At 42.0% G+C, this 104,380-nt stretch overlaps 1 protein-coding gene across 1 annotated transcript; it reads right to left on the bottom strand.

Moving 5' to 3' along the window:
* Window positions 1–718: 718 nt before the first annotated feature.
* On the bottom strand, window positions 719–81,447 carry PFKP (phosphofructokinase, platelet). Its single transcript, XM_030550142.1, is given in 25 exon segments — window positions 719–1,256; window positions 2,218–2,323; window positions 3,047–3,146; window positions 5,312–5,423; window positions 7,265–7,326; window positions 8,447–8,611; window positions 25,298–25,450; window positions 26,810–26,897; window positions 28,581–28,651; window positions 30,264–30,344; window positions 30,346–30,383; window positions 30,386–30,410; window positions 34,037–34,054; window positions 36,910–36,979; window positions 40,238–40,302; window positions 40,930–41,055; window positions 42,196–42,288; window positions 44,066–44,161; window positions 45,499–45,607; window positions 45,727–45,771; window positions 48,540–48,705; window positions 52,487–52,676; window positions 55,891–55,968; window positions 67,254–67,327; window positions 81,061–81,447. Coding segments are annotated over 25 exon segments (2,379 nt in total). The 5' UTR covers window positions 81,155–81,447; the 3' UTR covers window positions 719–1,102.
* Between the last annotated feature and the right edge of the window lie 22,933 nt (window positions 81,448–104,380).

Below are 104,380 nucleotides of genomic sequence, written 5' to 3'. Positions count from 1 at the left end.
GCTACATCCACTGCTCCACACTATTTTTAGTGGGTTAGATCTCATGAAGTTAATGTGAGTCTCTCTCTCTCCATGCTGGGAGACATGCTTCCTGCTGCAGTGTAGTCTTACCCTAAGGGTGTATCTATGCAGCAGCTTGAAAGGTGTAATGCCCAGCTCAGTTAAACTTACCTGCACTAGGTTGGCTCTAGCACCTAATAAAGGCAATGTGGCCATGGTGATTCAGACTAGCTGCCTGAGTACATACCCAGAGTCAGGCAGAATCCTACTTGGGTGGGTAGGTAGAGCCACCAGCCATTTCACAATGGCCACACTGCTATTTTTAGCACACTAGCTGGAGCCAAGCTAGCATGAGCTGGGAATTACATCTCCCAGCCGCCATGTAGACATAACCTAAAGGACACACAGAGGAGGTTAACAGCCATCTTCACGGGGTTAACAGCTTTAGTACTGCCTTTTAAGAGTAATTTTTAGTGTTACTTCCTCTCTTGGGGGAGGTGTGTGGGGTAGTTCAAATTAATGCAGCTTCATTGTGCAGATGCGGTACAGAAAAATCTGCAGATGCCCTGCTCTTAATCCCTCCCCGTTTTACAAGTGGAGAGAGGGCAGTTATTTGCCTCCCTTTAGAATGTAAATAAAAGTTACTCCTACTTTCTACAGTGGTGTTCTCCTGTCAGTTGTAACTTGTTAGTTTTTAGACAACTTGAAGTCACACAGGTGGTTTGCAACAATAATTTTATTCCACTTTGGATACATAAATTCACTCTAACTTGACACAAAACTAGCCTTCTACATGTATTCTGAGTATAGACTCTATCTCTGAGATCAAGTGCGCTAGATGAATGACTTATCACATGAGTGCATAGAATTGTGTTAAACTTAAGGATCAGGCTGGTAATTGGTGTTTTGTAAGTTAGATGCTAGGGTTTGCTTTAAACCTAGGATAATACTGGGCAAGGAACCTGTGATGTTTGCATTTCTGAATTCACATAAAGTGCTGGTACAATAATTTAAATGTTACAAACAAAGCTGTAATCAGCATTCTAAAGCATTGTTACGCACAACGTAGGTCTATTACAACTTTATCTAAAATAATGGTCTCTTAGATAGCTCCAGTTTCTGCTTCTTTTGGACTGTGCCTAGCTACATGCTCTAGTTGACCTGAATCAGAAACATCATAGCTAGTCTTGTATTTGGCCAGAATTTTCATCAGAGGTCGAAGTTTCAGCCACCACTGTTCCTTAGGAATTCTGTGCCTGTGCAGAGATGGGGAGGGAGAAAAAAAAGTCAAAGCTAGTCTGTGTAAATGATCCCATTGATGTTATCCTTAAGAACCAAATTCACTATTAAAGTTGGCTTCATTCAAATTCTAAGCAGTTTTATAAGGGCAGTTCTTATCAGCATATATTAATGACCAACTCTGCTGCATTCAATGATTCTTAAGTTCATTTTTGTGTGCGTAATGCTGCCATCTATGGTTATTGACAGGAACGTAGTTGGATGCATTTGCTTTTTAGGTTAACCATTTTTTGGAGAGCGGTTGTAGCATATAGTAAGTGATTATCTTGACCTCCATGTACATCTCCAGCTAGCCTTAGAACATGCAGGAATTCCATCTCTTCCCCATCTTGCTGTTTTGCTTCCTAACCCTCCTATCTCAGCAAGCTCTAAGCAATTTATTATTTCTATTGCAGCAAGACATAAGGACCTCATTACACTAGGCCCTGTGCGAAGATAATCCCTGTCCCAGAGAACTCAGGCTAACAAACAAAATCCAACAGGTTCATAAAAAGCCAGATGCGAGAAGGTTGGGGAGCACAAGATGCTAATAGAGATGGCTGAGTATGCATAAATTAGTTGTAACACTGGTCTCACTAGGCACAAGGGGTTGCCTAAACAATACCAGACAATGATTTGCAGGCATTGCAGCAAAAACAGGTTGTGAGGAGGGATTTAAGAGGATACAGCAGTAGCTTTGAATTCTTACAGGGAGCTCTTCTCAAGCAAAAGGAGCAGCCTGGAGAAAGCATGCAGTCCGCTTGTGGGAAAAGTAGATGGGGGGTTGATCACAGGCCTAGCAACAGCAGGAGCCAATGTTGAAAGGTAGGTTGGGGCTATCTGGTGAAGTTCATGCCTGACGTGGAGCAGGGCAAGAGGGATGAAAAAGGATGATTGGAAGTTGTACTCATCTGGTCCCACAGAGCCGCCTTCACTTACACAAAATCTGCTTGATCCTTAAGCTCAACCACAGGTTGGAAAATAAGATTGCGTCTGCGCATACCTAGCAAGCAAACGGAGTCCTCGGTGTTGGCAAACACTTTTCCTATAAACAATAACAACGCAATGTTATTTTCTTTGGGGGAGAATTACCCTTTTTCTTGTAATAAACAAATGGATGTAGGAGTGAGGCTCTGGTAAGAGTCTTAATTTTTCTGAGTTACTGAAGTCTTAAAGTAAACAATAGCAGCATCTGCATTAGTTGTTTAACAGTGTTAGGGAAACCTCCACTGTGTTGTGGTTTATTAGTTTTAATGATTAAGCAGTAAAGATGCAATGTACTTAACTACTAATCAAATAAGTGATGCAGCCTCAACTTCCAACTTCAAATTAGATTTATTATATCAGTATTGCTTCATGAAGCTGATGAAATAAATCCCAAAGAAGTCATATTACCTTCATCTGTGTCCCATGCAGCCACCAAGAAATAAAACAAAAAAAGAATATGTGTAACTATAAAACTAACAATTTCTATATGTGTTAAAAACTAGTTAGGCTAGCAAATTATAGAAAAACAAATACAGGACAACCCTTGTTCAAGGTATCAAACTCTCTTCAGGAGCCATTTTCTTGTCACTGCTACCTAGAAATATATTAACAATATTTGATAACAAAGCCTGGGTAAGTTGGTAAGACAGGAAGAACTACATTATTCCATTACTGTATTTAAAGACTCCACAAACGTGTTGATGGGCTAGAGAGGCTGGCTTTTCTGGAGTTAACACAAAAGGAAGAGAAAGATGGTAAATAGCCATAAATATTTCTGCACCTCTTCGGTATGTTTCTCTTAGTTTCTTTGAGATCCATTGTACAGCTTTTGCAGAGACTTTTGTCCCAAAGTTCCTGTCAAATGGGGAAGGTGCTCCACCCTGTCAAAGTTTAAAATGTAATTAGAGATTAGTTGCAATTTTGCACCAAGCAGGAGCATTATTCTTGTTTTTCCATTCCACCAATCATCTCTGTTCTATGGCTGCTGTACCTCTTTCATCCTCTTTCCCGCCATTTTTTTTAAACACACACCCGTGCTTTACCTTAGCCCCAGAATTCCCAATGTGGGGGTCTTGAGGGGACTTTGCCTGGACAGTTTGAGATACTGGCCCCAATTCCACAATCTGTGCATAAAGACATGCTTAATTCCCATTAAAGTCAATGGGACTCAGTTACACACACCGCCTCCACCCTCCCGTTTCTCCCCTTCAGCAGAGTGCTTATTTGCATGTACTTTCTACCTCACTTTTGTGAGGTGCTGCTGTAGAGCACTGCCTGAAAGATGTTCGCTATTGGAGTAACATGGCACGATACAACATCCAGCAGTAGAGAGAGAGCTGGAAAAGCAATATACACACCAGGAGAGAAGCAAATAAAGGGCAGAATAAAGAACGGGCGAGGGAGCGAGCAAACAGGCCAGGCCAGTGCTTCAGGGGTACTAGCCCCGTTGCATCACAGGGCGGAGGCTGTAATCAAGAGACCTCTAGCCTATATCATCCAGTCGCTCCCAAGTGGGTGCATTTATAACGCTGTTACCAAGCAGACACTTGGGCTTTAGATCATCTACGGCAGGGATCAGCAACCTTTGGCCCGTGGTCTGTCTGGGACCGTTTGTTTACCTGCCGCATCCGCAGGTTCGGCCAATCACTGCTCCAGGCCAATGGGGACTGCGAGAAGCATCAGCCAGCACATCCCTTGGCCTGCGCCGCTTTCTGCAGCCCCCACTGGCCTGCAAAGGCAATTTGCGGCCAGTGGGAGCTGTGCTGGGTTGAACCTGCGGACGCTGCAGGTAAACAAACCATCCCAGCTGGCCAGCAGATTTCCCTGATGGGCCACATGCCAAAGGTTGCTGATACCTGGTCTATGGGAACATAGAACTTGACAAAATACAAAGGCACAGATATTTGCCTTTATTCCAGCTGTCAAAACAGGGCTCTTAACTAGATCTAATTGTATGCTCTTCATGTGAAAGCAGATTCTACTGTTATTTCTATGTATAACCTGTTTTGGGTGCATTTACTGAAATTCTTAGCATTTAGTTCTAAATACACTAAAGGCAAGTGGGAACAGTGTTTATATATTTGATATACTATGTACTTAGATACAAGGCAGGGAAGCTGTTGTATAATTTTGGCACTGGGTTAGGACTTCAAACAAAATATGAAGCTTTAAAGCTGGAATTAAAACTCGATGGTTCATGTGAACCAGTAGGTATTCAATCACTGCTAGAGAGGGAGCCAGGGTCTCTCATTAAACACCCTTTCCCCTAGACCTGCCCTGCTTCCCACTGTAAGTTCCCTAGTTGCTTATCCTTGTGCCTTTATGCACTCATACTGCTGTTGGCTGACTAGTGCCCTATCTGGGTGCGTGGGATGCACTAGCTAGGAGTGCTGTATAGGGCAGGGCCAATCATAGCCACCCTATTAACCTTCACTATTTCCCCTTTCCTCCAAAAGGAAAAAGTGAACAGTAAGCACAAATGTTCTCTCGGAACCAAATTTATCTTCTGGGGTGAGAGCTCCTGAACTGGCAGCTGCAGGGAGATCTTGTAAGATGCAGTGAGTGGGCTACTAGAAAACAGCAGCATCTTTTTTTAAAATCGGGATGGGGGGTGGGGGGAACAAAGTGACAGTAAAAGAGGGAATCTGCTGCAATTTCCTTCTGCAAAACTAAATTACCCCCCTTCCAACCCTCCAAAATGGGTTGGGAGTTGGTAGTAACAATGGAGGAAACCCTCAGTACCATTCATTTTGTCTAAAGCAGTGGTGGGCAACATGTGGCTCCAATTGGCCAGGAATGGTGAACCACGGCCACTGGGAGCTGCAGGCGGCCATGCAAATGGAAACAAACTGTCTCGCAATCTGCCAGCAGATTACCCTGATGGGCCACACGCAGTGCATGGGCCGCAGGTTGCTCACCATTGGTCTAAAGGGTAAAGAGTGGATGCAAGAGTGGATGTGTGTAGTCCTGGAATGGTGACAGCAGTTCACACACACTAAATAAATCCTGCTGCTGTATACAGAGGGAAGTTAGTAACTTTATTTACCTGCTGCATGTGGCCCAATACATTCTTCCTGCAATCGAAGACCCCTTTTCCTTCCTCAGAATATAGCTGGTAGATAAAGTCAGTTGTGTAATTCTCATTGCTGTTCTCATTCCTATAACAAGACAAAAATAACCCCACAACAATACTGTCAGGCCAGTTAAAAACCACATTAACAACTACCTGACCTTTGCAGAGGCACAGTCACTGATGGAGGGGACATGTCGCACCCCTGACAACTCTGTTATCCTCTTGCCCTCAACTAGTGGCAAGTCGTGTGTATTTTCACCTTCCTCCTCCCTCTGCAACTCTCCCACAGGTTTGTTTTTACACACGGTTGTGTCCCTGCTCTGCCACAAACCAATACTTAGAATGTCTGAGCTTCCTGTATTACTACAGAGATCTGAGCAGCTGCTGAACTGTAACCTGTTCTCCAACACAGCCGATGCCCTAGGCTATGCAAACTTGAGGTCCCCACCCCTTCACCTGTTCTTTTTAATGTCTGAGCATATCTGAACTAAGTGAAGGGGGTAGGTGAATGCATTTGGTGATTTCCTCTTATAACTGATTATAGTCACAGAGGCTGAGAAGTGATGCCCATGAAAGAGGTGGAGGTCATAGACTGACAAAGGCTGGACACACTAGGAAGAAAGATGTGATCTTTAAACATGTTAAGTAACATGTGAGAGCCCTTGTGTAGACAAGGCAATTTTGAATGTTAACACTTGTTAGTCTTATCTACACTAGGATTTTGACATGTGATATTAGTGAACATATTTTAAAACACTGTTTTTCCTAGGCAAGATAAGGCCAAACTGCTGGGCTAAAGAGGGCATTTGCTCCAGTATCAGACCTTAACCAATAATAGTCACAGAAGGAATAATGGACACTCTGGATTTCAGACTAGTAGATTTTATAAATTCTCACTTGCTGATCAGCAATATCCTGAGAAACTCTAGAACCCTTTTGTTGGAAAATGTCCAGTACTTAATAATTACATGTCTCATGAGAGTTATTTACAGGCTTTCCTTGCAACTTCAGAACTATGATCGGTTGTGTTCACTTGTGGAAGAGTTCCAAAGGGTTAACCTACAAGACAGTAACTGAACCTTCTTGAACTTCTACTTACGGAGCATGGTCTCGGCCTGAGATTGAGGAGGTTGAGGGTTTTGAAAAAAGGATTGATAAATGAATGGTGACTAAGTCTTGGTGTCACATAGGAGGGTACAGAGGGAGATGATGTCTGGACCAGTAAAGATATGTTGAAACCTTTCTATAAATCAAGCCGCAGCATCATAAAAAAATTAAAAGTATCCAGCTTGTCTGCAGCACTAGGCAGACAGAGCTGCTGCTAACATCCCGTTTGTCACTTTTGCAAAAGACAGACCAGAATCCTTTCTAAGGGGCAAACAACTAGTTCAAAAACATCGTCACAGGGCACTAAGGTTACAGCAGGGTGAATGCTAGTCAACTTGTAATTGACACAGGAAACTTTTATTCAGTTGCGTGGCTTAGCTTCCCATGGTCTCCAGTACAAAATGTAGTCTAAGGAACGAGGATGGAATTCACCCATTTGCAGAGGGCCATCATGGGACCTGTATTCCACTTTATATGTATTCTGAGGGCTAAATAGCACTTCAGAGATGCATAAGTCTTGTGCTGTCTCTGTGCACAGAGGGAAATTTCACCCTTAGTAAAGTAAATGAGACCTTTGTGCAGCCTCCTTATAACACTTTGTGCAGCACTTGGAAGAACCCAAATCATTAACAGGATGTGAAGACTTAAAATGGGAATGGATGTGGGACCTTTGATTTTAACAGATTTTATAATTGCTTCTAAGAGCTGCTTTTTCTTCCACTGAGAATCCCTTCTTCTATAACTAACTGGGTTTTAAATAGCAGTTGCAAAACATTACTCATTTTGATGGTGCAGTTTAATTAAATGACCTTTGCTCACCTCAGCACTAGACCACGCTGGATGCTGGTTTTCATCTTTTCGGTCAAATGCTCCACATTAGCCTAGAAACAGAGTCACACAAAGCATCCTAAAACATATGTGATGATCATTGCCTCCTCACCAAGAGAATTTCTATAAAGGATTCCAGGTTCACAGCAATACTTAAGAAATCCCTTCTGTAATGTGAAAATCCAACTGACCAATAATTTTTTTGGCTTCCAGGACAAAGTCTAATGGATGAGTTAAAAGCTACTGGTCCTGGTTTAAAATTAACCTCTTTTCCCCACACCCACCACCAACTTTTAGCTTCTTCATGTCTCTAGACAACAGTGTTATTTCAACAGGCTGTTTAGGTCACTTGGATGTCACTGATACAGCACCTACTGGACTTTATTTACATAGCAACACAGGAATTGCCAGACTGGGTCAGGCCCCAGATCCATCCCATCTAGTGTCTCACCTGTAACAAAGGCCAGCACCAGATGCATCAGAAGACTGTGTAAGAACTCAGTAATAGGCAGATGTGGGATAATCTGCTCCTCCCACTGGGGCTCATCCTGGTCTCTGATAATTAAGAGATTGGGTCTGGAGCATGAAGGTTTATATCCCTTCCAAAATCTGCCATCATTAATACTAACAATGCTGGATATTCTTGATACCCAATTCTTTTTTTTTTTTAATCTTATTAAACTCTTGGCGTCAGCAACTCCCTGTGGCCAGGTGTTCCACAGTTTAAGTATACATTGTGTGAAAAAGTATTTCCTTTTATCCTTTTTTTGCCTTTTCATTTTGCTCCAGTTCCATCCAATTACTATGTACTAATAATCAGATTGTAAAATAAATAAATATGTAATTGTTCTACCTAAAGGTGCTGTGGTGACTTGATGTTTCAATTTTTGGCCACCAGCAGTCAGTGCTTGATGCCATGAATGAGGAGTGTCTGGCTACAAGTGCTACTAGGAAATATATTAACACTGGCATAATATTCCAGTTCTCTGGGGTGGTGTCACGTACACATTTAAAAGTAGCCACTGATTGCTGCAGGCTAAGATACCCTTTTGGAACAGCATCCAACCAACTACACCAACACAACGTACATATTAAATGCTATATACACATACAATACTTTGAAAGTCTCTATAAAAATGAGACACGTTATTTCACTAAGATTGAGCTGCATACCTGGAGTTCTCGAATATCAAACTTCTCTTCAAAGATATAAGCAGCATCCGCCCCTGCAGCAAGGCCCCCCATATTGGCCAGGTAACCACAGTAGCCACCCATTGTCTCAATGATGAACACACGACGCTTGGTCCCACTGGCTGACTGTTTGATGCGATCGCATGTCTAACCAAAGCACAGAACATTGGTGACTTACGCAAACACGAACAGGCTCTCAACTGTGATATTTACCATATGTTATGTGATTCTTTATCACAATTATAAGATTACTGAACTGTATTACTATCTATCTATATATAGTGTAATAGTAATAATAATACATATTATATGCACATACACACTCTCATGTCAATTGTTAATTCTGGAAGAAAATATTTCTTCCAGGTCACATCTTGGACCCTATATTCAAAATTTGGTGTTTTGGTAACGTTATGTTTGCTTGTGTTATCCTTCCATCTGGCTGCTTTCTGAAAATGTTAAAGGAGAAATTAATCTCATGGCACATTCTTATTCTTAAAGCTTTGGAGCAGTTATATTGGAGTTTTACAGAGATATAAAAATGGAGTTTGCTTTCTGATCTGGGCGTATATCCAAATTTAGCCAGTCTCTACTTGTACTGTGCACGACTGACGAAATCACCTTTGATATGGAGGGGTTTTCAGTACACTTCCTTCTTTACTATTTGAATTTACGAGGCTGAAGTCCTAGGTTTCTATTGATCCACAATTTGCTTATCCAGAGGGTTACTCATGCAAATTTCCATGAGTTGGCAGCAACAGAGCCAATTTCTCCTACTTCATGTCCATAAACACATACTGATTATGGGAGACTGACCTCAAACCACATCTTACCCGTTTGTAGATAAAAAAAAAAGTTGCTCACTATGAGGAAATCTGTTGGCTTACATGAAACATAGGGGGTAATGATTTACAGCAAATTCTATCAGAGCTGCCTGTGAGTAGCTTAAATAAGCCTCCACGAAAATAAATTTCAAAAAGCTGACAGCTCTGATCAGAGGACTAAAGAGAAAACCTCAAAACAGCAGCAGATCAAGTCTAAGAGTATTTGAAAAATAATTGCCCTAAACTCAAAAAACCTTTCCTTGAGTGCAAACAGAATTTTGCAAATGTGGTTTGTGGGCCCAGCTGAATTAAGAGGAAGCAGATGAGTGCAAGGATCTGGCAAATTCAAGATCATGACGTTCTTGTCCTTTATTAACAATTTATTTAGAAGGAAACATAAAAACAGCTCTCAGACCTCTGGTGAGTTTTTGAATGAGTAACTATGGATGCAGTTCTACATTTGATGTTCTTCCATTCTGCTTGTGGATTAATTTTTCCAAATACAGTCTTAGTATCATTTATTTTTTGATATATAAAGACAGGTTCTGAGCCTGATATTTGCATTAAATACCTACTTACCAGAGCACAAAACAAATAAAGTTTAAACTGGTAAATGGGAAAGCCTAAAAAATTAAAAAGTCATAAGCATTTAACATTATCATAAATTACAGCATTTAGCACACAAATAACGATATTATATATTTATGTATATTTACTTTAGTTCAACTACCAGAGCTTTAACATATACATACCCACAAATGATCAAACAGATTGATCTAAACATGCTATCCCAAATTCTTTAAAAAAAAAACAAGCAGCCGCTCCAGAACAAAATACAGCACATATTAGTTCAGATCATGCACTTCATCAGTTTGTTACACTGGCAACCCCTTTCTTTCTATCTTGGTTCCTAATTGTGCCCATACTGTGGTCTCCAGTCTTTCCTCACTGAGTACAGCGCAGTGTAAGCTCTCAATGTACAATAAACAGCAGCATGCTTTCACGAATGGCAGGCTTATTATCACACCAGTTCTAACTCCCTGGAGACAATGCTTGGGAGTTCATGGGGAGTAACTGTATACATTATGACATCACTAACGAAATCCTGGCTTTTAGGTGCTGGGGAAGTAAACAATAGGCCAGGCTGTCCAAATATGACTTGGCTGCCAAACTTGAGATACCTCAAAAGGGCCTGCTGTTCAGAAGGTGGGAGCTCAACACTTTCTGAAAATCTGCTCTGTCCCTCCTCTCCTCTCTCGGCATCTCAAATTGAACATCTAATATTCCAGGGACCGCAAATCATTAATTGGATTTGATAATCATGGCCTTGTTTTTATAAACGTTGGTTATTTTATTTTTATTATAGGTACCAGATGACAGAACAAGGAGTAATGGTCTCAAGTTGCAGTGGGGGACGTTTAGGTTGGATATTAGGAAAAACTTTTTCACTAGGAGGGTGGTGAAGCACTGGAATGGGTGACCTAGGGAGGTGGTAGAATCTCCTTCCTTAGAGGTTTTTAAGATCAGGCTTGACAAAGTCCTGGCTGGGATGATTTAGTTGGGAATTGGTCCTGCTTTGAGCAGGGGGTTGGACTAGATGACCTCCTGAGATCCCTTCCAAACCTGATATTCTATGATTCTATGATCTGGTGATCATGCTCTGGGCTCATTTCCCATTCTCTCACTCTCGAGATAACTGGGGCATGATAAAACTGCTTCATTCTGGATCTGTCACTGAACGGTGACTGCCCTCCTGCAAAACACCATTGCCTCTGAATGGAGGCTCGTCCAATCGGATGGTGGTTGCGGCACAGGGGCTCTTACTATTCAATCAGAAGCTTGACAAAGAAACGACAGGGTGAGGTTCTGAGGCCTATGTTATGCAGGAGGCTTTATTAGATGGTCATGATGGTCCTTTCTGGCCTAACAATCCACAAATAGTTTTTTTCCCCACAAATAATTATTAAGTTTCCCAAGGTTCTAGCAGGGATAGACTTTGGATCTACTGAGGGTTGTATAATACCATCCTGAGAAGTATTTAGGTGCTATGTTATCTAGTATCTACCAGTCTAAATACTAAAAATAATGAATCTGAACTTTACAGCAAACTGCAGTATGAGGCACTAAACATGGAAAAATAGGTCAAATCTGTAGCAAAGCATTTTGAATGTTTTTACTGTGCTGATATCTGGATTTCCATCCACTAAGTCTCTTGTACGTTGTTTATCTTGTCCCATTAACTGGCTGGATTGGTCAGTTTTCAATTAGGGCTGTCAAGCGATTCAAAAAATTAATCGTAGTTAATTGCACAGTTAAATAGTAATAGAATACCATTTATTTAAATATGTTTGGATGTTTTCTACATTTTCAAATATATTGATTTCAATTATAATACAGGACATAGTGTACAGTACTCACTTTATATTTATTTTTTATTATAAATATTTGCACTGTAAAAAGAAAAGAAATAGTATTTTTCAATTCACCTAATACAAGTAGTGTAGTGCAATCTCTTTATCATGAAAGTTGAATATACAAATGTAGAATTATGTACAAAAAAACTGCATTCAAAAATAAAACAATGTAAAATTGCAAGTCCACTCAGCCCTACGTCTTGTTCAGCCAATTGCTCAGACAAACAAGTTGGTTTACATTTGTAGGAGATAATGCTACCCACATCCTATTTACAACGTCACCTGAAAGTGAGAACAGGCGTTCTCATGGCACTGTTCCAGCTGGTGTTGCAAGATATTCACATGCCAGATGCGCTAAAGATTCATATGTCCCTTCATGCTTCAACCATCATCCCAGGGGAAATGTTTCCATGCTGATGACGGGTTCTGCTTGATAACAATCCAAAGCAGTGCGTACTGACACATGTTCATTTTCATTATCTGAGTCAGATGCCACCAGCAGAAGGTTGACTTTCTTTTTTGGTGGTTCGGGTTCTGTAGTTTCCGCATTGGAGTGTTGCTCTATTAAGGCTTCTAAAAGCATGCGCCACATCTCATCTCTCTCAGAGTTTGGAAGGCACTTTACATTCTTAAATCTTGGGTTGAGTGCTGTAGCTATCTTTATATATCTCACAACAGTACCTTCTTTGCGTTTTGTCACATCTGTGTGAAAGTATTCTTAAAACGTACAACATGTGTTGGGTCATCATTCAAGACTACTATAACATGAAATATATGGCAGAATGTGGGTAAAATAGAGACAGAGACATACAATTGTCTCCTAAGGAGTTCAGACACAAATTTTAATAATGCATTATTTTTTTAATGAGCATCATCAGCATGGAAACATGTCCTCTGGAATGGTGGCCAAAGCATGAAGAGGGATTCAAATGTTTAACATATCTGGCAAGTAAATACCTTGCAATGCCAGCTACATAAGTGCCATGAAAATGCCTGTTCTCACTTTCAGGTGACATTGTAAACAAGAAGTGAGCAGCATTATCTCCTGCAAATGTACACAAACTGGTTTGTATGAGCGATTGGCTGAACAAGAAGTAGGACAGAGTGGACTTGTAGGCTCTGAAGTTTTACATTGTTTTGAGTGCAGTTATGTAGCAAAAAAAAATCTACATTTGTAAGTTGCACTTTTATGACAAAGAGATTGTACTACAGTACTTGTATGAGGTGAATTGAAAAATACTATTTCTTTTATGATTTTTACAATGCAAATATTTGTAGTGAAAATAATATATACTATGATTTTAATTACAACACAGAATATAATATATATGAAAGTGTAGAAAAACATCCAAAATATTTAATAAATTTCAATTGGTACTCTATTATTTAACAGTATGATTTAAACTGCAATTAATCGTGATAAATGCTTTAAATCTTGGATTTTTTTTTTTAGTTAATCGCATGAGTTAACTGCGATTATTCAACAACCCTATTTTTAATCCTTTCACACAGAGTCAGTGTTTCTCAGAACAATTTCTGCTGGCTGTGATGAACCGTCAGCACTAAGGAGTTAAAATTCCGTCATGAAGCTTTCGAAGAATGTGAAGTAAAGAATAACAATGTCTGTTTGCTTAAGCTGCTCTTTTATCTGCATGATCACACATGCAACTAGGAAGCTGGGGAAAGGTTTTATTCCTCCTACTTTCCTATTACAGGACTTCTTCCAACATATAAAAATCCTGAGTCTGCAATCACTTACACACATTAATAACTGTATTCATGAGTAAAAGAAGTTACTGATAAGCATAAGCATTTTCAGGACTGAATTCACCCTTGGTATATAGGACACTATTTAGGGAAGAAGCACTTCTATCGTAGTATACTAGTTGTTAATGCTTATCTGATATTTTCAGAGAGGCAGATCCTCAGCTGGCATAAATTGTTATCTGAGGACCTGGCAAAGTGTTTTATGAGGATATTACTATTCCTCATTTATTGCTGAGGAGGACATACTAAGACAGGGTAAGTGACTTGCCCAAAGGCAAATACAATGTCAGTGTCAGAAGAAGAGTTAGAATAGTCAGAACTCAGGGGCCAAATTCTGATAATCTTTTAACACAGTGTGAAGCATACTGCCTCTCCTAAGAATTCTGGTATTCAAAGAAGACGCAAAGAGCAATAGTACTCTACTGTCAATCTCAGCCAAAGACAGTGGCTCTAAGACACTGATGCAAATCCACGGAACTCAAGAGGATTACATGTGAACATAAGAATGGCCATACTGGGTCAGACCAAAGGTCCATCTAGCTCAGTATCCTGTCTACCGACAGTGCCCCAGAGGGAGTGAACCTAACAGGCAATAATCAAGTGATCTCTCTCCTGCCATCCATCACCACCCTCTGACAAACAGAGGTTAGGGACACCATTCCTTACCCATTCTGTTAATAGCCATTAATGGACTTAACCTTCATGAATTTATCCAGTTCTCGTTTAAACACTGTTATAGTCCTAACCTTCACAACCTCCTCAGGCAAGGAGCTCCACAAGTTGACTGTGTGCTGTGTGAAGAACAACTTCCTTTTATTTGTTTTAAACCTGCTGCCCATTCATTTGGTGGTCCCTAGTTCTTGTATTATGGGAAGAAGTATATAACTTTCGCAAGCCTGGGCAAAATTTTCCTCATTTAGTTTTTACTGAGAGCAATAACACGGATGAAGCATTACTGAAAGCTATGCGGCCTACAAGAAAAGGCAGTGGGATAGAAGCAACAACTGTCGGTACTTTCTACCTTGTCTGGCCATCTACCATTTATAACTTTTATTGTTGGTACTTCTCATGTTTTCAGTCTTTGCCAGGTGAATCACTATTGAAGACTTTGGCTCCACTGATATCAGCCATGTTACCTGCTGTATGCAGTTAGATTCTGCTAATGCTGCCACCACTGGCGCCAATACAACAATGGGAGACTAGGGGAAATGCCATGGTAAGAAAGGACTAAGGGACAAATCCTGGTCTAATTGAAATTCATGACAAAATCTTCAGACACCAAATGACACACTAAAAATGATCTATTTTTAAAGTGATGCTGAGGAGCCAGAATTAGAGAATAAAAGGATTCTGCGCATTGTCTAATGGCAGAACACATGTTTTATCTAATAAGAACAAGGATTACAGGCAACAAAGGACCCAAAGTCATCCCTGTGAGCCACTGACATCAAGGGGAGCTGGAGCAGGCCCATAATGTGCAAAGTGCATTATTTTGGTCATACAGCCCATTTGAAATCAAATCGTTGGCAATTTAAATGGAAACATGCACAATAGTAATCAGCAGTAGTATCTCAATGCTGATTGACTATAAAAGGAAGTGACATCACTGTAAGCCAAGCTTTGATGTATCCAATTTGTAAAATTTACTTTCTCATTATACGGTACTTTAAGTGTTGCAGTCATTAGGCCTCAATTCAGCACAGCACTTAAGCATGTGCTTAACATTTAGCATACGACCAGTCCCACTGAAGTGCTTCACGCTTTAAGCCTGGGCTTATGTGGTTTGCTGAAATGGCATCTTATTCCGTCATTGGTCCATTCCTTAGGTCATTTACCTTTTTTTTTTTTTTTTTTTTTTTAAAAAGGTGCATGGGTTTTTATTCTTTCATTTAAGTATAGCAAAGAAGTCCTAAGCAAATTATTTATTTTAAAATTTATACAAATTTTTTTATATAATTTATTCTTATTGCAAACATACAAAGGTTCTAAAAATTCATTGAAATAGTTACCTTAATGCCATTATCTAAAACACCAACACACAGTCTAAATAATAGCCAACATAATTAATTTAATTTTAGCTAAATTAATCTTTAATCAAGCTGGAAAATATTGATTACCTTCTGATTACAGGATCTTAATATTTTAAACTAGAATATTTTAGAAAACTAAATGTTGCAAGGTCTTGCTTGTATCACAACAAAGACAGACATTGTACAGTTTAATTTTCAAAGGATATGCAGTCTTACCTCCACAATAGCATTCAGGGCAGTGTCAGCACCAATGCTAAGGTCGGTGCCTGGCACATTGTTGCTAATAGTAGCTGGCAACACACAGATAGGAATGCAAAACTCCTCAAAGCGAGCACGTGCCTCAGCTAATTGCAGACAACTTTCATAGGCCTGAAGCAGCGGTACAAGTATTATTAGCAATATACCCTTGCAAATGGATAGCAAATTATTATGCATTCAGCTAGTGGCTCCTTGCGTGTGATGGGAGGGTTGGCTTTCCATTGGCACAAAATAAAATTGGTAATATTAAGGAGGGACAAAAAAAAAGTTTACTCTGAATACCACAACAGTGCACTGGGGTCGCATTGGCACAATGCTCTTCTGAAGAAAGCGCAGAAGGAAGTTAATGTGAGTTAGTACAGAGTGAAAATGAAATGTGGATAGTGCAGAGATCTGAAGCAGCTAAGCAGAAATGTAGGCAGCATGAGTGTACTAGAAATAAGTCACCTCAAAATAAGTTAAATGAACAAACACTATTCTATATACGGAATAGTTTAAGGAAAGGTAACTAAAAAACACCTACACTCAGAAGAAAATGCTTGTGGATACACTGCTATTATAGACGCTGCTTTTTTTAAGCTACTGCTTTGTCCTGGAAGGTGAAGACACACCTTTGTCACTGAAAGAAAAAATCATGAAAATATGGCCTGTGTTTTCCAAGTGTCTGCAAGAAGAATTTACATCAGGAGATACCAGTTTTTATGCATGCAACCTGGATAATTGTGCATAAAAATACAGGGATATTGCACAAGACCATATATTTTGCAGGAACATTTTAGAGGCTTTTTGAGCGATCTTTTGGGGATTTCATATCCTATATGGTCAGGAGATAAATGTACAGTGTCAGGTAGTCTGTGTGTTCTCAAAGGCTCCAGAGTTCCTAGTACTCTTCTCTGTAGCAAAGGACTACGGAATGTGCAGCTGTTCTGACTTAGTGAGTGCACTAGTCCAATTCTTCCTCAATGTGCAGTAATCCTCAACACCCATTGTGTAGAGAGAATGTGAAAAATCCCCACATATTTAATGAATCTCCAAAGGAAATCCAAATCCTGTAGTACTTTTTCTTTTCACCAGTCTCGCTCTCCCAGTGGGAAAAGGGGTGCACCGTGGGGTGGGACTGGGTATAAAACACCTCTCATGTAGCAATAGGGAGAGCTCTGCAGGCCAATCAGCCTGCCCCCACTAAAATCCATCAGATGTCTGTGTAGTGGTGGATTGTAGGCAGGAAATGGGAAGGAAAGAGGTGATCTACCTGGGACATTTCCAGGAGGGAAGATGGGGGATTGAAGTCGATGTGGAGGGTCTACATGGCTTGGAGGTATGACGTGGTGGCAGGAGACCGAAGTGAAAATCTCACCTCCAACACTCCATCCCCGGATATTTTGGAAATTTTACTTTCACTTACAGCTAAAACTGGGATTTGACTGATCCCAGTGTCACTTCTGGACTAAAATGCTGCCCAGTTATTGTTGCAGTGCTGAGACGTGCCACAGGCAGGAAAGAGGGGAATGGCATTTGTCTTTCAAAATCAGCCATTGGGAAGCCTTGGTGGGGGAACTTCACAGAACGGTCACTACCCCAGCCCAGCCAGGCTTCTTTGAGTTTTTTCTTATACCAGAAAAAGACAGACTGATTTGGGAACTGGTTTTGTTTAGTGAAGCCTCAAAGCAGGTTGAACATCTGCAAAGCACTTTGTAAGCACAGCTGCAGTTTTAGCCAGAGGCTTTGGGAAAGTAGTTCAGTTAGAGGGAGAACTGAAACAATTATCGGCACAACCATTTAGTTAGTCTGCAATGAAATATAAATTTTACTTGCATTAAATGCTGCGTCGTTTCATTTGATGCATTTTTAGCAAACACATGCGTGAACACTATGCAGTAACCCAGGATTCCTACTGTCTGAAGACATGCAACAACCCAGCATCAATGTTGCAAAAAACCCCAAACAGTCACTTTATATGAAGGGTATATTTCACACAGTCTATAAAGGGTTAAATAATTAACAGATGGTTTAATAAATGGTTAATCAATTGTAATAGATTGTATAACCATCTAGCCTAGAACACTGATTGCTCATCTCTGTAACATGCTTATAACATCTATGAATCAGTTCCAACCCTTTATAAATATACCCTTAATATAAAATGTGATCAAAGATACTGTATAAGAACATACAATAACTCAGCATCATTCCTCTTCTACCCAGCCCCCATTTGCTGCTGTTTCTGGTTCCTTCCCCAACTTGGTTAGATGGTTCACCCCTTACCTGTGCTGCTTTCCTGACAGGCTGTTTCTCCTCCCTCACACATGGCTGGTGCTAGGCTGCTCCTCTCCAGCTTCTCCATTCTCCATGTGGTTGGCATCTTTCCTTTCCCCTCTCCTCTTACTCTGACTCCCACAGGGCTATGCCTGTGCAGCAAAAGCTGTGCACAGGCTAGTATGGATAACCAGAGCAGCAAAGGGAGTGCAGCACGGGCAGTTCAAGAACAGCACAGATTTTGGGTACGAACTTAGCTCACCAGCCCGCTCTGAAGCCTGCACTGTGCTATCTTCACTGCTACTGTTACCTGCACTAGCTGGACTCAAGGTAGCTCAGGCAGGCTAACCTGTGCACAGCTTATTGCTGTGCAGACGTATCGTGAACTCAAGACTTCTTCCTGTCTCCTGCTCAGCTCTTTCTTTCTTTCTCTTAACCCCTCCAAAGCCCATCATGGTTATGTCGTTTCCAATTATTTTCCCCCATCCTCTTACCAGGCTCTGTTAGCTGTGAAGGGGGCTGTAAATTAGTTTCACTCTGTTCAATCAAATGCAGAGCTCCCTGCCTTCTGTAAAATCATGGTGCAGAATTTTCTCTGAAATCCTCCCCTGGCTAGAGAGATTTGTGCTGCAGAATCCAAGCTTTCATTTAAAAATCTAGCCTTTGGTGTTGCAAAGAATACAATTTGAAAACATTGACCAGTGTACACTTCCTGAGTGCTGTCCTCCTAAATTTGCAGACAGCCTGAAACAATAGCTTTGAAAGGGTTGTCTCATTCACTTTCATAGATCGTTAACACTAAACATTTTAATTTAAATATCATAACCATGTTAACGATCTAACTGATGATTTTTTTTTGCAGAAACTACCAGCTAACATGCTTATCCCACAATCCTCAAATGTCTCCTACGCCCAGCTAGGTGCAAAAGCGCCAAATGCTACCTAGTCAGAAAACAAACCTCCACAAGTTTGCCCCAGATTATCTCGGCAATGCAGTTATACAGCATTACTACAAAAATCTTTGACATCATCAAAAATGAAATATAGGGACAGCAGAAAATTAATTCCATGTAATATCAACACGAACAAACACAGGACAAATTGTACTGAGCATAAGATTCACTTTTTAAATATGTGATTGATAAAAATCCTGCATTCTAAAATGCAAGTGAAACTGTCACAAAATTTCCAGGGTGCTGGGCTAAAGAGCCTCAGAATCCAAGAATCTTGCTACACAATTTAGGTCCCATTGCTAAAGAATGCACAGGCCTTTACTGGAACCTAACCACTCTTTTCTTTAGGTTGTAAATTCTTCAGAGCGAAGAGTCCTATTTTTTCGTAGTTCATCTTCTATTCCAGGAATCAGCAACCTTTGGCACGCAGCCCATCAGGGCAGGGCCGGTGCTACCATTAAGGCAAACTAGGCGGTTGCCTAGGGTGCCAAGATTTGGGGGGGGCCAAAAAGCAGTGCCCCCAATTTTTTTTTTACAGCGGTTCCTCCCCGAGCACACAGTCACTGACCACTTCTCCTGCCTCCCAGGCTTGCAGCACCAATCAGCTGTTTGGCGCTGCAAGCCTGGGAGGAGAATTAGAGAAGGGCTGTGTGCTTGGGGAGGACGCGGAGCAGACGTGAGCTGGGGCGGGGAGGTGCTGTACGGCTCCTGGGGGGAGGAGGGGAGCCTCAGGGCAGGGAGGGAGCTGCCGTGGGGGTGGAGGTGCCTCAGTGTGGAGGGGGGGCGGGGAGCTGCCACAGGGCTGTGGGGGGGGTCACAAGGTGGAAGTTTCACCGAGGGCGCGAAACTTCCTTGCACCGGCCCTGTGGGCCGGGACAGTGTGTTCACCTGCAGCATCCACAGGTTCGGCCAATCGCAGCTCACACTGGTTGTGGTTCACCATTCCAGGCCACTGGGAGCTGTGGGAAGCGGCGGCCAGCACATCCCTCAGCCCGTGCCACTTCCTGCAGCCCTCATTGGCCTGGAATGGCGAACCACAGCCAGCAGAAGCTGCGATCGGTCGAAACAAACCATCCCAGCGTAACAGCAGATTTCCCTGATGGGAAGCGTGCCAAAGGTTGCCAATCCCTGTTCTATTCAGTGCTCTTATGAACCCTCTCTAATTCAGAATTTCTGTATGTACATTAGTTGCGACCTATTAATTCTATAATATTTTTCCTGATTCCAATGAATGGGAAATAACTAAGTACTTTAAAAGATGTCGAATCACCACTGGATGATAATCAGTTGTCTGTATGGCGAGAAATACCCTGAACTACCCATGATTTAATTTTGAAGTTTGTTTACTTTGGGATCTAGTTGTGGTTAGGAGAGATATTTTACTTTTTTCTTACAGGCATCATGACAATAAGTATCATCCTTGAACAGATTTTATATACAAACACATCTTGGGCAACACAAGGCATACAGTGCAAAAACTAACCAAAAATTACACTTGTTGTATGTACAGAGGACAATTTATCTGATTATGAAAAACAGGAAGTCAATATCCTATAATGGCATTTAAGATATTGTTTACATGCCTGAGTACTTTTCAGACATTCTAACACAAACAGCTAAAGTAACCAGCCACATTAACTGGTGTGGATCTCAAAAACCTATCTATACACATACTAGAGGCCTCATTACCCACTAGCAGACCACATACTTACCTTATTGCAAACTGAGAAAATTGACAAAGATTGACATTTAAGTGAGAACAGTAGCAATAAAACAGTTGCTCTGAATCCCTACAACTAAGTTTCAGGTCACTTTAGTGCTCATGAAAGATGCCAGACTGATAGCATTGGAAACTATGTCATATACTTATCCACAGAACAGGGACATCAGGAGTACAAGGACCATTAACTTCACTACTACTGTGTTTTAATACCGTGCTAGAGGAATCACCTATAGGAGGAGTTCATTCTTCATGCCCGTGCAATATCTCTGCTCACTATTCTCAGTCACATGAACTGGAAGGAGACTGCCTATTCATATTTAACAAGCATTACAAAGGGTAATGTCACTACTCAGTATGATTTGGATGACCTTAAAGTGAAAGGTTCTATGTCAGTGGTGGGCAACCTGTGGCCTGCGGGCTGCATGCAGCCTGTCAGGGTAATCCGCTGGCAGGCTGCAAGACTGTGTTTACATTGACCGTCCACAGGCATGGCTACCCACAGTTCCCAGAGGCCACCATTCACCGTTCCCAGCCACTGGGTGCTGCAGGCAGCCAGACCTGCGGACGGTCAATGTAAACACTGTCTCGCGGCCCGCCAGCGGATTACCCTGATGGGCTGATTATGTTCCATTACCAGTTTCCTGAGTGGCCCACCATAGCTTCAGTTCAGATGCTCAGAGGGCAAAAGGCTTACACAGCTTATGAACTTTTGTAAAAGAAAAAAAATCTTGTTTAAAAAAAAAAAAGACTTTTTTTAAAATACAAGGTTAGTTCTTTTCACAGCTGAATTGAATCTATGGCTTCCTGAACCATTACATTTTATATACATCTCAAAACACAATCTAGGAAGAAATAAAACACAAGAACTGGACAAAATTCTAGCCTTTTATTAGTAAAATGTATCAGCTTCCAAATAGATAAAACGATTATATTAACATCATGGGAATACTCTCTGTCTGATATCTAGTGATGTTACCTGAAATCTAAAATCTTTCCCAGTGTATTGCAAAATCTTGCAGTGTGTCCTGCTCTACGTGAAACAGTCTACAAACTCTATAAAGATGATAGTTAAGTAAATACAGAAAGCCCATGAAGAAAAGAAAAGCAGGCATCATGCATTATAGCATTATTTTACTTACCTTGATTTGCTGTCAATCTTTTTGGAATGGAGAATTTTATTTACCAGAACTGGAAACAAGGCCAATTTAGATATAATATGAACCATGTGTAAAGAATAATTGAGAACTAAATTTTGATCAGCTGTTTACAGTCTGGACAAGGGCAATATTATAAGGGAAAATATACATCTAATAATGCATGAGGGTCTAATTTTGCTAAAAGTAAATAAAATGAACAGTTGACTCTCATATACAGGTAAGTTAATAAGTATATTGATGTAAAAAAAATGATGTTAATGCTCTTGGAATTAAGAAACTTGAGAAATCCTTCAAACCTCTCAAAAATGTCAGGTAAGGACTAAAATATTCAACAGTACCTAAGGGTATGTGTATACTGCAGTGACATACCCACAGCTGGCCCATATCAGCTGACTTGGGTTGTGGGGCTCAGGCTGTGGAGTTCTAAAATTGACATGTTGATGTTTGGGCTCAGGCTCCAGCCTGAATGTGTATATTACAGCCTCTCAGGCAGAGCCCCCTGAGCCCAAGTCAGTGATGTGGGCCAGACGCAGGTGTTTTATTATAATACAGACCTACCCTAAATAACTTAGGAGCTGAAGTCCCATTTTCAAAAGTGACTTGAAAGTCACTATCTGTCACTGAAAGTCAGTGCGATTTATGTGCCTTTACACTTACACTTTTGGAAATGGGACTAAAGGGCTGTTGAACATTTCTCCCTATAGCTATAGCCCTGGATCAGGTTAAGGCCACAATATTATAAAACACGGGACAAAAGCTGGAAAGTGACACTTCAAGGTACACTAATTAAGTAAGCATGCTATGAAGGAGAGCTAGAATTCCTTCAAAATAAATCCAGAATAAAATAGGTGTGGCACTTTGGCCTTAAGAAAGATCCTCCTTAGTAGTCTGAAGTTTATGCAAATCTTAGATTTTAAACGTGGACTCTCTGTACAGATTAAACATGCTTTTTTCCAAATATGATTTTCTCTTTTCAAAACAGTTTTCAATTCACTGTTAGTTTTTATCCAATGAGAAACAGAATCCTGGTTCAGAATGTATAAAAAGAAAATAGCTATATTTGGAATAAAAACAATAAGATTTATTTTTCCTGACATTTCCAAAATGGCTCCGATGAGATGTAAGTTTACGTTTTTGACAACAAAATAAGTCTGTGTTTTAATAAGTGTCTTTATTTTCTGTCCAGTCAAGATGAGTTATTTTGGATAGTAACAGGTACATCTTTTTAGTTAATGATAATAGAATAGAGGAACTTTATTGTGAGTAGCTACCCCTTCCAATCAGGATCAAGAAGAGCTATTGCAATTATTTTTGAATGATTATTTAGTGAAAATGTTGCTTTTTTTTTTTGCCTTTTTTTTTTTATTAAGAACATAAGAACGGCTATACTGGGCCAGACCAATGATCCATCCTGCCCAGTATCCTGTCTTCTGAAAGTGGCCGGTACGAGATGCTTCAGGGAGAATGAACAGAACAGGGCAATTTACTGAGTGATCTATCCCTGTCATCCAGTCCCAGCTTCTGTCAGTCAGAGGTTTAGGGACACCCAGAGCATGGGGTTGCATCCCTGACCATCTTGGCTAACAGCCATTCATAGACCTATCCTCCATAAACTTATCTAATTCTTTTTTTCAACACAATTATACTTTTGGCCTTCACAACATCCCCTGACTCATGAGTTCCACAGGTTGACTTGGTGCTGTGTGAAGAAGTATTTCTTTGTTTTAAACCTGCTCCTTATTAATTTCATTGGGTGATCCCTTGTTCCTGTGTTTTGTGAAGGGGTAAATAACACTTCCTTATTCATTTTCTCCACACCAGTCACCATTTTATAGACCTTTATCATATCTCACTTTAGTTGTCTCTTTTCTAAGCTGAACAGTCCTACTCTTTTTAAATCTCTTCTCCTCTAGAAGCTGTTCCATACCCCTAATAATTTGTGTTGCCCTTTTCTGTACTTTTTCTATATTCTAATACGCCTCTACCGCGCTATAACGTGGTCCTCGGGAGCCAAAAAATCTAACCGAGTTATATCAAACTTGCTTTGATCCGCCAGAGTGTGCAGCTACACCCATCTGGTGCACTGCTTTACCGCGTTATATCTGAATTCGCGTTATATCGGGGTAGAGGTAAATATGTTTTTTGAGATGGGGCAACCAGAACTGCACACAGTATTCAATGTATGGGAGTAGCACAGATTTATAGAATGGCATTATGATACTTTCTGTCTTATTATCTCTCTCTTCTCTAACGGTTCCTAACATCCTGTTAGCTTTTTTGACTGCCGTTGCACACTAAGCAGATATTTCCAGAGAATTATCCACAACGACGCCAAGATCTTTTTCTGCTATTTACCTCTCCCCATTGTGAAAACTTACTATTTATTCCTACCCTGTGTTTCCTATCTTTCAACAAGTTACTGATCCATTAAGAAGACCTTCCTTCTTATCCCAAGATTGCTTACTTTGCCTAAGGGGCTTTGGTAATGGACCTTGTCAAAAGCTTTCTGAAAGTCCAAGTACACTACATCCTGCATCACTCTTCTCCATATGGTTGTTGACCCCCTCAAATAATTCCAAAAGACTGGTGATTCTTTCCTGACATATTGTGTTCATCTATGTGTCTGATAATTCTATTCTTTATTAGAGTTCTTCAGATTTGTCACCTAAAAAGAGCTGCTCAGGTGTGGGAATCTCCCTCACATCTTTTGCAGTGAAAACCGATGCAAAGTAGAGCATTAGTAGAATATCTACTTATTGGAGAAACATCTGAGAAATAAAACCTAATATTTGTAATATATAAGGACATCCTGCAACTGTTTATTTTAACTGGGTACTCTAGTGTTTGATGTAGAGAAGGGATTTCCTCTCCTGCACTGCTATAAATTGTCACTAGTTTTTGTCTTTGGGCTTGGTGGTGGTGCTTTTTTCTTTTTTTCTCCCCTCTCCCCTGTATATGTATGTAGGAAAGACCATTTGTGTGTATACAGTGTTGTTGTAGCTATGTCGTGCCCAGGATATTAGAGAGACAAGGGTAGCTGAGGCGATATCTTGTATTGCACCAACTTCTGTTGGTGTGAGCGACAAGCTCTTCTTCAAGTTCTGGTTCAATAAAATATATTACCTCACCTGCTTTGTCTCTCTCACTTGTATGTGTGTGGCAACCTAATTCTATTACTTTCCTAAATCCAAAAGTTAAAAAAATACATAAAATAAAAATGGAGTCTTTCTATACAGTGCATGCGAAAAATGGTTGGAACTTCTGGAGGAAAGAGAAAGCTAAGTGTACCAAGATTTTTCAGTTCAGTAAGTATCACTTGCATGCAGTCACCAAACCATTTTGCAGATTATGTTTCCAATGTTCTGATCTATAAAATATCCACTTCTAGCCAATTCAATCAGCATTAACTTGAATGCTCTGTTAGTAAGCACGCACACTTGAACAGACTTACATCAGTTATAGTGTTCAGAGCAGTATCTGCACCAATGCTGAAATCTGAACCCGGTACATTGTTGGATACAGTTGCAGGAACCATAACCATTGGAACACAGAACTCGTCATATTTCTCACGGGCAGCTGATAATTCCAAAAGTCCCAGGTAGGCCTGTTGGGCACAGGCATGATGTGAACAATTAGAAGGGATAAAAAGAGGACAAGGGTGGAAATATAACATGGATGAGGCCACAGGGAGAGCCATTTTTACCACAGCACACATCACACATTGGGTTAATAAGGAACCACTAAAATCTAACAAAAAAATACATAGAAATTAAATATATATAGATACACACACACACATTTAAAATCTGAGACAAACAATAAGTACACCTTTCACTCCCAATGAGCTACATACTTTATACATACCTAATGCTCCATATCAGAAATTGGCAAACTTTGGCATGCGGCCCGTCAGGAAAATCTGCTGGCAGGCCGGGACGGTTTGTTTACTTGCAGCATCTGCAGGTTCGGCCAATCGTGGCTCCCACTGGCTGTGGTTTGCCGTTCTGAGCCAATGGGGGCTGTGGGAAGCGGCGCCAGCACATCCCTCGACTCGCACCACTTCCCGCAGCCCCCCTTAGCCTGGAATGGTGAACTGTTGCCCGTGGGAGCTGCGATTGGCCGAACTTGTGGACTCTGCAGGTAAACAAACCGTCCCAGCTCACCAGCAGATTTCCCTGATGAGCCAAATGCCAGAGGTTGCTGATCCCTGCTCTATATAATAGAAAAATGTTACTGATTCCCATACATTTTAATATAGTTATTTTCATTTAAATTCCCTTAATCTCATTGATATGGACCTGATTCAGCAAAATACTTTTGCAGGCACATAAATCTATCCACATTCAGGAAGTCACTTAGGGAAGTGTTTAATTTTAAACATATTCTTACACACTTTCCTGAAACGGAATGCTTTCCTGAAACAGGGCCTATATGAAGTAAAAGTTATTTTGGTTAAAAGACGTTAAAAACTTGTCTCCAGAAATAAAAATATATTTCTAGATTATTGACTCGGAAATTAAAATATATCAGAATAAAATGAACATGTGAATTGGAGTGGCAAGAAGCCAGGGTGCAGTTTTTATTATAATTTAAAGACTACTATGGAGATTTTCAAAGATGCTCTCATTTCTCAGGAAATGAAGTCCTATTGGAACTTGTGTTCCTAAGTCACTTTGCTCTTTTGAAAATCTGTTCTACCCTGCTGTCTTACCTTTGATTGAGGAAAAAAATGTATTTTGTTTTGCACTTACTATTAACTATTTGGATTCCAAAGCTCAAGAGACATGGATCATCTCCAAAATTTCTTATCTCAAAAGCTCTTGCTCTGTTCCATATGTCAAAATTCATCATAAGCAAAATTTTAGTTATGGGCAAAAGAAAATATTCTGGTGCTTAAAAGTGAGTGTAGCATGTTTCAATTCCACTCTAGCAAACAAGTTAACAGAACAACTAGATAATGTACCTCAAATCCACCAATAACCATAAGGGCGTTGATGTTATTAGTGCGCATCTGGTCAGCAATCTTCTCCAAATACTTTGCAGGGAGGGTACTAAAAATAGTTCAATCAAAAGGAGAACAGAGGTCAAATATCTAAGGATATTGCTGACAATACCCGTTCATTTTGGTAGGATGGGTTGTTAAATTATCAGTACAGTGAAAAGTTCTATATTTTACACACTTAGGCTATGTCTGCACTATGAGCTGGTAGGGCAGGGTGATTCCCTTGCTTGTGTACCCATATTCACACTTGCTCTTATCAACCTAGTGTGAGTATAAATAGCAGTGTAGCCTTGGTAGCATGAGCAGTGGCAGTAGAGGCACAGGTTCGCCATGCCAAGTATGCACCCACCGGTTTCAGGTAGGTTTGTATTTGGCACATCTAAGCCATGCCTCTCCTGCCCTACTCCCTCCCAGGTACTACTGCTATTTATAGTCTAGCTCGATGAGAGCTAGTCCAGTATGTGTATTTGAGCAGAGGAATCACACCCCTCGCTTGTAGTATAGACGTAGTCTTATCCATAGAAAGATTTTATTTTCTGGCTATCACTTATCTTGAGATGATTACACTTTACAATTGTGACAAAGGAAGCCAGGAAAAGACTTTTGTGGAAATCCACTCCAAAAATTAGATAAACTCAGTCTATTATATCTTCAGCATGTCTTCTCTCTGTTCTTTTAAATCATGAGGAGCAAATAGTTTTTACTTAAGGTTTTCCTATTGCCAACAGTCCTAAACTTTACTGAGGTGATTTAAATAGGGAAATCAGATCTGTAAAATCTAACTTTAAGTTATTTGGTAAATGGTTTGAAAGAATGTGTTAGTCACAAGATAAAGCCATGATTCTGCAGGTTGCTCCATGCAGATAGATATAACATGGTTCTGCATGGACACGGCAATCCATTCACAAGTTGTATATCGCAAGACTGCAGTGTGCCATGTAACCATGCGTCTTGTAACTACCTACAATAATATCCTGCAGCAATAGCCTTAACTGTCTTAAAGGAATGATACACAACAAGGGACTATTTTAATTCTGTCTCTACTGAAGGAAACACATTAATACCACAAAATGCTGAATATTTACATCCTGAATGTAAAAGAGAACAGATGTCAGGTAAATTCTCAAAAATCAATACTACTGTAAATTTATGTATTGAAAAGACAGCACATGCAGCTCACTCAGTGGCGGATTAGCCACTGGAACAATGGGGCATGTGTTCAGCACCCCCAGCCAGTTGGAGGGCACCCAGAAAAATGGAGGCACTCCTTCCGGGCAACAGGGTCGGGGCATGAGGGCTTTCCCCATTCTGCCTAACTGGCGCATCTGTCAGGGAGCAGGCTCAGGGTGTGGTGGCTTGCCCTGCTCCTCCCACCTACCTGGTGCTTCTGCTGGGGAGTGAGGTTGGGGCATAAGGGCTTGCTCCATCTATCTGCCCGGCGCTGCTATCAGGGAGCAAGAGAACTCCTGTGTCCCCAACCCCACTCCCCGGCAGGTGTGCCAGGCAGGGGGCAGGCAACCCCTAACCCTAACCCGTGCCCCAATGTCATTCCTCAGCAGGAGCATCGAGGGTGGGGGGACTGCAGGCGGAAGGGGTTGGGAGGGGCTCCCCACTTGCTCTGGCCCAGGGCCTCACAAACCCCTAATCCACCTCTGAGCTCACTAAAAGGTACGTTTTGGCCACTGTTCCTTCTACTTGGGTAAAGTGACCACAGCCAAAATTATGATATTACCGTTTTGTGCCAAGAAGCGACCCTCCTTGGCCAGTCCAACCGCCAACATCTCTCCAGCTGATTTCCTTTATCTACAAAGAAAGTTAAAAAAAGAGGAAGTTCCCTTAAGTAACTTTCCAAATGCTACTTCTTTGGTCATGCAACAGATGCAGCTTAATGTAAAGCTTTTGGAACGGATGTTTAGCTATGGGAGCTGCCACAAATGAGACCTGGCAAAAAAACCCACAGCTCAGTTTCAAGAGGTTAATTTAATCTCCTTTGAAATGTTACCCTTCACTCTATCCCCATCCTTAGCTCCCCTCTATTTGTTTCTTCTTCCTCTATGAATCCTGCCTCCAACTTTTTCCTCTGCTCTTGTCTTTTGTCCCTTCTCCATCTCATCTCCTCCCCTTACCTTTAGTGACAGCATAAAGCAAGAATCCAAAACCAAGTCCCTAGCTTGACCTTCACTCACTTAAGGAACAATTTTCACTCTGTTGTGACCTAATCTCCCCACCCCACCCATCCTCCTGCCGAACTAGGAAAGTGGAATATGACAAACTCTGTATTCATCTTCTTTTTGGGAGACCAGGTTAGCTGATGGGTTGCCTTTGGACATGGAGAAAGGGAAGTATCATGATAGACATAGCCCCACTTTCCAAAAAAGCAATCAACCTGCGTCTGCCCTAAAGAGAAATCCTTCTGGGTTTCAAAGATACAGCATGTCACAAATCTGAGGACTTAGTTGCTGCATAGTGTAGCATATATCTGACAATAAGGCACAAACATGACAACAGATTCAGTGATTTGTCTGTATGTCACTGTTATCTAGCCTATGTACTTATCTCCAGATGCTTCACACTCCAATGGCCACTACAATGTAGGCAGTCTGCCAAATACTCAACATCCTGCCAAGGTCACAGTAAAGCTGTCTTCTGTGCAGAAGTAATGAACCTCTTATACAGAGAATTTCTCATCCAAGATACCCAGGAGGAGAAAGAATTCAGACCGGATTAGCCTAAACAGGATGCTCTTAGAGGTACATTTTATACAGGGCTGCTTGTTTGAAGACACATACTACATCTGCAGAAGTGTCTGAGTGAAAAAATAACTGCAGGCACAAAATTAAGTAGGCTGAGCCTCTGCCTACTTGGACTGTGCCTGCAGTGAGACAGAGGTACAACTATTCAGATTTGTGCCACATTTCAATGGCTGGCATAAATCTTGCACCCTCAAACAAGAGAGCAACTCTTCTGAAATGGTACCAGCTTAGGAAACAGACTATTTTTCTGTTCAGTGTAGCACTACACACATTGTTGGTGTTTAACAATTTAACAAATAATCTCAAACTGAGTATTAATGCATAGCTTAACTGGTTCTGGGCTGTAAGGGAATCCCGCTGCTGGTGCTTAGCACTTGTATATTGCATCAAGACATCCTTAGTCTCTATAGCAATGCTTAGCAATAGGAAAGGTGACATGATCTATGTATTTATAAATTTTGTTGGTATAAAGTATACAGCTCCAATCTGAATTAAGTAGGTGTTTCTATAGATAAGCAGTTAAATTTAAAACCTCTTGTGGAGTCAGTTCACTGAATGATATCACAGTCATTTCTATATTTTCCATTAGAAATATGACAAAAAGGTAAAAAAATACCAAAAAACGATTGACAGTACTTTAAATGAAGTAATTTTGTATTAACCTGGCCATTAGCAAATCCTTCAAATCCATCGATGACAGCAAACATGTTGTGACCTTCAGTTATGCCAACTCTTACTGCAGATCCGGACAGCAGCATTCATACCAGCTGCAGGGGCACCACATTTAAAACTGCCACATTAAAATTAGTCTGCAAAAGAAAGAGAAAACAATTGTTAGACAGAATGTACAACTGTGAAGTGACTGACAGATATTCTAATTTACATAGCAACTGTATAGTAAAAAGATTTACAGCAATTTCAAAAGTTTAAAAAAAACTGTTCTAGATTTAAGTGGGTGAAAAGGTTTCGGCACATATCTTCAAATTTAAAAGCCATATAGAAACAATCAGTAAAGGAACAAAAGATCTAGCTTTTCTAATTTTTTTTAAAACAGTTTTTGTCCAAGAGCTGCATTTGACTTGAAGATCAAATCACACAGGATCTTGTATTTTCTTTCTAACAGGGTCAAAAAATTATGATAGGAAAAAACCTGTTATCCCACTTGGTGTCAGAATATCAGTGCAAGAAATTTGCAACAAAAAACACCCAAAGTAGACAAGGAAAAGAGTGGGAAGGGACATGTTTTGGTCCAGTGGCATAACCACTAAGCATGTGTCATCAGCTGACTCATGGAGCAGAAAAGACATCAGCTTCAAATTAAAATGCCTGCTAAATCCTATGCGGGGCAAGATACCATAACAACAGGTCACTTAAAGAGACTTTCACTGTGGGATTATGGTTCAGAGATGAGATTTATACAACACAAACTACTTTTGGGTAAATAATGTTTGCTATTGACTGGAATTAAAAGTATTGAGGTAAAGGTTTTTAGTTCTTTCAGAGTTCAGAATGTCTCTCTATTTAATTCTACAGTGAAGCCAGGATAATGAACATGTGTATTGCAGTGATTTTGCAGATAAGGCTACAACATCAGATAGAGGTTTATGACTTTAGTAAAGAGCAGAGCAGAGAACAAGCTGGGCTATAAGGAGAAAAGCGCTTAATAAAACAAGATCTGCAATAATAAGGGAAACAGAACATCAGGTAATTTGTGTTTTGTACACACACTTTTATCAGTGTCAAAGTCCCTCTTTTCTTAATTATGAATTTACCTTGGATATGTCAAAACAATTGTTTGAAGGTGGATTTATAGGAGAGCACATTCAGTATTCCTCAGGTAACCAAAGACACACAGTGTTGTCATAAGATGTTCCTTTTATTTATAGGTCAGATATATAAGGTCCGATTCTGATCTCACATCAGTTTTGGAATAGCAAATATTCTCTTCTGCAAAGGAGTTACTCCTACTTCACCCTGATGTAACTGAGACCACAGATTCTTTCCTAAAGAAACAGCTCTATGCTTTGATTTCTATTGTAAGTGCTAAAGGTAATGACAAGTCAACAATGAGCTTTGTCAGGGTAAAAAAAAGTCAAGTCGTTGAGTAAAAAATTAGCAAAACATCTTTCAGACTAATTTTACCATGGTTTCATAGAACTCTACTAAACTCACGCCTTCTCTACAACAAGCAACACCTGAAATGGGAGAAGTGTTCTTTCAAATTAATCACTGGTTATTTCCTTGAAAGCTGTACTAAAAAGAAATAAATCTTTAAATTATAACTACACCTCTACTTCAATATAACGCTGTCCTTGGGAGCCAAAAAATCTTACCGCTTTATAGGTGAAACCGTGTTATATTGAACTTGCTTTAATCCACCGGAGTGCACAGCCCCCGCCTCCCCCAAAGCACTACTTTACCGCGTTATATCCAAATTTGTGTTATATCGGGTGGCATTATATCGAGGAAGAGGTGTATGAGACATCGGGCCAGATCCTCAGACAGTGTAAATCAGTGCAGCTCCATTTGACTTCCATGAAGCTATGCTGATCTACACCAGTTAAGAATATGACCCATTACTTTTAAATGAAAGAAGTCTATATTCATAATACACAGAATTTGTTTCATATTTCCACAGTTGAAATTAATACTGCCAAAAAAATCTTAATAAGGATAGAACTAAAACTTTGCATGGCTACTTCTGAGAAGTTAAACCTATGTTATTTTACATTAGTAAGGTGAAGCATTCAAGAGCTAGTGAACAGCAGAAGCAAATGCAAATAGTCTGAGCTTGTGTGGTAGCACTCATTGAGCTTTAAGCGATTTGTTAAGTACATTCAGCAGCATCTCCACATTAAAATGACATGCATTAAAATGCTCTGCACGGATTTTGGCATAGCAATGGCCTAACTTTGGAGGAAATTCTTCCATTTTCAATCCCAAAAGAGAACAAACATTTTTGGTTTTTTCCCTTAAAGATTACAGAGTTTAAAAAACAAACAGCTGCTAACAAAAATCATAGTATTCATGCAAATACTGCCTGGGCAGTGTTATTTCCCAGCCATTGTGCCATAGAGTGTGACAGTGCATGTCAGCCTGTGTTGGCCTGTAGTGAAGAGTCTAATTTTCCAGTATTTGAAGGAATGCTATGCTGCTGCACACTTGGGATCATACCCAGCAAAGCACTGAAGTACTACAGCTGACTTTCTATGACTTTTACTCTGCAAGAAATAGGCATGACTTTGCTGGATCAGGGCCTTATTATATACAGTATGTAGAATGCATGTGTTTGCTTTTATTTATTAAGACTCTATAACAAAATATTAAGTTTGGGCTGCTAATTTATATGCAAGTCAAATTTAAAAGAACATAGTATCAACTGTCTGTCCAAAAGCATTTTATGCTGAGTAATTTATGAAAAGTTTTGTACTGCAAATTGATATTAAATTTTCTTCTGCTGCCTTCAAGGAGACATTTAATTTGCCTGATGACTAAGCCTTCACACATGGTACTGGTAAATCTTACATAATATTGTGGCTATAAAAATGGAATTGCTGTAGTCGTTAAATCTTTTTGCTTACATATGACTGATGGTGAGTAACATTTGGATACTTCTGTTGCCCCACTGCCAGAATTTTGCATCCTAATATGTAAAGACTGGAATAGCTAGTAGAGGAATTTATTATCTGACCTTCTTGGATAGCAAAGAAAAGATCATTTTTCTTGGACATCACCACAATATTCATCTAATAATGAATAGACTGGAGAAATCATCTTACCATTACTCAACCCTAGACCATGGAACTAGAGGGTGGACCCTTATTTGCTCCCAGGACTAAGAACTGTCATAAGTTATTAACTATGGTAACACTATGGTAATTCAGACATCTACAGATCTCATGCTCTTTGCTTTTATTCTCCATTGATCTCTTCGTTCTTCATTAGTATTTTATACCAATATTACAATTTTCAGCATTGGGCCCTTAACTCATGCAAGTAGTCTACCTGAGTTTGCAGGATCGGGCACCCTGTCTTTTATAACCCTCTGTCAATACACATGATATGGCTTGGGATAAACATGCCACGATAGGATAAGCATTAAAAATTTCTACTGAGAAAATGGTTATCAGTACATTATGAATCTTCATTTTACAGAAATCAATTTAAGTTTCATTTTAGAGTTATTACACAAACTCTAAAATTCTGGGGGAGGGGGTTGACTGAAAAAGGCTTGATATAAATAAATCTGTGGAAAAACTGAAGAACAGGTCCTGAAAATTCTACCATCCAGCTGCTAGGCACAAGTATAAAATAATTAAAAAAAAAAAAGGCGGCAAATAAAATCTCATTACCATGCAAAACTAGAACATACTCTCAAAACCTACAAAGTTTACTGAGCTGTCTAAGGTTAATCACTGTGCAAGTAATTACGTACACTACATGAGAGATCGTCCTGTAAAAGAGAACAGAAAGATTTTAAAGTAACAGGCTACTCCTACAGACATTTTCTGCTAATTAACAACCTACCGATTGTAACGAGATAGTAAAGACAATCCTACAGTGCAAGAGTTCTCTGTACAAATGAATTAATACTCAAAACTTAATAAATTACTCAAGAAACAAAATCTTCATCAAGAAGCTTAGACACTGAAAAATGTTTGTTTGTTTATTTTTCGCTAGAATACTACGGGTGATTCCGTTACCTAGTATACGGAGCAATGCTGATTTATACCAGCCAAGAATTATTATCTTACTACAGATTTTTTTAAGTTATTTTTCTTTCTGTAATAGGTCACTACATTATTATATTCTTGGCTTTTCTATTCTTGCTTCTTCCATTCCACCCTGTTCTTGTCTTTTCCCCCCAGTAAGTTTGACTAGTTTTCTGTGTGTGTTTGTTTTGATAATTATATAAACTCCTGTGACACAGTATATCAACATTTCATTTACATGTTTTCTCTTTAGTGAAAATCAGTTTTCTGGATATTTTTAAACTGCCAAGCACCTGAACAATTTAAATCCAAAACCTCTTAACACTTACAAAACAAAACCAAAAACATTTATTTGATCAAATCCTAACAGTTACAGGCCAACCTACAATACCCACTAATGCCATACAGAGCAAGACTATGGCCAAATTTTATATATATATTAGCCTAAAGCTAAACTCTTATGTTTAGGTATCTAAATAAATGGCCTGTTTTTCAAAGCTGCTGTTGCTGATCATCCATCAGCTTCCATTACGATCAACAGATTCTACTAAGTGCTTGGCACTCCTGAAAATCAGACCACTGATTTAGGCATCTAAATATGCACTTTGGAACCCGATTTAGGCTCCTATTTTTGATAATCTTGGACTTTATGCCTAAAGATTCCTCTGCCCTGTTTTTTCCCCTCTGCAATTTTATTTATTTCTAGTTTTAAAATGGTCTCTACTTGATATTTTTTGTTTCTTTCATTGCCTGATTTCCTTTAAAGCATAAGTTCTTCCTGGTTTTATCTATCTGCATGTTGCCATACTTTCTCTGTTCCTATATATGTATATAAAATCAATATTTTCTGTATTCATGTTTAAACTCTTAGCCAGTAGCTGAAAACGGCAATAATCTAAGCCAGAAAGTTTATACTCCAGCAATTCCATTTTTCCAAAGACTATGGAAAGTTCGGCATTTTCCTGTTATAAAATAAAGAGACCTGTGATCGAACTTAAAAATATAAAACCCATAGCTTTCTCAGAAGAAAAACCTAACAGGCTAACTAAACCCAATTCAGTGGAAGAGGGAAAGAAAGGAAGCACAACTACAAATCTAGCAGCATTAAGGGTTCGAGAGCCTAATCACACATTTCATGCAGAGAGAAAATTAGATGTAATGTTTCCAAAGCTCTGAGACTGCAGAACATATATGGCAGAAAACCTAAGTGGAGGAAGGGTTAGTAAACATTACAGAGAAGGCACTGCCAGCTAATGATACAGAGCTTAAGAATTCATGGAGAATCCTGACCCACATTCTGGGGATCTCAAGGCATCTAAGTAGAATACTTTCCTTGGTCTGTGGATATGATGCCACTGTTTGGCAGTCTGCAACTGCATCTGTAACACCACACCTCAGGGGTGGGTCCTCAGCAATGGGGTTTGAACCTGGGACCTCTGGCTCTATATGCATAGAGCCTCTACTGCCTGAGAAAAAAGTCTCATATCTGTTACCTTAGGCTGTATAAGACACAACCTCTTTGGCCCCACTACAACTACAGGGGAACAGAGCACCACACTCAATAATGTAGTATGGGAATATTTTTGCAAATTAAAATGGCATGTTTGGTTTGTACTATATGTGGAGATCATGATATTAGCTGTTCACAACATTTCTGGGTGGCCACCTGGTATGTGAATGTTCCCTAATTTTAACCTGATTTTATTTTCCAAAATGTCATATTCATATTGTTCTTCCATAAAAAATATAACTCATCCAATCAGGAAGAAGAAACAACAACAGGCAATTTAGGTGATTTATTCTACACCACAGATCACGAATAATGAAAACGGAATAGTCAAAATGAACAAACTGTGACTAGCCCACAGGCTGAAATCTGTTTACATAAACTGTTTGGTGAAAGCTTCTTAATAATGAATATACTGGTAGGAATCAACACTGGTTTATGAATAATTCACAAACTAGAGAAGAATCAGGGTTATTTTGCCACTAATCTATGCACAATGAATGGTTAGATCAGTCCCATGTGGCATACACAGCTGCTGACCCAACTCTACCTTCTAATCTTCTAGCCACACACACTGAGGTCTCACAAAGTGTTTCGCCCGTTGGATGCTGAGGTGAGGAATCCTCCTACCCAGTATCCTCTCCCCTTCCACCAAGACTTTCAGGCTCTTTTAAGTCTGAGTACTTTGCTTTTGCATCCTTCCATGCCACGCCACATAGGGCAGCAAAATGCGAAGACTATCACACAGATATACAGCAACAGGCACCATAGATAAACCCATGATAGGTAAGTTCCTTAGAAAGGAATTTCCTAGGAAGAATATTACTTGGCTTTAAAAGAGTATTACTCTATACCAATTTTATGATGAGAATCCAAGTGTCTCCTACCAAGCCTCTATCTTTCATTAAAGTTTTGATTTTAATTATATCAAATACAGTACAAGATTATTTTTAGAGAAACAGTTGTTAAATTCCAAACTGAAAATACTGTTTTAAGTTTCTTTGTTAAAATATTCCAGACAAAAATTATTCTGTGCACTAGATAGAAAAACAGAATGGCTCATTTAATTATTCATGCCGTATAACTTACCTTTGGAAGTTCTGTATCTGGTTTTCTGTGAGACAATAATTTGTAGGTGTTAAGGTTGTTTTCAAAGCTCCTAAAGAAGGAAAAATAATGTTTTCATTATGTAGTTTTTAAATGCTTTGAAAGATAATATGTGTTTTTGTAACTAATAAGGATCTCTTTACCTATGCGGTTTTGACAAGTTGCAAAATTTGGCACTCTGCATCCCAAATAGAAGCCACACACATTATAGACCCCAAAAAACCAGAGTTCTGATTTTACAGAGATGATTTAGAAAGATGAAAGGGGCTGTTAGTATTGTTCTCATTACCAGCTAGTATCAGACAAGGTCTCCGCTAAAAGCACATACAGGGTCATAATTTTTTTACAATCAGAAGTGATCCTTTTAGTGATGAAAGGAGGATCATTCTCCTATTGCTATTCACTTTTAGCCCTGAATATGCATGTATGGAAAGCAACAGGATAGCCAGACTTAACTGTCATACCAGAGAGGAGAAAATTTAACCCCAAACACTATTACATTTTCTACAAGAAAGTGGCAACAGGAAGCTACACTTTTACCCCTAACTGACATGAATGAGGGAGCAAGGTTGCCTCACAAAAACTGAAAGGCAAGATTCAAACTTACAGCAATTGAGCTGGTTCAGGAAGTGCCATTGACTAGGCAATGACCATTTCTAGTCTGCGGAAGAGAAAAGGAAACTAAGGATTTTAGTTTAGGAGATGCACGTTCTTCAGCAGAAGTTATTCTTCTGAGCTCGGTGAATTTTGTTATGGGATTGAGACTGATAGGTATGAACTCACCCTTCAGTAAACATAACTGTAAACATAAGCCCCAACTAAGACAAAAGGAGTGTCTGAACCTGCCCAAGAGCTTTTTCTGAGTATTTCTTTCAGAGATACAGCCTAATGGAGCAGCTGAAAGCACTGTTCCCAACCCTGGAAGAAATCTGAGGAGAAGGTTTGGGGTCAGGGATGCAGGCTGACTAACATGCTCTTCGTGCTGTGAGCAAAAGAAGCTGTTTCTGGCTATTTGATTCCTTTTGCATTCAAAGACACAGGATCTTGTAGGTTCTTTGTAAATAACCAAAATTACATCAAAGTAATACCTTTCTACCATCAATTCTATTCCCAGTTGGAACATCCACAGGCCCCAAACTGACTAGCTGCTCAGATCAAAAGGGCAACATTATTAAACTAAAGAGTAAATAATACCAAAGACAGCAACTCAAGTTACAGTTGCTGACCTTAAAAACTTTACAACATTATCTTTGCAACTACCAGAAATTAATATGACTTAGTATGGGGAATGCCTAGGGAGTATACTGTGGTAATACTATTTATTTACAAAAACTATTGACAAGTATTAAAGATGATATTGACTATATCTTACTCTCTAAAGTGCTAATTCTCATTATATATAAATTTACAAGTGAATATACTGACTTACATAAGGAAACACATTTTGATCAGGTAGTATTCACCCACTTTAACCAAAATCACAGAGACTTTCTAAATTCAGACACTTAACAGGAATCACATTGTTTGTTTGTAACGTTAAATCACAGATGCAAAACATTTTAAAAACTGGAAAGATGAAAAATCTGAAAATAACAAAGTATTTAAAGTAACAGTGAGAATCTCACTAAAATCCTTCTAAAATTTAACAGGCAAAGTAGTATTACAGATAGGGAAGAATGTGTTTTGTCATTAAACAACTTGAAGCAATAATTGATTTGTTTCTCTCATACTAACTTTCACAAATCCTTAATAGAGTTGCTCTGTTTTCACAGCGATCTAATGCAGTGCTTATAAAACAGGCACTTTTAGTAGGCCTGCCCATGCTAATACACTATGTACTTGGTTCCAAATTTTATGCATAAGCAAACACATTCAGTCATTAGCGTTATCAGTCACCCCAGATAAACAATCCTGTTGACTCATTTCTGCTTGAATTGTAGACTTACATCAGGATCGAAGTCTATGTTAAAGTCTTAAGGCAAGCTGCAGTTAATTATTGTTTCCTATCTTTGAAAATTATAGGAATATCAACTTTTATTACTGTCCTTTCTAGGAAATCTCTGAAACCTCCTCTACCACTGTTACTGGAAATATAATTAACTACATTATTTAAAATAAAATAGCCAGAGTTATTGTAACCCACATGCCTGGTACTGCAGCATTTGACTTTGTTTCTCTTAGTAGGGGAAGAGAAGTAGTGGAGAAGAGACCTAGATCTTGGCTGGATATTCTGTCTCTGCACACATGCAGAGAGCAGGACGGGGCAGTTCAGTTAGAAGGGCATAGAAACTGTAGAACAGGGTGTGGGAGTTAAACTAACATGCTCAGGAGCTGGTTCCGAGGCTCTGTAGGAAGCTCTCATTGTGGGCAACCAACTGGGCAGGTCATACTCTAGTCACCCTCTGAGAACTGGGCCAGTCAGAGTGCAAGGGAGGGAAAGGTTATCAGTATAGGAGTTAAAGACAGCCCTGTGGACTCAGTGGCTGATTGACACAGGACCAAGTGATGCATCTGCCATGTGGACTGAGTTCCAATCCCTGTGCCACTTTGGATACAAGATACTGTTTCACCAAGGACTGAGAGGACTGGTCAGCTGCTAACCTGAGGGCTGCAGTCCTGCTAGCTGTGGAGATCCACGGACTGTTTGTTTGCTGACAGGGTTCAGAAGTATTTTAAAGGACTGAGATGCTGCTATTTTTCAGGCTCTGCAGAGTCCAGGTGACACACACAACAAACCATAGTCACACCATAAAGACTGAAAAATCATCTCTGAGAGAAGATCAGAGCAGAAAGTGTTTTGATGTGTGCTAACGAACAGAAAATGTTATGCTGAAACCTTATATTTGAATGTTTGTAACAGAAACAAAAGGGGGAAGGTCTGTATAAGGAACGCCAGCAGATTTACTGTCTCAGAGATTTTGCTTAAAAGTTATTCATAGTATTCCAAATACTATTTATCACATTTTATCCTATTTCAAGTGTGTTTTGTGCGCATTAAATGTTTGCTTAACTAAGAAAGTGTGGTGCTCTCTTTGAAATTGATTGGGGAATATTACCATCTATTTAGCAGAGTCTTACATACAATAGTCCTGAGGTGTAACTCTGCGTAATGCTTTCTGAAAAATCCTATAAAGACTGAACTCTTGCCTATGCTTCAGCAAAACATTAAGCTGAGGTGCAGTTGGAAGGGGAATGGATAGTTATGCAGAATAATGCATGAGCATCCCCAGGCCCCACAACATTAACGGGAAGGCAAAGCAGTTCAGTATCTACTAAAGCAGACAGATGGGTGTGATTTGATGTGTCGTACCTTCCACGAAGTCTCACAGCCTCACAAAACTTTCTTTCATCCATTGCTTTCTGTACTTCTTGAGTCTTAAAAATTAATGAAAAGAGTAGAATAAAAGGTTAGTAAACTAAGGACTGTACTGTAAATGGATCTGTTCTGAAACAGCACTGGTATTTGGAATCCTGAAAGGACAATCTGTTGTTTGATTTGTTCTCTGTTGTGACCTGCATCACACTTGCATTCTTATATTTTTCTTTCCATTTCTATAGAGAACAAGCAGGTTTGAGGGTGGGAGAGGGAAGATTGGCACCTAAAAGGGCCACAGAGGGAGAATTTTTTTTTTAATTTAAATTGGGATAAACACTGAATAATTTTGGAGGACACCAGATTAATACAAATGAGCTATAAACGATGGAGACTTTGTAATCAAAGAGACAAGGTGCAAAATGAAAGATTCAGATGAAACTGAAAAACAATACTACTTTCCATATCTGAAAAAAAGCAGCAATGTTTCTTTGTTGGATAGCATTTATCAGTGATTATCCTAAAACAACTGCATAGTAATTACACACAGCAATGGCACAAGAACAGATCATTATTAGCAAGTTAAGTGTTCCATTCATGTGTTATAACTAATAGCAGACCATTGATTGTTAGAGCACTTTGTTATAGTTAATGAATAAGTGTAAACTGGCTCTTCTCCCGGAACTCACCATCTGCACACACTCCATTAAAGGCAGACGGACAGCTTGATTCCCAGACAAGGACACAACACAAGCAGGAGTATCTGGTGTAGCCTCTAGAAGGGCCAGGACAGCTTCCACGCCCATACGACTTGCCTGAAAATAAAATATATAGAGAGATGTCTCTGTATTTGGGGATGTACTCAGTATTAAAAGGAGTAAATTAGTTGGCTCCCACCACAGAAACAGGGAAGTACCTGAGATTTCTCTTTACATCATTAAAACAATCACTCCTTGATAACTGTGATCACAGCTGGTTATGTTTAGTGTACTGTGACCCACAAGACAAGTAAGACTGCTCTCACGGCTGGCTTGTCAAGCCCACTGCACAGTCAGGTTTTGATCAGAGCTCTTCTAAAGGAAATAGGATTACTAGTAAATATGATTATTAATAAATATATTACAGTGAAGGTCACTCTTTTTTAAATCTCCCCACCTACTTACATGGCCTCCATATACAGCACTTATCACTAGTTACTGACCATGTATATGTGCATGCTCTCTGCAAATCCACAAAATATATCTTTCATTAATTTAAGTTGGTGATTTGATATTCAGCACTGCAAGGATGTGCAAGGCAGTCTAAAGCCAGGTGTACACTAGAAACTTTTGCCAGTATAGTAATGCTTCTGTGTAGTGTGATTATTTTTATGACATTTATATACCAGCACTACCCCTAGTGTAGCTGCAGTTGTACTGGCAAAAAAAAACCCTCTTTAACCAGCAATGCTTATTTCATTTGGGGAACTGGTATAAACTATACTAGCAAGAGCACTTTTTTTATTTTTTACCATATAAACTGTGTCTATGCTAGGAGAGTTTGTCCGTATGGCTATACTGCTATAGCTATACCAGCAAACACTCCCTAGTGGAGACAAGGTCTTACACTTTGTCACCCCAATTCTAAGTGATTAATATGCATGTGTATAGGATTTTGCTGTACATAATCCATATTTTTGTGTAACTACCAGTTACTGAGTGCTAAACCTGGCTCTGCCAGTCTCTGTATGTTGCCTGGGGGAAAACCGCATTACTATTCTGTTGCTTGAGTTGGGGACAATAATTATATTTGGCTACTTCACAAAAGTATTGAGGGTATTAACTGATTTTTATAAATGATTCAAAATTCTAGAATGAAAATGTATGCATAAGTGGAAGCATATTGCTACTACTGTTGCAACATGCACTCTTCCAGGTTTGCAGACAGACATATGTTATCACTATAGGTTCACTCACCAAAATTCTATCAAAAGCTGAAGGGGTACCACCTCTTTGAACATGACCCAGGATAGTCACACGAGTGTCAAATCCCAGCTGCTGAACCACAAGCTTCAAAGAATTTCAAAGTGTAAATGAGAAATATAAAATACCAGTCTTACTATGGTAGTTATATAGTGTGCACATATTGGGAATACTGTAATATTATACTGTATATAATATAAACGTTCACATATCAACAATGGTGACACAACTAAGGAATTTACTTAAGTCTCTTTGCGTCTAGGTTAGGAAAACTAATCTCCAGACTCCTACTGTGAAGGAAGGAATGTTCAGTTTAATAATGGTAAAGAAGTTGTTTTGGCTACAATACTTTAAGTAGAGACACACATACTGATGTCATTTATTTAGTAATAAACGAGCACTTAGAAAAACAGTCCTTAACCTTATAAAAAAGGTTTAAACATCACAATTAGGAGTCTGGAAAAAATAATCTACTGCAATAGGGTTTCTTTATAGCCATATTATAAATATACAATACTAAATATCTTGGAGTAATTGTGCAATTAAAGCCCCAGTGAAGGCATATACAGATTTTCTGATTCACTGTCTTTGGCTGATGTCCATGAACAAAAGGAGGTGTAACGATTTGTTCCAGAAACTTTGGGATCCCCCAAACTAAAAATGTTGGTTTTATCCCTCTCAGTAACAGTAAAATTTGTCCAGTTTAATAGCCTGATGTTTTTCTTAGGAAAAATCATAGAGAATGAAATAATTTTATACTGAAAAAAGTGCACAAAGAGACACAAAAGAAAAACCTATACAGTTATTTACTGTCTCCAGCTACATTTTATTTTCAGTCCATTTATTCATAAGTAAAGTACAAGTCCAGGATCACTAAAATAGGAACATTCATCAAAATCTCCTCTGCTACAGAATAAAGTTAGAATGTAAGCAAACATAAATAAGTACTGAATACTTTCCCCTCTCCTACAAGGCCAGCAAGGAGATGTCTAAACACCTTACTCTCTCTCCCAAAGAGTTACATTCCTGTTATTTACAGCTTCCTGGATATTTTAACAGACTGAAGTCTGTGTAACAAGCAAGTAGTGTTTCTCTCTGTAAATAACAAGATGAGTAACAACTATTTTGCACACTTTTACTTAAAACCTTAATCGGTGCAACTAATTTGTAGTTTTTTTAATGAAGTACAATTCTATATTGATAAGTCAACGACTACTTCATTATTTTAGTGCTCCTGAAAAGTGCCAGACTGACAGCTATGGAGAACAAAGTGCTGTAATCACAGAACAGGTGAAGCATGAGCAGTGTCAGCTCAAGTTTCCCGGCACCATTCTGTCAATGAATGTGTTCCAAAACTTGTTTCCAAAAAGGACTATTTCCAAGCATGAGAGGGTAATTCCACTCTCAGTGCCTGTTTAATCCTCGGCCTTGGTGAAATTTCCCCAAATGTTTCCTTTACTGGTAAATTGTGATGATAAGGGCATCATTAGTCCAGCAGGAACTTGACAGACGGTCACTTGATTTCCACAAGGACCACCAGATACCATCATATAATAATTAATGATCTGAGACAAATTTAAGCAGATCTAAGTCTCCAAAAATATCGCTTCATTGGCTGCCCTCTAATTTACAAAAAAATAGGTCCCAATCCAAATTCATTGAAACTAATTGAAAGATTCCCCTTTATCTCAATGAGCTCTGGATTAAGTCCACAAAGCAGAAGCATAAAAATGCAACTGGCAAGTACTGTAAAAGGCTGTTTTACCAGAATGCTTGTGGAAATTCTAGTTATAGCAGTGGAAAGGGAACTACACTAAATTATACCCACAGCAGAAACTGCATTACAATGAGGTTCAATACTTACATCCTTAACTTTTTCTGAAGTTATAGGTTTGTTGTGAGAATCAATGGCACCTTCTGCCACAATTATTATATTCAGCCTTTTCTTTCGCGCACGGTTCTATGAGAAGAAAAACATTGGATATTGAAAAAGGCCTGAAACAAGATATGACATTAAAAAAGAGTTTTGAAAACAAACTACTGTATATTAAACTCCAGTGACTAGAAACTTTTCCTTTGGATAATTTACCAAAGATATTTGTAGCTCAACTAAACCAGTCGAAAAGGAGAGACAGACATCTGTATACAGTAGAACATCAGAGTTACAAAGACCTCAGGAATGGAAGTTGTTCGTAACTCTGAACAAAACATTATGGTTGTTCTTTCAAAAATTCACAACTGAACATTGACTTATTACAGCTTTGAAACTTTACGATGCAGAAGAAAAATGCTGCTTTTAAACCATCTAAATGAAACAAGCACAGAAACAGTTTCTATACCCTGTCAAACTTTGTTAAACTTTCCTTTATTTTTTAGTAGTTTACATTTTACACAGTACTGTACTGTATTTGCTTTTTGGCTTTTTATTCTGCTGCTGCCTGATTGTGTACTTCAGTTCCAAATGAGGTGTGTGGTTGACTGGTCAGTTCGTAACTCTGAGATTCTACTTTATTTGCCTGGTTATTAACTTAGTGTTGTCAAAATGTGTTGTGCTGTACAGGACATAATTTCAACACTGCTCATATCCTGGAGATCTTTCATTCCCGTAGACTCACACAAGAAGAAAACAAACTGGGAGACCAAGAGGAATGCATCAGTTTAGATTCTTACTACTATAAATATACTTACTCTGGTATTTTTCATTTTTACTTTTACAAGCCCTATAGAAGAAGCGGTTTTATTTTTCTTTCAAGATTTCAGAGTTAATCTGCCTTATATGTTTCTAATATCAGCAAAGAAAACAGTTAATTGCTGGAAAGGTCTTCCCTTTAAAAACGTTCTGCTAGCTAAACTGGTGATTTCAAAGAGATAGGAATACTATTCTAGTTTTGTAAGTTTTGTAGTGTATGCTGTCCGCATGCTAATGCACTACTACGTGTTTGAAAGCGCTCACATAATTCCACTTTTATATTAGATTATGTCAATGCTCTTTGAAATAATACACATGTAGAAAAGTTTCTGGGGCAAAATTACAAACCAGAAAACAGATCCACTATGGCTATGTTTGCGGGACCCATGGCAGCCCTAGAGGGAATCTAACTGTGCTTCAAACAGCTGGAGAATGCAGGAATAGAGGCTTTTAGGACTAAATAGTTCTACTACCAAAATCAATAGCAAAAATTTGATTGAATCCTACTGGACAGGATCTGGCCCATATCATTTATGTTGCTAGGCACCGCTTTTCAGATGTGAGCGTCACATGGCATACAGAATGTTCATGATGCAGTTACAGATTACCTCAGAAAGCTTAACACACATCTGATCCTCCCATCCTTCTTCTGGGGGGTATTCCGGAATAAATACCCAATCTGCACCACAAGCTAATGCACTAACAAGAGCTAGATACCTAGTAAGCACACATTAAAAAAAAAAAAGCACAAATAAGAAGACAATTAAACTTCAAAACTTTGGGGTTTTTTTATAATTAAATTTTACTAGACACAAACTTGTAACAACAGTACATACCCACAGTGTCTTCCCATAACTTCTAGAACAAAGGTCCTCTGATGGCTATAAAATGATAAGAGACATCAACAACATTATTGCAATTGAAAGACCCAATCCAAATCCGACTGAAGTCAATGGGAGCTGGGATCAGTCCCTTACACCAAGAATAACACAGTAAACTCAGAAGTAAAAGTATTACCATTTGTCTGATGGGGGAAGGGAGGAATTAGTCCTTGAGTGTTCAATATTGTACCCTTTTTAAAACTTTTCACATCCAGATGTTACCCAGATGCAAGCTGTGCTCAGTAAGGAATATACAGAATGACTGGTGACTACAAGGAGCGACAGGAGAGGGGGAGGGGGCTAAGGTTTCAGTGCAATGCAATAAATATTGCTTTAATTATTTTTCATCCACTGTACATGCAAACCAGTTTTTTTTTATTGTAGTGGTGCTCTGAAATACATGGATTTATTTTTGTAAGAGACCAAAACTTTGCATAACAAATATGTAAAAAAATAAAAATAAATAAAGGGTGAAAGAATATTTAATCCATCAATCACTTCAGGAATTGTAACCATTTGGCTTTTAATAATTCCATTGATTACCAGGCTAACTGTAAAACCAGCATGGTCATTGCTTTATTTGTCAAGAGTGAAACTGAATCAAGTATCTATGTTTTTCCAAATGTATTTCTGAAGCACGAAATACCAATGCGTAAGTAGGAGATACTAAAAAAGAAAGCCAAGCTTTAGTGCACCTGCCCCTTTGGCTAAAGTTAGTATACTTTTGCCTTCTGTATATTCTTGCCTACTTGTCTGACGAAGTGAGAAATATCAGTCAAAGTGCCAACATAGCTGAGCTGTAACTATGTATCTTTTCTCACCAGTTCAGAAAAGTCTTTTCCAGAGCTTCAGTTTCCTTAGGGTGAAATTCATCCCTGTGCAGAGAATCACCACCAGGCCTCTGTGCAGAGGAGGGATTTAATTAGCGCACAGGGCCTTGTGCTGCTCTGTACAGGAGTGAATTTCACTCTTTCGCCTACCTTCATGCCTCCAGCTTCCATCCCGGGCACATCACATGATCCATTGTCTACAGCCAAGCACTGAGGTACAATCGCATCTGCTCTAACCCCTCAGAGACCAACACCTACAAAATCTCCACCAAGCATTCTCAAAACTACAATACCAGCACAAGGAAATAAGGAAACAGATCAACAGAGCCAGATGTGTACCCAGAAGCCTCCTACTGCAAGACAAACCCAAGAAAGAAACCAACAGGACTCCACTGGCCATCACATACAGTCCCAGCTAAAACCCCTCCAACGCATCATCAGAGATCTACAACCCATCCTGGACAATGACCCCACACTTTCACAGGCCTTGGGTGGCAGGCCAGACCTCGCCCACAGACAACCTGCCAATCTGAAACATATTCTCACCAGTAACTGCACACCGCACCATAGGAACTCTAGCTCAGGAACCAATCCATGCAACAAACCTCAATGCCAACTCTGCCCACATATCTACACCAGCGACACCATCACAGGACCTAACCAGATCAGCCACACCATCACCGGTTCATTCACCTGCATGTCCACCAATGTAATATATGCCATCATATGCCAGCAATGCCCCTCTGCTATGTACATCGGCCAAACTGGACAGTCTCTACGGAAAAGGATAAATGGACACAAATCAGATATTAGGAATGGCAATATACAAAAACCTGTAGGAGAACACTTCAACCTCCCTGGCCACACTACAGTAGACCTTAAGGTGGCCATCCTGCAGCAAAAAAAACTTCAGGACCAGACTTCAAAGAGAAACTGCTCAGCTTCAGTTCATCTGCAAATTTGACACCATCAGCTCAGGATTAAACAAAGACTGTGAATGGCTTGCCAACTACAGAACCAGTTTCTCCCCCCTTGGTTTTCACACCTCAACTGCTAGAACAGGGCCTCATCCTCCCTGATTGAAGTAACCTCATTATCTCTAGCTTGCTTGCATATATATACCTGCCTCTGGAAATTTCCACTACATGCATCTGACGAAGTGGGTATTCACCCACGAAAGCTCATGCTCCAAAATGTCTGTTAGTCTATAAGGTGCCACAGGATTCTTTGCTACTCTTAAAAAGTTTTGTGATGCTGAATATAGTAAGGTGATGGACAAATGGAAATTGGATTAACATATCAACTTTTTGCCTCTGGAGATCTGAGTTTAACTCCTGCTCCGGTCTGACTCTCATTGTTTTCCCTGATGGACGTTTGTTCATATCTCAAAGGCACCCCAGATTTTGGAACAGAGTGCAGCCTGACTGTATCCTGTGATCAAGACAGACCCAGGACTGAAATAAGGTATTGCTGCATTTTAGGATGGAGGTTCCCACTGCACAATCATTGCCCAGATTACATTGTATTCTCCCCAAAGTTATAAGCCTCTTTCTTTCGTCATCGTTCATATTTTAATTAGAAAGTTACAAGGGAAAACAGAAAGTATATTTGCACAATTCAATCCGGTTAGCAAAATAAAAGGATTACATTTACAAACACAAAACACACATAAAAATGCTCCCTGTCCATGTTTGATCTCTCTCTCAAACCATCCTCACCCCAATTCCCTCCCACAACACACAAACCAATTCAAGAGGTAAAGGGTTAACTTTTACTCGCAATGTAATTCTAGGTCTATGCAGTCTAAGAACTTTACATCACATTAGTTCATATATACGAAGTATTCTATGACAACTAAATGATAAATATGCCTGATTTTACCACTGGGAAAAACTTAATATTTTAAACTCTCGTGTATTCCCACATGCATCCTGTTACCTTTGAGCAGTGGTCATGATGGCATCCACAACTTCAATGATTCTGTGCAAGGCTGAGTCAGTACCAATGGTCATATCCGTGCCACAGAAGTCATTATCTATGGATCCAACCATCCCCACAATGTTGAGGTAAACATATTTCTTCACAGCTTCTTCTTCAATCTTGCCTGCAGAGAAATAGCCGCAAAACCGTCTATTAACAAAAGCCAGCCACATGAGATGAAGCAAAATCAGATTGTAGCTGCAATGTATCAATTTAGGGGGGTTTTTTTGGTAAGAGTTAAAATTTCTAAAATAAAAAATATATTTCCTTAGGGAAAAGGTTAGCCAAAGCTAAAAAGCTGAATAAAACTTCTTGCAGCAAGAGGACAGGACAGCTTTTCTTTAAGATCAAGGGTCTTTTGGAACAAACCAAAAGCACTTCATCTCACCGAAAGATTTGCTAGGCCAATTGTTCAGGGAGTTTAAAACTAGTCTTGAGGATGTCACTCCCTAACCCCAAAAAACATCATTCAAATTACATGCTCAATGTATGGGATGGAGTGAAGAAGTAGAGGAGTGCAAACTGAATTGTGGATGTGACTAAGCATGTTCCAGGGGACAGGAAATTCTAAAACAAGGGAAAATATATGGTCATCAGCATGAAATGCTGGGTGAAACCCTTTCTATGTGACTGAAAGACTCCAGTACATTGTTTCATTACTGATGAATGAATGGGAATGGAGAAGCTGCATTCTAAATCTAAGCATGTCTCTCTCAAACTACAATGAAAAAATACTGGGTCAGTCATTTAGATATCTACTTGCAGGAAAGCTACAGAATTTTACCAAAGACAAACTTCTAATTTGTGCTAGCAAAGAATGTGCTATGAAAGGGTGGTTGTTCTTTTTAGAGTCTAATATTTTAGGGCCCAAATACAGCTACCCAAAGGGGGCACAAATGTGACATTGCTAATATATTATACAATGCATATTTCATTCAGTTCCTGGGAATCTTTCTGAGAAGTTGCTCAGTGATTATAAGATGTGACAGCCCAATACACTGGGGTCTGAGTCTGAAAACAAATATGTAGCTTTACTCATATGAGTATTCCTGGTGACTTCAGGTGGAAGACTTACATCAGTATATTATTCATGTGTTTAAGACTAAATTCCAATCTCAGATTAATTATTTTTAGAAAAATAGAAGGATAAAGTAGAGGAAGTGAATTAAAGCAATGGGAACTGGAGCCAACACAAGCATAAATTGCAATTTATAGCATCAAGGAGACAACCTCACTGCAACCACATCCACTGCACTCTTTTGGTGCAACTGAGCAATATACAATAGTAGGGACATTTTCTATTATTACAGAGGAAGGTGGTAGCAATGTCTATATAAAGGTTGCCTAGCACTATCCATTAAAAAGTTTTCTTATAATTTTTTTCTTTGAAAGTTCTCACACCTCTACTGTTTGTAGCAAGCCTGGATTTTCTGTAGGGGTTTCCCCTTGAGATACAGCATGCTTTTTTTGTCCCAGGAAATTCCATTCAGATTTGGCTGAGATATTAAGTGTTAAAAATCACCATTACCCTCTCTCACATGTTCCTCAGGATATGTCTTCACTGCAGAGATAACTCTGACTCTTATTGGTTGTTGCACCTACCCCCTACCCTCAGGGCCGGCTCTACCCATTTCGCTGCCCCAAGCACGGCGGCACGCCGTGGGGGGCGCTCTGCCGCTCGCCCGTCCAGCAGCTCCGGTGGACCTCCCGCAGGTGTGCCTGCGGAGGGTCCGCTGGTCCCGCGGCTCCGGTGGACCTCCCGCAGGCGTGCCTGTGGATGCTCCACCGGAGCCGCGGGACCAGCGGACCCTCTGCAGGCAGGCCTGCGGGAGGTCCACCGGAGCCACCTGCCGCCCTCCCGGCAACTGGCAGAGCGCCCCCCGCGGCATGCCGCCCCAAGCACGCGCTTGATGCACTGCGGCCTGGAGCCGGCCCTGCCTACCCTATCCACACATGAAAACCTCTCACCCAAACTAATGCAGTAAAGATATAACTGCAGGAAATTTTGACAGCCCGCCAAAAAACTCACTGACCATTCCCTAGTCCAAGGTCATGCTAGCACCAAACCAGCACCATCACACATTGCACCACGGAGCTGACAGAGGTGTAAGCGGAGGTGAGGAGGAAAGAGCTGAGCTGAACCAGCCTTCTCCATTTATAAGCCATTTGCCTATTTATCACTCCCCACTTCAACTGGGGAATCACATGAGGCAGGAGCTCTCCCAACTCCCAGGCTGGGGGCAAGGGGAAGAGAGAGGGAGAGAGGCCAATCTCTTACAGATCCACCACATGGTACTAGAAGCCAATAATCCCTCTGGGGTAGCACATGGGACAGGTGCACCCCTGATTTCTGGGGGAAGGAGAGAACTCCAGGCCAGACTGGGCTTCCCCACAACCAGCCCATAGATCCAAAAACCCACCACCTCAGAGAAAACAGCCTTCTCTGGCTGCCAGCCAATGTTGTTAATCTGGTATTTCAAGAAGCAACAGTGCTGGAGGTTCAGGGTTCAGACTCTGCTGTTGATTCATGATAGAGAGCTGTACATAATAAAACTTGGTTTTACCTTTTTTTCATTTAATTAAAACTCTAGAATATTACACACATAAAGACTACATTAAAGAAAGTTATTTAGGCTGCAATGTCAAGTACTTAAAACTTAGGAAATGCCAGATTTATGGTTTCCTGTGTGTAACAGAACAGGAGTACTTGTGGCACCTTAGAGACTAACAAATTTATCTGAGCATAAGCTTTTGTGGGCTACAGCCCACTTCTTCAGATGCATAGAATGGAACATATATTGAGAGATATATGTACACATACAGAGAACATGAAAAGGTGGGAATTGTCTTACCAACTCTGAGAGGCCAATTAAGTAAGAGAAAAAACTTTTGAAGTGATAATCAAGATAGCCCAGTACAGACAGTTTGATAAGAAGTGTGAGAATACTGACATGGGGAGATAGATTCAATGTTTGTAATGCCTCAGCCATTCCCAGTCTCTATTCAAGCCTACGTTGATTGTATCTAGTCTGCATATCAATTCAAGTTCAGCAGTTTCTCATTGGAATCTGTTTTTGAAGCTTTTCTGTTGCAAAATTGCCACCCTCAGGTCTGTTATTGAGTGACCAGACACGTTAAAGTGTTCCCCTACTGGTTTTTGAATGTTATGATTCCTGATGTCAGATGTGTGTCCATTTATTTGTGTGTAACAGGACTGTTGTGTTATTGAGCACCCCTTGTGGCCACCGATATGTCTGCAGCTCCCCACTTTTTTTTCCTCTCTACTGGGCCCTTTAAGAACTCACAGAGGCTTTCTCTGGTGAACAGTATCCCTGCACCAGGCTCAGCTGCACAGCATCTTGGGGTCTGTCAGATCCAGCCCTAGATTTCTCCCCCAGCTGTAGAAAGCTCTGCAAACTGCCCCCTTTGTGCTTCCTGCACCCATTGCTCCTCAGCTGCAGGGGGAGGAATCACTGTACAGGGAGTTGCTCCTCCATACACACAACCCCTGTGCATCCAGACCCCCTCATACACAGACCCTCCTGCCGAGCCTCACCCCCCCCCCACACCCAGAACCTCTCCTGACACTGTGACACTACGCAACTTTAATTTGGCACCCTTTGTGTATGCATTATGATGATAATCTTTAATTACATGATCCTGTACTATTTTTTTTATCACAGGAACTCTGGCTTATTCAGAGCACAGGATGGATGCACAAGGGGACTGGAAAGTTATGTGTACACAACCATAAGTCTAGCATTTCCTAATTTTCACATGGTTGACTTTGCAACCTCAATAACATTATTTGAATGTAACTTTTCTGCGTGTAACAACAACATATCATTTTCTTTCAACAGTTGAAGGAGTAAGAGCTTTACATGTTCACAGAGATGCAAACTTACCACTTTGTGCCAGTTCCTCTAGAAGTCCACTCCATTCTTCACGAAAGAGATTAGCGCCTGTTAAACTACCATCACCACCAATCACACAAAGGTTAGTGATTCCACGCTGAATCAAGTTGAAAGCTGCCTTCAAACGGCCTTCCCGGGTACGAAATTCTTTGCAGCGTGCACTACCAATAACTGTCCCTCCCTGGAAAAAGGAAATAAATCAGTTCTAATTTATCTTTTTAATATGTTATGTAAATTGCTACTAATTTTTATGTTGATTTGTTAATTAAGAAAATATTAACAAAAAAGAGTATGGGAGTACACTAGAAAATAATATAGAGCTACCCAAATCTCTAGGAAAATTACATTCTAAAACCTATGGTAAGTACATGCATATCAGGCAATGAGGCAGGAAACAAGTGTGGTAGATAAGAAAACCTTTATATACTTGAAAACTGTTATTCTGTCTCCCTTCAGTCTTCTCTTCTCCAGACTAAACAAACCCATTTTTTTCAATCTTTTTCAATCTTTCCTTGCAGGTCATGTTTTCTAGACCATTAATCATTTTTGTTGCTCTCCTCCGGACTTCGTCCACATCTTTCCTGAAATGTGGTGCCCAGAACTAGACACAATACTCTGTCTTATCAGTGCTGAGAGCAGTGAAATAATTACGTCTCATGTCTTGCTTACAACACTCCTGCTAATACGTTCCAGACTGTTTGCTTTGTTTTACAACAGTGTTACACTGTTGACTGATATTTAGTTTGTGATCCATTATGACCCCCAGATCCTTTTCTGCAGTACTCCCTACTAGGCAGTCCTTTCCCATTTTGTATTGGTGCAAGTGATTGTGACTTCCAAAGCAAATGTGTCCTTATTGAATAACATCCTATGTATTTCAGATAATTTCTCCAGTTTCTCAAGATTTGTCCTTTACAGTGCTTGCAATCCCTCCCACCATGGTATCACCCACAAACTTTATAAGTATATTAGCCAAATCGTTTTGAATAGAACTAGACCCAGGACAGATCCCTGAGGGACCCATTTGATATGCCCTTCCAGTCTGATTGTAAAGCATTAATAACTACTCTCTGAGTACACTTTTACAACCTACTGTGTGCCCACCTTACAGTAGGTTCATCTAGGCTATATTTCTCTACTGTGTTTATGAGCAGGTATGTGTATCTGTATCAAAAGCCTTACTAAAGTCAAGTTATATCATATCTATTGCCTCCCCTCAATCCACAAGGCTTGTTACCCTGTCAAATAAAAGACTATTAGGTTGGTCTGACATGATTTATTCTTGACAAATCTGTGTTGTCTGCTACTTATCACGTTATTTTATTCCGGGTGCTTACAAACTGATTGTTTGATAATTTGCTCCATTATCTTTCTGGGTACCGAAGTTAAGATGACTGATCTATAATTCCTTGGGTTGTCCTTATTCCCATTTTAATAAATAGGTACTATACTTGCCCTTTCCTAATTCTCTGTAATCTCTCTCATCCTCCACACTTCTACTTTTTATATGACTCTTTTTGGAGGATCAGGTCATTAAAGATCTACTGGTTACGCCAGGGTGGTCTCTTACCATACTTCCTCTTTCATATGCATTGGAATAATTTGCTCTTGTAGACTTAATAATGTCTTTTTAAAAAACTGCCAACTCTCCAGAATTCTTTTTTCCCTTAGACTTCATTCCCATGGGATATTACCTACCAACTCCCTGAGTTTTCTAAAGTCTGCCTTCTTGAAATCCATTGTCTTTATGTTGCTGTTGTCCCTCCTACCGTTCCTTAAAATCATGAACTCTATCATTTCATGATCACTTTCACCCAAGCTGCCTTCCACCTTCAAATTCTAAACCAGTTCCTCCCTGTTGGTCAGAATCAAATCTAGAATAGACTCTCCCCTAGTCACTTTCTCCACCTTCTGTAATAAAATGTGTTTCCAATGCATTCCAAGAACTTATTGGATAATCTGTGCCCTGCTGTATTATCTTCCCAACAGATGTCTGGGTAGTTGAACATCAAGTCCTGTCTTTTGGATGATTTTGTTAACTATCTAAAATCTGCTTAGAATCTGTCAGCAAGCTTCACAGAAAATATATAATCATTAGAATATCTTTTTTGTCATTTATACAAGCTTATTGTTCTTGATTATAGTTTTGCTGTATTTCTAATGTGTTCTAGAAAGTAACATTAACATAATACAGAAGATTTTCTTTTTTCCTAGCAGAAGATGTGGAGATGATTATGAAACACTGAGGTAATAATTTCCTACGTAGAGTAAAAACAAGAAATCTGAGCCAGGCCCAACCCAAATTTGAGCTTGGAATTTGTGCAGTTTGTACTGCCATCTGAAACAGACTGCCTCACCACCGAGTACTTCCTGTTCCAAACCATTTCTTAGCATTGCCCATACGTGTTGAAAGTCATAACAAGCTGATAATGGGAAGATGAAAGTGAGGAAGATAGCTGGGAAACCTGTCTCCATGAACGAGAGTGCAGCACAAACACACACTTGAAGTGATTCTAAAAGTAACCAGTCATTATGGAAACAATGAGTAAAATGACTCACATTAGAAACATCAGAAATGATAATAGACAAGAGTCTGTGTTAAGTGAAAGAAGTATGTGACCTATTTGCTGCTAATAGTGGATGCCTCTATTCAGAAACAATTATGAACCAAGTGGAAAAAAAGTTACTCATTCCCTCAAAACACTTATTTTTGCAAAATAAAATTAGAATAGGATAGAAAAGAACAGAAAGGCCAGCAAGCAACATCTTTCTTTCTTTTCTGTGTTAGTGAAAATGAGAGCTATTTTATGAAGAAGAAATACTGCAGAGAGCTAACTACAGCACAATCCTGTTTTGCACAATGATCTGGTTAAAGGAGCCCACCAGGTATGTGCACTAGCCTCCACATATAATGGTTTCATTTTTAGCAATTGTTTTGCATATAAATTTCAAAAATGTAAATGTTTACTTTTATTGGTGAACAGCTTCCATGGCATCACATAAAACACAGCACTTCCCTAATAGGTACTAATATGACATTGTTTTAAACTTCTGGGACACAATTCTGCCACTCCTGATTAATGTGTATGCCTAAACATGCATTTAGGAGCCTAACTTTGGGCACCCAATTTTGAAAATCTAAGACCTACATTTTCAAAAGGGGTTACTATTTCTAGGTGCCCGGCATGATATACAGTACCACATAGAGGTCTGATTTTTGGAAGGTGCTGTGCATCAATTATCTGGAAATCAGGCCCTATCAACAGGTGTTTGAACTTGGATGCCCAAAAATGGAGCCAGTCAACATCACTGACTACTTTTGAAATTCTTGGCCTTCGTCTTCAAGGTTAAAAATTCTGGGCTTTGCTTTGTTTTCTGTTGTTTACAGTACTTACCACTTGCAAGATGCTTGAAACACTTTCCCATGACACTTCAACAATGTTGTCACCTCCATCAACCATACCTTGGTAACCCTGAGACAAGAGAAACATATTTTAGAAACTTGACATATCATTCTGCATATTACTACTACTGGGGTGATGGTCATGTTGTACATTTTTATCTATATCTATCTATATATGCATATATTTCAGACAGTAGTACTCTTCCAAGTACCACCAACTTTAGCCCCATTTACATGAACAACAAAAATTATACACTATTCACAGTAAATTGATGATGTGTGCCACTTGGTTCTAATGGGCTTCCTAAGGTACTTGAATGCACTTATGGGCCCTGTTGGCTTATGAGGCTTGGCTTCTTCTTGATTTGAAGGTAAATGATGGCATCTCCCACAAGCCACTACTTGTGGCACTGACGTGAGTCACTGCTTTCAATAAACTGTGCAGATCTGTGATCCTCCCTCTCATTTTTTTTACATAAACGATGAAAAAGTTAATAATACTGACAATTAAATGCTCATCACTGGATTGCTGAGTTAACCCTCCACTAAGATGAATGGCATGCACACAATGAGATATCTTTGAGCTATAATGTATCTTAATTAAAACTATCTTTAGACAGGTTTTCTCCTCAAAAAACATTTTATTAAAAAAAAACTGATTTAAATAAAAAAATCAGATTTCTTATTTTTTTTAAAATCATTGATTTTTATCCACCCTGTTCAACACAAAATAACAAACAAAAAAACCACTGATCACACTCCTCAAACTGGAATCCACACAGGGTATCATCAAGCAATTATAACCGTTACTTGATGTGGATCATACCCTGAAAGAAATCTTTCCCAAAACTCCTCTCCTAGTCTTCCAAAGACCCCCCAACATCTCCAAGCTCATCATCAGAAGCAAGCTCCCCAGATGCCAGAACACACCAACTCAGAGCAGTACCACACACTGCCAGAAAAACAGATGGAAAACTTGCCGACATATCTTTGCTATAATGATCAATACCCCTACACATGTTTATTGTGACATGTGGTGTACCTCATCCAGTGCATCAAATGTCCCAACAACAGCTATATAGGTGAAACTAGACAATCACTATGCTCTCAAATGAACTCACCCAGAAAAATGATAAAAAGACAAAAACACTCTATCATCCACAGACAAACATTCTTCACAATACAATCTGATCTACCAGTCCTAATCTCAAAGGAAACCTGCACAACACCTTCAAACTACAAGACAGATAACTTAAATTCATAATTCTGCTAGACACTAATAATCACAGTCTCAGCAGAGACATTGATTTTATGGCTCATTACAACAATTTGTAATCTACTAGCCCTTCTTTGTTCTGATTGTAGCGGTGTTAATTGACAGCTTCGTTTTAAGAGGTTTTTTACAATACTCATTAACCCCATATGTTTAACAATCTGTCCCACCTTGTATTTAGTTGTGACACTCCGGTTACCTCTTCCAGACCAGAAGAAGAGCTCTGTGAAGCTTGGAAGTTTGTCTCTTTCACCCACAGAAGTTGGTCCAATAAAAAATATTACCTGCCCCCACTCATTGTCTTTCTCTGCAATCAATATGGTTACAACACTGCAAACAGCATACTTCTAAGGCATTTGTATGTATCCAGGAAAGAAAAATGACTGCATGATTAATCAACACACAATCAAAGAATAAGAATCAACATCCTGGTGACTACCTACAGCAGAGGTGGGCAAACTACGGCCCGCGGGACCATCCTGTCCGGCCCTTGAACTCCCAGCCAGGGAGGCTAGCCCCCGGCCCATCTCCTGCTGTCCCCCGTTCCCCGCAGCCACGCCATCATGCGGCAGCGCTCTCGGAGGCGCGCTCCTGCCAGACATGCTGCTTTGAGTGGCATAGTAAAGGGGCCAGGACCGTGGGATTGGATAAGGGGCAGGAGGTCCCAGGGGATCAGTCAGGGGACAGGGAGCGGTTGGATGAGGTGGAGGTTTTTTGGGGAAGCAGTCAAGGGCCGGGGAGCACGGGGGGTTGGATAAGCGTGGGAGTCCTGGGGGGCCTATCAGAGGGCAAGGGGTGTGGATAGGGATCAGGAGACGGGGATCGGAAGGGGACTGGATAGGCATGGGGTCCTGGGGGGGCCTGTCAGGGGGTGGGGGTGTGGATAGGGGTCAGGGCAGTCAGGGGACAGGGAGCATGGGAGGTTGGATAGGGGGTGGAATCCCAGGGGGGTGGTTAGGGGTGGGGTTTCCAGGAGGCAGTGGTCAGGGGACAAGGAGAAGGGGGGTTGGATGGGTCGGAGGTCCTGAGGGGGGCGGGAAGTGGAAGGGGGCGGATACGGGGTGGGGGCAAGGCTTTTTGGAGAGGCACAGCCTCAAAGTTTCACAACCCCAATGTGGCCCTTGGGCCAAAAAGTTTACCCACCCCTACAGTGTAATGCATGTCACTGTAATAATTTTTGTATAAAATATGCCTTGTGAGGTATCATTGGAAAACTAGTAACTCGCTGGTCAATAATACCATAATGAAAAGTGTGTAGCAACATTATATGTAAAGTTATGAATTCTTCCTAACTAATGTTAGTAGCACATGTTCAAACCCACATGATTAGGCAGAACTGGTCAAGCAGGTCTTAAACAAAGGAATGAGCTGTTACCTCAATTTACATATACGTTTTAAACAGTGTCCTCAGACAGCAAGAAGGGAAGACAGGAGACAAGAAAAATCTGCATTTCAGCAAACAGAGGGAAATCTTTCACCGCCCTCCTTTACTGTTTGAATGAATTTTAATTAGCGGTTGCCCTCAGAAAAATGCATTTCAAAGGGTGACTAAACTATAAAAGTAAGGGGCAAAACCCCTCCAAGTTATCTCTTCCTATCCATCTCTCACTCTTTCATGGAAGAAGGCAAAAGAAATCCGCCTATTTGACTTTGGGGTGAGATTCTGACCTGAAGTTTGGTCAGCCCTGTTGCTGGAAGCATATGGTAAGAACTTCACCTTGAAACAAGTATTGTTTGTTAAGTTTAGGAAGCGTTTTATCTTAATTTATCATAATAATTTCTAACTTTAATGCCTTATACTCGTACTCGCTTAAAACATATCTCCTTGAAGTTATATAAGCCTGTTTAATTCATTAATCCAAACTAATCCAGTGTTGGGTTTAAACTGAATTGTGTGAGTAACTCCATTTAGGGTAGCAAACTGTTGTTTATTGCTCCCTTTAGATGGGCAATGGACCTAATATACCTGGACTGTCCAGAAGAGGGCTGGACAGTTCAGAATACATGTTTTGGGGGGGAAATTTGGGACTGGGCATGTGTTGGGGTCACCTGCAAGCAGAACCCCAGGCTGCTGGAAGACCAAAAGTAGCTGGTGTTTGCTGACAAACTGCTGAGGCCAGGGTTGCTGGACCAGGGCTGTGTAACCTGCATGCTGTTTATGAGACGTCCAGGTTGGGAGCTACAACAGCAAAGCACTGTGAGGCACTCCAAGCTGACGGCAAGGGTGACATAACCCCTCACTGATCTGGATTGCACCCCAGAATGTCATATACAGAAATATTTCTACATTTTTGGTAAATTTAAGAACAGGCAGGGCCGGTGCAACCATTTAGGCAAACTAGGCGGCAGGAGGAGAATTAGAGTGGTGCCGGCGTGCTCAGTGGAGGAGAGCTGCGGCGGGCTCCCCAGGCAGAGTTAGCTGCCGCCGTGGGGGGGGGGAGGGGGGGAGTCTCCCCAGGCGGGGTAGCTGCCGCAGGGGGGCTCCTTGGGTGGGGTTAGCTTCCGCAGGGGACTAGGGGGGAGTCTCCCCAGGCGGGGTTAGCTGCCGCGGGTGGGCTCTCCAGGCAGGGTTAGCTGCCGTGGTGGTGGTCTCCCCGAGCAGGGTTCGCTACCGTGGTGAGGAGCTCCCCGAGCAGGGTTCGCTACCGTGGCGGGGGGATCTTCCCAAGCAGGGTTAGCTGTCACGGTGGGGGGTAGCTGATGCGGGGGGGAGGGCTCCCTGGGCAGGGGGGGGTGGCAGACTCCCCGGTGGGGGGGCTTGGTTAGCTGCCCTGGGGGGCGGGGTTAGCAGGGAGGGGCACAAGGTGGAAGTTTCGCTTAGGGTGCGAAACTTCCTTGCACCGGCCCTGAGAACAGGTCAGCCTTGGAAAGACATGGAAAGTGAATGAACGTGAGCAGTCCTGAGTTAGGAATCCCAGGAGAGCCAAGACTGAGAAGGCTTGAACTGAACACTTATCTTATTAATTTTGAGGTACATAAAGTCAGGAAGAGGGTGAATTTTTTACTTCCCAGTGTGAGGATGATTCTCCAACAGCACAGACACGTTATGGGGGGTCTTACGTGACAGGCTCTTACTGTTATACTCCCTGCAGCAAGGAAAAGAGTGTGCATGCTCAGATGTATTTTGGACCTCTTATGACCACAGTAGTTTGGTTTGAATAAGAGAACCCTTCACACTGCTCTACCACAGGGTAAAGAGAACAGCCATATAGTCCATGTACACAGATGCACCAGGGCAGGACAGTAACACGGGAGCTTTAAGCTATCTTTGCATACTGCTTCTTGACTTGCACTCTGTGTATTTTGTCTGCACCCAGGGATCTGTCCACTCTCGGCTATCATCATGATGCAGGACCCAGTCCAGTACTTCACTGCCAATCGTCCATTAAGTCATACAACAGAGGTAGCAAACCATCCAAATGGCAGACATATTAATTTCGAACCATGGGAGGGACAGGGAATGAAGGGTAGAATTAATATTTTCCTTCTACAAAAAAAGAATTGGTATGCAAATAAGCAGAGCACTGTGCTCCAGAAATCTTTTGTGCTGTGCAGCCACAGCCACCAGCTTCTGAATATTTGGTGTGCTCATTAGCTTGCCAATTCCTAGAATTTCCTTTCAACTCACAGCCAATTTGTATCCCTTTTTACAAGGGATGAGATGGGGGGGCAGGGAGGAGGAGAAGGGGGCAGGGTAAGAAGTTCTTTGGCTGTCTTCTTGCAAGCTAAAATTATGGAAAGCTTTTACCATATTTAGCCTCAGAATAATCTTCATCATATTTCATAACATAGTTGAATTAATTTCAGCATTTTGAAACAAAACTTTAGTGTCCAATATAACAAAATTTGCTTGATGGTTATTTTTCCAAATAGCTGTTACTATTTTTCTTTCGAGCTCAAACTCATGTCCATTTTCAAACTGCCACAGACTATTGGATTAACCATATGTACACATTATTCTGAAGCACATATAAATGTATATGTTGCTTATTTTACTATACAAACTTCAGTGAATGCCTTGTTATGCCAAGTAACTTTTACAGCTTAACGTGTCCAGCATTAGGAATAGCTTAAGTTAAAAAATAAACAAAAAGCCTCCTTTACAAATGTATTTTATAGCTCTAGTGGCTGCACTCTGAGTTTAAACAGATATGGACAAAAATGAATAAATAATCAAGTTTAAAAATATAAAGAGTGTGTTAGGTAAATACAAACTAGCAAATGCTGTATTTTCTAGCCCTTCTATAATTAAATTTAGTTCATATGACATATTAAAATCACTTTAATTAGCAAAATTGCATCCCACATTCTAGCCTACATAAAATGTTTATTTTGGCTTATAAGCTTCTAAAACATAAGAACGGCCATTCTAGGTCAGACTAATGATCCATCTAGCCCAGTATCCTGTCTTCTGACAGTGGCCAGTGCCAAGTGCTCTGGAAAGAATGACCATAACAGGCAATCATTGAGTGATCTATTCCCTATCATCCACTCCCAGCTTCTGGCACTCAGAGGCTTGGAACAGCCAGTGCATAGGACTGTATACCTGACCATCTTAGCTAATAGTCATTGATGGACCTAATCTCCATGAATTTATCTAGTTTGATTTTGAACTCTGTTATAGTTTGGGCCTTCACAACACTCCTTACCAATGAGTTCCACAGGTTGTTTGTTGTGTGAGTAAGTACTTTCTTTTGTTTGTCTTAAATCGGTTATCTATTCATTTCATTGGGTGACCCCTGATTCTTGTTTTATGTGAAGGAGTAAGTAACAGATGCTTATTTACTTTCTCCACACCAGTCACCATTTTATAGACCTCTATCATCTCCCCTCTTAGTCCTCTCCTTTCCCAGCTAAAAAGTCTCAGTCTTTTTTAACCTCTCATCATATGGCAGCTGTTCCATACCCTTATTCATTTTGTTGTCCTTCTCTGTACCTTTTCCAATTCTAATATATCTGTTTTTGAGATGGAGTGACCAGAACTGCATGCAGTATTCAAGGTATGGGCAAACCATGGATTTATATGGAAGTATTATGATACTGTCTGTCTTTTTATCTACCCCAGTGGTTTTCAACCTGTGGTTCATGGACCTCCCTAAGGGGTTCATGGACTATGTCTAAGGGGTCCGTGGAAGACTTAAGACTGAAAACTGACTGAACAGAATTCAACTATATATACAGACACTAGAATTCCAAAGGGATCCACACCTACATTTGAAATTTTTAGGGGTACACAAATGAAAAAGGTTGAAAACCACTGATCTCTTTCCTAACAGTTTCTAACATTCTGTTTGCTTTTTTAAGTCTTGCAGCACATTCAGCGGATGTTTTCAGAGAACTATCCACAATGACTCCTAGGGCTTGTCTACACTACAGAGTTGCAGCGCTGGTGAGGGGGTTACAGCGCTGCAACTTATGATGCGTACACACCTGCACAGCACTACCAGCGCTGCAACTCCCTGTTTGCAGCGCTGGTCATCAGGTGTAGACACTCACCAGCATTTTTGTTGACCTCCGTGGCATAAGCAGGTATCCCAGCATACCTGAAGAAGCCTCTCTGGTAATCAAGCAAACTCCATTGCCCTGTGCTCACCTGACCCCTCCTTTAAATGCCCCGGGGCTAGCCAGTTGCAGCAGCTGGAAGCTGATGTTGAGGAGGAAGCTGAGGATCGTGCTCGTGGTAAGTAGTGTGCTCCCGTGTTTCCCACCCTCCCCCAGCACGTAGACAGCCCCGCGGTGTGCTCAGGTGTTCCCCGACCCCCCCTCCAAGCAGGCATCCAGCCCCGCGGTGTGCTCCCGTGTTTCCCACCCCCCCTCCCAGCACGTAGGCAGCCCCGCGGTGTGCTCAGGTGTTCCCCGTCCCCCACTCCAAGCAGGTATCCTTCCCCGCGGTATGCTCAGGTGTTCCCCGACCCCTCCTCCAAGCAGGCATCCAGCCCCGCGGTGTGCTCTGGTGTTCCCCAACCCCCCCTCCAAGCAGGCATCCAGCCCCGCGGTGTGCTCTGGTGTTCCCCGACCCCCCCTCCAAGCAGGCATCCAGCCCCACGGTGTGCTCCCGCGTTTCCCACCCCCCCTCCCAGCACGTAGGCAGCCCCGCGGTGTGCTCCGGTGTTCCCCGTCCCCCACTCCAAGCAGGCATCCTGCCCCGCGGTGTGCTCTTGTGTTCCCCACCCACCCTCCGAGCAGGCATCCAGCCCTGCGTTGCTCCCCCCCCCGGTCAATTCCCACTCCCAAGGGGAAATCGGGGCAAAACCACTCACCCCATTGCTCGCCATGACTTAGCTTGCCTGCCCTCCCTGTGTTATGTGAGGTATGTGAGAAGGATGCTACCAAAAGTCTAAAAAGTCCTTCAAACTGTGATAATAAACAATGATGCCTCTGTGTATTACATGGTTCTCTCTCTCTGTTTTCTAGGGACCTTGACTACTGCAGCCGTATCATCGGCCTCACGTAGGTTGCAGAACTTGAGACGGAATCCTAGGAAATCAAAAGAGGAATTGATCAAGTCTGTAATGAGCCACTACAACAGAGAAAGTAGGAAGACAGACGAATGGAGAGAGAAGACCTATGAATGGAGAAGCAGTGTACATGAGTGGAGAAAGACTGTACATGAATGGAGGCAAACAGAAAGCAGGAGAAAGGAATTGTCTGCCAAAAAAACCACAAAGCAGATGATAAGCCTCCTGGCTCGCCAAACTGAGTCTTTCGAGTCTCTTGTAGCCATGCAGACAAATATGTACCGTGGTAACCCACAGCCCTCCCAAAGCCCTCTTCCTTGTTCCCCAGTATTTCCACAAAACAACTTTCTCCAGCAGCCAGTTCCGTATTATCCCCAGCTGCCCCCAACACCTATAAGATCACCTACCAGCCCTGATAACTATAATTCTTACCCTGTTCACTCCACCCCCATTATTCTGCAGCATAGTAATCTTGAAGTGCAGCAGACAGTGGATATTGATCAAAATAGGACATATTAAAACCTGTAAATGTACAGTCCACCACCCCTACCCCCTTGCCTGTTATGTACTGTATGTTGAATAAAGTTTTTTTTTTCTATTTCTTTCACTACGTTTTATTGTTGCTGGAAGTGGTAAATATTACACAGTAAGGTAAAGCAAAGCACATCAAATGCATCAAACATTACTGTTGGCTCTCAGCATCAAATTGCTCCCTTACAGCATCCCTAATCCTTGAAGCCCTTTCCTGGGCCTCCCTATTAGCCCTGCTCTCTGGCTGAGCAAACTCATCCTCCAGGTGTCGAACCTCGGAGGTCCATTCCTCACTGAATCTTTCACCCTTCCCTTCACAAATATTATGGAGGGTGCAGCATGCGGATATAACAACGGTGATGCTGCTTTTCACCAAATCCAGCTTCCCATAAAGACAGCAGCACCGAGCTTTCAAACGGCCAAAAGCACACTCCACAATCATTCTGCACTGGCTCAGCCTGTAGTTGAACCAGTCCTTGCTCCTGTCAAGCTTCCCTGTATATGGTTTCATGAGCCATGGCATTAAGGGGTAAGCGGGGTCTCCAAGGATCACAGTGGGCATTTCGACGTCCCCTACTGTGATCTTGCGGTCTGGGAAAAAAGTCCCGGCCCTCAGCCTCCTGAACAGGGCACTGTTCTGAAATATGCGTGCATCGTGCACCTTTCCAGGCCATCCTGAGTAAATGTCAGTGAAATGCCCACGGTGATCCACAAGCGCTTGCAGAACCACGGAGAAATACCCCTTGCGATTAACATACTCTGATGCCAGGTGGGGTGGTGACAGAATAGGAATATGCGTCCCATCTATTGCCCCTCCACAGTTAGGGAACCCCATTTCTGCAAAGCCATCTACAATGTCCTGCACGTTCCCAAGAGTCACGGTTCTTCTTAGCAGGGTGCGATTAATGGCCCTGCAAACTTGCATCAGCACCATTCCAACGGTAGACTTTCCCACTCCAAACTGGTTCGCCACTGATCTGAAGCAGTCTGGAGTTGCCAGCTTCCAGATTGCAATAGCCACCCGCTTCTCCACAGGCAGGGCAGCTCTAAATCTCGTGTCCCTGCGCCGCAGGGTAGGGGCGAGCTCAGCACACAGTCCCATGAAAGTGGCTTTTCTCATCCGAAAGTTCTGCAGCCACTGCTTGTCATCCCAGGATTGCAGGACGATTTGATCCCACCACTGAGTGCTGGTTTCCCGAGCCCAAACGCGCCGGTCCACGGAGCTGAGCACGTCTGTTACTGCCACAAGCAATTTATTGTCTTCACAGTGAGGCGATTCAATATCATCGTCTGACTCCTCACTCTGTCACTCTCACTGTTGCTCTCACTCTCATTTTGCAGCTGAAGGAATAGCTCCACTGCCAAGCGCGATGTGCTAGCAACATTCATCAATAAGGTCGTCAGCTGCTCAGGATCCATTTTTTTAAAAAAACGCAGAAAAAGCGCTGTACAATCACAATGCTGCCACACTGCTCTGAATGTGTACCAAAGCACCACGGGGCATTGGAACAGGAACAGGAAGCGGAAAGACAATCACACTTCCTTCCCCTTCCCACAAGCCACAGCGCTGAAATGGGACGAGGTGCTCTGTGGGATAGCCGCCCACAATGCACCACTCCCAACAGCGCTGTGGCCACATTTAACACCACTTGCAGCGCTGGTTGCTGTAAGTGTGGCCACTCTGCAGCGCTGGCCCTATACAGCTGTACTAACACAGCTGTAACAACCAGCGCTGCAAAATTGTAGATGTAGACATACCCCTAGATCGCTTTCTGGAGTGGTAACAACTAATTTAAACCCCATCATTTTGTATATATAGTTAGGATTATGTTTTCCAATGTTCATTACTTTGCATTTATCAACACTGAATTTCATCTGCTCTTCTGTTGCCCAGTCACCCAATTCTGTGAGTCTGTAACTCTTCGTAGTCTGCTTTGGACTTAACTATCTTAAATAATTTTGTACATCTGCAAATTTCGCTACCTCACTGTTTACCCCTTTTTCCAGATCATTTATGAATAAGTTTAACAACACTGATCCCAGTATAGATCCTGGAGACACACAACTGTTTACCTCCCTCCATTCTGAAAACTGACCATTTCTTCCTACCCCTTGTTTTCTGTCTTTTAACCAGTTACTGATCCATGAAAGGACCTTCCATGTTATCTCATGATTGCCTCACTTTTAAAAACTAAAGGCTTCTAAAGGAGAACTGATATAATTCCAACGTACAATACAAAAGGGCCATTTGTTTGTTTAAAATGTTTACTGTATTCCAATATTCATGTACTTTAAAGGTAAAATATATCTCTTTATTAAATTGAAGTACAATATTGACATTTTCCCTGTAACATTTACAGAAATAGTTTTCTCCTTCTGATGTACACGTATATGTCTTTAAAATTTCCATATCCCATGCAGTTTGAATATAACTTCACATACATATACATCAATCAAGACAATATTTCTGATGTTTGGAAAGAAGTGGATAGGACTTCATCTTGTAGCCAGCCTGTCAACTGCTCCCCTTAGTTTGTAGAAAGGGAAAGATTGTCCAGTGGCTATAGAACCAGCTGCAGGCAACTCGTCATGTAATCTTTCTGTGCCTCAGTTCCCCATCTGTAAACTGGGAATAATACTACTTTCCTGCCTCACAGGGGTGCTGTCAGAATAAATACCTCAACAGCTGTAAGTGCTCATACTATAGTAAGGGAGGGCAGGGGAGGGCTAGATGAATACCATGCAGAAGGTATTCAGGTATAGACAGACAGGTCATTGCTGCGTAATGCAAGGCCTGATCCCATCAACTACCACAGCTAAGTCTTCTCAATATTCCCAACCCCTTGCTGTTGTATGGAGAAAAGGTCTGGAACCAGAAATCAAATTTCTGTTTTAATTAGAATATCATCTCTTGGTCATTACCAGGTAAATTACCTTTCACGCGTAAAAAAGGCTTTTGGTCTGATCACAAGGAATACCATGTGTAATATTTTGAGTCTTACACCATTAAAGCCCATGTGAAATTTCCACAAGAACAAGGTCCAAACGCATTCAAAAATCAAATACAGAATGAATACAAACAGGAAAACTAACCTCATAGATAAAATACACTTTAGCTTCTACGTAGATTCCCATACGCACTACCGCACGTACTGCAGCATTCATACCTGAGAAGAGAAAGTGAATTCATTTATTACAAAATTATGCAAGGTTACCTCAATTTTCTAATATTAACTTGAAATATCTTTGTCAAAAACAAAATCCAACAACAACAATGAAGGAATTAATTGGAAGCTATAATTTGTTTCTAAACAGGAAAAAAAAGCTTTTACTATAACAAATGTACATACTGACAACACAGCCAGCTCTAGAAGTTGAAGGGGGCAGAGTTATTTGTTTTAGCACCATAATTATATGGACATTAAACAGGGGAACTTGTTGAAATTGTCAAAATATTATTAGAATAAACGGTAATTAGAAAGTGGTGACTGCTAACTGACATAAGGCTAATAATTTGGCACCTTGCAGTTTGCAAGGCTTGCAGGCACAATTCAGTACCTGCCTTCCCTCACGCTAGAGGGGAAAGTAAGCTGTGCCAACATTTCTTCCTGGTCCAGCTTACTTTCTTCCAAACCAGCTCAGCTGCACAGATGGTGTGCTGTGGAAGAGCAGAGCCGCTTGGGGCGGGGGGGGGGGGGGGAGGGGGGGAAGCAAGCCAGTGCCAGCTGCTCTCCCCTTGAGTACACACTTGTGATGTAGATAGCATGGGTAAGTGAGTACCTTATGGTATCTTACTACCCTGTGCAGGCATGTCCTGCAGCTCACAATGGAGCCCTTAGTACTCTTTTCATAGATGCTTGACAAATTGAAACACTTGGCTGAAGGATGTCATACTTGTGTATATCAGTATTAATACTTCAATTTATTAAGCAGCAAATATGTTTCACTGAACCATTTTATAGCAAACTCAATGGGTGTCAATCCGAAGAGTCAAAAAGAAAGTGGTGACTATTGTAATGGCTCTCTCCATCTACCATGGGAAATATTACTAATGACAAAAGACATGAAGAATTACCAACAGACTCCAGACACAAGAAGCAAAAACAGAGCTACAAGACAGAGGCAAGGAAGCTGAGAGACTTCTCTAATAGTGGATCCGCACTCTCGCTGGACTTATAAATATGCCACAGCACAAAATATAGTATAGTATCCACAGTCACCCAGATCAATAGGATTAATTAGTTACTGGAAATAGCGAAGAAATATATCAGCTCTGCTGATGATATAGGTGCAAAATAATCCCCGATTTGAAACACATAAGGTGATTAAACCACACAATGAAGTCGGCCTGAATCTCCATACCTACAAACAAAGTCATGAATATGGCCTGTACACAGGAAGCCTAGATACTAATCACTTCCAGGGAAGTATTTAAAGACCCACTGAACTAACCTCTCTGTGATTGTTGAAACTGAGGGCTTGTCTACATCAGAAAGTTGCAGCGCTGGTGAGGGAGTTACAGCGCTGCAACTTTGAAGGTGTACACATCTGCAGGGCACCACCAGCGCTGCAACTCCCTGTTTGCAGCGCTGGCCGTACTCCCGTTTTGTCTCGGGTGTAGAGGATCCAGCGCTGGTGATCCAGCGCTGGTAATCCAATGTAGACAGTTACCAGCGCTTTTCTTGACCTCCGTGGAAGGAGGAAGCCTCTGGTAATCAAGTTGGTTTCCTTTCCCGGTTTGCTCTCTCGGTCCCGGAGCCACCCAGCAAACCGCAGGGAAGGAGACCTGCTTGCTCGGGGTTCCGGGACCGAGAGAGCAAACCGGGAACGCCGCGGTTTGCTCTCTCGGTCCCGGAGCCAGCCAGCAAACCGCAGGGAAGGAGACCTGCTTGCTCGGGGTTCCGGGACCGAGAGAGCAAACCGGGAACGCCGCGGTTTGCTCTCTCGGTCCCGGAGCCACCCAGCAAACCGCAGGGAAGGAGACCTGCTTGCTCGGGGCTCCGGGACCGAGAGAGCAAACCGCGGCGAAGCTGGTTTCCTTTCCCGGTTTGCTCTCTCGGTCCCGGAACCCGAGCAAGCAGGTCTCCTTCCCTGCGGTTTGCTGGCTGGCTCCGGGACCGAGAGAGCAAACCGCGGCGTTCCCGGTTTGCTCTCTCGGTCCCGGAACCCCGAGCAAGCAGGTCTCCTTCCCTGCGGTTTGCTGGCTGGCTCCGGGACCGAGAGAGCAAACCGCGGGGAAGCTGGTTTCCTTTCCCGGTTTGCTCTCTCGTCCCAGAACCCCCCTTGAAGCCGCCCAACAGCGCTGCAGTGTGGCCACATCTAACACCACTTGCAGCGCTGGTTGCTGTAAGTGTGGCCACTCTGCAGCGCTGGCCCTATACAGCTGTACTAATACAGCTGTAACAACCAGCGCTGCAAAATTTTAGATGTAGACATGGCCTGATTAGTGTGAAGGTCTCAGTGACCCTGAGGTTATCTCAAGTGCCTATTACTTAGGAACACAAGACAAGCCACTGTTATTAAACAGAAGTCTTTCATTGTGCAAGAACTGAACATTAAGGCTATTCTACACCAGAGACCTGTACCAATGCAGCTGTGCTGCTGTAAGATCTCTGATGTAGCCACTCTATGCTGATGAGAGAGCGCTCCCCTGTTGATATTAAACCACCCCCAGCGAACGGCAGTAGCTATGTCGGCAGGAGAAGCTATACTACTATTTTTAGCATGCCAGTTTGATGAAAGCCAGTGCAAGTATGACTACATGGGATGAGAATCACACCCCCAGCTCCAAGCATAGACATACCCAGTTAGGAAAACAATTCTGTCAGGTAGGGAGAGCAAGGTAGTAGCAAATATCCATTCAGTTCTCCTTCCAGAAACCACACATACTTTGAGTCAGGATTTTTAAGTCAATGCAGCTACATCAATTTCCACTGGCTGAGGATCTGGTCTTTCAAGTATCGACTAAGGCCAGGGAGGGTGCAGTAATTGCTGTAGACTGTGGCACAAGATACTCTTCATCTCCAAAATCTGTCCGTGTTCTCTATGGCATTTGCGGTCTCTGCCAACCCAAAAGCAAGAAGAGATGCAGGTGTTGCTTAGCATACTAATATTTTTATGCAGAATACTGTTTCTCTAAACCAAGTCTCTATAGATACTGATGGTTAATTACATCCCTATAGATCGGCTGCTTTTGGCACCATTGTTTTGTCTATAGGGTCTTACAGACAATGTTCAGAATTGCCATTCATTGGGTTTTCTCCTTCCCCACTTTCATCCTTCCAGAAAGCTCTCACCTGCTACATCCTTCAGGGTTCCACCTTATCACCTTTCCTGTTCAACATGTATGAGGTGACTGCAAGATGTTTTGCGGATATAATAAATACTGACCAACACAAAGTTCTGTGTCTGTCTTCCACCAACAAACGGTCTCATTAGCCCAAATGTGCTATTGATTGGAAGGAAAATGGACAGGCTAAGATTCAGAATGGATGTGACTTGGACCAGCTAAAACAGAAGAGATTCTTGTGGGCATGAAGAAGCATTTAATGGACTGGGCAAAGGAATCACCTGCATCATCTGCTGATGATGCATGCCTGCTTTTTGTCAATGTTTTCTAAATTAAGATCCTAATGGATCAGTCACTGATCCTGGTTTTTCAGGTTACAGCTGCAGCACATATTTATTTTAATCATCTGTGGCTTGTGAGGAGTCTGACCCCCCTCTTCTAATGCAGAATTCTTCCCCGCCAGTAACACCTTTGCACCTCCAGATCACACTATGGTAATAACCTGTACTTAAGCCTAACCTCTAAGCCCACCTTGAAGCTTCAGCTAGAGCAAAATATAACTGTCTTCTGCCCAATCAGAGCAGACTTGTGAACATAACACTCATGGTTAAGGTCTTTGTATTGTTTCTCTGTCTAATTCCTGGGATCAACTCTAGGTGCTGGTGATAATTTTTAAAACTCTGAAATGTCAAGGACACATTAACTGCATCACATCATTTAAGGCCAGGGAGGGAAGAACTTCTTGTCAGCTATGTGGGGCTGAACCTGCCAGTGACTTTGATTGTCAACTCTTTAGAGGAGGGGCCATCTTTTTGTCCTGTCTTTGTACAACACCTAGCTCAATAGTGGCATGATCCATGACTAGCACCCCTTCTCATTATGGAAACACAAATAATAATGGTAAGGTGACTTCTCATCTTCTTTCCTTCATTGTTGATGATTGAACAGAATCCAAGTGTTGTCACTGTTAGGATATGTTATTAGAAACTTTTTTAACCTTTGCCTGAATTGTTTTTGGTTTTTTTTCAACTTTCTGACTCGGTGCCAATGTATATGTTAACATTTCAGGAGATGGCTGCGGTGATTCATTATTAGTACTCATTGCTGGCTGCTCAATGCAAGTAGGCACCTAATTGCTTTGGTGAAAGACAACTTATAAATCAATAAATCAATAAAAAATAAATTAAGCATAAAATACTGATTTCTCTGACCCTTTAGAGTTGACAGCTATAGCCATCTCATACCCAATGATTTGCTAAGAGGCTCCTAAATCCCATTGATTCAGGTATCCTCATATTACATAGGATTTTTTCCCCTTGGACTATTAACCTTTATAACTGTTTCTTCATTAAAAGTGTGATTGAAAGGAAAATGGTTTTGAACACAATATTTTGCTCATATTTTTAATAAGGTAGAGGGTCTTTACTGATGCAGTACACTTTAGTTACTGTTTGGTTTCTTACACGTGCGTTTTAACTCTATTTGTATGTAAGACTTTTTTTTTTTCAGTTCAAACTTTTTTTCTTGTCTCTTTATATGATTTTGCCTGTATTCATTTTGAGCGGTTTCACTAATGTCGAGGAACGCAACTCCACCAAAAAAATCAGAGTTACAATAGATGTACCATTTCAGAAGATGAGTAACAAATTTACTAAAAAAGTTACATGATTAAAAGGCTCAGAAAATAACATTTGCTTTAGTACTAAACTTTTCCTAATGTTAAATTATTCATTTCCTTCTCAGTTTAAGCAGCATTATTCTGCTGGTTCCATACTTATTAATTTTAAACCAACTTCTCTTTTCTGTTTCTATGTTAAGAACTTACTGGTGCTTTAAGTTTATTGAGAATTTTACTTTTGAAACAGGATGCCTATGCAAAGCTAAAAATGTACATGAAAATCCAGGGTTGTTTCCACACATTTACATTTTACATGTCTATTTGATAAAGATGAGAAGATTTCTAGGCCAGGAATATCAGCTTGGGTTAATATAAACAATAAGGCATTCTCACAACTTGGTTTTCCAGTCACCAGTGAGAATTTCACAACTTTTACCAAGCACTTAGATTGATGATTATTATTTGTAAAGCAATAGTTCCAGTTCAGTGCCTCAGAAGATTTACAGTGCAATTGTCCCACAGAGTACTCTATACATATAGTTTTCTTGAATAAACAACTTGTGTATCCATCTAATCACTTAAATTACTGCTACACAACATTTTAGGAAGATGACCCCAAACTCACGTGTGTTTTCCTATTGATACAATTATGTAAGTCTCAAAGTATGAAAGCCATGTCGGAGGAAGTGGCTCAAAAGGCTGATATCTGAGTAACACAGGCTAGAGATTACCCACATGGAGGTTGTAACCAGATTTCAAGAGGCTACAATTACTCACTCCCTTCTGTCTAAAGCTATGCCTACATTACGAGGTAGGGCTGTGATTCTCCTATTCTTGTACACATACTCAGGCTAGCTGGCATTGAGCAGAGTGAGTATAAATAGTAGCGTAGCCACAGTAGCATGGGTAGCAGCAGTGGAGGCATGGTTGAGCCTTGTCGAGTACATACCCATAAGCTTCAGGCAAGCTGTATGTGGCACAGCTAAACCATGCCTCTGCTACTGCTATTCGTGCTACAGCAGTTATGCTATTTATACTCCCAATAGCTCGATGACAGCTCGTGTGAGTCACACACTTAGCTCATACTGTATATGTAGCCTAAATAGGAGGTGGATAGACCCCAAAACTTGTGTCTATTGCAACGTAGGTTGTCAGTCTGGAAAAGAAGAGAACCCTTACCTCAGGCCATTCTGTATACTCTCACTGAAAGTTTATAACTTGGCTATTTAATATACACGTGTTATCACTGTTTGACACTGTGTGACTACTTTGTACTCCATCACTCACAATTTTTTAATCAAGATTGAACGTGCTTTTTATCTAACAGATCTGCTGTAGGAATTATTTTGGACAAGTTCCGTGGCCCGTGTTATACAGGTTAGACTAGATGATCACAATGGTCCCTTCACACCTTTGAATCTGTTTGCCTCTGTGCAGAGATAGCAATATTTTCAGACTTGGGTGCTTAACAGCAAGCACCTAGCCAATTTCCAGAAGGGCTGAATACTCAAGAACTCACACTGAAGAATCTGTTGCTGTTCACTACTGAATAATCTAGAGATGTCCCAATAAACCTAATTTTGGCTTTAAATATCTACCATTGGGTACTTACATCTGAATATTTTGACCAGAGTATATTCAAATACATAAAAGATATCTACAGAGGAGAGCATGAACTTGACTAATAAAACACTGGCAAACAATGTCTTATTTAATTATCTTTGGCTTCTTACAACCAGTATTTCCATTAGAGTATCTATGAAATGTAATTATATAATTACTACTGGAAAATGGATGTACTCAGTAGTCATGAGACTTGGTCCTCAATACTCAGTACAGCATTGATACACACAGAGGATTTGAACAGTGGCTTAGAGACTAAACTGTGGCTAAAATAGCTATTCAAAATATGGCAACATAATCTAAAATTCTTCTGAATTACCATTTTCTTTTTTATCAGACCTTTGATAGGTGCTAAGATTTATCTGGCAATTTTTGGCCCAACTGAAGATTGAATAACCTAGCTGGATGGCATTAGATGATGCAGCGCTGCCCAGAGGAGGGAACAAGTGGGGCAATTTGTCCCAGGCCCCAGGCCCTGCAGGGGCCCCCATGAGAATGTTGGAGGCTCTCCCCCACCTCCCCCATCCCCGGCGCCTCAGTGCGCCACGTCCAGGAGCGGCCCTGGACAGCGCTGCAGCGGCATGGCTCGGGCAGGGCCTTAGCTCCTCCCGCTCAGAGCCGCGTGGTAAGGGGGTGGGGCTGCGAGCTCCGGGCCGACCGGCGGGAGCTCAGGCCCCACCGGAGCCATGCCACTGCAGTGCTGTCCAGGGCTGCTCCTGGATGCGGTGCGCTGAGGCTCTGGGAGAGTGGGGAGGCGGGGGTAAGCAGTATGGTAAGGGGGACAGGGGCGTTGGATAAGGGGCAGGGAGTCCCAGGGACAGTCAGGGGACAGAGGTTTCGGGGAGGGTGGTCAGGGGACAAGGAGTTGGATTGTGGACGTTCCGAGGGTCTGTCAGGACTTGGTGGGGGGGGGGGGGTAATAGGGGTCAGGGCAGTCGGGGACAGGGACCGGGGGAGTTCGTGGGGGGTGAGGTCCTAGAGTGGTGGTTGGAAAGGTCTTAGGAGGGCAGACAAGGGACAAGGAGCAGGATGGGTTGTGGATTCTGAGGGAGCAGTCTGGGGTCAGGAATTGGGTGGGGGTCAGATAGGGGGCAAGGCCAGGCTGTTTGGGAGGCACAGCTTTCCCTACCCTAAAGCTCATTCAGCAGTTTGAGGCTTGCAGACAGCTATTTAACACAGAGACAAGCTGTTATCTTTTCCCTTAGGGCTACCATCCCTTTCATTTCTCAAATGCCAAATTATAGTCTACATTTAATTTCAATGCCATAGGTGAGGTGAGGGTAGCTTCATTTAAAATTAGCCACTTTAGATTAACAGTGATAGAGCCAAGAGAGACAGGAGGGAGGGATCACATGAGAAGAGCAATATCCTACATCACCGGTCTCCTTCCCAACCCTACCAAGGGAGACCCCCCCCCCTCCCCTGCATTCCCCAAGGCTTCAGAGGGGTTAATTCAGTGGTTCACAAACTTTTGTACTGGTGACCCCTTTCACATAGCAAACCTCTGAGTGTGATACCCCACCCCTTATAAATTAAAAACACTTTTGTATATATTTAACACTATTATAAATGCTGGAGGCAAAGCAGGGTTTAAGGTGGAGACTGACAGCTCGCGACCCCCAGTAATAATCTTGCGACCCCCTGAGGGGTCCCGACCCCCAGTTTGAGATCCCCTGGGTTAATTTAATTTTAGCACCCTGTGTCCATTCACATGCATATGCTATTTTGAGCATTTCAGTTTTCACAACACAGGTTCATCCCACATTCTGGAATAAGCTCAAATGCTCAGTTCGTGGAGTATGTACTTAAGCTATACTAAAAACAAACCCACAGTAACCGTCTCCAGTTTGTGAGGGACCCCACTGGAGTCAGTCTCTAAGAAATAGATAAATTCATGTAAAAAGCAACACAGAGTCCTGTGGCACCTAACAGACGTATTGGAGCATACGCTTTGGTGGGTGACGAAGTGGGTATTCACCCACAAAAGCTTATGCTCCAATACATCTGTTAGTCTATAAGGTGCTGCAGGACTCTTTGTTGCTTTTTATAGATCCAGACTAACACAGCTACCCCTCTGATACTAAATAAATTCATGGAGGTTAAGTCCATTAATGGCTATTAGCCAGGATGGGTAAGGAATGGTGTCCCTAGCCTCTGTTTGTCAGAGGGTGGAGATGGATGGCAAGAGAGAGATCACTTGATCATTACCTGTTAGGTTCACTCCCTCTGGGGCACTTGGCATTGGCCACCGTCAGTAGACAAGATACTGGGCTGGATGGACCTTTGGTCTGACCCAGTATGGCCATTCTTATGTTCAAACCTAAATGAACCTAAAGTTATGGACACAGATATGAGTCAAGGAAGCTAGAAGACTATCAGAAACCTGGAAAAATCTCTGACTGGATGGGCTTAGGCGTTTGGACACAAGCTGAGGTGGTTCAAAAGTTTTCGATTTTTTTAAGCAGAATTTTTTTATTGTTTCTTTAAACAATCAAACAGAGCAAGCAGCAAATATTTGGCCACACACTTCTGACACCCCAAACCATGTTCAGGTTTTGGCAGACTAATTTCAGCTTTTCAGTTAAAAAAACACAACAAATACACACATAGTAGCGCATCTTGGGCATTTTAGGCTTGCTTCCATTCAAAATGCTTTCTTTGCCTCTTTCAAAAAAAAGAAAAAAAAAAAGAAAATTAGCACCAATTATTTAGGAATTCATCTGTGACACAAGTCACTTTTTTAATTTTAGAAGTAACGTCTCCAAAACACCAGATACAGTGAATACTGAAAAAGTCTATACAAATTACCATTAACTACAGAATGTTCATTTCCCATCTGTAAAATGTATGTTGAAACATGACATGTTAACTTTTTTAGCAAATAAATTATGCTTTAAATTTTATTTACAAAATGTAAAACAAATCCATGGTGCTGTCTTCAAATTATGTATATACATAACACACATAGCAACCATATGCAATATACATATAAATTCTACAATTTTGGGGACAGAAAGGGGGTTGTTTTCTTTGTGTGGGGGGACATGTAATGGACTGGAACAATATAAGACTCTTAACCAGTAGGTGATGAAATTGTTGCACAGATCTGCCTACTACAGAGCCATGATCTGCACTCTGGGCTGTGTAACCCAGAAGGCTATGACTATTTCATTAGTGCCCCAAAAAGTTTTGCCATGCAAATAAAAAAAACATGACATAGCTCTTAATTTGAAGAACTCAAAACCAAAGTAAGAGTAACAAGCAAATGAAGGGATGGTGTGAGGAAGAGCTGAGGCAAGTAAATAAGTTTACATGACTGTCATTTAGATTTTTGCTCATTGTGAGAGTTCCATAAATTTATGTTCTAAAATACATAGAACAACTCACTTCCTGTGTGTGACAGGGAATAAGGGGAGGATGACATTCTATCGAAAGAGGATCCACATCTCAGGAGCCAGTGGCTGGTGTATAAATTCACCCACCAGTGTCAACATTAACACTTCCATGCCCAACACAGCGGGACCAACAGCCCAATGCACCTGCACATGCAATTCACAATCTCAGGCCCCTCACTCAGATTATCTTCCACAGCACTCAAGCCTTGAAGTTACCTGAACATTCTGTTTTGTGGTTAAGGTTACACTGGAGTTTTAAAGAACACCAGTCCAGATTCTCAGCCACTCCCTGGCCACTTTACATTGGCCCACCAATCTGTCAGCCCTAGATGGTACAGAATTCCCTCTATATAAGGGATTCTAGGCCACTGTAATTGCTGCTCCTCTACCACCCTCATCATGGTTCCAGCATCAGCAATTTTCCTAGGGGACACTCTTCATCCCTCAGTGATCTGTGCCTGCCAGAATGGCCTTGGAGGTCATTGACAGCTGACATCAAGTAGCCCTGAGGCTGTTCTACATTGTGCCAAGGACCAACCCATGACAGGACAAACCCCAAGATCTGAGGGAATAAGAGCTGCTTAAAGACCCCACTTCTCATGCTGCTCCCTCCAAAACTGCACCAACCGCGCTTTGGTGCAGTCCAGACTATGGCACATCATGCTGATAAATCCTTGAGAATCAGCTGTCAATGTTCAATCACAATATACATCAAGAGACTGAATACCAAATACTGGATTTGTTTCCCAATTTAACAGCTGGGTGGCCAAAATTGTAGTACTGACACAGCAAGTATAGACTACACTTTACAAGCACATATTATTTGTAACACTTTCACTTACACTAAAACCCCAATACACTGCTTAAATCCACCACACAAAATGGTGGAAAGTATGTCTACACTGTAAATACCGTGATTAACTCCTGATTGTTTCAAGGGAGCTGCTATGGTATGTGCTGTGAATGTGTATTAATACAGATTTAAACATCTTGGATCCATAATACTATATACACACTAAAAAACCCTTAAGGAGATTAACAATTGTAAATCTGAAAATCCCACATTTTGAACAGTAACAGCCACTTGAAATAGAAAAGACATGAAATTTTTCATTTAAAAAAAGGCCACTTGTAAATGATCAAAAAGTAAGAAAAACACCCCACCTAGTAAACCCTGGGGCTGAGATTTTATATGTCAAGCAACTGCCTGGAACAGTGTAAGCATGTTAACAGGTTAACAGTGGGCAAAAGCTTATAAGCCATCCTACAGTGCAGCACTAACAGGTGTCACTGTAATTATATTTATTCCTGTTTCCCGTAGAATCAGATTTCTGTTGTAAGTATTCAAGAAGTTAAAGCAAATGGGGGATGGAAAATCAGTTAAGGAATAGAAAACCCTCCCAATTTAGAACAGGGTTACTTTGTACAATTTAGTTCTTCCAAAACTGCTAATCTGCTTCTTTCTATATAAACTCTCTCAACTACAGACCTCAATACTCTCTCTAAATTACTCTCACCCCATGCAGTACAAATGACCTTGAAAGGTCATGACTCAGAGTCCTATTCTGTTCCCCTCCCAGGATGTGATGCAGAATGGAGGTTGCATACTTCAGTCTTCTTACTGTTCCCAAATCCCAACCCAGTTATGTAAATGATTCCTTGGAGACACTCGAGCCCTAAGGTTGGGTTTAGTCTTTCTTCTCATGAAAGAAATGAAACGCCTACAAAACATCCTGGACAACATCAAGTGTCCTCTGCTCATAGTCTGCAAAACAGTCACGGCGCTTGGGCAGCGCTCCACACACGCTCCTCCCTTTTTTTTTTTTTTTTTTTTAAAGGAGCTAGAACCGCTGCTCCAGCGTTATATAATCCGCAGCCACACGGAAGCGAGTGGCAGGGCTCAGCCTGGGCTTGCTGCTATGCTGCTCCGAGCAATGCACTGTCACTGCTTCAAAGGGAAATGGCGATGTAAAGGCTCAGTTGCCCGGATCCCAAGCTCCCCTGAAATGATTTCAGCACAACTGGTAACACCGCCATGGGGTGGATGACTGCAAAAGGAGCCAAGCCAGCCGCTGATTGTCAAGGGAAGCAGTTTGCGGTGGCAGATCCCTTCTGCCCCCATATTGGGGAGTGGTTTAGCTAATCCCAGGTAAAACCCCAGGCACCCCACTATTTCTGGGGGAGGGAGGAAGGATGCTTCTTCAGCAGAGATATGACGCATAGAGTGTACGACTGGCCGCGGATCACGTACACACTGGAGGCGGGGACCGAGCGAGAAGAAAGTGGTCCATGCAAAGTAGCATTCTCATGCGCACTAGGGAAAGGGGGGGGGCAGAGACGGGTGGAGGGGGAGACAGGCCAGGTCCCCCGCATCCTAAACACACATCTATCAAGGGGAAGGGGAGTGAGGCTTTCTCCTTTCACATTCACTGAAGGGAAACGTGTGTGTGGGAAAACTAGTCCTCGCTCCTCCAAACCCTGACGCACTCAGAGGGACTCTCTTTTCACAACTCCCTCCACCCACAAGCACATTTGCAGGAGCCATACTTCTCTCTTCACCCCCACGCACGTGAAAGACTGGCGGGGAGGCCCAGGACCCATCCCTAATGCAAAAAACAACATAGATTGTCCGCTGCCCCGCGCTGCTGAAATACTTCTGATCTGCAGCGAAACTGGCAGCTACTGGATTAAACTTCTTCCCAATGCACTCCCGGAGCTGCGGGAAAACTAATGTCACCGCCGAGGAGGAGGCTACTGGGAAGGATGGCAGCGCTGCATATTAACAAGATACTTCTCTTTCTGGCTAAGGGGATCGAGAGCCTTTGTTGTTAAATATTGCCCCGCATTACCCATCTAGAATCTGCGCCCTGAGCAACCCAAGACAGAACTGTTAATAACAGACGCAAATTAATTCGGGGAGACAAAAAAGGGGGAGGGGGCCTGAGAAGGGATCTCATGACCAGGTTAGTAAATTTCAATCAATTCTCCTGTTCCCTGGTCGCCCTTTGATTCCATTTCTGTAGGTCCTTGGTCTCTAAGCCCCAACATTAAACCCCTGCTCCTCCTTTGGAAGGACTCTGTGTAGGGTTAGCGATCGAAGGGGGCTAAGGATGTCTGCAATTTATTAATCTTGCGCCGGTGTGAGCTACCTAAACCGTTGTCACGAATGCGAAACTACTCGGGAGTAGTGCCAAAGAACGAAGTGAAAGGCGGATGGGGTGAGGGCTGCCACTGCCCCAGCGGCAGACAGTTCCCCTGCCCCCATGTGCAATGCAGCAAGCCCACCACCACCCCTCACATTTTGGGCACTAACTAGCCCTTTCTTCATCCTCCCTTCTCCCTACCATCCCCGAAAGGGAAAGACGTCTTGGGGATAAAGTTACTGGTGCTTTCGGTTTCCTGCCCTCCAGAAGGCAGGCTCAGAAGTCGTCACACGTTTGAAAATGTGATGAAGAAGGGAGGGAGGATGAATGGAGGCTGTTTGCTGCCGCCCTGCCTATCTAGGCACGTTTGCAGCCCAGACACTGAAGTGAGGCAAAAGGATGATTTTTTTTTTTACGCTGATGTCAAAGCAGTCCGAGATCCGTAGAGCTGCAGGGAAACAGGCACTCTCCGCCGGCCCACCCTGATCGCAAGCCAGCCCCCTTTAGCCCACGTCCAGTGCCCCATCTGCCCCTACCTCAATGCCCGCTGTGCCCCGACCCAACGTGTCCCTGCCCCTGCCCTAGTGTGCATGCTGCCTGCCCAGCCACCAGACACCCACTGCCCCCAGTGTCCATGCACTTCCCGCCCACGCCACACGAGCATCCTGCCAGTCTCCAAACTAGCCCTGCCCGCTGCACCCCCCATCCGTATTTCCCCCTGCCATCTCCCCAAATGTACCCGTACGCCATGCACGCCCTCCCACTTATCCATGCTGCCCAATACATCCAACAGCCACCCCATAGTCCTCTCCCTTCCCCATAGCTGCATCACCTTGCGCATCCCCGCCGCTGGTCAGCACCCCGATGGCTTTCCCTGCGCCCGAGAGATTCTCGAAGAACTTCTTATCCGCCGGCAGCTCCGCCATGGTGCTGGGAGGGGAGCGAGCGAGCTGCCGGCCGGCTGGGGGATGGAGGGAGGGAGCGAGCGAGCTCCCTGGGCGGCGCCGGAGGGAGTCCCTGGCAGCCCTGGGGACGGAACCCGGAACAGAAACGCTACGGCATAAAACCCGTGGGAGGAAAGCACGAGAAGCGCAGCCTTCGCTCTCCACTCCAGCCACCGCTACTGCTCCCGCTCCAGCCTTCCCGTGCCTCTCTCCACCCCGTGCGGCTCCGCCCTCTGAGGGGCAGGGCGAGAAGCCAATGAGAGCACGTGCACCGCCCAAGGCGCTCGGCAGCCTGCAGCGGGCGGTGGAGCCCGCTCGGATGCTGCAGTCTGGGTAAGGGGCGGCAGGTGGGAGAGGCTGGAATGGGTGGCAAAAGGGGGAAGGAGTGCAAAGGCAGCCCCCTCCTTTCCTTTCCCCTGTCCATATGCTAGAGCAAGAGGGAGGGGGCAGAGGAAGCGGCTGTTTTTCCTGGCAGAGCCGCAGGAGGAGGTTCCTCCCCCCAGCTCCACCTGCTGGAGACCAGCCCTGAGCAGCACTCAGGTCTCTGCCTGCAGGTGCTGGAGGAAAGTGGACTGGGGTAGCTGCTCCCTGTCGTCGCCCTGCATGGTCTGGCAATAAAAGTCTGGGCAGTACAGGGGTGCAGGAACAATTTGTATAGTGGAGGTGCTGACGGCCATTGAACCAAACCCTGTGTATGATGGAAACCACTTTGAGCCAGGAGGTGCGGCAGCACTCCTAGTTCCAGCACCCAGGCGCAGTACCTGAAAACAGTCTAGCAGCTAGGTGGCACATAATACCATCGTCTCTCTTAGACCTAGCTCTGTCCTGCTCTGGTTACACTAGGCACACATGCCATTCTCTGCAATCCTAAAAGCTGCTGATCTCTATAAGCAAGCAATCATTGCCTGTCATTCCATTAGAGATGGGCAGTGATGGGAAATCCCCCTCTTTAGAGGCTCCAGTTTTGTGTGTCTCTCTTTTTTTTGTTTTGTTTAGTTGCTTGGTTGGTTTTTTTTGTTCAAGCTCTCTCTGAACATGTTTCGTGCTAATTATTAAGGCCCTGTCATTGTCTAGAAGATGTTATTCCACTGCTAAAAAGTATTGTAAAGATTTATTGGGAGTATAATGTATTGGTATTATAGTATCCCCTAGAGGCAACAGCTAAGATCAGGTCCTATTGTGCTAGAGGCAGTTCTTGCCCTGAAGAGTGTACTATTTAAACAGACAAAAGGTGAGTCAAAGGAAGTTTTGTCACAGTTATGGAGACAGGGAACTGAGAAATATCTATTTAGAGCACCCTCTCTTTTTGTTGTTAGGTCAGGAGAATGAGAGTTAAAAAACCTCTTTTGGTAATATCCACATTGAATATTTGGGGGATGATTTTATCATTTGTTTTCATTCTGTTGTGAATACATTTTGGATGCGTACATATTGAATAATTGATCCATAATTCTTTTTAAAAATTATCACAATACCACTATGGAGCAGAGTAGTATGATTATCCTGATCACAGAGACAGATTAAGGCCCAGACCCTGCAAACTTTTATTTAGCTGCTTTTATGTACATGAATTGTCCTGTATTTAATAGGACAATTTATGTGTGTGAAGTTCAGCCTCTGTGAGAGTGTTTGCAGGATGAGGGCCTGAGTGACTCAACAAAATTATGCAGCAAGTCAAAAACAGAATCAAAATGCTAACTCTCAATCCTATGCTTTAATCACTATTAGAATTGTTTTTATTCAGCATTTATACACATCCTAAATTTGGTGCTTTATAAACAGAGGCCCTGATCCTACAGACTTTTACATATATGAGTAGCTATACTCAAGTAGGCAGTCCCGATAAATTCAGTGAAACTATTCACATGAGTAGAATTACTCAAGTACACTGGTGTTTTGTAAGTATTCTAATCCTAAAAATACTGATGCATATTAACTAGGAAACTCTGCAATATTAATCATGTGTAAAAGTGTATACACTTCTCTGCACCAAAGAGCTAACAGACCCAGTTCCACAAACCCTTACCTATGTAAGTCGTTACACAATAATTAATTCTGTTTACAAATAATTGGATTGAAGTAATTCAAAGGCTTGCAATCCAAAATTTTTTGTATATTGTCCTAATGGGCCTGATCCAACACTCAGTATCCTCAGCTGGTATAAACCGTCATAGTTCCATTGAAGTCAGTGGCATTATGACAGTTTATACCAGCTGGGGAGCTTCCCCTATGAATCTTTCCACTGACTGCAGTGCCTTTGGATTAGGCACCTAATGTTTGTTTTGTGTGTGTTTCTTGTTTTATTTAGGGCATTTTTAGGCAAGTCTTGCAAACTATGAGGCTGTAAATAGATTTCTGTCTATCTTCATCATAAATCCTGTATACACTTGGTAATCAGAGGTGGTTGTTTCCCAGAAAGCAGTGGTTTTTCAGATTGTCCTGTAAGGTACATAATAGAATTTATCTCCTAACAGGTGGTAGGGGTTTTTTTTGTCTTCTCCTAAATTCAGAAACAGCTGCTCATCTCACTGGTTTCATTATTTGTTATTGTTATTCTTTGTCTTTAACTTCTCATTAGGGAAGCATTTTACTTGGTTGTTAGCATCAGGACATTAAAACAAAGTTGACAGTAGTGATAATAAGTAAATTAAAGATGTGGCTCTGTTTGTGCCTGAGGCTGCCTTGACATGCTTTTAGACTTTCAAGAAACACAGTCTCCAGTAATCTCTCTTTATTCCTGACATAGCCATCTTCAATATTATCTGTTTAACTTTAAGGGATATTATCTCAGTGGATCTGGATACACATGCATAATACATAGTAATATTCATATGTTCACACTGAGAAAAAGACCCTTTTTGTGATCTGTAAGCTCATAACTGTAAAGGGATTCTGTGAAGCAAAAAAGGAACTTTCTCTCACATGGCTCTTAAACCAACTAATTCACTAGGTCTTACAATTGTTCCTCATCAAAGTACTTGCAGTACTTAAGGATTCTAAACTGATCCTTACAGTAATAGAAAATGTTTTGTATCCTGTCCAATCCTCAGTTTACTGTACAACTCACACTTAAACATGCTATCCTCCAACTACAGGAATAGTAGTTCATCATTATTATGTGTATCATGCCATAGATATCCACAATACTTTACAATATGAAGTTCTCTACCAAAACAAAGTTTCTGCTATGGAAAGAAAAAGCCACTGAAGTACAGTGCAATAAGAATCAACCCAGGACAAGCAGAGAATGGTGTATGAGATGGACTGAATCACAGAAGAGAGGAGTTAAAAAAAATTAGGAGAGGGTAGTTATGAGGCTGTTCAGGTGTATGGATCAGCATGAAAGAGGGCATGAGCACAGGCAAGAAAAGGAGCAATCTGGATATAATTGCAAGGCAGCTGGTGAAACAAGACTACCGTTGGAGATCTCCTTATCTATTTCCATTAACAAACAAACAAACAAAAACCACTATGGTTTGGAGACTATTGGTGATTCACTCCTTTGTGTCAGCAACTCTTGTCAGACCTGACGTACTCACTACACCTAAAACACTGTTGTAAGGATATATACCCAAAAGATGGTATGTAATATATAAATGGAAAACTAGTAACTCACCAACTATTAATATACTTGTGTGATGTATGTACAAGGTGTGTATCAAGAGTTATAAATGTGCTAGAATTATGTTATTAAAATGTGTTTGGCAAGTGCTGCATTAGCACAGTCTGCCTTGCACAGAGGAATGTGTATTACTTGTCTGACCAGCCTTGTCAGCAAGCAGCGACAATGAAGGCATATTTACATAAAAGGTAAATAACAACATTAAACTAGGAAGTGGGGGAGATAGCCTCTTAACTAAAAAGACAGAGGCCTGAACCTCAAATGATAAGCAATTGAATTGTATGCAATATTACTGTATTATAAAAGTGTACTGAGTAAGGTCTTTTAGGAAAGTCTGGGATGCCCTGTTGACTAATATCATTGAGAAATGTATGCATTAACACCATTATGAATTGTGGATACTCACAGATACTATGCTTTAATGTCTGTGACCAAGCAAAGGGAGAAACAGGTTTTCTCCCAGATTGGAGACTGGTAAATAGCTGCCTTCCCTCCTATGTAAATTAACCAGTGTGGAATCAAAACAATGGAAATGCCATTTACATACAAATCAGCCTGAGGATGCAGACTGCACCCCCAGGAAGACTACCTGCATCTTGAAGCAGGGTTGATGAACTTGGGAAATACAGCATGGCATCTACATCCCAGCAGGAGAGAGAAGATCTGTGTCTGGGTTTACCTTTCAAAGAACATATTTTCAAGGTTTATTGGACTATAAAAAGAAAGGGGAGAGAACCCCACAGTGGTCCATCACTTGGGAGATTCAAGGGGCTGTAGCTCTTGAAATTACAGAATGTTGGGTCCTCCAACCAAGGGACTGAAGTCTCTGAGAATAATTTAGGCAAGAAACTTGCTTAGGCAAAGAATGTAATTTGTTGAAATTAAGTTTTAGTCTTAGAAGCATATTTTCACTTTTGTTTACTTGTAACCCTTTCTGTCCTTTTTCCTTATACTTGGTATCACTTAAACCTATGACTTTTTGTTTAATAAACTTGTTCTACTTTTTCTATAAACCCATTCAGTGCTGTTACTGAAATAAATCTGTTTGTCAAACCCCAGTTAAACTAATGAGCTGCAGCTCGTTAATCTTAAATACTGTGATAGACCCAGGCCAGTTGGGTATAGCAGAAGGCAGATATACTGGCCACTGGATTAACAGTTTTCTGTTCTCTGACTGACCAGAGTAGGGGCTGCTCCAGGCTAATGAGAACACCTGACTCTAATTAACCTGCAAAGAGTCAGGTGAGGTCATTCAGTTAATGTGACCACCTGACTCTAATTAAGGCCCTGCTCAAGTATCAGAGGGGTAGCCGTGTTAGTCTGGATCTGTAAAAGCAGCAAAGAATCCTGTGGCACTTTCATGGTATCTTTCCCCAATCTGAACCTTAGAGTCCAAAAGTTGGGGTACCAGGATGAATTCCCCTAAGCTTAAATACCAGCTTAGATCTGATAGCTGGCACCATCAGGACTTGGAGTGCCTGGTCCCCCCAGAACCTTCTCTGGGGACCCCCAAGACCCAGACCTCCTGGATCTTAACACAAGGAAAGTAAACTCTTTCCCTCACCAATGCCTCTCCCAAACTTCCCCTCTCTGGGTTACCCTGGAAGATTACCATGATTCAAACTCCTTGAATCACAACACAGAGAAATCAGGTTTGTTCCCCCCCTTCTCTTCCCCTCCAGGTGTTCCCTCCCTGGGCTCCTGGAGAGAGAGACAGATTCAAGCTCCGTGAATCTAAAACAAAGGGATTCCACCCTTCTCCCCTCCCTTCTCCTCCTCCTTCCCTGTTAAGTACAGACTCAATTCCCTTGAGCCTCAACAAGGGGAAAAAAATCAGGTCTTAAAAGCAAAACTTTTAATAAAAAGAAAGGAGAAAAAAAGTGAAAGTTGTCTCTGTAATTTAGATGGTAAAAGTTACAGAGCCTTTCAGCTTATAGACACTAGAAAGAAAAACCTCCTCCAGCAGAAATACAATTTAACATACTTCCAGCCAGATACACATTTGCAAATAAAGAAAACCAATTAAAAAGACTAAACCGCCTTTCTACTTGCACTTACTACTTGAACAGAAAATTAGAGCCTGTGGTACGTCTGGTCACTCTTAGATCCCAGAGAGAACAATGCAAAACCCCAAAAAAACAAACAAAGGCTTCCGTCCACGGAGATTTGAAAGTATCTTGTTTCCTGATTGGTCCTCTGGTCAGGTGTCCGGTTCACTGTTTGTTAACCCTTTACAGGTAAAAGAGACATTAACCCTTAACTATCTGTTTATGACAAGCACCTTATAGACTAACAGACTTTTGGAGCATGAGCTTTCGTGGCTGAATACCCACTTCGTCAGATACATGCACATCTAACGAAGTGGGTATTCACCCACGAAAGCTCATGCTCCAAAACATCTGTTAGTCTATAAGGTGCCACAGGATTCTTTGCTGCTTTTAAGGCCCTGCTGATACTATAAAAAGGGCTCACTCCAGTCAGGGAAGAGCCAGGGAGTGAGGAAGTGTGGCTGAAGGGCTGGTTACTGAAGATACCCTCAAACCATCGTTAAAGGAGCCCTACGGTAAGGGTGAAGAAAGGAGAAGTAGGAGAGCTGTGGGGAAGTGGCCCAAGGAAATGTAGCAACTCTGGGAGTGAAAAGTTGGCTGCCAACAACTGCTACCATTAGGGTCCCTGGGCCAGAACCCGGAGCAGAGAGCAGGCCTGGGTTTCCCCAACCCACCGCTACAGGAACATCTCCTGGGAGGGGAAGTCAGGCACCTGTCAGGACAGGAGGCTGAACAAAGACTGTGGGAGTTCTCTCACCAACCTCCTTGCAGACCTATGATAAGGGTTCAGTAGACTGTAACCCTGATCCCAGAGAGAGAAGGGCTATGTGGAGGGTCACAGTGAGCCACTGAGGCTAGCATAAACTGCCTAGAAGCGCAGGACCCATGGGAGCAAGGTCAGAGTTCTGCCACAGTGCCTATACACAAATGCAAGAAGCCTGGGAAACAAGCAGGGAAAACTGGAAGTCCTGGCACAGTCAAGGAATTATGATGTGATTGGAATAACAGAAACTTGGTGGGATAACTCATATGACTGGAGTACTGTCATGGATGGGTATAAACTTTTCAGGAAGGACAGGCAGGGCAGAAAAGGTGGAGGAGTTGCATTGTATATAAGAGAGCAGTATGACTGCTCAGAGCTCCGGTAGGAAACTGCAGAAAAACCTGAGTGTCTCTGATTAAGTGTATAAGTGTGAGCAACAAGGGTGATGTCATGGTGGGAGTCTGCTGTAGACCACCAGACCAGGGGGATGAGGTGGACGAGGCTTTCTTCGGGCAACTAACATAAGTTACTAAATCACAGGCCCTGGTTCTCATGGTGGACGTCAATCCTCCTGATATCTGCTGGGAGAACAATACAGCAGTTCACAGATAATTCAGGAAGTTTTTGGAAAGGGTAGGGGACAATTTCCTGGTGCAAGTGCTGGAGGAACCAACTAGGGGCAGAGCTCTTCTTAACCTGCTGCTCACAAAAGGGGAAGAATTAGTAGGGGAAGCAAAAGTGGATGGGAACCTGAGAGGCCATGACCATGAGGTAGTTGAGTTCAGGATCCTGACACAAGGAAGAAAGGAGAGCAGCAGAATATGGATCCTGGACTTCAGAAAAGCAGACTTTGACTCCCTTAGGGAACTGATGGGCAGGATCCCTGGGAGAATAGGAGGGGAAAGGAGTGCAGGAGAGCTGGCTGTATTTTAAAGAATCCTTATTGAGGTTGCAGGAACAAACCATCCTGATGTGTAGAAAGAGTAGTAAATATGGTAGGTGACCACCTTGGCTTAACAGTGTAATCCTTGCTGATCTCAAACACAGAAAAGAAGTTTACAAGAAGTGGAAGCTTGGAAGCAAATGACCAGGGAGGAGTATAAAAATATTGCTCAGGCATGCAGGAATGAAATCAGGAAGGCCAAATCAGTTGGAGTTGCAGCTAGCAAGGGATGTTAAGAGTAACAGGAAGGGTTTCTACAGATATGTTAGCAACAAGAAGGTCAAGGAAAGTGTGGGCCCCTTACTGAATGGGGGAGGCAACCTAGTGACAGAGGATGTGGAAAAAGCTAATGTACTCAATGCTTTTTCTGCCTCTGTCTTCATGAACAAGGTCAGCTCCCAGATTGCTGCACTGGGCAGCACAGTATAGAGAGGAGGTAACTAGCCCTCTGTGGAGAAAGAAGTGGTTCGGGACTGTTTAGAAAAGCTGGACGAGCACAAGTCGATGGGGCCAGATCCACTGCATCTGATGGTGCTAAAGGAGTTGGCTGATGTGATTGCAGAGCCATTGGCCATTATCTTTGAAAACTCATGGCGCATAGGGGAGGTCCCGGATGACTGGAAAAAGGCTAATGTAGTGCCCATCTTTAAAAAAGGGAAGAAGGAGGAGCTGGGGAACTACAGGCCAGTCAGCTCAGTCCCTGGAAAAATCATGGAGCAGGTCCTCAAGGAATCAATTTTGAAGCACTTCGAGGAGAGAAAAGTGATCGGGAACAGTCAGGACTGTGAGCCATAGCAGCATACCATTTAAGGCACACAGAGTTGCAGGGCAGGTGGTGACACAGGCCCTCACTGGTCTGGGTTGCACCCCAAAACGTGACACGCTACCAACTGTGCTCATGCCTCATCTATCCTAAAGCATGTTTCATTACTCTCACTCCATCCTTTCCCTCTTTTTTTCACCCACCTATTAAATACTGTCATAAGCTAACATCGTCACCTCTTTGGAGCAGGGACTATTTTACTGTAGGTCACCTAACACAATGGCACCTCTGTTTTCTCGGGCTTCCTAGGCATTACCTTAATACAAGTATGTAATATGGATAGAAGCTTGTGCAGGGCCTAGGAGTGTTGCTGGGTGTATAAGATAAGGGTGAGGGATTTGCTGTAGGAGATGAGATGCAGGCAAAGCCAGAAGAATGGCATGATGTGAAAATGAGGAGTAGTTTTGATTTTTATGTGGAAAAAGATAGGAAGTTGATACTGAGACTGAAGTAAAGCAGATCTGTGCTCAGAATAGTGAAGAGCTTTTTACTAATTACCCAAACAATATTTCCTAATGTATTTGTTCTCATTATTAGGAGGAGCCCAGCAATGAATTCAGCCTTGAACAGAAATTTTCCTGCCACCCCCAACCGAGGCATACATAACCAAACAGGCAAAAGAAGAGAGAGTTTTATTTTAAATAATCAAACTATTAATCTACATTCTTCCCCCATATTCATATCAGACATAGAGAAGTCATATTTCCCTATTAAGATTTAATTAATTTCCAATGGCAATGACATTCCTGTCTTTAACAAATAGAAGCAGAACTTGCATCATCACTCAGTGTATCCAGTATGTCATCGGGCCAGTATATCCTCATTTTAAAGATGGGTGACAACAGTACTTAATAGCATAACAAGGTTAAAATACTTGCCCAATCAGCAGCATGGTGGTCAGCGTGGATAAATGCCTACTATAAAAAGATGAGAAAGTATATTATTTTCGGCTAGAGAAGATGATGTAAAAAGGTCACCCTGAAGGCACATTCCCCGCAAAAGGACAATCAGATACTGAACATCAGTCATTACTCCTTCTTGAATCCTGATTGTAGCAATAATGAATTTATATCCATGAAGTTACAATTTGTTTCTTCATACTCATTATTTGGAGATTTATCCAACTCTTCTCTATGGACTTAACCCAATTCCCATTAAGGTCAATGGAAAGACTTTAATGTGAGTTGAATATGTCAGGTTTTATATGACACCAAAACCAAAAATAATTTGTTTAATGAACTTAATCTTTACGTTTACTTGACTTCTATTATTTTACATAAAAAGAAGAAAACAGTGGATGGGTCAATATTTGTTCTATGCATTATTCATCCCTCCCCCCACCTAAAGTTTATTTTTCCTCTAAAAAGTTTGAACTTGAGCCAAAATGAGGAGTTGGTAAATGAATTCCCAGGCACCCTAGGCTTAGCAGGAAAACTGTTTAATTTTAGAAGCAGGAAGATTATTTCCGCTCTTACCCGGTTCACACCCTGACACAGTACTTATCTAACATAAATAAATCTATAAATAGTTAAATGCAAAAAACTATTAATGCTGCTTGTATGATTGAGAGGTATGTCAACTTACTATTGCAGAGGAATATGTGTCTTATCTTTAAAAGAGTTACCAGTGTTTTCTTACCTATGGTCACCTGGCTAATTATCTGGTGCTGTCTCCTTTCTGCTGTTTTGAGGGGCTAAATTGCACTTTGACACTTACAAATACAAGAAATGTTTTCCTAACATTGTTTTTCATGTGAACAACTACTATAATTGTTACAGGGATGTTATATAAGCATGAATGTGAGGATAGATGGTCCATGCAAACTTAAATGGGAAGACCAGGGATCCCTGAGACAATCTCTGCATTTAGAGAATTGTTTACATTATGAAAGTGTTTGAGAATCTATGGCTGATACTTCTTTTAATTTGGACATACTCGTGCACACTTTCATGTGTGTATATTTGGATACTTGTATTCATTACTGTCAAATCAATGAGAAAAATATGCAGCATGCACACAATATGTTAAATTCATTTCTTTATATGTCAGCTTTTGTTAAACTTAACAAATCACATTTCTAAACACAGGGCACACATCACATTAAGGAAAATATACCTGAGTCATTTGACTGTTTTGGGGACAACCACTCACAAAACAAAACACAGGAGGGAGTAAACTTTTTTTAAATAGAAAAGTACAGTCTTGTTGAGCTTATATAGCCCAGTAGTGGCTAAAGGTCCCCCCCGCCCCAAATACATAACTATGCTGAGACCTGCCAAGAGAAATCCCAGACCAAGGAGTATTTTTTTGCAGAAAGAGATAACCACTGAATACACAGGGCTTGGAATTAAAGTGCCATCACAGTCATACATTTATCATCAATTGCACCAAGTTACATAGAGGCTTTAGAACAGATAAGGCTGCCCAAGCTAGTTTACAAGAGGAAATGTTGCATTTATCATACAGTTAATGAATGACACTAATTAGTTTGAGTGCACTAGGGGTGGAGTACACAAGGAGCCTTTATTTCCTCTTCCAGTGAACTTCCACAGTGATCCATTAGTGGGTGTTAACAGGTCAACTCCCTCTGCTGGAATCAGTAGCAGCCCGAAGACGTGTGTCTGGGTGGGACATGAGCAGGGCTTTACATCCACAGCCTGCCCTAAAGGGAGTGCCAGGCAGGTCACACCTATTACACAGAGTGTGCAAGGTATACTTCCTCATATACATTATGCCTTTCAGTGTCCTGCTGAAGTGCTGCATTTCCTTCCACTTCCTCACACAACTTGGTCTCTCAAAAGACATAAGTGAGTCTTAGCTCTCCAAGAGAACTTTGACCCCTCATGTGACCTGCTAATATGTGACCATATTAGGAGGCTTTTACCTTGGGACACCATAGAGTTTGGGTGACCAATGCCTGTGAGAGCAGTATAGACTGCAAGTATCAGAGGGGTAGCCGTGTTAGTCTGGATCTGTAAAAGCAGCAAAGAATCCTGTGGCACCTTATAGACTAACAGACGTTTTGGAGCATGAGCTTTCGTGGGTGAATACCCACTTCTTCAGATGCATGTGGTGGAAATATCCAGGGGCAGGTATATATATGCTAGCAGGCAAGCAAGCTAGAGATAACGAGGTCAGTTCAATCAGGGAGGATGAGGCCCTGTTCTAGCAGTTGAGGTGTGAAAACCAAGAGAGGAGAAACTGGTTCTGTAGTTGGCAAGCCATTCACAGTCTTTGTTCAATCCTGAGCTGATGGTGTCAAATTTGCAGATGAACTGAAGCTCAGCAGTTTCTCTTTGAAGTCTGGTCCTGAAGTTTTTTTGCTGCAGGATGGCCACCTTAAGGTCTGCTATAGTGTGGCCAGGGAGGTTGAAGTGCTCTCCTACAGGTTTTTGTATATTGCCATTCCTAATGTCTGATTTGTGTCCATTTATCCTTTTCCGTAGAGACTGTCCAGTTTGGCCGATGTACATAGCAGAGGGGCATTGCTGGCATATGATGGCGTATATTACATTGGTGGATGTGCAGGTGAATAAACCAGTGATGGTGTGGCTGATCAGGTTAGGTCCTGTGATGGTGTCGCTGGTGTAGATATGTGGGCATAGTTGGCATCGAGGTTTGTTGCATGGATTGGTACCTGAGCTAGAGTTATTATGGTGCGGTGTGCAGTTACTGGTGAGAATATGTTTCAGGTTGGCAGGTTGTCTGTGGGCAAGGACTGGCCTGCCACCCAAGGCCTGTGAAAGTGTGGGATCATTGTCCAGGATGGGTTGTAGATCCTTGATGATGTGTTGGAGGGGTTTTAGCTGGGGGCTGTATGTGATGGCCAGTGGAGTCCTGTTGGTTTCTTTCTTGGGTTTGTCTTGCAGTAGGAGGCTTCTCTACATCCATGGTGGCTAGGATGGTGTTTTCTGGGAGGTGACCAATGCATTGTAGTTTCCTCAGGAAATCAGTGGTGTCACGGAGATAGCTGGGAGTGCTGGTGGCATAGGGTCTGAGCAGAGAGTCCATATATCCAGACAGTCCTTCAGTGAGAGTGCCAATGCCCGAGATGATGGGGCATCCAGGATTTCCGGGTTTGTGGATCTTGGGTAGTAGATAGAATAACCCTGGTCGGGGCTCTAGGGGTATGTTGATTTCTTCTGGTGTTAGTGTAGGGAGTGTCCTGAGTAGATGCTGTAGTTTCTTAGTGTATTCATGTATATCAAATTCTACAGGCCACTTCCCTCAGATCCCACTTAGTGTATTCCTCAGTGGGATCTGAGGGAAGTGGCCTGTAGAATTTGATCAACATCAGCCCGGCCCAGAAGGGCTTCATGCCATCAGAGGGGTGCTATGAGCACAACTTCTTGCTCCAGACCGTCCTCCAGACGACCAGGAGGGCCCACAACCAGTGCGCAATAGCGTGGCTGGATCTGGCCAACGCCTTCGGGTCCATCCCCCACCATCACATCTTCAGCACCCTACGGGAGTTCGGGATGCCGGAGACCTTTCTCCGCCTAATCCGGGAACTGTACAAGGGCTGCAGCACCACCATCCGTTCGGTAGAAGGCGAAACCGCCGAGATCCCGATCCGCAGCGGCGTGAAGCAGGGCTGCCCCCTCAGCCCGATCATCTTCAGCCTCGCCATGGAGCCGCTCCTGCGGGCAATCTCCAACGGCGCCGACGGCTTCGACCTACACGGCGAGAGAGTGAACGTCTTGGCCTACGCAGATGACCTAGTCCTGATCGCGGACGACCCCGAGAGGCTCCAGGGCATGCTCAACACCATCGGGAGAGTCGCAGAATGGACGGGACTCCGCTTTAATGCCAAAAAGTGCGCGTCCCTCCATGTCAACTGCAGCAAGAAGAACTCGGTGCAGGCTACGGACTTCCTCATCCAGGGTGAATCCGTCGTCCCCCTGGCCGAGGGGCAGGCGTACCAACATCTCGGCACGCCGACGGGCTTCCGTGTCCGGCAGACCCCCGAGGACACCATCCAGGAAATCCTGCAGGACGCCGCCAGGATCGACGTTTCCCTGCTGGCTCCATGGCAGAAAATCGATGCCCTCAACACGTTCCTGATCCCCCGCATCGCCTTCGTCCTGAGAGGATCCGCCGTGGCAAAGGTGCCCCTCAACAAGGCGGACAACGTCATCCGACAACTGGTGAAGAAGTGGCTGTCCCTGCCCCAGAGAGCAAGCAACGAGCTGGTCTATATCGCTCACCGGCATGGTGGCGCCAACGTCGCCCGCATGGGAGACCTCTGCGATATCGCGGTCGTCACACACGCCTTTCGCCTCCTGACGTGCCCGGACGCCGTGGTAAAGAACGTCGCGACGACCGCCCTGCGCTCCGCCACCGCAAAGCGAATCGACAGAGCTGCCTCTGGCCAAGATATGGCCACCTTCCTGAGCGGCTCCATGGACGGTGACTTCGCCCGAGACAGAGGCGACATAGCCTCACTGTGGACCCGTGCCCGCAATGCCACGCGCCGACTGAGGAAACGACTTGGCTGCCGATGGGTATGGAGCGAGGACCGACGGGAGCTGGGAGTCCTGATACCGCGGACTGAGACGGAGGACACCGTCATCAGCCCTGGAGCCAGAGGCACGCTGGAGAGGTCACTGAAGGCCGCCGTACGCGCCCTCTACTTGGGCACGCTGAAGAAAAAACCAGACCAGGGCAAGGTTTTCGAGGTCACCAGCAAGTGGGACTCCAGTAACCACTTCCTCCACTCAGGCAGCTTCATCCGCTTTGCTGACTGGCGCTTCATACACCGCGCCAGACTAAACTGCGTCCCGCTCAACGGAGCCGTCCGCCACGGGAACCGAGACAAGCGCTGCAGGAAGTGTGGGTACGCCATGGAGACCCTGCCCCACGTCCTGTGCAGCTGCAAGCCCCACGCCAGAGCCTGGCAGCTGCGTCACAACGCCATCCAGGACCGTCTGGTAAAGGCCATCGCTCCACACCTGGGAGAAAAAGTCACCAACCGCACCGTCCCTGGCACCGACAGCCCACTGCGCCCAGACATCGTCGTCACGGACGAGGCTCGAAAAAAGATCATCCTCGTTGATGTGACGGTTCCTTTCGAGAACAGGACCCTGGCCTTCCGCGAGGCCCGAGCCCGAAAGCTCGAAAAATACACCCCCTTGGCGGACACTCTGCGGTCAAAGGGCTACGAGGTCTATACCGACGCCCTGATTGTTGGGGCCCTGGGCGCCTGGGACCCTTGTAATGAACGCGTGCTTCGGGCCTGTGGGGTAGGCCGTCGCTACGCGCAGCTCATGAGACGCCTGATGGTCTCGGACACTATCAGATGGTCCAGAGACATCTACACGGAGCACGTCACCGGTCACCGCCAATACCAGGAGTAAGCGGGCGTGACTCCGTGCTCCTGAAGGGAGGAGGAGATTTTTGGGCCCCCCCCTTGGACTCTATCCCCTGAGCCCTGAACCCACCAAACCAAACTCCACTATGTGAGGGTCGCCCTATCCTCATCACCCAGCTCGCTCCTTTATTCCCACGACTGTCTGTAACCTATTTGTATGAGCGATGTACCCTCACTGACTCCCGACTGTCTCTTGATCTCACCCACCGTTCACCCCGCATTGGGGACATGACAGACTGTATATGGTATATGCTGCCCAATACTAAAATACTGACCCCTCCCCCATAGTCTATATGATATCCCCGATGAAACAATAACTGATGCTTTAAACTCTCTGTATCGTTTATTTTCAAATATTCACTAATAAACATTAAATCTGCTTATTTTAGTGGCAAAAATATGTTTTCACTCTGACTGATATACCATCAACAGAATTATAAGTTAAATTTCAATTGCAGGGCTGAATTCATCTGTCATTTACACTCAAGGAAACCACTGAGGAAACCAGTTACACTCAAGGAAGCCCACTGAGGAAACCAGTTCTTCTGCTGTCACAGAGGGTTTTACCCCAGTTTGAGTATTCCAGTTATATATCACAAACAGGGTTCTATATATGAACAGAAATGATGCAGAATTTTCAATGCTCACAATAATAGCTCTCTAACTGTTTTCTCTCATCGAGACAAGAACTTGCTACTGTGTGTGACTGGAAACTTACCCTGATGTTGTGTTCCGCACTTCAGAGATGCAGGCAGCGCCACAGTGTGCTAATGTACTGAGTTGTAATGAAGTTACAGTGATGGATTTTCCTCGACTATCACATTTGATGGTATGTATGCTTTTTCATATTTGTTATTACCCACACTATAAGAGGTGCAGATATTCTGTTAATAATTTGAGTTCTCACACTATTCTTCTTCCATGGTAAAATCATATCCCCTCTCAGTCTTTGTTTTGCTAGGCTAAACGGGCAAACCTTGTCTAGTAGGTTCTTGTTAGATAGGTTCTCCATTCTCCTGATTTAACAAAGCTAGCACAAGTAGTCCTCCCACAGTTGTTCCACATTTCACCGGTCACCACAATCATCTTTCTTTGGTCAACTTCCCCACACAGTCTCATTCTGCAAACCACAGTTGCAACCACTGTCTTGTATCCTACAGACAGTGCAGCTTTCAAATTATGTGTTAATGGGTGCTAAAAAGGAGTACAACTTATACTGGCTTGCTGCCTGACACACACACACACAAATGTATCTATGTTTGTAAATGTAAAATGCCCTTTGCAGTAAAAGATGGTATATTAGCAATGCAAAAAACCAAAACCAAAACCTACTCAACATAATTCATTTGGAATACATATTAAGGAACATTTACTACTTATTGTATTAGAAATATAACAATTTATAACCCACTCATCCGCCTCTGTCCTATGACTACAGGGGTGTGAACTGCCCACTTCACCTTAAATACTCTTTACAACCTGTTAACTCCTTAGGCTGAAAGATCTGTTCCACCTCCTATTTAGCTGTGACATGCAGAGCACCTTTCCCAGACCTGAGGAGCTCTGTGTAAGCTTGAAAGCTTGTCTCTTTCACCAACAGAATCTGGTCCAATAAAACAGGGGTTCTCAATCTTTTTCTTTCTGAGGCTTCCCCCCAACATGCTATAAAAACTTCACAGCCCACCTGTGCCACAATAACTGATTTTCTGCATATAAAAACCAGCAGCAGCATGAAGCAGGGCAAATGCTTTGGGCTCCATGCCACAGGGGCCCCTGCAAAGCTACATTGCTCAGGCTTCGGATTTACCCCCGGGTGACAGGGCTCAGCCCATGTGGTGAGGCTTCAGCTTTCTGCCTTGGGCCTCAGTGAGTATAATGCTGGCCCTGCTTGGTGGACCCCCTGAAACCTGTTAACGGCCCCCCCCCAGAGGGCTCCAGACCCCTGGCTGAAAACCACTGCAATAAAAGGTAGTACTTCACTCACCTTGTCTCTTTAATAGAAATATGTTCTTCTTTTTACAAAATCCTAGTCTGTTTTCAGGGGCTAGTGCTCCCTCTGCAGGCAGAAGAAAACTAAGACCATTTGGCTTTACAGAACTGTTAATATCATGGAGTTCTGGATAAAATGCTTTTTTTAAAAAAAGTTGTCAGTAACTGGAGTATGGATTTATTTTTTTTTATAACTGATGAGTAGGTGGTGGTTGTTTTTTTAGAACATTATTTTAAGTTTGCTGTTGCATTTAAATTCAGTAGAAATAAAGTGTAACTTAGAAACATTATTTAAATGATTCGGCTATCTGTTCAATCTTAATATTATTGGACAATAAGTTGTTTACATGCATGTTTAAAGATTATTCCAAATAACCCGTGTGTGATTTGCTTCTTTAGCAACACGTGATGAGCTGGTCCGCAGAGTTTTTGGAAAGAGATTTTTATTAAGCATGATGAGAGGCTGGTGTTACATACTGAGGCCTATGTGTTGGCAGCCTGGCCCCAGCTTGTATTCCTGACCCTTTGCTCTCACATCAAACTAGCGCCCTCCTGAAACCTATCTTTCTCCAGTTCCTCATCAACTAAAGGACTTAATGCATTTGAAATATTAGGCTACCAAAATATAAATACACAGTTGTTCTATTCAAAGCACGTATGCAACTATGGAAATGGGAAAAGAAAGTACACCTCTACCTCGATATAACACAACCCGATATAACACGAATTCATGTATAATGCAGTAAAGCCATGCTCCGGGCGGGGGCGGAGCTACGCACTCCAGTGGATCAAAGCAAGTTCAATATAACGCGGTTTCACCTATAACGCGATAAGATTTTTTGGCTCCCGAGGACAGCGTTATATCAAGTTAGAGGTGTATGTTAAATAGGCAGTATTGCCAGAGTGCCCCTTATTTTATTTGGAAGCTTTTGGTTTGTGATGTCTCTCAAAGTTTTCTGTAATAATTTGTTGTTCTACAATGTGTTTGTGTACTATAAAATGAATTATTATGCAAGAATATTTTAAATTTGAACAGACCGTGAGTAGGAATCATCTGCAAATGGACTTGATAGACTTAATAGATGGATTTCTATAAATAATAAAAGAGGAGACAACAAAAAATACAGATTGGCTTTGGATTGCTTGAGACAAAATTATCTGAGGAATCTTGGAATTTGGGTGGATCTCATTCAGAAATGAAGAACTCCAAAAATATGAGACAGAAGCAATATAATTCTTATTAGACTGCCCAAGTCATGCTAACTGTATCCTCGTTATTAATCCCAATGTCAGTGCACTGGAGATCAGAATACTGATTCAACAGGAAGAAACACATTAAACTCCATTAATGCCTGTCTTTAAAATTTTAAAAGGAATCTTGAGAATAAGAAGCGATGGTTTAAAACAAGCTCCTATGCACTTTGCCAATAATGTAAATGGAGCAGTTAGAATTGAGCCATTTAATTTAAATATGCTAGAAATCTGGAGCAAGTTCTCTTTTTTATCAATGGAGCTGAAAAATTTAGCCATAGCATTTGCATTCATTGAACATTCTCAACTGGAAAATCCATAGGGTTTCTCAAAATGAAGCTTAGACCCCAAAAGAGAGTCTACTGGCAAATGGTTAAAATACTGGGAGATGTGCGCAGAGCCATGTATTTTTACTCTCGTTTAGTGATTATGAAATGCTTTTATTTTAACAGTTTCATCCAAGAAGCATTTAAAAGAGAGGAAGGAAGACAATACCCCTCATATACAGGAGCTATCAAGACAAGCTGAGTGTACCAAATACCATGATATAGAAAAGCATATGAATCCTAATACTCAGATCATTGAAAACAGAAACTCTCTCAAGAATACATCATTGCCATTCTGGAATAGAAGCCTGTACCCAGAAAGACAGATGCCATATACTGGCCAAACGTGATCAAGGACAACTGAGACCTGTGAGCAATTATGAAGCAAGTGGGGAAAAGCAGGCCAAGCAGCAAAAAAAAAAAAAAAAAAAAAAAAAAAGGAATGCTGTGTGTTTCCATTGTCCAGCAGAGCAAAGTGATAATGGACTCTTTGATCACAAACTACCTTATTACTGTAGATTGCTAGCTAGACTTTTAGGACTAGCTGAACTGTCGAGCACTATTGAAGTGACCCTTATCCTTATAGACAAAGTAATGAAGCATTTCAGCCGGCATGGCGTCCCACACCGTATAGTTTCAGACAATAGACCCCAGCTGATTTGCAGCAAATGTAAGGCCCCATGGGTCTAGATGAACCCAGGCCTAGTAGAGCTACCAGGCAGCTGGCTTCTCCAGGCTGCCCCCCAGCAGCGGCTATAACTGACTTGCACATCACTCCCCATGACACACTCTAGATGCAGACCCCTGGAAGTTCTGCCTCAAGAGTTTGACAGACAGCATCCCATTGCTCCTGATTGGCTCCCTGCCCTATATAAACTCAAGGGGCATTCTAGGATGTCTTCAGGTAAGAGCGTAGCTGCCATGGCTATTTCTGCTCCTTGCTCTTGAATTCCTGGCTTGACTTTGGCTTGATTTGGTCTTCACTTCCTGACTTGGACTCTGAAACCTGACTTGGACTCTGACCCTTGGTATGGACTCTAGCCTGGACCTGACTATGAACTCCTCTGCTACTCCTAGCCTCAGGTTTGCTCCTGCTCTGGCCCTAGGCCCTGGCTTGTTGGGCTCCTGACAGTAAATTTGTGCAGTTTATCCAGAAATGGGAATTCAGTCCTATTACATCATTGCCATACCACAGCTAGTCACTGACAAAGCTGAACAGAAAGTTAAAGTTGCTAAGATTCTGTTAAAGAAAGTGGCAAAAAGCAAAGAGAATATATGGCAAGACATTCTTGAATGGAGATACACTCCCACAGAAGGCATTAATAGCAGTCCAGTACAATATTTGATGTCAAGATGAACATTTTTTGACCCAAGAACTCTTCAATGCCAACTGGCAAGGGCATTGCAAGAGTATCCTGATTATGGTATGTACGTTCTGATTCACCAAAGAATGTCATGTGAGTTCTCAGATGAAAGCCAGGGTCGTACAAGTTGCTGTTATTGTTGAGAAATACTATGTGAAAAGTCATGTATGTAGACTGAAAATATGTTTGTAGCTTCTGTATCACAGCATGGGCAGAAACAAGTTTCCTGTCAGACACAAGGTGTTTATTCACCCATCTCTCTGTCAGCAGGTAAATGAAACATTGTAAGCTAAGACAATGGATGCACAATTATGTACAAAGTCAACAGAGACATATGAAGTCAACAGGTATGAGCACACAGGAAAAACAAGTAACTGGTGGTTGTAGTGTGTCTGAGTACAGACAGTGAACTTTGAGGAAATAAGCAGAAGGCAAAGAAGGCATCCCCTTATCCTGCACCAAGGAAGTAAATGGGAAGTGTGTTTACATTCATGAAAAATGGGATCACAACCAGCTGTGGTTGAAAACATTGTAAAGCATTGGGTGAGATAACCTCCTAATGAAGTTTAACCTAATAGTTAATTTTAATTACTACAAAGTGTGTTATGATTTTGTTTTACATGTAACCTTTTGTTTTCATTACCCTTACTCACCATCTCTTAATCTTAAATCTTCAGTAATATACTTATCCTTGTTTTCACTATAAATACATCTCAGTGCTGTTATTAAGCAAGATGATGATCCTGAGTTGTATCATACCAACTGGTATGTGCACTGTTCCCTTGGGTACAGCAGATCTGGTATTTATGTGAGTGTTCAGTGGACAGGGGGTTGGTCACTAACGGGAACACTTCAAAGGGGCTTGGAGACTCGGGTGCACCTACTGTTAGCCTGCAAGGCAAAGTAAGGGCTGGCAAAGCCCAGAGGAGAGAGCGTGTGGTGGGGGAAACAGGCTGGTGGTGCCAGGGAGCTGACATCCAGTTAAGCACAAACAAGTATCCCTCATGCGGGAGGCAGGGGCTAACAAGGTGATTCACAGTCCTGGGTACCCCAAGAACCATCACTCACACATCTTGGTGTTACAGCCCCAGCATTACTACACCCAGGAGTAGTGGAAGGAGTAACAGACAAAAAGGAAGCGGATACACAAAGCCCAAAGCCTACTACAATCAATAAGCTAAAGACTACCCAGAACTACAAACACGAGATCCCATCAGGATCAAATTATTTCCTTAGGACAAATCATACTCTTGAAGGTACATGTGTCAAACAGATAAACTTTCTTTCAGATAACGTGGCAGTGGATGGGCACATATTTCACTGAAACCACAAATACATTTACACAGTACAAACACAAGACAAAAACGCAGACGAGGAAGACAGTGAAATATGCACTCCACTGAGATTTGCTCAGCAGGGCACAGAAGGTGCACAGGAGCACTGACTGATAGATATTGGAACAAACTGTCAAAATACCACACCACCAAGTTCCTGGCAGTCTTCTATCATCACAAGAGAGACTCATGCTCCAACATCAAACCACCCTCAAGGCATATACAAGTCTTTATATAATTCTAGGGTATGAAAGAACAACCCTTCCAAACACAAAGGAAAATAGACCAGTGGTTCTCAACCTGTGGTTCATAGACCCCTGGGGGTCTGCAAACTATGTCTAAAAGGTCCATGAAAGACTTAGACAAAACAGGATAAACAGAATTCAATTATATCAACAGACAAAAGATTTTCAAAGGGGTCCGCATCTCCATATGAAATTTTTTAGGGATCTGCAAATGAAAAAAGGTTGAGAACCAGTGCATTAGACATCAAACAAATTGAGTTAGTTAATTAAAACAAAAAGTTGATGATAAACAATATATAATCATATATAGAGTATAATAAAGTAAGTATATAAGAATATAGTATTCATGTTTAATATTGCTGTTTCAAATGTGGCATATGGGAGGTAACAATAAATAGTTCTGTCTACAGGGAAGCTATAGTATGATTGTGTATGGGCACTTAGAGAACTTTTGTTTCAGGAAGTGCTTGATGAGAGCACAGAGTACATGAGGGAGGAATAAAGCCTGAATGTAACACTGTCATGGTTCTCTCTCTTTATGCTTGCATATAGAACGAGAATGAAAACGGAGACTATCACTGTGTTCCAGGTTTGAGCTGAAGCAACAAGGTCATGTAATATATAAGAGTGAGTGAACCTGTTAAGAGAAAATATAACCAACACCACTGTTAGGCTTGGTAGGCCCTCCCCCTACTGTTCAACCCACCAGAGGGCTTTGCAAACATTAACCTGGCCTCACAACACCCCTGCAACTTAGGCAGGTGTTTCTATCCCCACTTTATAGGTAGGCTAAGTGATTTTCTGAGGTCTCTTAAAAAGTCAGGCTCTGTCAGGACTAGCCCTCAGGAGTTCCTGGCACCCAGTCCTGTGTGCAGACCATACTTCTTAGACATAGGAACATAGGACTGGAAGGGAGTTCCTGGGCTATTGAGTCCAGGGTCCTGCTATTACCAGTATGGTGCCAAAACTATCATCATTAGATCTCTAGTGTTCTACAGAGAACTGGCTGTCACTGGCGCCTCCTCCTTGTTGTCAGGTGCAATATCCCCTTAAAAGAAGTTGACAATACATTAATATTTTCCTGAAGCCATTTAACGAATTACTGTAGCTTGCCACAATAGTAAATAGGGGGTAAGGCAGCTTGTGAAAACATGACTGGGAGGGGAGATATGAGACAGTATCTCTATTAAGACATGGCCCACACAATAGAAATGTTTGAGAGTCCCAAAAGTAAAGCATAAATGGATTTTTTATTTTATTTTGCATGTGCTGTTGACCTCAATCTCCTTTCCCTTTACACAGAAACCTTCTATTTTTATATATCTCATATGCCTCCAGGTACTCTTCCTCCTAGGAAATAACTAGTTCAAGGACACCATAAGATCTCTTTGCATATATAAAGTGGATCTTCAGTACTCTGTGAAACTGGATGACAAAACCCTCTGATATGATGTGCTATATTATTCAGCTCAGAGAGAAGGTTGGAAGAATGGGGCCACACTCTATGTGATGCAGAATGAACAAGAACTTAAAATCATGTTGCACACATTCAAATGAAATGTCAGCATGGAACAAAAAGCAAACAAGTAAAACCAGAGCTGAGTGTTATGACTATAAAGTACCCATGATCATAGCTCCAGCCTACAGAGAGCATAGCTCTCCTTTCACTATTTCTCCTTCAGAGCCTCTTATTATTAGGGCCCCAGACTCCAGTAGGAACGGGGGACCCATTAGCAGGACTTCTCCCACAAGGAAATACTATGTAATGTAAGTGAAGCTTGTAGCGTCTGGCTCAGTATTTGTAACTTGAAAAATATCGATCACTTAAAATATAGCATTTACTGGATCTGGAGACATCCATGCTGTCCTCCAGTCTCATTGTGCAAGGCCACTGAGCAGGAACAAGGTTTTGTACAAAATGTTTTAGGTGAAACCACTTTGTATGTATTATGTAATCCACCCAAATGAATCCTAAATAATTAATCTAAAAGCAATCCTATTGTCATGTCAGTTCCTGTTAGCTATTACAGCAGAATATGCCAGACTTTCTCCTTCACTCAGTGCCACTAGTATATGTATTTGTTTAAAAATGCCAAGTTTTGTACCATAAATATTTAATATAATACAAAC

The sequence above is a fragment of the Gopherus evgoodei genome, chromosome 2 (genome assembly GCF_007399415.2).
Source record: "Gopherus evgoodei ecotype Sinaloan lineage chromosome 2, rGopEvg1_v1.p, whole genome shotgun sequence".
NCBI classification, from domain to species: domain Eukaryota; kingdom Metazoa; phylum Chordata; order Testudines; family Testudinidae; genus Gopherus; species Gopherus evgoodei.
This window is presented reverse-complemented; position numbering and strand designations above follow the sequence as displayed.